The following is a 141,472-nucleotide window of genomic DNA, read 5'->3' as shown; positions in this document are numbered from 1 at the left end:
GCGCCCAGATGCCCAGTCGGGGGTGGGGGGTGGGGGAAGGCTTTTACACGCCGCCCGTGCACACCACTGAAGTTCAGGTGATGGAAACGGGGGTCCTGCCTGCCTTCCTTCCCGTGCTCAGCACGAACCACCACACGTGACGTGGTGCGAGAGAAGCGCGTGGTTGCCTTCCGTGCTCGCAGCTGACTTCCCCACAGCGGCGGGCAGCGCTGCCACAGGGCATGCAGGGAGAAGGACCCACAGCGATGGCAGGGCCAGGTGGCAAGACAGAGCACCGAGTGGCCAGGCACACGTGTCAGCCGCTCACAACAGCACGATGTTTCAAGCACAGCCTTTGAAAACGAGACAAGGACGTGCACTAAACACAGCTGTTTTGTTTTGTTTTGTTTGTTTTTAATTTTTTAAAAGATTTTATTTATTTGAGAGGGAGACACAGCTGTTTAAAGTAAGGACCCGAGCGGGCCTGGGAGACCCCGCGATGGGGCCTTGCGTTGGGGGAAACAGGGAGGTAGGTGCGCTGCCGGTGGGGAGGTAGATAGATGGACGCTGCTGCCCGTCTTCTAGGGCTTGGGTTGGGTCCGGTGTTCCTTCCACCCCGAAGAGGGCGCCCGCGAGAAGGCAACGGACCTCGAGGCCCGCAGGCCAGTGTGGGTGCCGGGGAGCCTGCTTGGGGCCGGCGGGACACAGTCGGGACACAGTCAGGCCCCAGGCTGGGGACAGCGGCTTCTCCCCTGCTGCAGCCTGCAGACCAGCGGAGGGCAGGGCCCCGGCCACCTGGTCAAGTGCTGTGAAGACAGGGACGGTTCTCACAGCCGCCCAGGGAGGGGAGATGCACCCGGGCTCCTCCCAGCAGACAGACCAAGGAGCAGACAAACGGCCTTGACCCTACCCGAGCTCCCCCTTCCAGGCTGATCTCCAGTAGGAGACACACCGGCAATCCGAAAGCCAGACAGAGAGTGGACCCCACAGGGGCCTGCAGCTTCTGTGTGGAATCTGCGCTCTCTGCGCAGCTGCTGTGCGCAGCTCGGGGAAGACACGGGACTCCAAGTGCAGCGGGCTGGCCTTTAGCTTGTCCTTCAACCCTGGACCAACAACTCGCCTGGCCTCATGGGTGGCAGGTGTGACGTGGGTGAAGACGCAGGCAGTGTTTCCTGAGTGGACGAACGGCCCCGGTAAGCAGACACCCTCGGCCGCCCAGCACCCTGTGCCTCCACCCCACTAGGGTCTTTGACGCCGTGGAGCCCACGGGTGCCTTTCCATGGAACACGGGCATCTCCAACCGCTGTACCTTTGTGCTCCCTGCTTCCTCCCCGGGATCGTCTCGCGGACTCCGGGTTTCCGTCACCGCGTTCACGTTCTGCTTCCTGTCCTCCACGTTGAAAACCCGCAGCGCTCACTGCTTTGAACTTGGGTCTCCGTGGGGTGGCGGGAGTGTGTGTCTGTGTGTGTGTGTGTGTGTGTGTGTGTGTGTGTGTGTGTGCGCGCGCGTGCGCGCCTGCCTCTTCCTATTGTCCCCATCGGTTTGAGACGGGACAGCGGTGAGACAGTGAAAAGGCTGTTAGCGAATCCTGTCATCCTCAGTGGACATCGCGCTCCCTAAGCCAGGCAGCTGTACAGACCCGAAGCTTTCTGTGGTGGGGGCTTCTCCCGCGCGGCTCTCTCTGGCAGTGTCCCTGACGTCGCCAGATGCATCGGTACTCCAGCTGGGCGCGGAGAAGACTCTGACAGCCCGAGGGCTGGCTCGTGCAGTGTGTTCATCGCCACCTGCGGCGGCTCTGGGGCCTCCATCCCTCTAGGCAGCCTACTGAGTGGGTGGCAAGAGGGCCCCATGCTGGCTCTCGGTCCCGGGGGGCCCTCCCCTGGTCCACTGAAGACACTAGTGCACTTCCCACCCCAGCATCATGGGTGCATCTTTTGGTCGCGGTTGCCTGGGATGTATAGTTCCATCCTGCGAATTTCAACCTCTCGGGAACTTGACGGCCCCCCACCCCCTCCCCACCCCGGAGCGCCATGCAACGGTGTCTTCTTGCCAGCTTCAACTCGTTGTCTTTTCCTCCCAAATTCATTCTGTTTACATACATGTGATAACTGACGTAGAATGATTATACTTTACGTCCTATTTTCAGTTTACCCCATGTTTTCCATTTCTTTTTTTATGGTTTTAAAATACGCATAGTAAGAACGTTACCTCCTTCACTATTTTTTAGTGCTCAGTTCAGTGCTATTAATTTTGATCAACTCGTTGTGTGTCCATCACTGTCACCCATCCGCACGTCTCTTTTCATCCCATAAAACTGAAAGTTTGGGCCGAGGAAACGATGCCTCCCCTCTCGCTCGCCTCGATCCTTGATCCCCTTGGCAAATCCTCCACGATTCTTACTGTGAATATTGCCTGTGCTCTATTCCCTCAACTTCTTTGGGGTTCTCCCTACTTCTCTATTACACTATGCCCTCCCATTGTCCGCGCATTCCGGTCTCTTTGCGTTTCCCATCTCTTTTCTTCTGTGAGTTTCATTTAAGCAATGTGTTCAGCTGTTTTTTTTAAGATTTTATTTATTTATTTGAGAGAGAGAGAATGAGAGATAGAGAGCGCGAGAGGGAAGAGGGTCAGAGGGAGGAGCAGACTCCCCGCCGAGCAGGGAGCCCGATGCGGGACTCGATCCCGGGACTCCGGGATCATGACCTGAGCCGAAGGCAGTCGCCCAACCAACCGAGCCACCCAGGCGCCCGCAATGTGTTCAGCTTTGTGAAAAAGAGTAAAGGGAAAACTTCATGAGAGTCGACTCTGGGAGCTAGAAGGGGAGGCTGGCAGGGGGCACCTACCCCTCCGTGTCCATCCCAGGAAGCATCATCAGTTATGGGCCCCACAGGGAAAGATGGGGCTCCCATGGGACGCCTGGGTGGCTCAGTCATTGGGCCTCTGCCTTCGGCTCAGGTCATGATCGCAGGGTCCTGATCCCAGGGTCCTGCGATCGGGCCCTGCATCGGGCTCCCTGCTCGGCGGGAAGCCTGCTTCTCCCTCTCCCACTCCCCCTGCCTGTGTTCCCTCTCTCACTGTCTCTCTGTCAAATAAATAAAGAAATAAAGAAAGAAGGAAAGAAAGAAATCTTAAAAAACAAAAAAAAGATGGGGCTCCCACATGAAATCCACCGCCCCTGCAGCTCAGCTGCCAGTACCCAGCGTCAGCCTGAAGCCCTGCTAGCCTCCGGCGGACTTTCCTTCAAAACCACCCTCCCAACTTCCTCCTCCTTCACCCTGAATTAACGTTCCTCCCCTTGTTTGTGGGACTAGCCTGTGGTTCACCTGTCGCTTGTTCATCCTGAGCTGCAATTCTCTGAAACGCCTATTTTCCTGGCAAAATCACTGCTGTGAGGTTAACAGCTGACACCGCAGTTTCTTACTCACTCTTCACCTATGTGTCGTATGTAATATTACACCGATCCCCCAATTTCTATGCTCCACTTCTTTATTTCTCATTCCTAGGTGTTCTCTGTAGATTTTTTTTTTCTTTCGGGGCAATCCCCCTACTATTTTTTGACTGTATCTTGTTCTTTTGTCATGTTTTCTATGCTCTTTTCCTTCCTTAAGCAAATTTACTTGGGGTGGGGCATGCTCGCCCCCATGGCCTCCTGTGGACATGGCAGTCACCTGCCCCTCTAGTTTTGCTCGGATTTCATTAAGCTTTTTAGATTGGCAGCAGACCTATCCACAGAGACCTGGCAGGCCAGAAAGGACTGGCATGACATATTCAGGGCACTAAATGAGAAAAATATGCAGTCAAGAATACTATATCCAGCTACGCTGTCATTGAAAATAGTAGGAGAGATAAAAAGCTTCCAGGACAAACAGAAACTAAAAGAATCTGTGATCACCAAACCAGCCCTACAAGAAATATTGAAAGGGGTCCTCTAAGAAAAGAGAGAGCCTAAAAGTACATAGATCAGAAAGGAACAAAGACAATATACAGTAACAGTCACCTTACAGGCAATACAATGGCACTAAACTCATATCTTTCAGTAGTTGCCCTGAATGTAAATGGGCTCAATGCCCCAATCAAAAGACACAGGGTATCAGACTGGATAAAACAAAACAACAACAACAAAAAACCACACAAGACCCCCATCGATATGCTGTCTGCAAGAGACTCATTCTAGACCCAAAGACACCTCCAGGTTTAAAGTGAGGGGCTGGAAAACCATCTACCATGCTAATGGACACCAAAAGAAAGCTGGGGTGGCAATCCTTATATCAGACAAATTAGATTTTAAACCAAAGTCTATAATAAGAGATGAGGAAGGACACTCTATCATACTTAAAGCGTCTATCCAACAAGAAGATCTAACAATTGTAAATATTTATGTCCCTAACATGGGAGCAGCCAATTATATAAGCCAACGAATAACAAAAATCAAAGAAACACATCGACATAATACAATAATAGTAGGGCGCTTTAACACCCACCACAGTGAAATGGACAGATCATCCAAGTAAAAGATCAACAAGGAAATAAGGGCCTTAAATGACACACTGGACCAGATGGGCTTCACAGATATATTCAGAACATTCCATCCCAAAGCAACAGAATACACATTCTTCTCTACTGCACATGGAACACTCTCCAGAATAGATCACATCCTGAGTCACAAATCAGGTCTCAACCGGTACCAAAAGACTGGGATCATTTCCTGCATATTTTCAGACCATACTGCTTTGAAACTTGAACTCAATCACGAGAGGAAAGTTGGAAAGAACTCAAATACATGGAGGCTAAAGAGCATCCTATTAAGGAATGAATGGGTCAACCAGGAAATTAAAGAAGAATTTTTAAAAATCATGGAAACAAATGAAAATGAAAACACAACTGTTCAAAATCTTTGGGATGCAGCAAAAGCAGTCCTACGAGGGAAGTATAGAGCAGTACAAGCCTTTCTCAAGAAACAAGAAAGGTCTCAAATACACAACCTAACCCTATACCTAAAGAATCTGGAGAAAGAACAGCAATAGAGCCTAAACCAAGGAGCAGAAGAGAAATAACAAAGATCAGAGCAGAAATCAGTGAAGTAGAAACCAAAAGAACAGTAGAACAGACAACGAGACTAGGAGCTGGTTCTTTGAAAGAATTAGTAAGATTGATAAAGCCCTGGCCAGATTTATCACGAAGAAAACAGAAAGGATCCAAATAAATAAACATCATGAATGAAAGAGGAGAGATCACAACCAACACTGAAGAAATACAAACAATTATAAGAACATATTATGAGCAACTGTATGCCAACAAATTAGGCAATCGGGAAGAAATGGATGCATTCCTAGAGACATATGAACTACCAAAACTGGTAGAAACAGAAAACCTAAACAGACCCATAAGCAGCAAGGAAATTGAAGCAGTAATCAAAAATCTCCCAAAAAAACTAGAGTCCAGGGCCAGATGCCCTCCCAGCGGAAACCTACCAAACATTTAAAGAAGAATTAATACCTAGTCTTCCGAAACTGTTCCAAGAAATAGAAATGGAAGGAAAACTTCCAAACTCATTTTATGAGGCCAGCCTTACCTTGATCCCAATACCAAACAAAGACCCCATCAAAAAGGAGAATTACAGACCGATATCCCTGAGTGAACATGGATGCAAAAATTCTCACCAAAATACCAGCCAATGGGATCCAACAGTACATTAAAAGGATTGTTCACCATGACCAAGTGGGATTTATCTCTGGGCTGCAAGGTTGGTTCAACATCCACAAATCAATCAACATGATACACTACCTTAATAAAAGAAAGAACAAGAACCATATGATGCTCTCAATAGATGCAGAAAAAGCATTTGACAAAGTACAGCATCCTTTCTTGATTAAAACTCTTCACAGTGTAGCGATAGAGGGTACATACCTCAAGATCATAAAAGCCATCTATGAAAAACCCCCAGCGAATATCATTCTCAACGGGGAAAAATTGAGAGCTTGTCCCCTAAGGTCAGGAACACGGCAGGGATGTCCACTATCACCACTGCTATTCAACATAGTATTAGAAGTCCCAGCCTCAGCAATCAGACAACAAAAAGGAATAAAAGGCATCGGAATCTGCAAAGAAGAAGTCAAGCTCTCACTCTTTGCAGGTGACATGATACTCTATGTGAAAACGTAGAAGACTCCACCCCAGAAATGCTAGAACTCATACAGGAACTCAGTAAAGTGGCAGGATAGAAAACCAATGCACAGAAGTCAGCTGCATTTTATATACTAACAACGACACAGAAGAAAGAGAAATTAAGGAATCGATCCCATTTACAATTGCACCCAAAACCGTAAGATACCTAGGAATAAATCTAACCAAAGAGGGAAGGAATCTGTACTCAGAAAACTATAGAATACTCATGAAAGAAATTGAGTAAGACACAAAGAAATGGAAAAATGTTCCATGTTCATGGATTGGAAGAACAAATATTGTGAAAATGTCTATGCTACCCAGAGCAAACAAATAGAGCCTAAACCCAGGCTGCAATCCCTATCAAAATACCATCAACTTTTTTCACAGAAATGGAACAAATAATCCTAAAATTTGTATGGAACCAGAAAAGACCCCGAATAGCCAGAGGAATGTTGAAAAAGAAAAGCAAAGCTGGCGGCATCACAATTCCGGACATCAAGCTCTATTACAAAGCTGGCATCATCAAGACAGTATGCTACTGGCACAAAAACAGACACGTAGGTCAATGGAACAGAATAGAGAGCCCAGAAATGGACCCTCAACTAACGGTCAACTATGGTTGACCTATGGTCAACTAATCTTCGACAAAGCGGGAAAGACTATCCAATGGAAAAAAGACAGTCTCTTCAACAAATGCTGTTGCGAAGATCAGACAACCACATGCAAAAGAATGAAACTGGACCATTTCCTTACACCACACACAGAAATAGACTCAAAATGGAGGAGAGACCTAAATGTGAGACAGGAATCCATCAAAATCCTTGAGGAGAACACAGGCAGCAACCTCTGTGACCTCAGCTGCAGCAACTTCTTCCTAGAAACATCGCCAAAGGCAAGGGAAGCAAGGGCAAAAATGAACTATTGGGACTTCATCAAGATAAAAAGCTTTTGCAGAGCAAAAGAAACAGTCCACAAAACCAAAAGACAACCGACAGAATGGGAGAAGATATTTGCAAATGACATATCAGATAAAGGGCTAGTATCCAAAATCTATAAAGACCTTATCAAACTCGACACCCAAAGAACAAATGACCCAATCAAGAAACGGGCAGAAGACATGAACAGACATTTCTGCAAAGAAGACATCCAAATGGCCAACAGACGCATGAAAAAGTGCTCAACATCACTGGGCATCAGGGAAATACAAATCAAAACCACAATGAGATACCACCTCACACCAGTCAGGATGGCAAAAATTAAGAAGTCAGGAAACGACAGATGTTGGTGAGGATGCGGAGAAAGGGGAACCCTCCTTCACTGTTGGTGGGAATGCAAGCTGGTGCAGCCACTCTGGAAAACAGTATAGAGGTTCCTCAAAAAGTTGAAAATAGAGCTACCATATGATCCAGCAATTGCACTGCTGGGTATTTACCCCAAAGATACAAATGTAGGGATCGAAGGGGTACGGGCACCCCAATGTTTATAGCAGCAATGTCCACTACAGCCAAACTATGGAAAGAGCTTAGATGGCCATCGTCAGATGAATGGATAAAGAAGAGGTGGTATACTCACACACACACACACACACACACACACACACACACACACACACACGGGAGTATTATGCAGCCAACATAAAAAGAGAAATCTTCCCATTTGCAACGACGTGGAAGGAACTAGAGGGTATTATGCTAAGCGAAATAAGTCAAACAGAGAAAGACAATTATCATATGATCTCACTGATATGTGGAATTTGAGAAACAAGACAGAGGATCATAGGGGAAGAGAGGAAAAAAATGAAACAAGACAAAACCAGAGACGGGGACAAACCATAAGAGACTCTTAATCTCAGGAAACAAACTGAGGGTTGCTGGAGTGGAGGGGCATGGGAGGGATGGGGTGGCTGGTTGGTGGACACTGGGGAGAGTATGTGCTACGGTGAGTGCTGTGAATTGTGTAAGACTGATGAATCACAGACCTGTACCCCTGAAACAAATAATACATTATATGTTAATAAAAGAAATTTACTTTGTATCCTGTATCTATTGTTTTCAGTGTTTGACACCCCTGGTGGTCTATTTCTACTTATCCATTGTATCTTGTTTCCTTGTGTCTTTTGTAAATTTTAGTATTTTACCAGGTATTTATGAGGTAATAACGAAAAGGTTCTATGAATTCTGAGTTTTGGTGTTTGTTTTAGGTATCAGGGAGGTAACTTTTATTAAATGATTGAAATTCTCTTCTATTCCGGAATCTCTAGAAAATCATGTTAAGTGAATGTCGATGATCATAGGGTTCTTACCCGTATTCTCTTGAGAGCGCGCGACATCCTTCTGTGAGGACGGGACTCTTGCCCATCCAGGCCATGGCCCAGGACTCAGCACTGGGCTCTTGATGAGCCGCCGGCCAGGGCCTGGGCGCCCATGCCGTCGCCGTGCACCTGCCAGGGGCAGCATGGTTCAGCACTGGCTGCACGGCACTCTTCTGGCTTCACCTCATCGTCAGGTCATCGTGCCAATCGCTTTTCCCTAGGAGCTCGTGAAGTCGGCCTGGGGCTAGCGCCAGTCCTAAGCCTCCACTCTGCACCCCACACATTTCCGGGAACGTGGGCGGGACCTCCGGAAGTGCTGCCACGCTGCCTCTGAATTCCTGAGCCCTGACCATGCCACTGCTGGATGGTGCTGGGCCTCCAGACACCTCTTTGGTGGGGGCAGCTTCGTGTGGCCAGAAGTTCTTGGGTGATTAATAGGTGACAGAGCAATGGTCTCCCATTTAACAGCACACACATTCCTTCCAGAACATATAGTAAGCCCACACCCCTAATTATGTAGCTCTTTTGTAAAACTATTCTCCGCGGGACAGGTGAAATATTAAGGCTTCATTTTTCACTTAAAAATGAATACAGGTAGGGGCGCCTCTGTGGCTTAGTCCATTAACCGTCTACATTCGGCTCAGGTCATGACCCTAGGGTTGTGGGATTGAGTCCCTTGTTGGGCACCCTGCTCAGTGTGGGGCCTTTTTCTCTCTCTTCTGCTGCTCCCCTGCTTGTGTAAGTGCTCTTTCTCTCTCTCTCTGACAAATAAGTAAAATCTTTTTTAAAACATGCATATAAATAGAGGTGCCTGGGTGGCGCACTCGGTTGAACATCCAACTCTTAGTTTCGGCTCAGGTGGTGATCTTGGGGTCCTGAGATCGACCCCCCACCCTGTTTGGCTACATGCTCCGCAAGCAGTCGGCTTGGGAGTCTCTCTCCCTTTACACGTCCCAATGTGCCCCCCTTTTTCTTTAAGGTAGATAAATAAATCTTTTTAAAAAAATAAAAATAAATACAAATAAACCTCTACTACTTTCTTCCTGCACCCCATTATTTCCCCTTGTCCAAGTCTTCGCGGGCTGCCTTATATCAGTACTGATCTTCCATAAGCTTCCATAAGCTGGTCTCCTCAGCCACTCACTTTCAGTCCGGGTGTCTCAGAACCTTGCTCTCCACTTTTTTTATATGTCACTTTATGTTATTATTCGCTTTTGAGAAAAACTAGACAGACCCTAATTCCGGTAAGTGTTTGCTGACTTCCCATTAACCAGACCCTGAGCTCACAGCAAGGCAGGGAGGGAGGCGGGGCCGCACCCTGGCTGAGCCAGCCCTGCCCGCGCCCAGGTGCCCCTAGGGCCTATGTTCCCGTGCAGATTCCCTGGAGAGGGAAAGGATTTGCACCCTCCTGGCCGATCGGTGGTGGAGGAGGACTGCTGCCAGTAGCGTCGGCTTCTCCCCGCTCCGGCCAGAGACGGCTGAAGGGGCCGTGGGGCCGCGGAGAAGAGGGGCTCCAGACCCTGCGGGCACACGGGCACAAGCCGGGGCCCGGCCTTTCCATCGCGCCCAGCCCTTCATCCCTCTGAGCCTCGAGTTCTTCCCGGGGGCATTGTGTTCGAGAACTCCCACCTCACAGGCCCCGGGGAGGACCCAGCAAGTTGGCATCTGGAAGGTGCCCAGCTCTCTGCTTCAGCAGGCGCTCGATGAACGCGGATTCCTTCTCCGCCGCTCAAAAGTCGCCTCTCTATTTGAGGCCCTGCTCTGTGGTGACGCGAGGTGGCAGGCAGGCCTGGAATGGAAGCCCCCCCCCCCCCCGGAGAGAGCCTGTGTGTGTCCCTCTGTGCTGCGGGGCACACGTGTTCCCTCCTCTTCACAGCAGCCCTGGCAGGGGAGCACTGAGCTGACCCGTGTGGCCCAGGCCGGGAAACCGAGGCTCGGAGAATCCGTCCAGCTGCACAGCCTCGCGGCTCATCCGTGGCAGAGGTGCCACGAGAACCCCGCTCCTCGGGCCCTCCCCGCGCCTCTTCCCCCCCATCAAAGGACGTGGGGTTGGGAGTGACCGCACACATCTTGGAAACAACCTCGCAGTAAAGCGTCTTGGGGTCAAAATCGTCTCTATGTCCGCGGCGCTCCTGCAGTCTCACTGTCCAGCGCTCTGTGGAAGTCCCTTTTCGTGTGTCCTGCTTGGAATTCCCCGAGGCTCTTGGCTGCGGACGTCCACTGGGCTCTTTCTGAAAATCCTCCAGGTGATCTGGAGGGACCCCGCTTGATGATCCTCGTTCCAGTGCCTCGTCAGGACTTCCCGTGCAGGAATAGCCTTGCCTTTAACATCGCGGACGTCCACAACCGGGACATCTGTTCCTCGGGCAGGGGGTCTGGGCTGAGGCTGCGCTGCACCTGAGCGATTCTCTGGCTCCTTCCAGTCCCCCAAGCATGGTCCCCTGCCCAGGGCCACCTTTTGTGTTCATTACTCAGCCTGGGGGTTCCCCGAAGACGCGAGGGACAAGAATCCTGAGCCAACGTGAGGGCGTTTATCCTGGTTCTCAGGCGGGAACGGGTGGGTGTTCTTCCTCACCCCCCCCCCCCCCCCCCGCCTTGCGGATCTCAGCTTCCTTCTCTTCTCCTGATACAGGCATAGTCTTTCAAAGTCCTACCCTGGGGCGCCTGGGGGGCTGCGCCGGTTAGGGATCTGCCTCGGGCTTGGGTCCTGATCCCAGGGTCCTGGGATGGAGCCCTGCACTGGGCTCCCTGCTCAGCGGGGAGTCTGCCTCTCCCTCTGCCGCTGCCCCTCCCCCAGCTCCTGCTCTCTCTTGCTCTGAAATAAATAAAATCCTAAAAAAAAAAAAAGTCCTGCCTTCAGTGGGGTTCCAATCGCAACTTCTAATCCTGCTTGGGTCCTATGCCTCGCATCCTTTCCCCCATAGAACCGGACCCTCCCTGACCCGCAGGGGCTGCTGGGCTGGCTGCTCCCTTGCCCGTCATTCTACTCGTTTCTGGATTTTGAAGATGTCCAGCTCAGGCATGCATATTCTTTTTTCCATGTTTGTGGTTATTTTTGTTTCAAAAAAGGAAAGACTGAAACAGTATCAGCCTCCTGACTGGTCATAATCTGAGCACCCTGTCGCACGCTGTCATGGTGCTCCTGGGGGAGCACGGGGCTGACAACGTGTGGCACAGCCTCACTGAAATCTCACTCTGTTTGCAAACACTTTTCCTCTTTCTTGCAGAAATATCTGCCTACCTTGCAAGACAGGTCCTAGAGTGACTGGCTGTCGAAACAGGATTTCCCTTTGGGCTGCAAAATGTTCCGGAATTCGACGGTGGTGATGGCTGCACAGCATGGTGAATATAGTAAAAAAGACCAAATTACACACTTTGAAATGACGAATTTTCTGTTGTGTGGATTCTATCTAATTTAAAATCAAGTTTAAGAAGGAGGAGAGGACAGGGCAAAAGAAGGTGTAGCTCTTGTGCTCCCTTCACGTCTCTTTTCTGACCCGGACCCTGTGTGCAATGAGAATGACAGCAGCAGCCCAAGAGTCCCCCTGCCATTTCAAGGCGCTCACCAGCTGGCCCTCAGCCCCTTACCCTTCTCAGAGGTCAGCAGGTGAGGAAACCTCTCGCCGGCGTGAAGACAGGTGCCATTTTGACCGAGGACTCTGGTTCACGCACGACTGGTCTGACCCACACAAAGGCACCGGGCACAGTGTCCAATGTCAGGCGCTCATTGTCTATGTGCTACCTTGTCGCCAAGCACCCTCCTGCGACCATCGTCCCGACCTGAAACCGGAAGCATGGAGCCTCAGGTGGCCTCAGCTGCCTGTGGTCTGGGCATAGCTGGGATTACTCTTTCAGCCGACACATGCACTGTCCCCTGTAACTGTTCTGCTTTTCATTCGAAGACTCGATCTCTGTATGCTAATGTGGCAAGAGGTTTTGGTTTACTTGTGAGATGATGTCTAAAGAGGAACGAACAGATCAAACGCTAAAACCACAAAGAAATCTCCGGGTAAGCAGTACCCAAACAATGATGTTCTTTATTTCTCTCTTGAAATAAGCTTAAAGGGGTAACCGGCCAACTGGGAGGCGTGTGGGTCAGGGTCCCCGCTCACAAGGGAGGAAAGGAGAGTGAACTTGCTCTGAGGAATGGGGGGAGAGATCAGGCCCTCCAAGAGGGCTTCTCATGTCAGTGTATTACTGACTAGGATGGAGGCAACGCTCAGGAAAAATGTTGACTCTCCCAGGCGCACAGTTCCCTCTAACTCCTCCTCAATTGTATAATCAGGTAGGATATCCCTCTCGAAATTAGTAGGTCCTCCGTCATTGCAACTCATAGAATTACAACAATGAACAAAATAAAAACTATTAGTTTTAAGGATTCTCGGGGCTTCAGGAGGTGTTTCGGATGGATATAAAAAAGTGCAGTTGGATGTGCAGTTCTTGTAAACGTATAGTTCCCGAACATTCAAACCTAGAGATACAGAGAAGAAAATCATTGATTTCAGTTTTCTACTTGCAAATATCAAAGCACACTTCACCTAGTACTAACTAGCTCCATGCCCACATTCTACATCCGCAAATGCTACGTTGCCTAGAATTCTTCACTGATAAAAGAATGTCCAAGTAAGGTCACTAGAGGGTCTGGTTCCTCCTTGAACAACTTCTGGAGATGTTTTTCTGTCTACACTGCCACCTCGCCTCTGCCTCGGGCTCTCCCTAAATAGTAGGATGGCACCTTGGCACATAGCTGTACACATGAAATGCCCTGTTCGTTATTTGTCCCAAGAATTCCAGGGCTCTATAAATACAATTGCTTATGTCCCACAGGATCACACAGCCCCTGAAGTGGAGTGCCCCTGGAAGTGTGGCCCTCACCTGAGTTTCTGCAGTTAGATTGGCCCCTTGGCCAGATGTTCCCAGCTCCCGGCCCAACATATAAACGTCGATGCACGCTTAATGCCAACCTGCTCCCCAGCACAGACTGGGCGCTCTGTCCCCCGGAGGTCCCACAACTACTGTGATGACCTTCCCTGGTGGGCACACCCAATAGCCTCGGCCAACAAATGCCACTGGAGCAAGGCTCCATCTGAGGCCTCCTTCGAGAGTCCTTCAGTTCAATTCCTCGGCTCTCATTCATGAGTTCTGTTCCCCTGGTGACCCCAGTGTTTACACCATACTTTCTCCCTGGAACTTGCCACAGTTGATGTATCCACTCATGGCTCTGGGGTTAAAGAGAAGGAATGAACAACTGGCTCCAGTCACTTGCTTTTCTTTATTTGCCGTGTAACGGACTTTAGAAAGTTCAGTACTGTACTGCAGAGTGCATATTCATAAGTCGACTGCCGAGTGGCTTTTCATGAAGTGCTGCTCCTAACCATATCACCAACATCAAGGTCCAGAAACAGAACTGGATGAAAACCCTTGTTTCCTGCTTCTGTCCCTCCATCAGGCACTATAAGCAGCCAAGGCCAAAGATAAGAAGTGTCTTGATTTGAAAGCCTGTATGTTAATTTTGTCTGTTGTTGAACTTTGTGATTATGAAATCCTGCATTGTTTCTTTTGGTGTCTGGCTTATTTCTCTACTTTGTGTTTTCTCTACTTTGTGTTTTTCTCTCTCCACCCTTGCTATGGCCCCCGTTCTACATTGTTTACTCTCATAGTTGTATACTTTTCCACTGATGAATATTCCACGGTTGATGGTTGATGGACATTAGGATTGTTTCTGGCTTTTGTCTATCCCCAAAGAGTGCTGCAAGGAATATTCTTGTCCTCATCTTGAGGTGAGCATGTGTGAGTTCTTTATAGGTGGTAAGGCTGAGTCTTTACGATGCATGTATATGGCTTTAGCAGATGCTGCTGAAGAGTTTTCCAGAACGGTTGTACCTATTTACACTCCAAAGGATCATGTACACTTTGAAATCCTGCCACCACACGAGTGGTCATTTGTGAATGTTTAATCATTTTGGGGGGTTACCGTATCATGGTTTTGAATTGCGTTTCCAACAAAAACAATGATGTTGAGCATCTTTTTGTAGATTTATTACCCATTTGGATATCATTTTCTCGTAAACAGCCTTCAAGCCTTTTTGCTCGAATTTCTACCCAATGATCTGCTTGTTCAATTGTTCATTCATAGGATGAAGTTCATTCTATATACTGAACACAAGCTCCTGCGCAGACAGTGTTTTGACGGGCTTTCTCTTCATCTGTGGCATCGTTTTCACAGTCTTTCCATATCTTCTCGTGGCTAGGAGTTGTGAATTTTTATGTAATTCCATTTGCCACTTTTCCCACATGTAACCGGCACTATACTGTTCGGTTTTCTTAAATTCGTAATTATCCTACAATACAAAGATATTCTTCCCCATTTCTCTTTAAAAAACAAAACTACCCTTTTCTTTTTTTAAATTTGTTTTAGAAAGCATCTTTTGAAAAAGATTTTATTTTTTTATTTGAGAGAGAGAGAGTGATTGCACACACAAGCTGGGGGAGAGGCAGAGGGAGAAGCAGACTCCCCTGCCGAGCAGGGAGCCCGATGAGGGGTTCAATCCCAGAACGCTGGGATCATGACCTGAGCCGAATGCAGAAGTTTAACTGATTGGAACCAACCAGGCACCACTAGAAGGCATCTTTCAACTAACGTTTTTAAAAATTTTACTTAAATTCAATATAGGTAACGTAGTGTATTATTAGTTGTAGAGGTGGAATTTAATTATTCATCAGTAGCATACAGCACCCAGTGCTCATCATAGCAAGTGCCCTCCTTAATGCCCGTCTCCCAGTTACCCCATTCCCCACCCACTTCCCATTAAGCAACCTTCAGTTTCTTTCCTACAGTTAGAGTCTTTATGGTTTGCTTCCCTCTCTGCTTTCATCTTATTTTATGTTCCCTTCTCTTCCCCTACATTCACCTGTTTTGTTTCTTAAATTCCACGTATGAGTGAGATCATATGGTATTGTCTTTCTCTGACTTATTTCACTTGGTTAATACCCTCTAATTACATCCACGTCGTTGCAATTGGCAAGATTTCATTCTTTCGGTGGCTGAGTAATATTCCATTGTACATAGAGACCACATCTTCTTTATCCGTTCATCTTGTCGATCCACATCTGGGCGCTTTCCATATTTTGGGTATTGTGGACACTGCTGCTATAAACATTGGGGTGCATGTGCCCCTTCAAATCACTATATTTGTGTTCTTTGGATAAATACCTAGTAGCCCCTGGCTCTTTTAGTATTTATATGGAGATCCACAAAGCACCTGAAGCTGCTTCTTTTGTGTAAAGTAAATACAGCAAATAAGATCTCATCTACCCACCAGTGGTGAGTACAGACAAGCATCTTTCCCCAATCCCTGCAGGGCCAACCTTGTCAGAAAGCACGTAACTAGACACCTGTGAGATCTCTTTTCTCCTCGATAGGTCTAGTTTTCAACCATGACACCAACATCAGACTGTCAAAATGACTGACGAAATGATATAATCTTGAGAGTTAAGAGTGCAAGTCCTCCAGCTTTTCTCCTCTTCCACACGATTGCCTTGGACATTCCTAGCCCTTCATATTTCCATAAACTTTCGGATATTTGGAATCAACGTGCACACCCACTCGCAAATGTGCGGGCGCACATGCAGACACACACACACTCACACACATTGACCTGCTGAGACTCTGACTGGAATATCATGGAAGTTTTCGATTAATTTGGGGAGAACAGCCACCTTACCCCTACCAGGTTTCACCATCCATAAGCCTGGTGTATCCGTTTATTTAATCTTCCATTTCAATTGCATTTTTGCTGTTTCGATGTGGAAATCTTGGAGAGATCTGCTTGCATTTCTTTCTGGGTATTGCGGTGCTTTTTAAAATGCTACGGGTTTCTTGAAAATTTCATTTTGAATTTGTTGTTGCATAAAAATACAATTGATTTTTTTTAACTGATTTTGGAGTACTGACCTTGTATCCAGACCATTGCCTGATTGTGTGTGTGTGTGTTCTACACACCTCACACCCAATCCCCTCTAGTCTCTCATTACTTACTGTCCTATGGCACATCTGTCAAACACAATGAATGACCGCCGATAAAGTCTTATTAACTCAACTCCACACTTTATTCAGATTTCGTTCATTTTTCCTTAACATTCTTTTCCTGTTCCACGACCCCATGCAGGATACTGCATCACATTGGGTGGGGCATAACTTATCGACAGTAGGATTCTATTCCGATTTGGGTAGTATTTTTAAATCTCTAGTCATAAGAGAGGATCATCTGTGATTTCCATTCTTCCGATGTCTTTGCTGGGCTTTTGGGTTGGGGTGAGGCTGTCATCAGGCAGGGGGAATGTGTTGGGGAGCAATCCTCCTTGTTTTTCTCTGGAAGCGTTTGTGTAAGATTGGGCCGATTTCTCCCTTAAAGCTAGTGGGGAATTTGCCAGAAAAGCACTCTCTACTTGGGTAGGTTTTCCAGAAATGAGTCGGGACACTTCGGCTTTACGATGTCATTGTGGGTCAGATGTAGTTAAAATGCGTTTTTCAAGGTACTGTTCATTTCATCGCGCAGCTCAGATTGATCACAAGAAGGCTATTCATAGTGGCTCTTATTATCTATACAAGGTCTGTACGGTCTCAGGGATGCCTCCCTTTTCATTTCCGATAATGAAATTATGAATTTTATGTTTCTCTCTTTGATTTCTCCTACAGTTTTACCAATACTATGAATCCGTCCAAAGAACCAGCTATTGGCTTTGTGGGGATTTTATCTGGTTTGTGTTGTTTTTGTCTTCCTATTTCAAGGATTTCTGCTATCCTCTTTACATTTCCTTCCTATTGCTTTGGGTGGATTTCCTATTCTCCTCCTACCTTCCTGAGTGGAAGCCTAGGGCCTTTTCCCCCTTTATGTCCTCTAATACATGCCGGGAGTGTTCCTTATTTGGCTCTCGGCACCGCTTTAGCTGCTCTCCACTCGTTTTCCCATGTCATATCTTTCTAATCGTTGAGACCTCAATATTTTCTCATTTCGGTTGTGGCTTCTCTTTTGGTGACTGGTAGTAATTCCTAAGAAGTGGAGGATTTCCCAGTTCTCTTCTGAGTCATGAATTCTAGTTTAATTCCACCGTAACAGAGAAGGAACTCTAAATAATTTCAGTCCTTATTGCAAACGTCATAAGCGACCTTGTAAAGCGTGGGTACTTGCTCATGCGTGGCTCTGCTGCTATATATATAATGATTACTCCTGGTCTGTAAACGGCATCGTTCAGACCTTCTGCAGCAGAGGCCGACAAACAAGAGCCCGCGGGACGACCCCAGTCCACCAGCTGCGTCTAGCAGTCAAGATTTGTTGGGACATAGGGACGATCACTATGTGTCCCCATCCCCTGTGGCGGCTTCCACCTCCTCACGGGCAGTGCTGGGTACTTGCAACTGGGACTAGAAGGCTTACAGAGCTGAACACGTTTCCTCCCTGATCCTTTACAGAAAGACTTCATCCACCGGGGGTGTACCGCTGCGGTAAGTTTTGCCTCCTTGCTCTAGCACCTAGAAGCTATGGGGAGAGACGTGTTAACGACAATCACGCTGTCACTGTGGATCTACCTACAGTTCCTAAATTCTGTGGAGGATTTTTCTGTGTGGATCTTCATCCTGTGATTGGGCGTGTGTGCATTTCCACGGTGGTTTCTTCCAGGTTTTCTTACCCCTTCCTCTCCATACAGTGGTGCTCTTCACACAAGTGACGTTCTTGTGTTAATGTTCCTTTGCCTCAGTGTGGGCGGAAGAACTTTCTTTGGCCAATATTTAAGTTGTATACCACGTTCTATATTTTATTTGCAACCTTTTTACATTCCTTTTATTTTATTTATTATTTTTTATTAAAGATTTTAATTATTTATTTGAGAGAGAGTGACAGAGAGCACAGGTGGGGAGGAGAGGGAGAGGCAGGCTACCCGCCGAGCAGGGAGCCTGACGCAGGGCTTGATCCCAGGACCCTGAGATCATGACCTGAGCCAAAGGCAGACGCTTAACCAACTGGGCCACCCAGGAGCCCCTACATTCTCATTTTCTTATTTTTTTATTTTTTTAAAGTTTTTAAAAATTTATTTGTCAGAGAGACTGTGCACAAGCAGGAGGAGTGGCAGGCAGAGGGAGAAGCAGACTCCCCCCTGAGCAGGGAGTCCGACATGGACTCGATCCCAGGACCCTGAGATCATGACCTGAGCCTAAGGCAGCCGCTTAACTGACTGAGCCACCCAGGCGTCCCTACAGTCTCATTTTTTAAATAAGATTTTATTGATTTATTTGACAGAGAGAGACAGCCAGAGAAGGAACACAAGCAGGGGGAGGGGGAGAGGGAGAGAGAGAAGCAGGCTTCCGGCGGAGCCGGGAGCCCGATCAGGGCTCGATCCCAGGACCGTGGGACCATGACCTGAGCCGAAGGCAGACGTTCAACAACTGAGCCACCCAGGTGCTCCAAGAAAACAGATTTTCATACATTGCCAGTGACAATGAAAAATGGGGCAGCCAAGATGGGGACCACTGTCCAGTTTCTTAAAAACGAACCGCACAGCTACCATACATCCCCAAAATTGCACTTCTGAGGGTTTCCCCCAGAGTAATTAGATAAAACAATGCATAGTTGTTGATGGCAGATTAATTTGTAACACGACACCCCCAGACTCATCCTGGGTGTTCTTCAGTGCGTAAAGGGTAAAGAAACCATGGTACATCCTCCCCGTGGGTATTCCTCGGCAGTAAAAAAGAGCAGATATTGATACATCCACCTGAATGAATATCCGGGTAATTACGCTACACGAGAAAGGCAAACTCCATGGTCCATGGTCCCTGTTAGAGGCCATTCTTGAAATGACCAACTTAGAGAAGTGGACCCCAGATTAGTTTTGTGCACATGGGGAGGTGGGTCCATGGCAGGGCATTTAGGTGGGAAAGATGTCTGTGCGTCCATATGAAGGATGATTATGGTGATACGACTGTTCTTTCTCCTTACTATTTTGAAAGCCAGTGCCCTGGCTGTGGCAGTGAACTATGGTCTTGCAAGATGTTATCACTGGAAGTGACTGAGTAAAGCTGTACAGGATCTTTCTGTATTTCCTGCGACTGCTTTCAATATACAATTGTCAAAAGGAAAACGTTTAACAGAAAAGGAATTTAAAATCTAACATACCATTACTTGCATTAACATTTAAATGGCTACACTTAGAAACCCAAGACTTTCAGAGTACACAGAAATTAATATATTCTGCTTCATAGAGGCATGCTTTAAAATGAGAATGTAGGGCACCTGGGTGGCTCAGTCGTTAAGCGTCTGCCTTCGGCTCAGGTCCTGGGATCGAGTCCCACATCGGGCTCCCTGCTCAGCGGGAGGCCTGCTTCTCCCTCTCCCACTCCCCCTGCTTGTGTTCCCTCCCTTGCTGTCTCTCTCTCTGTCAAATAAATAAAATCTTTTTAAAAAAATGAGAATGTAGGGATGCCTGGACACCTGTCAAATAGATAAGATTTTTAAAAAAAAAAAATCTGGTTTCTTTACCGTCCTGGCCAGCATTTGGGATGGTCCCTCTTTTTTACTTTGGCCACTCTTGATTCATGATATCTAACACTGTTTGTCAATCTTCATTATCCTAGTGGCCAAAGATGTTGAAAATCTGTTCACGGGTTTACCTGCTACATGTGAATCCACATCGGTGAAATCTCTCTTCGTGTCGTTGGCCTCGTTCAAACGAGACCGGCTGCATTTCTGCTGTTGGATTGTGCGTATGCTTGAGACATCAGTCTTCTGTTGGATATGTGGTTTGCGCGCTTTTCCTCCCGGTGTGGAGCCTGCCTTTCCCTCTTCTGAACAGGGCCTTCCACACGGAAACAGTGATCACTGGTGGACGTCCCATGTCACCAATTCCCTTCTTATTGGTCGTGCTTTGTCACCAAGGCTAGGCCCTCGTTGCCTAGCCACAGATGCCAACGACTTTCTCCTCTGTGCTCTCTTTTCCTAAAAGTTGGTAGATTTTACCTTTTACATATAGCCCATGATCCTCTGGAGGTAATTTTTGAATACGATTTGAGGTTTAGGTCAAGATTCACTTTTGCCCGATCAAGTGGAAGAGGCTATCTTTCCCCCACCAACTATGTTTGCACCGTTGCCCCAAATCACTCGGGCATATGTGAGTGCAACCCTTTCTGGGGTCTCTGTTGTGTTCTGGGGACTGTGTCTGTCCACTGCTGAGACATCACTGAGTTTGAGTGTGGGTCGAAACTCAGTCTCTGAGGTTCAGAATTTTTCCGAAGAGGTGTTCCGTTTACTTGCACAACCCCAGAAGTCAGCAAATATCCTGCAGGGGAAAATATGTAAGCATTCCAGCCCTCTGAAGGATCTTGTCAACTCATTGTTTCGGTATCCACCAGGGCCGCTCGGGAAAACTGAGCCCCTGGAGCCCTATGGGGGTCAGTTATTAAATCCAGGTGTTCTAGCTTCCATGACTGGGGGGAGGAGCTGAGAGATGGACGTGTATCAAGGGCAGGCTGGTGATCAGAAGGATAGTCCAGAACCAGGTCTACTACTTGGAGCTGAGGCTGGGGGAAAGAGCCCACTTGGCAGGAAAATATCGACGCCATGCTTCTCTGCCCTCCCGTTCCAGGCCATGCAGAGAGAACTCTTAGTGATGTCTAAAGTGCTTGCCCACACACCTGTCGCCTCTGCAGCCCAACAGCCAAGCAACGACTGTGCTCTTAGGAAGTACTCTTGGGAGAGGGGGCGGAGCAAGATGGCGGAGGAGTGGGAGACCTGGATTTCCTCTGGTCCCAGGGATTTAGCTGGATAGGGATCAAACCATTCTGAACACCTACAAACTCAACAGGAGATCGACGAAAAAAATAGCAACAACCGTCTGAATAGAAAGGCGACCACTTTCTGGAAGGTAGGACGTGCGGAGAAGTGAATCCGAGGCGATATTCGGGAGGATAGACGGCGGGGGAGCGGGCCTCCGTTGGCCACTTCTGGCAAGTGATAGAGCCGCACAGCACAAAATCGGACCTTTTAGAACTCGGCTCTGCTGAGGGACGTCACTCCAGTGGCTAAGCGGGGGGTGGATACTTCGCGGGACAGTGTGGTCTCAGGAACCTCGGGGTCACAGAAAGACCGGGGGTGCCTGAGTGCGGCAGAGCTCCCAGGTATCGGAGCGGGGAAGCCGGCTGCAGAGACGGAGCCGAGGCGCGGGCTCTCAGCTCAGGTTTGCCATAAACTGTGATCCGCGGCCCAGTCGGGCCACTGCTCCTCCAGCAGGGACACAACAAACGGCAGATCCGGGGAGACTCCCCTTCCTCCCGCGGGAGGAGCAGCGCGGGAGCGCACAGCAGAGATCTGCTGGGTTTGGAGACTCCACACGGGGTCGGGTGCCAGAGACAGAAATGCTCGGTCACAGGCCGGAGAGCACGGAGTGCAGATGAGGAATGCTGCAGATGGCACATCAATGGACTCAAGACACAGTTGTGGAAAGACTCAGCGAGCTTGAAGACAGGTCAGTAGAAATCTCCCCAGCCAAAAATCAAAGACAAAAAATGATGAGAGAACAGAACGGAATATCCAAGAACTGTGGGAAGGTGTTTTTTAAGTAACATACAGGTAGTTGAAAGACCAAAAGGAGGAGGAGAGAACAGCACAGAAGAATTACCTGAAATAGTCAGGGCTAAGGGCTTACCAGTGTTACTGACGGACATCACCGGGAAGACTCTGGAAGCTTAGAGAACAAAACACGTACCAGACCAAAACGAACAAAGGCACACACACACACACTCACACAACACGGACACACACGCGCATGCACACGCGCACACACACACACACACACGAATTACGTACACCTGGGCATGTTCAAACCTACAATCTGAAATGCCACGAGTGTTCGGTTCAAAGAGAAAACTTTAAGGAACCCGCACAAAGGAATAATAAGGGGAATTACAGTGCACTTCACATCAGAAACCATATAAGCAAAAGGATCGTAATAAGACATGTCAAGTGTTGGAAGGCAAATCCTGCCAACCTAGAATTCTGTACCTAGAGGAATTATCTTTCCCAAAGTGCAGCAGAACATAGTTGTGAAAAGGCACGTAACATGTAACATACATTTGGTCCACTATTGACTTCAACTTTCTTTTAGTGTTGAGTCTACAATAAAATATATCCAACACGTTTGCAGTATACACTCCCGTCAGTTTCAAATATCCAAAGAAATAAAACGAAGATAAACGTTAAAAAGAACTGCAAGGAAGCTCTCTTGATATAGTTATCTGCACATTCTATACCTCCACACCTTTTTAAATACCACAGAGGCACTGAGCGTGTCAACACTCCCTGCACATCAGCAGAGAGAACAGCTCCTCCGGAGGGTCAGCATGCACCAGCCACCTGCACACGCCTCTCGGCTCCTCTCCCCACCTGCACCTGCATCCCCGCCCAGCAGGGCCCCAAGCTGCTCCACGCAGGCACTGGGGGCAGTAGGCCTTTCCCAGCACGAAGGCTTCCTCCCCCGTGACTTCATCTTGCAGGAAGTCATCCTGCCTGCTCTCCATCAGGCAATGCTCTGCCAAGGCAGCCAGGTCCCGGTGCCGCCTCCACCTGGGGCTCACCCGAGGTCCCTGCGCCCCCAGATGCTTCTCCTTATGTACTCGTTGACCCCCACCTCAAGAGCAACTTGGGGAAAGTGCCAGAACATTGTCCATGCAGATATTCCCTGCTCCTACCAGCGTCCGGAAAAACGTGCGGGGAAGAGGGGGTGACTACAGTGTGGGAGATGCCGGAAGCCTCACGTGCACACAGGCTGCAGTGTGACCCAGGAACCTTCCGCCACACCCAACCCCCACCCGTCCCCTCCCCGCAGAATCAAGTGGCCCCAAAGTGTGGGCAGTGAGGGGCTGGGCCCCCAACACCTGAGTCCAGACCCTGGCACTCTACTCCAGGACGGCCCCCCAGGCACCAGGCAGCGCCTGCTCTTGCAGCGGGGTCTCGCGGCGGGAACGCATGCAGGTTTCATGTCCAAAAGGACTCGAGAAACTCTGAGTACCTTTTCCTCAATACCGGCCGAGCAAGAAGTGAGTCCCAGGGAAAAAGGAGGAAATCCTCCCGTTTTCCAATTCACACCCTTGCAAACCTCGCACCCCCTCCCCCAGCACTCCCAGCAGAAGATGGAAAGTATTTGGGACAGCGTGGTAATGACAAGGAGACAAAACACAGCCCGACATGGAAGGCCCCAAGGGCCGGGCAAGGAAAGGCAGGCTCCACCAGCATTCGTTAGGAAAGGTCGCAGGGCTGGCAGCCCAGGCTCTCGTTTCCATCTCGGAAACTAAGAAAAGGACATCAAATTCAGCCCGCACAAAGGGCCTGAAAGGAGGAAGCGCAGAGCCAGGGGAGAGGCCCTGGTGGGGCCGAGACCCCAGGGCAGAGGGATGCCCCCCCCCCCAGGCCCGCCCTGGGCCACGCCCAGAACCTTCTGGAACCCCCCTCGCCGTCCCTCCCCTCCCCCTTCCCAGAGACACCCAACCTTCTCTCAGTGAACTGCCGTGCTGCTGGGCCTGTGAGGTAAGTCGCCAGAACCTACTGGAACCTTCCGCGCCTCCCGGCTCTGTGAGGGCGGGGCCTTCGATGCCTGCCGAACCTTCTAGAATCCCTAGAACCTCAGAGCGCAGGCGCGCCGGCACGCGCACGCGCGCGCAGAGACCCTCGGGAGTTGGCCACGCCCACGCAGACATCCTTGGGGACGTGCCCCTGCTGTGAGAAGCGCGACTGTGGTGCGGAGGGTCCTCCTGCTCCCCTGCTGCGGCTGTGCCTCCGAACCCCGCTGTGCCCACGGTCTCCGGCCGCGCCAGCCCAGGGTTCCAGAAGGTTCTCTGTGGTCATCATGGGTCGTTGCGGACCGTGGGCTCAGGGAGCCGGCCGGGCGGAGTGGGAAGGGGCTGTCATGGGGGAGCGGCAGCGGAGGCCTGGGGCGGGAGGCAGGCCGGCCCCACCGCCAGGAGGGGCTGCCACCGGCTGGGGCGGGGGGGGGGGGGCTCCTCACAGGGCGGGGACAGCAGGGGTGCAGGCGGCCCCCGCCGACAGGGAAGGCGTTCTCCCCCTGCGGCAAGGGGGCTGCGCAGACAGGCGGCCCCCCTCTCCCAGGGGCTCCCCTCAGACAGCGGCCACTGCCCTCAGCCAGCTGCTCCTCCCTCCGGCTGGTGGCCGTCCTCCCTCAGGCAGGTGCTCCTCCCTCCGGCTGGTGGCCGTCCTCCCTCAGGCAGATGCTCCTCCCTCCGGCTGGTGGCCGTCCTCCCTCAGGCAGCTGCTCCTCCCTCCGGCTGGTGGCCGTCCTCCCTCAGGCAGCTGCTCCCCCCTCCGGCTGGTGGCCGTCCTCCCTCAGGCAGGTGCTCCCCCCTCCGGCTGGTGGCCGTCCTCCCTCAGGCAGGTGCTCCCCCCTCCGGCTGGTGGCCGTCCTCCCTCAGGCAGCTGCTCCTCCCTCCGGCTGGTGGCCGTCCTCCCTCAGGCAGCTGCTCCTCCCTCCGGCTGGTGGCCGTCCTCCCTCAGGCAGCTGCTCCCCCCTCCGGCTGGTGGCCGTCCTCCCTCAGCCAGCTGCTCCTCCCTCCGGCTGGTGGCCGTCCTCCCTCAGCCAGCTGCTCCTCCCTCCGGCTGGTGGCCGTCCTCCCTCAGCCAGCTGCTCCTCCCTCCGGCTGGTGGCCGTCCTCCCTCAGCCAGCTGCTCCTCCCTCCGGCTGGTGGCCGTCCTCCCTCAGCCAGCTGCTCCTCCCTCCGGCTGGTGGCCGTCCTCCCTCAGGCAGCTGCTCCTCCCTCCGGCTGGTGGCCGTCCTCCCTCAGGCAGCTGCTCCCCCCTCCGGCTGGTGGCCGTCCTCCCTCAGCCAGCTGCTCCCCCCTCCGGCTGGTGGCCGTCCTCCCTCAGGCAGCTGCTCCCCCCTCCGGCTGGTGGCCGTCCTCCCTCAGCCAGCTGCTCCTCCCTCCGGCTGGTGGCCGTCCTCCCTCAGGCAGCTGCTCCCCCCTCCGGCTGGTGGCCGTCCTCCCTCAGGCAGCTGCTCCTCCCTCCGGCTGGTGGCCGTCCTCCCTCAGGCAGCTGCTCCTCCCTCCGGCTGGTGGCCGTCCTCCCTCAGGCAGCTGCTCCCCCCGCAAAGGCCAAGTCCATCCCAGCCAAGTGCTCATCTCGCCCCCAGTGAGGCGGCCGTCACCCCCTCAGAAGGTGCTTCCCCCCGACAGGCGGCAACCCCCCTTAGCCAGGCGCTTCCCTCTCTCAGCCGGGTGCTCAGCCCCCGTGACCGGCGGCCCCTTTCTCAGGCAGATGCTTCTTCCTGGACAGGTGACCCCTAATCAGGCAGGCGCTCCCCTACCCAGACAGGCAGATGCTCCCCGACAGGTGGCCTCCCCCCACCCCGTTCAGCCAGGGATTCCCCCTCAAAAGGGCAGCCACCACCTCTCAGGAAGGTGGTCCCCCACACACAGGTGGACGCCCCTCAGCCAGGGACACCCCCTCCGACAGGTGGTCGACCCCCCTCAGGGACCTGGTTCCCCCACCGGCTCCTCAGACAAGTGGCCCCCATCCCCCCACCCCCTTCCCCACTCTCCATTACCTCAGGCAGGTGCTTCCCCTCAGGCACCCCCCTCACCCCCTCAGGCTGTCACCCCTCCCTTCAGACAGGAGTCCCCCACTCTCAGGCAGGTGGCCTCCCTCACCCTCAGGGAGGGCCCAGTCAGGCAGGTGCCAGGCTCCTCCTCAGTCAAGCTCCCCCTCCGGGCAGGCGACACCCCCACCCCCCTGCAGAGATGCATCCCCCTGAGCACTGATGACTGATCCTGACCCTGAAAAGGCAGATGGGGCATCCAGGGAGACGAGCTGCTGGGGCAGGGGAGGCGGTTTCCGAAGGACCCTGGGCACACAGCGTTGGGGGTGCAGGTGGGGCCCCATGGGAACATAGTACAGAGGCAGGCACTGCCCGGTGCCTTGGGGGCCGTCCTGGAGCAGAGCGCCAGGGTCTGGGCTCAGCTGTGGGGTCCCCAGCCCCTCCGTGGCCTGCACTTCGGGGCCACCTGATTCCACAGAGGCGGGGCGGCTAGCAGAACGTTCCTGGCGCGCACGGTGGCCCGCGTGCAAGGGAGGCTTCTGGCATCTTCCCTTCCCCCCACGTTTGTCCAGATGCTGGTGGGAGCAGGGAACACCCGGTGGACAATGTTCTGGCACTTTCCCCAAGTTGCTCTTGTCATCAACGCGTACATAAGGAGAAGCACCTGGGGGCGCATGGACCTCGGGTGGAGGCGGCCCCAGGGCCTGGCTGTCTTGGCGGAACTCTGCCTGTTGGAGCGCAGGCAGGATGACTTCCTGCAAGATGAAGGCAGGAGTGACGAAGGCTTTCTACTGGGAAAGGCCTATCCCCCAGTCCCTGTGTGGAGCAGCTTGGGGCCCTGCAGGGCGGGGATGCAGGTGCAGGCGGGGAGAGGAGCTGAGAGGTGCGTGCGGGACCTGGTGCATGCTGACCCTCCTTGAGGAGCCCTGTTCGCTGCTCATGTGGGTCTGGCAGACACACATCCTGTGAGGGGCGCTCTGTAGATATGGAGCCTGCTGACATGCACCCTGTGTCTCCTCACCTATAGGTTCAAGTTCAAGAAATGATGCTTCTCTGTGCCTTGCTCCTAGCCGTTGGCTGGCTGCAGGTCACTGATGGAGAGGCACCTTGTAAGTATTAGCCCCCTGGCTGTCTGGGAAGCAATAAGAATTTATGTGTTATCTAGGGTCAGAGAAAGAATTTGAGTGGAATTTCTGTCATCTTAGCCAGCGGAGCCGTCCGTCTTCAGTGCAATTGGTGGGCATGGGGTGGATTTGGAAGTGTCCCTGAGCTAGGAGAGGGTCAGGAGGGGTTTTCTAGATGAGGCCCTTCCTCTTCTGGAGTGGGCAGGAGTGGCTGAGTCCAGCGACATCTGGGAGGGCACTGGCCTTTTAGGACGGTCAGGCTTCCTTGGACAGATGAAGCTTATCTGCAGAGCGCAGGGTTCCCTCACTTGGTCTCTGGGAACAGGAGCAACTCCTGGCTTCTGCCTATAGCAGTGTGTCCTTTAAGGCAGGGGGAAGGGGTCACCCGCCAGGGGAGGGTGTAACCAGCTGGTAAGAGGGTGGAAAATGCTGGAGCCTGATGCTGGTTATTCTTTGCTTAGGGGCCTATCATATGAAATGCTACAACTGTTGGATGATCAACAACTTCTTTTGTGCAGAAACTAGAGCATGTCCCATAAATCTCAGGCGCTGCATGACAATCTCTGCTCGTAAGTACCTGTCTTTCCTACGCCTTGTGATTTAGTGAGTTTCAGGGAGCAGGTCCAGTCTGTTCTTTCTCTGCACCCAGCCCCATGGCCCTTGGCCTGCTCTGCCCCCATCCTGGGAGCACATCCCAGGCACTAGGCTCAGCCCCAGGAAAGGGTAGTGTGCACCATCTTGGAGAGCCCCATAATCTGCAAGGTCGGGCCGCAGTGTGCACATCTCCTGAGATGTGTCCAGGGGCCAGGGGGATGATTGCACCTCTAGGGCTCCACCCCCCTGTCAGGCCTTGGTCACAGGGGTTGACACCCCTGGGTAACCTGGGTGATTCCTCGTGGCCCGTTTGATTCTGGCCGTCTTAGCAGAGGGCTTCCAGCTAAGCAGACCCAGGAAGTGGACGTACCAGGGACTTGTCAGGACAGCGCCTACCTCACACAGAAGCCAAGGCCAAGTGTGGGCTTAGGCAGAAAGGTCAGGCAGAGCGTCCTTTCAGGATGCTCTTGCCTCTCACTCAGAGGCTCTCGTGCCCTGAGAAATGTGTCCCACTCCCCTGAAGAACGTGAACAGCCAGAGGCCAGTGACCACTCGCTTACCCTGGGAGCTGCAGCCACAGTAGGGACTGGGAAGGGAGGCAGAGGCCTTGTCTTGGGCCCTGCTCAGGGCCTGTCCTCCAGCCCCTGTTCTTCCCCAGCGTCCCTATGAATCTTCATGTGCCATTCTGTGTTCGAAGCACCCTGCAAAACAGTCCTCTTACTGCCACCTCTTGGTTGTACCAAGTGCCGATGCCCGCACTGGGGACTCGGGCAGGAACTAGGATCTGTCCTTTGTTCCTGCAGGGGGCACCTACGGTGTGCAGGTCTCAGCCTCTCAGTAATGTGGCGATGTGGCTGGAATGGCCCTCATGGTTCTTAATAGGATTGCAAGAGGCCCTCAGCAGTAACCATCAGGGGACTTTGAAATGACAGGGGTTGTCACTTACAAGTCTGGAGTTTACGAGGCGCTCCTGGAGGCACACAGCGATGTCCTGGGTAGTAGAGAGAGAGGGCATGGGCTGGGACTTCTGCTTTTATTGGGGTCAAGGGTGGGGACCCAGGGTTTCTTGGGCCCATCTTTTATGGGTGAATTTAAAACATGACAGTGGGGGGGGGGCGCCAGAGTGGCTCAGTTGTTAAGCATCTGCCTTCGGCTCAGGTCATGGTCCCAGGGCCCTGGGATCGAGCCCTGATCGGGCTCCCTGCTCAGATGGAAAGCTGCTTTTCCCTCTCCCACTCCCCCTGCTTGTGTTCCCTCTCTCGCTGTGTCTCTCTCTCTCTCTCAGATAAATAAAATCTTAAATAAATAAATAAAACATGAGTAGGAATTGAAAGCGCAGGAAGAGAAAACACAGGACACCCAAGTGATCACCTATGGAAACCAACCAAGATCCCTAAAGCAAAGGAGCTGGGGGGGGGAGGTGTGGGCTTCTTGCTCTTTATCTCGTCCAGTGGCTGGTGACTCGTTTATTCCAGACAGCCATCTTTGAAGTGGATGGCTTAGCAGTCATGGCTTGTGTGGCACTTGCATTACAAAAGGAGTAAAGACCCACCATCAGGGCTACACTCCCTCTGGGAGACCTGGATGAGTTGTGCATCCACACGTTGGGATGACTGCTCCTGAAGTGGGCTGTGGACTCTGCTTCCAAGCACCTCACCCTCTATGGCTCTGGGGTAGACTTGGCCCAGAGAGAACTTGCCTGAGGTCTGCAGGGCTGAGGTGAATCAGAGACTTGCTCTGGAAGGTCGCTGTGGTTTTCCACAGTGTGGACAGCAGGGAACTCCGGCGTCTTCTCACTTTATCCTGCTGCACGTCCATCCCTTCATCCTCGTTGCCAGGCCTTTTGACCAAGAGCGCTTCCTTTTTTTAAAAAATTTTTTATAATTATGTTAATCACCTTACATTACATCATTAGTTTTTGATGTAGTGGTCCATGATTCATTGTTTGTGTATAACACCCAGTGCTCCATGCAGAACGTGCCCTCTTTAATACCCATCACCAGGGTAACCCATCCTCCCACCCCCTCCCTTCTAGAACCCTCAGTTTTTCAGAGTCCATCGTCTCTCATGGTTCGTCTCCCCCACCTCCGGTTTCCCCCGCTTCACTCTTCCCCTCCTGTTGTCTTCTTCTTCTTCTTTTTTTTTAAGCATCTATTGTATTACTTCCGAGGTACAGCTCTGTGATTCAACAGTCTTGCACAATTCACAGTGCTCACCATGCCGCATATCCTCCCCAATGTCTATCACCCAGCCACCCCATCCCTCCCACCCCCCCATCACTCCAGCAACCCTCACTTTGTTTCCTGAGATTAAGAATTCCTCATATCAGGGCACCTGGGTGGCTCAGTTGGTTAAGCGACTGCCTTCGGCTCAGGTCATGATCCTGGAGTCCCGGGATCGAGTCTCGCATCAGGCTCCCTGCTCAGCGAGGAACCTGCTTCTCCCTCTGGTCCTTGCCCTTCTCATGTCTCTCTCTCTCTCTCTCTCATTCTCACTCTCTCAAAATAACTAAATAAATCTTAAAAAAAAGAATTCCTCATATCAGTGAGGTCATATGACACATGTCTTTCTCTGATTGACTTATTTCGCTCAGCATAACACCATCTAGTTCCATCCACATGGTTGCAAATGGCAAGATCTCCTTCCTTTTGATGGCTGCATAGTAGTCCATTGTATATATATATAACCTCTTCTTTATCCGTTCATCTGTCAATGGGCATCTTGGCTCTTTCCACAGTTTGGCTATTGTGGACATTGCTGCTATAAACATGGGGTGCACGTACCCCTTCGGATCCCTACATTTGTATCTTTGGGGTAAATACCAAGTAGTGAAATTGCTGGGTTGTAGGGTAGCTCTATTTTCAACTTTTTGAGGAACCTCCATACTGTTTTCCAGAGTGGCTGCACCACCTTGCATTCCCACCAACAGTGTAGGAGGGTTCCCCTTTCTCCACATCCCCGCCAACATCTGTCGTTTCCTGACTTGTTAATTTTAGCCATTCTGACTGGTGTGAGTTGCTATCTCATTGAGGTTTTGGTTTGGATTTCCTTGATGCTGAGCGATGTTGAGCACTTTTTCATGCGTCTGTTGGCCATCTGGATGTCTCTTTTGGAAAAATGTCTGTTCATGTCTTCTCCCAGTTTCTTGATTGGATCATTTGTTCTTTGGGTGTCGAGTTTAAGAAGTTCTTTATAGATTTTGGATACTAGCCCTTTATCTGATATGTCATTTGCAAATATCTTCTCCCATTCTGTCGGTTGTCTTTTGGTTTTGTTGACTATTTCTTTTGCTGTGCAAAAGCTTTTTATCTCAATGAAGTCCCAATAGTTCATTTTTACCCTTGCCTCCTTTGCCTTTGGTGATGTTTCTAGGAAGAAGTTGCTGCAGCTGAGGTCGAAGGGGTTGCTGCCTATGTTCTCTCAGGATTTTGATGGACTCCTGTCTCACGTTTAGTCTCTCCTCCATTTTGAGTCTATTTCTGTGTGTGGTGTAAGGAAATGGTCCAGTTTCATTCTTCTGCATGTGGCTGTCCAGTTTTCCCAACACCATTTGTTGAAGAGACTGTCTTTTTTCCTTTGGACATTCTTTCCTGCTTTGTCAAAGATTAGTTGACCATAGAGTTGAGGGCCCATTTCTGGGCTCTCTATTCTGTTCCATTGATCTACGTGTCTGTTTTGTGCCAGTACCATACTGTCTTGATGATGCCAGCTTTGTAATAGAGCTTGACATCTGGAATTGTGATGCCGCCAGCTTTGCTTTTCTTTTTCAACATTCCTTTGGGTATTCGGGATCTTTTCTGGTTCCATACAAATTTTAGGATTATTTGTTCCATTTCTTTGAAAAATGTTCATGGTATTTCATGGGGATTGCATTGAACGGGTGGATTGCTTTAGGTAGCATTGACATCTTCACAATGTTTGTTCTTCCAATCCATGAGCATGGAACGTTTTTCCATTTCTTTGTGTCTTCCTCAATTTCTTTCATGAGTATTTTATAGTTTTCTGAGTACAGATCCTTTGCCTCTTTGGTTAGATTTATTCCTAGGCATCCTATGGTTTTGGGTGCAATTGTAAATGGGATCGACTCCTTAATTTCTCTTTCTTCTGTCTTGTTGTTGATGTATAGGAATGCCACTGATTTCTATGCATTGAATTTATATCCTGCCACTTGACTGAATTTGTGTATGAGTTCTAGCAGTTTCGGGGTGGAGTCTTTTGGGTTTTCCACAGAAAGTGTCATATCATCTGTAAAGAGTGAGTGTTTGACTTCTTTTTTGCTGATTTGGATGCCTTTGATTTCTTTTTGTTGTCTGATTGCTGTGGCTAGGACTTCTAATACTATGTTGAATAGCAGTGGTGATAGTGGACATCCCTGCCTCATTCCTGACCTTAGAGGGAAAGCTCTCAGTTTTTCCCCATTGAGAATGATTTTCGCTGTGGGTTTTTCATAGATGGCTTTTATGATCTTGAGGTTTGTACCGTCTATCCCTATACTCTGAAGAGTTTTGATCAAGAAAGGATGCTGTACTTTGTCAAATGCTTTTTCTGCATCTATTGAGAGGATCATATGATTCTCGTTCTTTCTTTTGTTAATGTATTGTATCACGTTGATTGATATGCGGATGTTGAACCAAACTTGCAGCCCAGGGATAAATCCCACTTGGTCGTGGTGAATAATCCTTTTAATGTACTGTTGGATCCTATTGGCTAGAATTTTGGTGAGAATTTTGCATCCATGTTCATCAAGGATATTGGTCTATAATTCTCCTTTTTGATGGGGTCTATGTCTGCTTTTGCGATCAAGGTAAGGCTGGCCTCATAAAATGAGTTTGGAAGTTTTCCTTCCATTTCTATTTTTTGGAACAGTTTCAGAAGAATAGGTATTAATTCTTCTTTAAATGTTTGGTAGAATTCCCCTGGGAAGCCATCTGGCCCTGGGCTTTTGTTTGTTGGGGGATTTTTGATGACTGCTTCAATTTCTGTAGTGGTTATAGGTCTGTTCAGGTTTTCTATTTCTTCCTGGTTCAGTTTTGGTAGTTGATACATCTCTAGGAATGCATCCATTTCTTCCAGGTTATCTAATTTGCTGGCATATAGTTGCTCATAATATGTTCTTATAATTGTTTGTATTTCTCTGGTGTTGGTTATGATCTCTCCTCTTTCATTCATGATTTTGTTGATTTAGGTCATTTCTCTTTTCGTTTTGATAACTCTGGCCAGGGGTTTATCAATCTTACTAATTCTTTCAAAGAACCAGCTCCTAGTTTCGTTGATCTGTTCTACTGTTCTTCTGGTTTCTACTTCACTGATCTCTGCTCTGATCTTTTTTATTTTTCTTCTCCTACTGGGTTTAGGCTTTATTTGCTGTTCTTTCTCCAGCTCCTTTAGGTGGAGGGTTAGGTTGTGTATTTGAGACTTTTCTTGTTCCTTGAGAAAGGCTTGTGTTGCTATATGCTTTCCTCTTAGGACTGCCTTTGCTGTATCCCAAAGATTTTGAACAGTTGTGTTTTCATTTTCATTTGTTTCCATGATTTTTAAAAATTCTTCTTTAATTTCCTGGTTGACCCATTCATTCCTTAGTAGGATGCTCTTTAGCCTCCATGTATTTGAGTTCTTTCCGACTTTCCTCTTGTGACTGAGTTCTAGCTTCAAAGCATTGTGGTCTGAAAATATGCAGGGAATGATCCCAATCTTTTGGTGCCAGTTGAGACCTGATTTGTGACCTAGGATGTGATCTATTCTGGAGAATGTTCCATGGGCACTAGAGAAGAATGTGTATTCTGTTCCTTTGGGATGGAATGTTCTGAATGTTCTGAATATGTCTGTGAAGTCCATTTGGTCCAGTGTGTCATTTAAAGTCTTTATTTCCTTGTTGATCTTTGCTTAGCTGATCTATCCATTTCAGTGAGGCGGGTGTTAAAGTCCCCCACTATTATTGTATTGTTGTCGATGTGTTTCTTTGCTTTTGTTGTTAACTGGCTTCTATAATTGGCTGCTCCCATGTTAGGAGCATAGAAATTTACAATTGTTAGATCTTGTTGGATAGACCCTTTAGGATATAGTGTCCTTCTTCATCTCTTAGTACAGTCTTTGTTTTAAAATATAATTTGTCTGATATAAGGATTGCCATCCCAGCTTTCTTTTGGTGTCCATTGGCATGGTAAATGGTTTTCCACCCGCTCACTTTCAATGTGGGGGTGTCTTTGGGTCTAAAAGGAGTCTCTTGCAGACAGCATATCGATGGGTCTTGTTTTTTATTCCAGTCTGATAGCCTGTGTCTTTTGACTGGGGCATTGAGCCCGTTTACATTCATGGCAAAAACTGAAAGATATGAGTTTAGTGCCATTGTATTGCCTGTAAGGTGACTGTTACTGTATATTGTCTGTGTTCCTTTCTGGTCTGTGTTGCTTTTAGGCTCTGTCTTTGCTTAGAGGACCCCTTTCAATATTTCTTGTAGGGCTGGTTTCATGTTTGCAAATTCCTTGGTTTTTGTTTGTCTTGGAAGCTTTTTATCTCTCCTTCTATTTTCAATGACAGCCTAGGTGGATATAGTATTCTTGGCTGCATATTTTTCTGATTTAGTGCTCTGAATATGTCATACCAGTCCTTTCTGGCCTGCCAGGTCTGTGGATAGGTCTGTTGCCAATCTAATGTTTCTACCACTGTAGGTTATATATCTCTTCTCCCGAGCTGCTTTCAGGATTTTCTCTTTGTCTCTGAGACTTGTAAGTTTTACTATTAGATGTCGGGGTGTTGTCCTATTTTTATTGATTTTGAGAGGGGTTCTCTGTGCCTCCTGGATTTTGATGCCTGTTTCCTTCCCCACATTAGGGAAGTTCTCTGCTATAATTTGGTCCAATATACCCTCTGCCCCTCTCTCTCTTTCTTCTTCTTCTGGGATCCTAATTATTCTAATGATGTTTCATCTTATGGTATCGTTTATCTCTCGAATTCTGCCCTCGTGATCCAGTAGTTGTTTCTCTCTCTTTTTCTCAGCTTCTTTATTTTCCATCATTTGGTCTTTTATATCACTGATTCTCTCTTCTGCCTCATTTATCCTAGCAGTTAGCGCCCCCATTTTTGATTGCACCTCATTAATAGCCTTTTTGATTTCAACTTGGTTAGATTTTAGTTCTTTTACCTCTCCAGAAAGCGTTTCTCTAATCACTTCCACGCTTTTTTCAAGCCCAACTAGTATCTTTAAAATCATCACTCTGAACTCTTAGTTGCGACATCGTACTAAGGTCTGTATTGAGTAGATCCCTGGCAGTCAGTACTGCCTCTTGTTCTTTTTGTTGGTGATTTTTCCATCTTGTCATTTTGTCCAGAGGAGAATAGATGAATGAGAGAACAAAATGCTAACAGGGTAACCACGTCCCCAGAAAATATACTCTAAACAAATCAGAAAAGACTTGAAGCTGGGTGAAAAGAAAGGGAAAGGAAAAAAAGAAAAAAAAAAGAAAAAGATAAAAACAAAAACAGAACAAAACAAAACAGAATATGATCAAATATGATCAGGCTGGTGCATAGATCACTGCCACACACTAGATTTTGGGTGTATTTTGGTCTGTTAGAAGAAAGTGCCTCCCAAAATTTTAAAGAAAGAAAAACTTATATATGTATAAAAATAAGGGTTAATACGATGAAGGGAAGGAATGTGACTGTAAAGATGAAAATTATAAGAAACTTTATAGAAGGAATTGATGAGATAAGAAGTTGTGTGAAAAAAGAAGAGGATTTTTAAAAAAAGGGGAAAAAAGGGAGAGAATGTGATCAGGCAGGAGAGTAGAACAAAGTCATACACTATTTAGGGTATATTTTGATCTGTTAGAACAAACGTATCTCAAAATTTTAAAGAGAGAACAACTTATATATATGCCAAAAATAAGGGTAACTACTATAAAGGGATAGAATATGACTCTAAAAATGAAAAATAAAAATGTTTTTTTAAAAAAGGGATTGATAAGATGTTGGTTGAAAAGGGGAAAAAGAAAAATTCACAAAAAAGTTAAAAAAATTAACTTTGAAAAACTAAAGAATCATGGTAAAAAAGCCATGAATTCTATGTGCAGTATTCCCCTAGCGCTGGAGTTCTCCCGTTCTCCTTGATCGGTAAACTTGGTCTTGGCTCGCTGGCTGTTCGTGTTGATCTTCTGGGGGAGGGGCCTGTTGCCGTGGTTCCCAAATGTCTTCACCGGAGTTGGAATTGCCCCGCCCTTGTCTGTCCAGGCTAAGTAATCTGCTCGGGTTTGCTCTCGGGAGCTTTTGTTCCCTGCAAGCTCTCGGTACAGCTTTGGAGGATGAGAGTGAAAATGGTGGCCTCCCAATCTCCGTCGGGAGGAGCGGAGGAGGAGCGGAGAACTCGGGGCCCCGCTCCTCAGTGCGCCCCCAGAGAAAAGCAGTCAGTCACTCCCATCTCCCCGGTCTCCAGCTGCACTCCGTGCTCTCCGGCCTGTGACCGAGCATTTCTGTCTCTGGCACCCGACCCCGTGTGGAGTCTCCAAACCCAGCAGATCTCTGCTGTGCGCTCCCGCGCCGCTCCTCCCGCGGGAGGAAGGGGAGTCTCCCCGGATCTGCCGTTTGTTGTGTCCCTGCTGGAGGAGCAGTGGCCCGACTGGGCCGCGGATCACAGTTTATGGCAAACCTGAGCTGAGAGCCCGCGCCTCGGCTCCGTCTCTGCAGCCGGCTTCCCCGCTCCGATACCTGGGAGCTCTGCCGCACTCAGGCACCCCCGGTCTTTCTGTGACCCCGAGGATCCTGAGACCACACTGTCCCGCGAAGTATCCACCCCCCGCTTAGCCACTGGAGTGACGTCCCTCAGCAGAGCCGAGTTCTAAAAGGTCCGATTTTGTGCTCCGCGGCTCTATCACTTGCCAGAAGCAGCCGACGGAGGCCCGCTCCCCCGCCGTCTATCCTCCCGAATATCGCCTCGGATTCACTTCTCCGCACATCCTACCTTCCAGAAAGTGGTCGCCTTTCTATTCAGACGGTTGTTGCTATTTTTTTCATCGATCTCCTGTTGAGTTTGTAGGTGTTCAGAATGGTTTGATCCCTATCCAGCTAAATCCCTGGGACCAGAGGAAATCCAGGTCTCCCACTCCTCCGCCATCTTGCTCCGCCCCCTCTCCCAAGAGTACTTCCTAAGAGCACAGTCGTTGCTTGGCTGCTGGGCTGCAGAGGCGACAGGTGTGTGGGCGAGCACTTTAGACATCACTAAGAGTTCTCTCTGCATGGCCTGGAACGGGAGGGCAGAGAAGCATGGCGTCGATATTTTCCTGCCAAGTGGGCTCTTTCCCCCAGCCTCAGCTCCAAGTAGTAGACCTGGTTCTGGACTATCCTTCTGATCACCAGCCTGCCCTTGATACACGTCCATCTCTCAGCTCCTCCCCCCAGTCATGGAAGCTAGAACACCTGGATTTAATAACTGACCCCCATAGGGCTCCAGGGGCTCAGTTTTCCCGAGCGGCCCTGGTGGATACCGAAACAATGAGTTGACAAGAGCCTTCAGAGGGCTGGAATGCTTGCATATTTTCCCCTGCAGGATATTTGCTGACTTCTGGGGTTGTGCAAGTAAACGGAACACCTCTTCGGAAAAATTCTGAACCTCAGAGACTGAGTTTCGACCCACACTCAAACTCAGTGATGTCTCAGCAATGGACAGACACAGTCCCCAGAACACAACAGAGACCCCAGAAAGGTTTGCACTCACATATGCCCGAGTGATTTGGGGCAACGGTGCAAACATAGTTGGTGGGGGAAAGATAGCCTCTTCCACTTGATCGGGCAAAAGTGAATCTTGACCTAAACCTCAAATCGTATTCAAAAATTACCTCCAGAGGATCATGGGCTATATGTAAAAGGTAAAATCTACCAACTTTTAGGAAAAGAGAGCACAGAGGAGAAAGTCGTTGGCATCTGTGGCTAGGCAACGAGGGCCTAGCCTTGGCGACAAAGCACGACCAATAAGAAGGGAATTGGTGACATGGGACGTCCACCAGTGATCACTGTTTCCGTGTGGAAGGCCCTGTTCAGAAGAGGGAAAGGCAGGCTCCACACCGGGAGGAAAAGCGCGCAAACCACATATCCAACAGAAGACTGATGTCTCGAGCATACGCACAGTCCAACAGCAGAAATGCAGCCGGTCTCGTTTGAACGAGGCCAACGACACGAAGAGAGATTTCACCGATGTGGATTCACATGTAGCAGGTAAACCCGTGAACAGATTTTCAACATCTTTGGCCACTAGGATAATGAAGATTGACAAACAGTGTTAGATATCATGAATCAAGAGTGGCCAAAGTAAAAAAGAGGGACCATCCCAAATGCTGGCCAGGACGGTAAAGAAACCAGATTTTTTTTAAAAAAAAATCTTATCTATTTGACAGGCGTCCAGGCATCCCTACATTCTCATTTTTTTAAAAAGATTTTATTGATTTATTTGACAGAGAGAGAGACAGCAAGGGAGGGAACACAAGCAGGGGGAGTGGGAGAGGGAGAAGCAGGCCTCCCGCTGAGCAGGGAGCCCGATGTGGGACTCGATCCCAGGACCTGAGCCGAAGGCAGACGCTTAACGACTGAGCCACCCAGGTGCCCTACATTCTCATTTTAAAGCATGCCTCTATGAAGCAGAATATATTAATTTCTGTGTACTCTGAAAGTCTTGGGTTTCTAAGTGTAGCCATTTAAATGTTAATGCAAGTAATGGTATGTTAGATTTTAAATTCCTTTTCTGTTAAACGTTTTCCTTTTGACAATTGTATATTGAAAGCAGTCGCAGGAAATACAGAAAGATCCTGTACAGCTTTACTCAGTCACTTCCAGTGATAACATCTTGCAAGACCATAGTTCACTGCCACAGCCAGGGCACTGGCTTTCAAAATAGTAAGGAGAAAGAACAGTCGTATCACCATAATCATCCTTCATATGGACGCACAGACATCTTTCCCACCTAAATGCCCTGCCATGGACCCACCTCCCCATGTGCACAAAACTAATCTGGGGTCCACTTCTCTAAGTTGGTCATTTCAAGAATGGCCTCTAACAGGGACCATGGACCATGGAGTTTGCCTTTCTCGTGTAGCGTAATTACCCGGATATTCATTCAGGTGGATGTATCAATATCTGCTCTTTTTTACTGCCGAGGAATACCCACGGGGAGGATGTACCATGGTTTCTTTACCCTTTACGCACTGAAGAACACCCAGGATGAGTCTGGGGGTGTCGTGTTACAAATTAATCTGCCATCAACAACTATGCATTGTTTTATCTAATTACTCTGGGGGAAACCCTCAGAAGTGCAATTTTGGGGATGTATGGTAGCTGTGCGGTTCGTTTTTAAGAAACTGGACAGTGGTCCCCATCTTGGCTGCCCCATTTTTCATTGTCACTGGCAATGTATGAAAATCTGTTTTCTTGGAGCACCTGGGTGGCTCAGTTGTTGAACGTCTGCCTTCGGCTCAGGTCATGGTCCCACGGTCCTGGGATCGAGCCCTGATCGGGCTCCCGGCTCCGCCGGAAGCCTGCTTCTCTCTCTCCCTCTCCCCCTCCCCCTGCTTGTGTTCCTTCTCTGGCTGTCTCTCTCTGTCAAATAAATCAATAAAATCTTATTTAAAAAATGAGACTGTAGGGACGCCTGGGTGGCTCAGTCAGTTAAGCGGCTGCCTTAGGCTCAGGTCATGATCTCAGGGTCCTGGGATCGAGTCCATGTCGGACTCCCTGCTCAGGGGGGAGTCTGCTTCTCCCTCTGCCTGCCACTCCTCCTGCTTGTGCACAGTCTCTCTGACAAATAAATTTTTAAAAACTTTAAAAAAATAAAAAAATAAGAAAATGAGAATGTAGGGGCTCCTGGGTGGCCCAGTTGGTTAAGCGTCTGCCTTTGGCTCAGGTCATGATCTCAGGGTCCTGGGATCAAGCCCTGCGTCAGGCTCCCTGCTCGGCAGGTAGCCTGCCTCTCCCTCTCCTCCCCACCTGTGCTCTCTGTCACTCTCTCTCAAATAAATAATTAAAATCTTTAATAAAAAATAATAAATAAAATAAAAGGAATGTAAAAAGGTTGCAAATAAAATATAGAACGTGGTATACAACTTAAATATTGGCCAAAGAAAGTTCTTCCGCCCACACTGAGGCAAAGGAACATTAACACAAGAACGTCACTTGTGTGAAGAGCACCACTGTATGGAGAGGAAGGGGTAAGAAAACCTGGAAGAAACCACCGTGGAAATGCACACACGCCCAATCACAGGATGAAGATCCACACAGAAAAATCCTCCACAGAATTTAGGAACTGTAGGTAGATCCACAGTGACAGCGTGATTGTCGTTAACACGTCTCTCCCCATAGCTTCTAGGTGCTAGAGCAAGGAGGCAAAACTTACCGCAGCGGTACACCCCCGGTGGATGAAGTCTTTCTGTAAAGGATCAGGGAGGAAACGTGTTCAGCTCTGTAAGCCTTCTAGTCCCAGTTGCAAGTACCCAGCACTGCCCGTGAGGAGGTGGAAGCCGCCACAGGGGATGGGGACACATAGTGATCGTCCCTATGTCCCAACAAATCTTGACTGCTAGACGCAGCTGGTGGACTGGGGTCGTCCCGCGGGCTCTTGTTTGTCGGCCTCTGCTGCAGAAGGTCTGAACGATGCCGTTTACAGACCAGGAGTAATCATTATATATATAGCAGCAGAGCCACGCATGAGCAAGTACCCACGCTTTACAAGGTCGCTTATGACGTTTGCAATAAGGACTGAAATTATTTAGAGTTCCTTCTCTGTTACGGTGGAATTAAACTAGAATTCATGACTCAGAAGAGAACTGGGAAATCCTCCACTTCTTAGGAATTACTACCAGTCACCAAAAGAGAAGCCACAACCGAAATGAGAAAATATTGAGGTCTCAACGATTAGAAAGATATGACATGGGAAAACGAGTGGAGAGCAGCTAAAGCGGTGCCGAGAGCCAAATAAGGAACACTCCCGGCATGTATTAGAGGACATAAAGGGGGAAAAGGCCCTAGGCTTCCACTCAGGAAGGTAGGAGGAGAATAGGAAATCCACCCAAAGCAATAGGAAGGAAATGTAAAGAGGATAGCAGAAATCCTTGAAATAGGAAGACAAAAACAACACAAACCAGATAAAATCCCCACAAAGCCAATAGCTGGTTCTTTGGACGGATTCATAGTATTGGTAAAACTGTAGGAGAAATCAAAGAGAGAAACATAAAATTCATAATTTCATTATCGGAAATGAAAAGGGAGGCATCCCTGAGACCGTACAGACCTTGTATAGATAATAAGAGCCACTATGAATAGCCTTCTTGTGATCAATCTGAGCTGCGCGATGAAATGAACAGTACCTTGAAAAACGCATTTTAACTACATCTGACCCACAATGACATCGTAAAGCCGAAGTGTCCCGACTCATTTCTGGAAAACCTACCCAAGTAGAGAGTGCTTTTCTGGCAAATTCCCCACTAGCTTTAAGGGAGAAATCGGCCCAATCTTACACAAACGCTTCCAGAGAAAAACAAGGAGGATTGCTCCCCAACACATTCCCCCTGCCTGATGACAGCCTCACCCCAACCCAAAAGCCCAGCAAAGACATCGGAAGAATGGAAATCACAGATGATCCTCTCTTATGACTAGAGATTTAAAAATACTACCCAAATCGGAATAGAATCCTACTGTCGATAAGTTATGCCCCACCCAATGTGATGCAGTATCCTGCATGGGGTCGTGGAACAGGAAAAGAATGTTAAGGAAAAATGAACGAAATCTGAATAAAGTGTGGAGTTGAGTTAATAAGACTTTATCGGCGGTCATTCATTGTGTTTGACAGATGTGCCATAGGACAGTAAGTAATGAGAGACTAGAGGGGATTGGGTGTGAGGTGTGTAGAACACACACACACACAATCAGGCAATGGTCTGGATACAAGGTCAGTACTCCAAAATCAGTTAAAAAAAATCAATTGTATTTTTATGCAACAACAAATTCAAAATGAAATTTTCAAGAAACCCGTAGCATTTTAAAAAGCACCGCAATACCCAGAAAGAAATGCAAGCAGATCTCTCCAAGATTTCCACATCGAAACAGCAAAAATGCAATTGAAATGGAAGATTAAATAAACGGATACACCAGGCTTATGGATGGTGAAACCTGGTAGGGGTAAGGTGGCTGTTCTCCCCAAATTAATCGAAAACTTCCATGATATTCCAGTCAGAGTCTCAGCAGGTCAATGTGTGTGAGTGTGTGTGTGTCTGCATGTGCGCCCGCACATTTGCGAGTGGGTGTGCACGTTGATTCCAAATATCCGAAAGTTTATGGAAATATGAAGGGCTAGGAATGTCCAAGGCAATCGTGTGGAAGAGGAGAAAAGCTGGAGGACTTGCACTCTTAACTCTCAAGATTATATCATTTCGTCAGTCATTTTGACAGTCTGATGTTGGTGTCATGGTTGAAAACTAGACCTATCGAGGAGAAAAGAGATCTCACAGGTGTCTAGTTACGTGCTTTCTGACAAGGTTGGCCCTGCAGGGATTGGGGAAAGATGCTTGTCTGTACTCACCACTGGTGGGTAGATGAGATCTTATTTGCTGTATTTACTTTACACAAAAGAAGCAGCTTCAGGTGCTTTGTGGATCTCCATATAAATACTAAAAGAGCCAGGGGCTACTAGGTATTTATCCAAAGAACACAAATATAGTGATTTGAAGGGGCACATGCACCCCAATGTTTATAGCAGCAGTGTCCACAATACCCAAAATATGGAAAGCGCCCAGATGTGGATCGACAAGATGAACGGATAAAGAAGATGTGGTCTCTATGTACAATGGAATATTACTCAGCCACCGAAAGAATGAAATCTTGCCAATTGCAACGACGTGGATGTAATTAGAGGGTATTAACCAAGTGAAATAAGTCAGAGAAAGACAATACCATATGATCTCACTCATACGTGGAATTTAAGAAACAAAACAGGTGAATGTAGGGGAAGAGAAGGGAACATAAAATAAGATGAAAGCAGAGAGGGAAGCAAACCATAAAGACTCTAACTGTAGGAAAGAAACTGAAGGTTGCTTAATGGGAAGTGGGTGGGGAATGGGGTAACTGGGAGACGGGCATTAAGGAGGGCACTTGCTATGATGAGCACTGGGTGCTGTATGCTACTGATGAATAATTAAATTCCACCTCTACAACTAATAATACACTACGTTACCTATATTGAATTTAAGTAAAATTTTTAAAAACGTTAGTTGAAAGATGCCTTCTAGTGGTGCCTGGTTGGCTCCAATCAGTTAAACTTCTGCATTCGGCTCAGGTCATGATCCCAGCGTTCTGGGATTGAACCCCTCATCGGGCTCCCTGCTCGGCAGGGGAGTCTGCTTCTCCCTCTGCCTCTCCCCCAGCTTGTGTGTGCAATCACTCTCTCTCTCTCAAATAAAAAAATAAAATCTTTTTCAAAAGATGCTTTCTAAAACAAATTTAAAAAAAGAAAAGGGTAGTTTTGTTTTTTAAAGAGAAATGGGGAAGAATATCTTTGTATTGTAGGATAATTACGAATTTAAGAAAACCGTACAGTATAGTGCCGGTTACGTGTGGGAAAAGTGGCAAATGGAATTACATAAAAATTCACAACTCCTAGCCACGAGAAGATATGGAAAGACTGTGAAAACGATGCCACAGATGAAGAGAAAGCCCGTCAAAACACTGTCTGCGCAGGAGCTTGTGTTCAGTATATAGAATGAACTTCATCCTATGAATGAACAATTGAACAAGCAGATCATTGGGTAGAAGTTCGAGCAAAAAGGCTTGAAGGCTGTTTACGAGAAAATGATATCCAAATGGGTAATAAATCTACAAAAAGATGCTCAACATCATTGTTTTTGTTGGAAACGCAATTCAAAACCATGATACGGTAACCCCCCAAAATGATTAAACATTCACAAATGACCACTCGTGTGGTGGCAGGATTTCAAAGTGTACATGATCCTTTGGAGTGTAAATAGGTACAACCGTTCTGGAAAACTCTTCAGCAGCATCTGCTAAAGCCATATACATGCATCGTAAAGACTCAGCGTTACCACCTATAAAGAACTCACACATGCTCACCTCAAGATGAGGACAAGAATATTCCTTGCAGCACTCTTTGGGGATAGACAAAAGCCAGAAACAATCCTAATGTCCATCAACCATCAACCGTGGAATATTCATCAGTGGAAAAGTATACAACTATGAGAGTAAACAATGTAAAACGAGGGCCATAGCAGGGGTGGAGAGAGAAAAACACAAAGTAGAGAAAACACAAAGTAGAGAAATAAGCCAGACACCAAAAGAAACAATGCAGGATTTCATAATCACAAAGTTCAACAACAGACAAAATTAACATACAGGCTTTCAAATCAAGACACTTCTTATCTTTGGCCTTGGCTGCTTATAGTGCCTGATGGAGGGACAGAAGCAGGAAACAAGGGTTTTCATCCAGTTCTGTTTCTGGACCTTGATGTTGGTGATATGGTTAGGAGCAGCACTTCATGAAAAGCCACTCGGCAGTCGACTTATGAATATGCACTCTGCAGTACAGTACTGAACTTTCTAAAGTCCGTTACACGGCAAATAAAGAAAAGCAAGTGACTGGAGCCAGTTGTTCATTCCTTCTCTTTAACCCCAGAGCCATGAGTGGATACATCAACTGTGGCAAGTTCCAGGGAGAAAGTACGGTGTAAACACTGGGGTCACCAGGGGAACAGAACTCATGAATGAGAGCCGAGGAATTGAACTGAAGGACTCTCGAAGGAGGCCTGAGATGGAGCCTTGCTCCAGTGGCATTTGTTGGCCGAGGCTATTGGGTGTGCCCACCAGGGAAGGTCATCACAGTAGTTGTGGGACCTCCGGGGGACAGAGCGCCCAGTCTGTGCTGGGGAGCAGGTTGGCATTAAGCGTGCATCGACGTTTATATGTTGGGCCGGGAGCTGGGAACATCTGACCAAGGGGCCACTCTAACTGCAGAAACTCAGGTGAGGGCCACACTTCCAGGGGCACTCCACTTCAGGGGCTGTGTGATCCTGTGGGACACAAGCAATTGTATTTATAGAGCCCTGGAATTCTTGGGACAAATAACGAACAGGGCATTTCATGTGTACAGCTATGTGCCAAGGTGCCATCCTACTATTTAGGGAGAGCCCGAGGCAGAGGCGAGGTGGCAGTGTAGACAGAAAAACATCTCCGGAAGTTGTTGAAGGAGGAACCAGACCCTCTAGTGGCCTTACTTGGACATTCTTTATCAGTGAAGAATTCTAGGCAACGTAGCATTTGCGGATGTAGAATGTGGGCATGGAGCTAGTTAGTACTGGGTGAAGTGTGCTTTGATATTTGCAAGCAGAAAACGTGACGTCAATGAATATCATCTCTACTTTTCTAGGTTTGAATGACCGGGAAATACTTGTTTACAAGAACTGTACAAACAACTGCACCTTTGTATATCCATCCGAAGTACCTCCTGAAGCCCCAAGATCCAAATATTTCAAAACCAATAGTTTCTATTTTGTTCGTTGTTGTAACACTATTAATTGCAATGAAGGAGGACCTCTTATCCTGGATAAGGATATTCTACCCGATTATACCATTGAGGAGGCATTAGAGGGAACTGTGCGCCTGGGAGAATCAACATTTTTCCTGAGCGTTGCCTCCATCCTAGTCAGCAATACACTGACATGAGAAGCCCTCTTGGAGGGCCTGATCTCTCCCCCCATTCCTCAGAGCAAGTTCACTCTCCTTTCCTCCCTTGTGACCCGGGGACCCTGACCCACATGCCTCCCAGTTGGCCGGTTACCCCTTTTCAGCTTATTTCAAGAGAGAAATAAAGAACATCATTGTTTGGGTACTGCTTACCCGGAGATTTCTTTGTGGTTTTAGCGTTTGATCTGTTCGTTCCTCTTTAGACATCATCTCACAAGTAGACCAAAACCTCTTGCCACTTTAGCATACAGAGATCGAGTCTTCGAAAGAAAAGCAGAACAGTTACAGGGGACAGTGCATGTGTCGGCTGAAAGAGCAATCCCAGCTGTGCCCAGACCACAGGCAGCTGAGGCCACCTGAGGCTCCATGCTTCCGGTTTCAGGTCGGGACGATGGTCGCAGGAGGGTGCTTGGCGACAAGGTAGCACATAGACAATGAGCGCCTGACATTGGACACTGTGCCCGGTGCCTTTGTGTGGGTCAGACCAGTCGTGCATGAACCAGAGTCCTCCGTCAAAATGGCACCTGTCTTCACGCCGGCGAGAGGTTTCCTCAGCTGCTGACCTCTGAGAAGGGTAAGGGGCTGTGGGCCAGCTGGTGAGTGCCTTGAAATGGCAGGGGGACTCTTGGGCTGCTGCTGTCATTCTCATTGCACACAGGGTCCGGTTCAGAAAAGAGACGTGAAGGGAGCACAAGAGCTACACCTTCTTTTGCCCTGTCCTCTCCTCCTTCTTAAACTTGATTTTAAATTAGATAGAATCCACACAACAGAAAATTCGTCATTTCAAAGTGTGTAATTTGGTCTTTTTTACTATATTCACCATGCTGTGCAGCCATCACCACCGTCGAATTCCGGAACATTTTGCAGCCCAAAGGGAAATCCTGCTTCGACAAACAGCCAGTCACTCTAGGACCTGTCTTGCAAGGTAGGCAGATATTTCTGCAAGAAAGAGGAAAAGTGTTTGCAAACAGAGTGAGATTTCAGTGAGGCTGTGCCACACGTAGTCAGCCCCGTGCTCCCCCAGGAGCATCATGACAGCGTGCGACAGGGTGCTCAGATTATGACCAGTCAGGAGGCTGATACTGTTTCAGTCTTTCCTCTTCTAGAAACAAAAATAACCACAAACATGGAAAAAAGAATATGCATGCCTGAGCTGGACATCTTCAAAATCCAGAAACAAGTAGAATGACGGGCAAGGGAGCAGCCAGCCCAGCAGCCCCTGCGGGTCAGGGAGGGTCCGGTTCTATGGGGGAAAGGGTGTGAGGCATAGGACCCAAGCAGGATTAGAAGTTGCGATTGGAACCCCACTGAAGGGCAGGACTTTTTTTTTTTTTTTAGGATTTTATTTATTTCAGAGCAAGAGAGAGCAGGAGCTGGGGGAGGGGCAGCGGCAGAGGGAGAGGCAGACTCCCCGCTGAGCAGGGAGCCCAGTGCAGGGCTCCATCCCAGGACCCTGGGATCAGGACCCAAGCCCGAGGCAGATCCCTAACCGGCGCAGCCCCCCAGGCGCCCCAGGGCAGGACTTTGAAAGACTATGCCTGTATCAGGAGAAGAGAAGGAAGCTGAGTTCCCCAAGGCGGGGGGTGAGGTGGAACACCCATCCGTTCCCGCCTGAGAACCAGGATAAACGCCCTCACGTTGGCTCAGGATTCTTGTCCCTCGCGTCTTCGGGGAACCCCCAGGCTGAGTAATGAACACAAAAGGTGGCCCTGGGCAGGGGACCATGCTTGGGGGACTGGAAGGAGCCAGAGAATCGCTCAGGTGCAGCGCAGCCTCAGCCCAGGCCCCCTGCCCGAGGAACAGATGTCCCGGTTGTGGACGTCCGCGATGTTAAAGGCAAGGCTATTCCTGCACGGGAAGTCCTGACGAGGCACTGGAACGAGGATCATCAAGCGGGGTCCCTCCAGATCACCTGGAGGATTTTCAGAAAGAGCCCAGTGGACGTCCGCAGCCAAGAGCCTCGGGGAATTCCAAGCAGGACACACGAAAAGGGACTTCCACAGAGCGCTGGACAGTGAGACTGCAGGAGCGCCGCGGACATAGAGACGATTTTGACCCCAAGACGCTTTACTGCGAGGTTGTTTCCAAGATGTGTGCGGTCACTCCCAACCCCACGTCCTTTGATGGGGGGGAAGAGGCGCGGGGAGGGCCCGAGGAGCAGGGTTCGCGTGGCACCTCTGCCACGGATGAGCCGCGAGGCTGTGCAGCTGGACGGATTCTCCGAGCCTCGGTTTCCCGGCCTGGGCCACACGGGTCAGCTCAGTGCTCCCCTGCCAGGGCTGCTGTGAAGTCCTGCCCTGGGGCGCCTGGGGGGCTGCGCCGGTTAGGTATCTGCCTCGGGCTTGGGTCCTGATCCCAGGGTCCTGGGATGGAGCCCTGCACTGGGCTCCCTGCTCAGCGGGGAGTCTGCCTCTCCCTCTGCCGCTGCCCCTCCCCCAGCTCCTGCTCTCTCTTGCTCTGAAATAAATAAAATCCTAAAAAAAAAAAAAAAAGTCCTGCCCTTCAGTGGGGTTCCATTCGCAACTTCTAATCCTAATCTAAGAGGAGGGAACACGTGTACCCGCGGCACAGAGGGACACACACAGGCTCCCTCCAGGGGTGCGGCTTCCATTCCAGGCCTGCCTGCCATCTCGCGTCACCACAGAGCAGGGCCTCAAATAGAGAGGCAACTTTTGAGCGGTGGCAGAAGCAATCCACCTTCATCGAGCACCTGCTGAAGCAGAGAGCTGGGCACCTTCCAGATGCCAACTTGCTGGGTCCTCCCCGGGGCCTGTGAGGTGGGAGTTCTCGAACACAATGCCCCCGGGAAGAACTCGAGGCTCAGAGGGATGAAGGGCTGGGCGCGATGGAAAGGCCGGGCCCCGGCTTGTGCCCGTGTGCCCGCAGGGTCTGGAGCCCCTCTTCTCCGCGGCCCCACGGCCCCTTCAGCCGTCTCTGGCCGGAGCGGGGAGAAGCCGACGCTACTGGCAGCAGTCCTCCTCCACCACCGATCGGCCAGGAGGGTGCAAATCCTTTCCCTCTCCAGGGAATCTGCACGGGAACATAGGCCCTAGGGGCACCTGGGCGCGGGCAGGGCTGGCTCAGCCAGGGTGCGGCCCCGCCTCCCTCCCTGCCTTGCTGTGAGCTCAGGGTCTGGTTAATGGGAAGTCAGCAAACACTTACCGGAATTAGGGTCTGTCTAGTTTTTCTCAAAAGCGAATAATAACATAAAGTGACATATAAAAAAAGTGGAGAGCAAGGTTCTGAGACACCCGGACTGAAAGTGAGTGGCTGAGGAGACCAGCTTATGGAAGCTTATGGAAGATCAGTACTGATATAAGGCAGCCCGCGAAGACTTGGACAAGGGGAAATAATGGGGTGCAGGAAGAAAGTAGTAGAGGTTTATTTGTATTTATTTTTATTTTTTTAAAAAGATTTATTTATCTACCTTAAAGAAAAAGGGGGGCACATTGGGACGTGTAAAGGGAGAGAGACTCCCAAGCCGACTGCTTGCGGAGCATGTAGCCAAACAGGGTGGGGGGTCGATCTCAGGACCCCAAGATCACCACCTGAGCCGAAACTAAGAGTTGGATGTTCAACCGAGTGCGCCACCCAGGCACCTCTATTTATATGCATGTTTTAAAAAAGATTTTACTTATTTGTCAGAGAGAGAGAGAAAGAGCACTTACACAAGCAGGGGAGCAGCAGAAGAGAGAGAAAAAGGCCCCACGCTGAGCAGGGTGCCCAACAAGGGACTCAATCCCACAACCCTAGGGTCATGACCTGAGCCGAATGTAGACGGTTAATGGACTAAGCCACAGAGGCGCCCCTACCTGTATTCATTTTTAAGTGAAAAATGAAGCCTTAATATTTCACCTGTCCCGCGGAGAATAGTTTTACAAAAGAGCTACATAATTAGGGGTGTGGGCTTACTATATGTTCTGGAAGGAATGTGTGTGCTGTTAAATGGGAGACCATTGCTCTGTCACCTATTAATCACCCAAGAACTTCTGGCCACACGAAGCTGCCCCCACCAAAGAGGTGTCTGGAGGCCCAGCACCATCCAGCAGTGGCATGGTCAGGGCTCAGGAATTCAGAGGCAGCGTGGCAGCACTTCCGGAGGTCCCGCCCACGTTCCCGGAAATGTGTGGGGTGCAGAGTGGAGGCTTAGGACTGGCGCTAGCCCCAGGCCGACTTCACGAGCTCCTAGGGAAAAGCGATTGGCACGATGACCTGACGATGAGGTGAAGCCAGAAGAGTGCCGTGCAGCCAGTGCTGAACCATGCTGCCCCTGGCAGGTGCACGGCGACGGCATGGGCGCCCAGGCCCTGGCCGGCGGCTCATCAAGAGCCCAGTGCTGAGTCCTGGGCCATGGCCTGGATGGGCAAGAGTCCCGTCCTCACAGAAGGATGTCGCGCGCTCTCAAGAGAATACGGGTAAGAACCCTATGATCATCGACATTCACTTAACATGATTTTCTAGAGATTCCGGAATAGAAGAGAATTTCAATCATTTAATAAAAGTTACCTCCCTGATACCTAAAACAAACACCAAAACTCAGAATTCATAGAACCTTTTCGTTATTACCTCATAAATACCTGCTAAAATACTAAAATTTACAAAAGACACAAGGAAACAAGATACAATGGATAAGTAGAAATAGACCACCAGGGGTGTCAAACACTGAAAACAATAGATACAGGATACAAAGTAAATTTCTTTTATTAACATATAATGTATTATTTGTTTCAGGGGTACAGGTCTGTGATTCATCAGTCTTACACAATTCACAGCACTCACCGTAGCACATACTCTCCCCAGTGTCCACCAACCAGCCACCCCATCCCTCCCATGCCCCTCCACTCCAGCAACCCTCAGTTTGTTTCCTGAGATTAAGAGTCTCTTATGGTTTGTCCCCGTCTCTGGTTTTGTCTTGTTTCATTTTTTTCCTCTCTTCCCCTATGATCCTCTGTCTTGTTTCTCAAATTCCACATATCAGTGAGATCATATGATAATTGTCTTTCTCTGTTTGACTTATTTCGCTTAGCATAATACCCTCTAGTTCCTTCCACGTCGTTGCAAATGGGAAGATTTCTCTTTTTATGTTGGCTGCATAATACTCCCGTGTGTGTGTGTGTGTGTGTGTGTGTGTGAGTATACCACCTCTTCTTTATCCATTCATCTGACGATGGCCATCTAAGCTCTTTCCATAGTTTGGCTGTAGTGGACATTGCTGCTATAAACATTGGGGTGCCCGTACCCCTTCGATCCCTACATTTGTATCTTTGGGGTAAATACCCAGCAGTGCAATTGCTGGATCATATGGTAGCTCTATTTTCAACTTTTTGAGGAACCTCTATACTGTTTTCCAGAGTGGCTGCACCAGCTTGCATTCCCACCAACAGTGAAGGAGGGTTCCCCTTTCTCCGCATCCTCACCAACATCTGTCGTTTCCTGACTTCTTAATTTTTGCCATCCTGACTGGTGTGAGGTGGTATCTCATTGTGGTTTTGATTTGTATTTCCCTGATGCCCAGTGATGTTGAGCACTTTTTCATGCGTCTGTTGGCCATTTGGATGTCTTCTTTGCAGAAATGTCTGTTCATGTCTTCTGCCCGTTTCTTGATTGGGTCATTTGTTCTTTGGGTGTCGAGTTTGATAAGGTCTTTATAGATTTTGGATACTAGCCCTTTATCTGATATGTCATTTGCAAATATCTTCTCCCATTCTGTCGGTTGTCTTTTGGTTTTGTGGACTGTTTCTTTTGCTCTGCAAAAGCTTTTTATCTTGATGAAGTCCCAATAGTTCATTTTTGCCCTTGCTTCCCTTGCCTTTGGCGATGTTTCTAGGAAGAAGTTGCTGCAGCTGAGGTCACAGAGGTTGCTGCCTGTGTTCTCCTCAAGGATTTTGATGGATTCCTGTCTCACATTTAGGTCTCTCCTCCATTTTGAGTCTATTTCTGTGTGTGGTGTAAGGAAATGGTCCAGTTTCATTCTTTTGCATGTGGTTGTCTGATCTTCGCAACAGCATTTGTTGAAGAGACTGTCTTTTTTCCATTGGATAGTCTTTCCCGCTTTGTCGAAGATTAGTTGACCATAGGTCAACCATAGTTGACCGTTAGTTGAGGGTCCATTTCTGGGCTCTCTATTCTGTTCCATTGACCTACGTGTCTGTTTTTGTGCCAGTAGCATACTGTCTTGATGATGCCAGCTTTGTAATAGAGCTTGATGTCCGGAATTGTGATGCCGCCAGCTTTGCTTTTCTTTTTCAACATTCCTCTGGCTATTCGGGGTCTTTTCTGGTTCCATACAAATTTTAGGATTATTTGTTCCATTTCTGTGAAAAAAGTTGATGGTATTTTGATAGGGATTGCAGCCTGGGTTTAGGCTCTATTTGTTTGCTCTGGGTAGCATAGACATTTTCACAATATTTGTTCTTCCAATCCATGAACATGGAACATTTTTCCATTTCTTTGTGTCTTACTCAATTTCTTTCATGAGTATTCTATAGTTTTCTGAGTACAGATTCCTTCCCTCTTTGGTTAGATTTATTCCTAGGTATCTTACGGTTTTGGGTGCAATTGTAAATGGGATCGATTCCTTAATTTCTCTTTCTTCTGTGTCGTTGTTAGTATATAAAATGCAGCTGACTTCTGTGCATTGGTTTTCTATCCTGCCACTTTACTGAGTTCCTGTATGAGTTCTAGCATTTCTGGGGTGGAGTCTTCTACGTTTTCACATAGAGTATCATGTCACCTGCAAAGAGTGAGAGCTTGACTTCTTCTTTGCAGATTCCGATGCCTTTTATTCCTTTTTGTTGTCTGATTGCTGAGGCTGGGACTTCTAATACTATGTTGAATAGCAGTGGTGATAGTGGACATCCCTGCCGTGTTCCTGACCTTAGGGGACAAGCTCTCAATTTTTCCCCGTTGAGAATGATATTCGCTGGGGGTTTTTCATAGATGGCTTTTATGATCTTGAGGTATGTACCCTCTATCGCTACACTGTGAAGAGTTTTAATCAAGAAAGGATGCTGTACTTTGTCAAATGCTTTTTCTGCATCTATTGAGAGCATCATATGGTTCTTGTTCTTTCTTTTATTAAGGTAGTGTATCATGTTGATTGATTTGTGGATGTTGAACCAACCTTGCAGCCCAGAGATAAATCCCACTTGGTCATGGTGAACAATCCTTTTAATGTACTGTTGGATCCCATTGGCTGGTATTTTGGTGAGAATTTTTGCATCCATGTTCACTCAGGGATATCGGTCTGTAATTCTCCTTTTTGATGGGGTCTTTGTTTGGTATTGGGATCAAGGTAAGGCTGGCCTCATAAAATGAGTTTGGAAGTTTTCCTTCCATTTCTATTTCTTGGAACAGTTTCGGAAGACTAGGTATTAATTCTTCTTTAAATGTTTGGTAGGTTTCCGCTGGGAGGGCATCTGGCCCTGGACTCTAGTTTTTTTGGGAGATTTTTGATTACTGCTTCAATTTCCTTGCTGCTTATGGGTCTGTTTAGGTTTTCTGTTTCTACCAGTTTTGGTAGTTCATATGTCTCTAGGAATGCATCCATTTCTTCCCGATTGCCTAATTTGTTGGCATACAGTTGCTCATAATATGTTCTTATAATTGTTTGTATTTCTTCAGTGTTGGTTGTGATCTCTCCTCTTTCATTCATGATGTTTATTTATTTGGATCCTTTCTGTTTTCTTCGTGATAAATCTGGCCAGGGCTTTATCAATCTTACTAATTCTTTCAAAGAACCAGCTCCTAGTCTCGTTGTCTGTTCTACTGTTCTTTTGGTTTCTACTTCACTGATTTCTGCTCTGATCTTTGTTATTTCTCTTCTGCTCCTTGGTTTAGGCTCTATTGCTGTTCTTTCTCCAGATTCTTTAGGTATAGGGTTAGGTTGTGTATTTGAGACCTTTCTTGTTTCTTGAGAAAGGCTTGTACTGCTCTATACTTCCCTCGTAGGACTGCTTTTGCTGCATCCCAAAGATTTTGAACAGTTGTGTTTTCATTTTCATTTGTTTCCATGATTTTTAAAAATTCTTCTTTAATTTCCTGGTTGACCCATTCATTCCTTAATAGGATGCTCTTTAGCCTCCATGTATTTGAGTTCTTTCCAACTTTCCTCTCGTGATTGAGTTCAAGTTTCAAAGCAGTATGGTCTGAAAATATGCAGGAAATGATCCCAGTCTTTTGGTACCGGTTGAGACCTGATTTGTGACTCAGGATGTGATCTATTCTGGAGAGTGTTCCATGTGCAGTAGAGAAGAATGTGTATTCTGTTGCTTTGGGATGGAATGTTCTGAATATATCTGTGAAGCCCATCTGGTCCAGTGTGTCATTTAAGGCCCTTATTTCCTTGTTGATCTTTTACTTGGATGATCTGTCCATTTCACTGTGGTGGGTGTTAAAGCGCCCTACTATTATTGTATTATGTCGATGTGTTTCTTTGATTTTTGTTATTCGTTGGCTTATATAATTGGCTGCTCCCATGTTAGGGACATAAATATTTACAATTGTTAGATCTTCTTGTTGGATAGACGCTTTAAGTATGATAGAGTGTCCTTCCTCATCTCTTATTATAGACTTTGGTTTAAAATCTAATTTGTCTGATATAAGGATTGCCACCCCAGCTTTCTTTTGGTGTCCATTAGCATGGTAGATGGTTTTCCAGCCCCTCACTTTAAACCTGGAGGTGTCTTTGGGTCTAGAATGAGTCTCTTGCAGACAGCATATCGATGGGGGTCTTGTGTGGTTTTTTGTTGTTGTTGTTTTGTTTTATCCAGTCTGATACCCTGTGTCTTTTGATTGGGGCATTGAGCCCATTTACATTCAGGGCAACTACTGAAAGATATGAGTTTAGTGCCATTGTATTGCCTGTAAGGTGACTGTTACTGTATATTGTCTTTGTTCCTTTCTGATCTATGTACTTTTAGGCTCTCTCTTTTCTTAGAGGACCCCTTTCAATATTTCTTGTAGGGCTGGTTTGGTGATCACAGATTCTTTTAGTTTCTGTTTGTCCTGGAAGCTTTTTATCTCTCCTACTATTTTCAATGACAGCGTAGCTGGATATAGTATTCTTGACTGCATATTTTTCTCATTTAGTGCCCTGAATATGTCATGCCAGTCCTTTCTGGCCTGCCAGGTCTCTGTGGATAGGTCTGCTGCCAATCTAAAAAGCTTAATGAAATCCGAGCAAAACTAGAGGGGCAGGTGACTGCCATGTCCACAGGAGGCCATGGGGGCGAGCATGCCCCACCCCAAGTAAATTTGCTTAAGGAAGGAAAAGAGCATAGAAAACATGACAAAAGAACAAGATACAGTCAAAAAATAGTAGGGGGATTGCCCCGAAAGAAAAAAAAAATCTACAGAGAACACCTAGGAATGAGAAATAAAGAAGTGGAGCATAGAAATTGGGGGATCGGTGTAATATTACATACGACACATAGGTGAAGAGTGAGTAAGAAACTGCGGTGTCAGCTGTTAACCTCACAGCAGTGATTTTGCCAGGAAAATAGGCGTTTCAGAGAATTGCAGCTCAGGACGAACAAGCGACAGGTGAACCACAGGCTAGTCCCACAAACAAGGGGAGGAACGTTAATTCAGGGTGAAGGAGGAGGAAGTTGGGAGGGTGGTTTTGAAGGAAAGTCCGCCGGAGGCTAGCAGGGCTTCAGGCTGACGCTGGGTACTGGCAGCTGAGCTGCAGGGGTGGTGGATTTCATGTGGGAGCCCCATCTTTTTTTTGTTTTTTAAGATTTCTTTCTTTCCTTCTTTCTTTATTTCTTTATTTATTTGACAGAGAGACAGTGAGAGAGGGAACACAGGCAGGGGGAGTGGGAGAGGGAGAAGCAGGCTTCCCGCCGAGCAGGGAGCCCGATGCAGGGCCCGATCGCAGGACCCTGGGATCAGGACCCTGCGATCATGACCTGAGCCGAAGGCAGAGGCCCAATGACTGAGCCACCCAGGCGTCCCATGGGAGCCCCATCTTTCCCTGTGGGGCCCATAACTGATGATGCTTCCTGGGATGGACACGGAGGGGTAGGTGCCCCCTGCCAGCCTCCCCTTCTAGCTCCCAGAGTCGACTCTCATGAAGTTTTCCCTTTACTCTTTTTCACAAAGCTGAACACATTGCGGGCGCCTGGGTGGCTCGGTTGGTTGGGCGACTGCCTTCGGCTCAGGTCATGATCCCGGAGTCCCGGGATCGAGTCCCGCATCGGGCTCCCTGCTCGGCGGGGAGTCTGCTCCTCCCTCTGACCCTCTTCCCTCTCGCGCTCTCTATCTCTCATTCTCTCTCTCTCAAATAAATAAATAAAATCTTAAAAAAAAACAGCTGAACACATTGCTTAAATGAAACTCACAGAAGAAAAGAGATGGGAAACGCAAAGAGACCGGAATGCGCGGACAATGGGAGGGCATAGTGTAATAGAGAAGTAGGGAGAACCCCAAAGAAGTTGAGGGAATAGAGCACAGGCAATATTCACAGTAAGAATCGTGGAGGATTTGCCAAGGGGATCAAGGATCGAGGCGAGCGAGAGGGGAGGCATCGTTTCCTCGGCCCAAACTTTCAGTTTTATGGGATGAAAAGAGACGTGCGGATGGGTGACAGTGATGGACACACAACGAGTTGATCAAAATTAATAGCACTGAACTGAGCACTAAAAAATAGTGAAGGAGGTAACGTTCTTACTATGCGTATTTTAAAACCATAAAAAAAGAAATGGAAAACATGGGGTAAACTGAAAATAGGACGTAAAGTATAATCATTCTACGTCAGTTATCACATGTATGTAAACAGAATGAATTTGGGAGGAAAAGACAACGAGTTGAAGCTGGCAAGAAGACACCGTTGCATGGCGCTCCGGGGTGGGGAGGGGGTGGGGGGCCGTCAAGTTCCCGAGAGGTTGAAATTCGCAGGATGGAACTATACATCCCAGGCAACCGCGACCAAAAGATGCACCCATGATGCTGGGGTGGGAAGTGCACTAGTGTCTTCAGTGGACCAGGGGAGGGCCCCCCGGGACCGAGAGCCAGCATGGGGCCCTCTTGCCACCCACTCAGTAGGCTGCCTAGAGGGATGGAGGCCCCAGAGCCGCCGCAGGTGGCGATGAACACACTGCACGAGCCAGCCCTCGGGCTGTCAGAGTCTTCTCCGCGCCCAGCTGGAGTACCGATGCATCTGGCGACGTCAGGGACACTGCCAGAGAGAGCCGCGCGGGAGAAGCCCCCACCACAGAAAGCTTCGGGTCTGTACAGCTGCCTGGCTTAGGGAGCGCGATGTCCACTGAGGATGACAGGATTCGCTAACAGCCTTTTCACTGTCTCACCGCTGTCCCGTCTCAAACCGATGGGGACAATAGGAAGAGGCAGGCGCGCACGCGCGCGCACACACACACACACACACACACACACACAGACACACACTCCCGCCACCCCACGGAGACCCAAGTTCAAAGCAGTGAGCGCTGCGGGTTTTCAACGTGGAGGACAGGAAGCAGAACGTGAACGCGGTGACGGAAACCCGGAGTCCGCGAGACGATCCCGGGGAGGAAGCAGGGAGCACAAAGGTACAGCGGTTGGAGATGCCCGTGTTCCATGGAAAGGCACCCGTGGGCTCCACGGCGTCAAAGACCCTAGTGGGGTGGAGGCACAGGGTGCTGGGCGGCCGAGGGTGTCTGCTTACCGGGGCCGTTCGTCCACTCAGGAAACACTGCCTGCGTCTTCACCCACGTCACACCTGCCACCCATGAGGCCAGGCGAGTTGTTGGTCCAGGGTTGAAGGACAAGCTAAAGGCCAGCCCGCTGCACTTGGAGTCCCGTGTCTTCCCCGAGCTGCGCACAGCAGCTGCGCAGAGAGCGCAGATTCCACACAGAAGCTGCAGGCCCCTGTGGGGTCCACTCTCTGTCTGGCTTTCGGATTGCCGGTGTGTCTCCTACTGGAGATCAGCCTGGAAGGGGGAGCTCGGGTAGGGTCAAGGCCGTTTGTCTGCTCCTTGGTCTGTCTGCTGGGAGGAGCCCGGGTGCATCTCCCCTCCCTGGGCGGCTGTGAGAACCGTCCCTGTCTTCACAGCACTTGACCAGGTGGCCGGGGCCCTGCCCTCCGCTGGTCTGCAGGCTGCAGCAGGGGAGAAGCCGCTGTCCCCAGCCTGGGGCCTGACTGTGTCCCGACTGTGTCCCGCCGGCCCCAAGCAGGCTCCCCGGCACCCACACTGGCCTGCGGGCCTCGAGGTCCGTTGCCTTCTCGCGGGCGCCCTCTTCGGGGTGGAAGGAACACCGGACCCAACCCAAGCCCTAGAAGACGGGCAGCAGCGTCCATCTATCTACCTCCCCACCGGCAGCGCACCTACCTCCCTGTTTCCCCCAACGCAAGGCCCCATCGCGGGGTCTCCCAGGCCCGCTCGGGTCCTTACTTTAAACAGCTGTGTCTCCCTCTCAAATAAATAAAATCTTTTAAAAAATTAAAAACAAACAAAACAAAACAAAACAGCTGTGTTTAGTGCACGTCCTTGTCTCGTTTTCAAAGGCTGTGCTTGAAACATCGTGCTGTTGTGAGCGGCTGACACGTGTGCCTGGCCACTCGGTGCTCTGTCTTGCCACCTGGCCCTGCCATCGCTGTGGGTCCTTCTCCCTGCATGCCCTGTGGCAGCGCTGCCCGCCGCTGTGGGGAAGTCAGCTGCGAGCACGGAAGGCAACCACGCGCTTCTCTCGCACCACGTCACGTGTGGTGGTTCGTGCTGAGCACGGGAAGGAAGGCAGGCAGGACCCCCGTTTCCATCACCTGAACTTCAGTGGTGTGCACGGGCGGCGTGTAAAAGCCTTCCCCCACCCCCCACCCCCGACTGGGCATCTGGGCGCGCTTGTTCCCGGTTTCTCGCCGGCTTTCCCTAGGGCACAAGTGCACACATGATACCAGGTTGGGAGCATAATACCATGGAAATAAGGGGGTGGAAACTGCTGGATGCTAGGGCACGTTCTGTGCGGTGCTTCCTGCTTCCGGAAGAGGGGGTCCCCTGTGTCGCCCCCCCTTCCCCCGCCCCCGCGCCCTGCCGGTTGCCAGCCGTCCCTGTGGTCGGGGCTCGAGGCGCGGCTGCAGTTGGCCTGCCGGCCTCCAGAGGGCGACCCGGAGTCCCGTCGTCTGGGCGGCTAGGGCCCTGGAGCTCCGCGGGGGGCGCCGCCCGGCAGCTGCTGCGGCCGCGCTGGGCTTGGGGCTGCCTCCCGCAGCCGAGGGGAGGGAGTCAGAGAAGCCCGTTGGGGGAGCAGCCTCAGTCCCTGGAGTTGGGGGCAGGAAGGACCGGGGATGAAGTGTGGACGAGCCGGGGCCCAAGCCCCAGGACAGGAAGGAGGACGGACCCCGATGGACTTGCTCCCAGCAGCCCGCACACCTCAGCTCTTTTTTTGCAGAGACGGGCCCGGGGCTCAGGCTGCCCCTCAGCTGACGGCCCCTCTTCCGGACACTGGGCCTTGGGGCCGGCCTGGGCCCGCTTGGCCCCTTGCCCCCCCAGCTCGGCCTCAGAGGAGACACCCGCCCGCCCCCCCAGGGACTGCCTTCCCCAGAGGAGCCCTCCAGGGAGGGCCTGCCAGGCCTGTGGGGCCGCGGGGAGCGGAAGCACTGACAGCCCTCCTGTGTGCGCACCAAGGAGGAAGCTTCGCAAGAAAGTTTTTCTGGGACCTGCTCCTGGGTCCCGGGGCCAGGGGGCCGGGGCGCCGGGAGGCCCCGGGAGTTCGTTCGGGGCACGTACAGGAGCGTCTGCTGCCCGCACTTCCCTGTTGGAGCCGGCCCCACGGTTCCTCTGGGCAGGAGAGGCTGACGGCCGGCCATCCGGATCCCCAGCTTCCTCGTGGCAGGCTGTGTGGGGCCACGGAAAGCTGGCCCGCGGCGACAGCGCTGACGGGCCCGAGAGTAGAGCAGCAGAGACCACGAGGGGCTGGGGCTGGAGGGCCCACGGGCAGGGACGGGCAGCAGGAGTGTCCAGCGTGGCCTGGGCCGGTGCGGCTCCGGCCAGGCCCTCTGTCCGAGGACAGCTTGTACACCGGCGGCGGGGGCTGAGGCACCGCGCACATCTCCGCTTGCTGAAGGGGCCTTGGCAGTTCTGACTCCTCCCCCGCCCCCCCCCCCAGCCCACGGAAGGGGCAGGAGCAGGGAACGGATTCAGTTGGAGGGGGGACCCTGGGAGGTGGCAGAAGCCCGGGGTCTCTGTCCCCTCCTCTGAACATGGGAACAATGACAGCGACAGCCACCTCGTGGGAATGCCACCAGGCGTCGGGGAGATAGATGCCCCAGGACCCCAAACCGTGGATCCACCCCCCAGAGGGTGGGGAGCCCGTGCCCACACCAACCCCTCTTCCCCCCCCACCCCCCACCCCCGCTACAGACTCGATAACGCGCCCCCGGCCTGAGCTCCGCGTCTGCGCCCCCCAAGAGCACGCTTCCGAAGGATGACAAAAGGAGGGTCTGGGCACTGAGCACAGGCCCGGGCAGGCCGGCCAAGCGTGGGCCAAGGCGAACCGTGCCTCTCACTTCCCTGCCCCAGGAGTGGTTTGCAGGCCACCCCATCAGTGACCCTCGTGTCCTGGGCACTCCCTGCTGCTGAGCTGAACCAGCCAGGCCAGACGGACAGGGCCTTGGCCACATCAGTGCCATCCCCAGGTGGGTCCTTGGATTCCTCTAACTGCCCCCCTGGGACTGAGAGCCCTCACTGGCAGGGACCCTTGCCAGCTCAGGGCGCACGTCTCGGTCCCCTGCACCCAGCCTAAGGCCTGGGGAAGAGCAGTCAAAAAAGGCCCGTGGGTTAATGCGATTAATGCCCTCCCCCTCCTCCCTGCTCTGGTCCTTGTAGAAAGGAGAGGAAAATAGCGCAGGCCCCTCTCATCTCTTGATAAGATAAGGGACCCATCCATCTTGCTCCCTTCCCCACTGGGGAGGAAGGAAGGGCCCCTACCCCTGCCAACCCCACTGAGCCCCCAGTCCAGACCCTGCACCTGCTCTCGACACCCACCCGCCAGCAGGCCTTGCGTAAGTGCGAGACAAGGCACCCATCCATCTCTTTCCTCCTCCTCCAGCCGGAGGCCTCCAGCCCTGACCCCTGCCCTGGGTTTCCTGGCCTGGTCCAGGGACAGCTTCTCCCATGACGTGATCAAGTCAGCCGGTCCAGGCCTCCAGGCGAGATAAAAGGATTGCGCTGACCGGGGGCGGGAGGGAGCATCAGAATGGCATTCAGGGCAAAGGCACGAGGGTGGCTGGCAGGGCGCTGGCTGTCCCTGAGCTGGGCACGCGCGCTGGGCACCAGAGCCGCTCCGGCCCCCAAGGCGGTGCTGCCCTTCGAAGCCATACCCCAGTGTCCCGGCAACAAGTGGATGAGGGTGCTGCAGATCTGGAAGGAGCAGGGCTCTGAGAACTTTCACCTGGAGATGCACCGGACCTTCCAGGAGCTGGGGCCCATTTTCAGGTAAAGCCCTTCCTGCCCGCCTCGGGGAGAGCACCCTCCCCGGCTCTCCCTACTGGCTGCTGAGGCCCGGCTGGGCGCCGCGCAGGCGCACTGCCACATCCCACCCGGCGGCCGGCGGCCTGTGCTCCTTCTGCTCCGTCTGCGTCCTTCGGAAGGCAGGCTGGGAGCTGAGCAGTGCCTGGGAGCTGCTCTGTGCCTTTGACCACGGACACCGCGGCTCTTGGGGAGGACGGAGCACTCCCCGGCTGGCCGCTGAGAGGGCAGAGCGCAGACAGGAGAGCAGGAGAGGCTTGCTGGGTTAGACAGCGGGAGGGAGCGCCTGCTCCGAGCCCCGGTCCACGGTCCGGGAGAACGGAGGGGCCAACAGGAGACAGGCCGGCTTGGTTCTGCGGCCTGAGGCCCAGGGTGGGACTCGGCCCCCCAGCAGGGCTCTGAGCTTTGTCCCACAGGTATGACGTGGGAGGGACGCACATGGTGTACGTGATGCTGCCCGAGGACGTGGAGAGGCTGCAGCGAGTGGAGAGCCCTCAGCCCTGGCGGCCGCCCCTGGACCCCTGGCTGGCCTACCGACAGCATCGTGGGCACAAATGTGGCGTGTTCTTGCTGTGAGAGCCAGTCGGGGGGGTGGGGGGGTGGGGCGGGGCGTGGGCGCAGCCCGGTGCAGGGATGGCGAGGCCGGGAAGCCCGCAGGCGCCCCCCGCCCAGGGCCTGGGCAGGGGATGTCTTGTGTGTCCCGGGGCTGGGGAGGGGCGGTGGGGCCCTGGCCCTAGAGAGGAGGAAGGACGACCACTGCCATTAGGGGGCACCCACCCTGCGCCCACCTCCGCAGCTTGTCCCAGCAGGGTGGGCTTCTCCCTTCCTATGGGTCGGGAAGCCCAGGCCTGGGGGAGGGGAGTTACTGGCCAGGGGTCCCTGTCAGCGTGTGCGGGGTCTGACGGCCCCCCGGGACTGCAGCCCTCCGCAGGAGGACCCCTGTGGGATTTAGAGTTGAGCACAGGTAGCTTGGGACGGAGAGGCTGGGGGATGGGGAGAGGGCGGCCAGTAGAAGGCACCTTTGTTCAGAAGCTAAACTCTAAGTGGGTGCCTGCATGAGCATGAGTCTGTGCATGTGCCCCTGTGTGTGTGTGTGTGTGTGTGTGTGTGTGTGTGTGTGTCTGGGGGGAGTGTCTGACTGGGTGGACCTCTCTGGGCCCTCGGAATATGCCTGTGGTGTGTGTGTGGGCGCTCATGTCATAAGATGCCTGTGGTGTGTGTGGGTGCTCACCTGTCATAAGCGTGTGAATGCCGGTGTGTTTGCCCACGTTGGCTTGCTTCCGTTTGTGTTCATGCCACTGCATGCGTGTTGGCACGTGTGCATGTTTTTGCTCATTGTGTGTGCACGCATGTGGTTTTGTACGTACCTGCATACGTATGAGTGTGCCTGCATGTGTGTGCATGGTTCTGAGCGTTCCAACTGTGCTTGTGGGAACTGTGGGTGTGTTCACGTGTGTTGTCTGTGTCAGCGAGCACATATACAGGTGTCCCGGTGTGTCATGTGCCTCTTTCTGGGCATATGTGTGTGCACTGGTGTGCAAATGTGCACGTGTGTGCATGCGATCATTCGCACTACCTGCAGGCAGCCAGCCAAAGAAAAGAACGTGTTTCTGCTCGAATGTGGCTGAGAATGCAGATCCCTACCCACCATTCGCTGGAGACATCTGCGGAGCCCCCCGTTGCTTTGGGCTCTGGTTTGCTTGGAGAAATCTGGTCTAATTTAATCATCATCACCCTGTTGGGGAGAATGCTTTTCTCCTCCTCCTCCCCCACCTGCCCCCATCCTCCTCCTCCTCCTCCTCCCCTTCTTCTTCTTCTTCTTCCTCTTCTTCTTTCTTCTTCTTCTTCCTTCTCCTCCTCCTCCTCTTCTTCTTCTTCCTCTTCTTCTTCTTCCTCTTCTTCATCTTTCTTCTTCTTCTTCTTGCTCCTCCTCCTCCTCTTCTTCTTCCTCTTCCTCCTCTTCTTCCTCTTCGTCTTCTTCATCTTCTTCTTCCTCTTCTTCCTCTTCCTCCTCTTCTTCCTCTTCCTCTTCTTCTTCTTCCTCTTCTTCTTTCTTCTTTTTCTTCCTCTTCTTCTTCTTCTTTCTTCTTCTTCCTCTTCCTCCTCTTCTTCCTCTTCCTCTTCTTCTTCCTCTTCCTCCTCTTCTTCTTCTTCCTCTTCTTCATTTTTCTTCTTCTTCTTCTTCCTCTTCTTCTTTCTTCTTCCTCTTCTGATTCTTTCTTCTTCTTTTTCTTCTTCTTCTTCCTCTTCTTCTTCCTCCTCTTCTTCCTCTTCTTCTTCCTCTTCCTCCTCTTCTTCTTCCTCTTCCTCCTCTTCTTCCTCTTCTTCCTCTTCCTCTTCTTCTTCTTCCTCTTCTTCTCTTCTTTCTTTTTCTTCCTCTTCCTCTTCTTCTTTCTTCTTTCTTCTTCTTCTTCTTCCTCCTCCTCCTCTTCTTCTTCCTCTTCTTCCTCTTCCTCTTCTTCCTCTTCCTCTTCTTCATCTTTCTTCTTCTTCTTCTTCTTCTTCTTCTTCTTCCTCTTCTTCTTTCTTCTTCTTCCTCTTCTTCTTCTTCTTCTTCCTCTCTCTCCTCCTCTTTTTCCTCTTCTTCTTTTCCTTCCTCTTCTTTTTTCCTTCTCCTCTTCCTCTCCCTCTTCTTCTTCCTCCTCCTCCTCTTCCTCTTCTTCCTCCTCTTCTTTTCCTTCCTCTTCTTCCTTTTCTCCTTCTCTTCCCCTTCTCCTCCTCCTCCTCCTGCTTCTCCTCCTCCTGCTCCTCTTCCTTCTTTCTAATTGAGATATAATTAACATACACTGTTATATTAGTATCAGGTGTACAATGGAATGATTCAACACTGCTATACATTACTCAGTGCTCATCATGACGAGTGTACTCTTGATCCCCATCCCCCATTCCCCCCCCACCCCCACCCCCTCCCCTCTGGCAACCACCAGTTTGTTCTCTGTATTTAAGACTCTGATTTTTGTTTGTCTCTTTCTTTCTGTGTTTGTTCCTTTGCTTTGTCTCTTAAAATCTACATATGAGTGAAATCTTATGCTAATCTTCTCTGACTTTTTTCGCTTAGCATGTTACCTTCTAGATCCATCCGTGTTGTTGCAAATGGCAAGCTCCCATTCTTTCTAGTGACTGGGTAATATTCCATCTTATTTATAAATATCTATCTGTATATCCTGACAATCGTAAATAGTGCTGCAGTAAACATCGGGGTGCAGGTATCTTTTCGGATTGGTGTTTTCATTTTCTTTGGGTAAATAGCCAGTAGTGGAGCTAGTTTTAACTTTTTGAGGAACCTCCATACTCTTCTCCAGAGTGGCTGCAGCAGTCTGCATTCCCAGCAACAGTGCACGAGGGCTCCCCTTTCTCCACATCCTCGCCAACACCTGTCATTTCTTGTGGTTTTGATTTTAGCCATTCTGACAGGTGTGAGGTGATGTCTCATTGTAGTTTGATATGTATTTCCCTGATGATGGGTGATGTTGAACCTCTTTTCGTGTGTCTGTTGACCATCACTATGTCTTCCTTGGAAAAATGTCTGTTCAGGTCTTCTGCCGTTTTTAATCGGACCGTTTATTTGTTTGGTGTGCGATCGCATGAATTCTTTATCTGTTTTGGATATTTAGGCTATCATATGTATCATTGGCAAATATCGTCTGCCACTCAGTAGCTTCCCCTTTTCCTTCTGTTGATGGTTTCCTTCGCCGTGCAAAACCTTTTCATTTTGGTGAGGTCCCGATAGCTTAATTTTGCTTTTCTTTCCCTTGCCTCAGGAGACACGTCTAGGAAAATATTTCTACAGCCCATGGCAGAGACATTACTGCCTGTGTTCTCTTCTTGGAGTTTTATGGTTTTGGGTCTCACACTTTGGTCTTTCATCCATTTCGAGTTTATTTTTGTGTATGGTGTAAGGAAGCGGTCTAGTTTCATTCTCCCGCGTGGGGCTGCCCAGGTTTCCCAGCACCATTTGTTGAAGAGACTGTCTAGATTAATTGAACATACAGTCGTGGGTTTGCTTCTGGGCTTTCTCTCCTGTTTCACTGATCTATGTGCCTGCTTCTGTGCCAGCACCATACAGAATGATCACTACCGCTTTGTCGTATAGCTTGAAATCTGGGATTGTGGTACCTCCAGCCTTGTTCTTCTTTCTCCAGGTTGCTTTGGCTGTTCAAGGTCTTTGGTGGTTCCATACAAATTTTGGCATCATTTGTTCTAGTTCCGTGAAGAATGTTTTGGTCTTTTGATAAGGATTGCACTGAATCTGTAGATTGCTTTGGGTCATGTGTACATTTTAACAAGATTTGTTCTTCCAAACCCTCAGCGTGGCATAGCTTTCCATTTCTTTGTGTCGTCTTCAGTTTCTTTCATCTGTGTCTTATAGTTTTCAGAGTACGGGGCTTTCACCTCCTTGGTTAAGTTTATTCCTAGGCATTTTGTTATTTTTGGTGCAATTGTAAATGGGAGTGCTTCCTTCATGTCCTTTTCTGCTACTTCGTTATTAGCCTACAGAAATGCAACAGGTTTCTGTATACTGATTTTGTATCCTGTGACCTTACTGAATTCAGTTATCAGTTCTAGTTTTTGTTTTGTATGGTTTTGTTTTTTGGTGGAGCCTTTAGGGTTTTCTATATATAATATCATGCCATCTATAGGTGGGGAGAACATTTTATTACTTCTGCCTTACCCATTTAAGTCATAGCCACAGCAATCAGACAAGAAAAAGAAATAAAAGACACGCAAATTGGAAAGGAAGAAGTAAAAGTCTGGGCTCTGTTTGGAGTATATTACGTGAGAGGCGGTTTGGCTCCTGCCCTGGAGGAGCAAGAGACAGGCGAGGACAGGACTAGGTGTGACTGGCACAGGGGCAGCATTCTCAGCAACAGGGAGGGTGGGAGGTGAGGGGTGCCAGGGGCCTCTCACACTGGGACGTGGTGTGAGCAGGGTGGCAAAGGTCGACAGGAGGGCCAGCCTTCCTCCTTCCTCCCGGGAAAGGGAGGGCCCGGATGGGTGCTGATGTGCCAGCAAGGGACCCCGTGGGTGTGCACAAACAAACGCCATGAACCCACGTGGTACGGCCAGGCAGAAGTTCTGGGCTCAACCCACTTTAGATTGGAGCATGCTGGGCACAGCACACAGGGCCTCCCTGAGAGAAAGGGCTGCAGCCGAGGCCGACAGGTGGGCAGCCTGCTCCCTAGGACCAGAGGCAGCTCCCTGCCTCACTCCTTCCCCTTGGAGACAAGGAAGATGGGGTCCAGGGCTGGTCCCCAGCTGCTGACCCTGGCTTCCCTGAAGCTCCTCTCTCTACTCTACAGAAACGGGCCTGAATGGCACTCGAACCGAATGAAGCTCAACCCAGACGTGCTGTCGCCACAGGCCGTGCAGAAGTACATCCCTATGGTGGACGGGGTGGCGAGGGATTTCTCAAAGGCCCTGAAGTCAAGAGTGCTGCAGAATGCCCGGGGGAGTCTGACCCTGGACATCCAGACAAGCATCTTCTACTACACCATAGAAGGTAGGGAGGTGCCAGGCTCGCTGTGGCAGGGGCAGGCCAGGGACCTGGACTGGGACGGGGCAGGTGTGCAGGAGGAGGCCTCCATGAGGCCACTGGCTGCGCGAGGCTCAGCAACCGTACCCTCTCCACAGCAAGCAATTTAGCCCTTTTTGGAGAGCGGCTGGGTCTCCTCGGCCATAGCCCCAGTCCTGCCAGCCTGAACTTTATCCAGGCTCTGGAGGCCATGTTGAAGTCCACCGCACAGCTCATGTTCATGCCCAGGGGCCTATCACGCTGGACAAGCACCAAGGTGTGGAAGGAGCACTTTGAGTCCTGGGACTACATCTTCCAGTATGGTGAGGGCCAGAGACGGCGCCAGCTTGTGGAAGAGAGTTGGGTAGCAAGGACACCAGGGTCCCCAGTGTCCACTCCCCAAATTCTGGGGGGAGGGCCGAGGCCACCTCGGGGGGCTCGTGGCGTCTCTGTGGCCCAAGAGACTTGGCAAGGAGGCCGGGCTGGGCTGGGCTGGTCCTGAGCATGTGGCACAGGAGCAGGGAGTCCTGGGGGTGTGGTGGGCTGCCCGGGCAGGGGATTGAGGAGAAGCCTGCCCAGCACCAGGCCCGGGTCCCTCTGTGCCCCACAGCCAACAATGCCATCCAGAAGATCTACCAGGAGCTGGCCCTCGGCCGCCCGCAGCACTATAGTGGCATCGTGGGGGAGCTGCTGATGCACGCGGACATGACCCTGGAGTCAGTCAGGGCCAACTCCATCGAACTCACCGCCGGGAGCGTGGACACGGTCAGGCTAGCGACCCGCCCTGCCCTAGGACATGGAGCCTCAAACTACAGGCAGCATCCCCACATGCCAAGTGGTTCCTACAGGCCCCTGTTTGGAGCCGATGGAAGGCTCTGATCTGAGGGGGGTGTGGGGGGGGCAGGGAAGGGGTTGCAGTTGCTTGGGAGAGAAGCCATGCTACAGGCCCATTGCAGAATGGCTGAGGCCCAGGGACATGCAGCAGCACAGACGCCCTTCAAACGTCTGGGTCCTGAGAAGGGGGGAGGGCTGAGATGCAGCTGGAGGGATGCCTGCACAAGGAGCCCCTCCTAGGGACAGAGTACATTTGGCTCTCATTACAGACGCTTTGGAGGTGACGGGCTGATGACGGAAAGGGCAGCACGGGGCTCCAGCTTGTAGAAGAGAGAGCAGATAGCGACCCAGCTCGCAGGGGTGCGGTGTAGGGAGGTGCAGGCAGGTCCCAGGGCGTGGAGTGCGGCCGAAGCCTCCTGCCCCTAGACCCAACCTTCATCTGCCTGCATCCCCGAGGTCCCACTCTGGGCCAGGCACCCAGGCTTCTGAGCAGAGGCACAGACCCCAGGGTGGAGAGACTCCCCGAGCAGAGGCTGAGGTGCAGCCAGAGTTAGGGTCCACCCTGGACCCTTCATGTTAGGACCCCAGGGTCTGTGCTGACCTGCCTCTGGGTGCCCAGGGGAGATCACCCAATGGGTGCCAACAGGTCCAGGGATGTAGAACAACACCCTACCTGCACCGCCCTCACAGCTGAGTAGGTGGACCCCCAGGAGGGTGAGAAGCTGGCCCTGAGGTGGCTGGAGGATGAGGCCTGGATCTTCACCAAACTCGGGGACACCTTCCCTGAGGGATTCAAGGGAGGTAGATGAGGCGGGTTTTAGATCTTGAGGTCTCAGATCCCCCAAGGGAAGACCATCTTCCTGGGGGAGATGCCCTGGGGGACAGAGGTGCATGGCCTGTGCCAAGGTCTGAACCCCGTACCCGTGGCTCCTGCAGACAGCCTACCCCTTGTTGATGACTCTCTTCGAGCTGGCTCGGAACCCTGATGTGCAGCAGGCCCTACGCCAGGAGAGCCTGATGGCCGAGGCCAGAATTGCTGAGAATCCCCAAAGGGCAACCGCAGAGCTGCCCCTGCTGCGGGCGGCCCTCAAGGAGACCTTGAGGTGGGTGTGGCAGACCCTGGCTGCCCCGGGTGCCCTGGCCCCACTGTCTGGAGAGGAGTGCTCAGTGGGGCCTGCAGACAGATCCTGGGGCTGAGGAGCAGTTTGCCCAAGATGCATGCCCCGTACCTCCTCTCCTTCTCCCTGAAGGGATAGGGACACTTCTTCCTCTGGGATCCCGCTCCAGTGCCCTGGGTGCCATCCTCGGCCGTGCCCTCCTTGGCCGGGGCTGCTCAGGCTGGGAGAGTTTTGTCTGAGCTCAGGAGGTGCAAAGAACCAGCTCCTCATGATCTGGGCTTCCCGGTGCCAGAAGCGACTTGTGAGGGAGGCGGGGCGCTCCCCTTGGCCAGTGGCTCCTGGGCTAGGAAGGCCGCAGAAGGGAAGCGAGGGTCCCTGTGACAGGTGAGGACCCTGTTGGATGTCCCTATGCACAGGCTGTACCCTGTGGGTATCTCAGTGGACCGACAGGTGGGCTCGGACATGGTGCTGCAGAACTACCACATCCCGGCAGGGGTGAGTGGGGCCCCACAGTCCCTCCGGCAGATGCCAAGCCCCAAAGACCGTTGCCCACAGGGGGCCACTGACACTGCCCCTCCCCACCTGTCCGCAGACCTTGGTCAAGGTGCAGCTCTACTCCCTGGGTCGAAATCCCTCTGTGTTCCCGAGGCCCGAGCGCTACCATCCCCAGCGCTGGCTGGACAACAGGAGCTCTGGCACCAGGTCCCCCAACCTGGCCTTCGGCTTTGGCCTGCGCCAGTGCTTGGGGCGGCGCCTGGCAGAGACAGAGATGCTGCTCCTGCTGCACCATGTGAGCAGGCCTGGGCCGCCCCGGGGCGCGGGGGGCGGGGGGAAGAATGAGATGCCACTGGGCAGGGCCTGGCCTGTGGGCAGGGTGGGGGCTGGGCGTGCTGGGCGGCCTGGCTGAGAACCACTGGCTTCTCCTTCGCTGCACCCAGCCCAAGGAGTAGGGTCCAGGAGGGCGGGGGAGGTGAGGCCCGGACCATGGGACTGAGGAGTTGTGCTCCTGGAACCCGCGCCTCTGTCCTAGGTGCTGAACAACTTCCTGGTGGAGACCCTAACACACGAGGATGTAAAGATGATCTACCAGTTCATACTGATACCCTCCACCCTCCCCCTCCTCACTTTCCGGGCCATCAGCTAGTCACGTCACCACGCTGTCAGGCCAGCCACTCCGCCAGCCCCCCTCTGCCTGACCCCAGGTCACCCCTGTTTTCTCCCAAGGGCCCTGCTTCTTGAGCCATGGCACTGGGCAGCCAGCACCTTGCACAAAGGGTCAGGGGGATGACCCTTGATTGCAGGTCCTGGCTGTGTGCCCAGTCCCCCCAGCACCTTCTCCAGCAAGGAGCACCATCGGAGGGCCTTTGAGCCTCTGTCGCCCCAACACTAGCTCCAGGGTCTTCGGAACCGCCGAACCCCCCGCCTCCCTGTCCAATCTCTTTTCCCCTCTGTACTCAACTCTGCCCCCATGAAGAGCTGCCAGCTTGGGGTCCCTGTCCTGCTCGTTGCCATTTCAAACGCCGTACTCATTTTCGGCAATGCTCTTGCCCAGCCTAGAGCTTCAAGCTCGGCTGTTGGTCGCCCCCCCAGCTGTTCTGCTCAGTCCACTTGGGCTCCTCCTGGCACTGCCAGTCCTCTGCGTTGTGGCTGAAGCACCCAGCCAAGGGCCCGGAGAAGTGGGTCAAGAGCAGTGTGTATTAGAAGAATAGCCACTGCGGCGCTGACGTGGACACCTGGGCCAATGGTACTCCTCTGAAAGCAGGGAGGATGGTGAACTCCTCTGGCTGGCCACAGGGTGACCACAGAGAAGTCTCTAGAAGGCGGCTTGGGGCCATCTCAGCCAGGCACAGCCACGTGTTCCCCTTAATGAAGCCCTCTGTGTGCAGTGCCTGGCGGCCCTCTGGCAGTGGCCCTCAGGAGAGGAGCCAGCCCTGACGTCGTGGGAGGAAGAGGCTCTGAACAGCTGAGAGCCGGCTGGGGTCTCCTGGCTGGCAGAAGCGAGCAGCCTGTCCCGTGCTGCCTGGGGCCAGGTGCCCCCGCCCCCGAGTAGAAAGGGGCCGGGAGGCAAGGCTGGGTGGTGGGGTCGCTCTGCTCGCCCTCCCTCCTAACCCCACCCCCACCTCCACTAGGGAGAACCAGACCCTGAGCTCACAGCAAGGCAGGGAGGGAGGCGGGGCCGCACCCTGGCTGAGCCAGCCCTGCCCTCGCCCAGGTGCCCCTAGGGCCTATGTTCCCGTGCAGATTCCCTGGAGAGGGAAAGGATTTGCACCCTCCTGGCCGATCGGTGGTGGAGGAGGACTGCTGCCAGTAGCGTCGGCTTCTCCCCGCTCCGGCCAGAGACGGCTGAAGGGGCCGTGGGGCCGCGGAGAAGAGGGGCTCCAGACCCTGCGGGCACACGGGCACAAGCCGGGGCCCGGCCTTTCCATCGCGCCCAGCCCTTCATCCCTCTGAGCCTCGAGTTCTTCCCGGGGGCATTGTGTTCGAGAACTCCCACCTCACAGGCCCCGGGGAGGACCCAGCAAGTTGGCATCTGGAAGGTGCCCAGCTCTCTGCTTCAGCAGGCGCTCGATGAACGCAGATTCCTTCTCCGCCGCTCAAAAGTCGCCTCTCTATTTGAGGCCCTGCTCTGTGGTGACGCGAGGTGGCAGGCAGGCCTGGAATGGAAGCCCCCCCCCCCCCCCGGAGAGAGCCTGTGTGTGTCCCTCTGTGCTGCGGGGCACACGTGTTCCCTCCTCTTCACAGCAGCCCTGGCAGGGGAGCACTGAGCTGACCCGTGTGGCCCAGGCCGGGAAACCGAGGCTCGGAGAATCCGTCCAGCTGCACAGCCTCGCGGCTCATCCGTGGCAGAGGTGCCACGAGAACCCCGCTCCTCGGGCCCTCCCCGCGCCTCTTCCCCCCCATCAAAGGACGTGGGGTTGGGAGTGACCGCACACATCTTGGAAACAACCTCGCAGTAAAGCGTCTTGGGGTCAAAATCGTCTCTATGTCCGCGGCGCTCCTGCAGTCTCACTGTCCAGCGCTCTGTGGAAGTCCCTTTTCGTGTGTCCTGCTTGGAATTCCCCGAGGCTCTTGGCTGCGGACGTCCACTGGGCTCTTTCTGAAAATCCTCCAGGTGATCTGGAGGGACCCCGCTTGATGATCCTCGTTCCAGTGCCTCGTCAGGACTTCCCGTGCAGGAATAGCCTTGCCTTTAACATCGCGGACGTCCACAACCGGGACATCTGTTCCTCGGGCAGGGGGCCTGGGCTGAGGCTGCGCTGCACCTGAGCGATTCTCTGGCTCCTTCCAGTCCCCCAAGCATGGTCCCCTGCCCAGGGCCACCTTTTGTGTTCATTACTCAGCCTGGGGGTTCCCCGAAGACGCGAGGGACAAGAATCCTGAGCCAACGTGAGGGCGTTTATCCTGGTTCTCAGGCGGGAACGGGTGGGTGTTCCACCTCACCCCCCGCCTTGGGGAACTCAGCTTCCTTCTCTTCTCCTGATACAGGCATAGTCTTTCAAAGTCCTGCCCTGGGGCGCCTGGGGGGCTGCGCCGGTTAGGGATCTGCCTCGGGCTTGGGTCCTGATCCCAGGGTCCTGGGATGGAGCCCTGCACTGGGCTCCCTGCTCAGCGGGGAGTCTGCCTCTCCCTCTGCCGCTGCCCCTCCCCCAGCTCCTGCTCTCTCTTGCTCTGAAATAAATAAAATCCTAAAAAAAAAAAAGTCCTGCCTTCAGTGGGGTTCCAATCGCAACTTCTAATCCTGCTTGGGTCCTATGCCTCACACCCTTTCCCCCATAGAACCGGACCCTCCCTGACCCGCAGGGGCTGCTGGGCTGGCTGCTCCCTTGCCCGTCATTCTACTCGTTTCTGGATTTTGAAGATGTCCAGCTCAGGCATGCATATTCTTTTTTCCATGTTTGTGGTTATTTTTGTTTCAAAAAAGGAAAGACTGAAACAGTATCAGCCTCCTGACTGGTCATAATCTGAGCACCCTGTCGCACGCTGTCATGGTGCTCCTGGGGGAGCACGGGGCTGACAACGTGTGGCACAGCCTCACTGAAATCTCACTCTGTTTGCAAACACTTTTCCTCTTTCTTGCAGAAATATCTGCCTACCTTGCAAGACAGGTCCTAGAGTGACTGGCTGTTTGTCGAAGCAGGATTTCCCTTTGGGCTGCAAAATGTTCCGGAATTCGACGGTGGTGATGGCTGCACAGCATGGTGAATATAGTAAAAAAGACCAAATTACACACTTTGAAATGACGAATTTTCTGTTGTGTGGATTCTATCTAATTTAAAATCAAGTTTAAGAAGGAGGAGAGGACAGGGCAAAAGAAGGTGTAGCTCTTGTGCTCCCTTCACGTCTCTTTTCTGACCCGGACCCTGTGTGCAATGAGAATGACAGCAGCAGCCCAAGAGTCCCCCTGCCATTTCAAGGCGCTCACCAGCTGGCCCTCAGCCCCTTACCCTTCTCAGAGGTCAGCAGCTGAGGAAACCTCTCGCCGGCGTGAAGACAGGTGCCATTTTGACGGAGGACTCTGGTTCACGCACGACTGGTCTGACCCACACAAAGGCACCGGGCACAGTGTCCAATGTCAGGCGCTCATTGTCTATGTGCTACCTTGTCGCCAAGCACCCTCCTGCGACCATCGTCCCGACCTGAAACCGGAAGCATGGAGCCTCAGGTGGCCTCAGCTGCCTGTGGTCTGGGCACAGCTGGGATTGCTCTTTCAGCCGACACATGCACTGTCCCCTGTAACTGTTCTGCTTTTCATTCGAAGACTCGATCTCTGTATGCTAAAGTGGCAAGAGGTTTTGGTTTACTTGTGAGATGATGTCTAAAGAGGAACGAACAGATCAAACGCTAAAACCACAAAGAAATCTCCGGGTAAGCAGTACCCAAACAATGATGTTCTTTATTTCTCTCTTGAAATAAGCTTAAAGGGGTAACCGGCCAACTGGGAGGCGTGTGGGTCAGGGTCCCCGCTCACAAGGGAGGAAAGGAGAGTGAACTTGCTCTGAGGAATGGGGGGAGAGATCAGGCCCTCCAAGAGGGCTTCTCATGTCAGTGTATTGCTGACTAGGATGGAGGCAACGCTCAGGAAAAATGTTGACTCTCCCAGGCGCACAGTTCCCTCTAACTCCTCCTCAATTGTATAATCAGGTAGGATATCCCTCTCAAAATTAGTAGGTCCTCCGTCATTGCAACTCATAGAATTACAACAATGAACAAAATAAAAACTATTAGTTTTAAGGATTCTCGGGGCTTCAGGAGGTGTTTCGGATGGATATAAAAAAGTGCAGTTGGATGTGCAGTTCTTGTAAACGTATAGTTCCCGAACATTCAAACCTAGAGATACAGAGAAGAAAATCATTGATTTCAGTTTTCTACTTGCAAATATCAAAGCACACTTCACCCAGTACTAACTAGCTCCATGCCCACATTCTACATCCGCAAATGCTACGTTGCCTAGAATTCTTCACTGATAAAAGAATGTCCAAGTAAGGTCACTAGAGGGTCTGGTTCCTCCTTGAACAACTTCTGGAGATGTTTTTCTGTCTACACTGCCACCTCGCCTCTGCCTCGGGCTCTCCCTAAATAGTAGGATGGCACCTTGGCACATAGCTGTACACATGAAATGCCCTGTTCGTTATTTGTCCCAAGAATTCCAGGGCTCTATAAATACAATTGCTTGTGTCCCACAGGATCACACAGCCCCTGAAGTGGAGTGCCCCTGGAAGTGTGGCCCTCACCTGAGTTTCTGCAGTTAGATTGGCCCCTTGGCCAGATGTTCCCAGCTCCCGGCCCAACATATAAACGTCGATGCACGCTTAATGCCAACCTGCTCCCCAGCACAGACTGGGCGCTCTGTCCCCCGGAGGTCCCACAACTACTGTGATGACCTTCCCTGGTGGGCACACCCAATAGCCTCGGCCAACAAATGCCACTGGAGCAAGGCTCCATCTGAGGCCTCCTTCGAGAGTCCTTCAGTTCAATTCCTCGGCTCTCATTCATGAGTTCTGTTCCCCTGGTGACCCCAGTGTTTACACCATACTTTCTCCCTGGAACTTGCCACAGTTGATGTATCCACTCATGGCTCTGGGGTTAAAGAGAAGGAATGAACAACTGGCTCCAGTCACTTGCTTTTCTTTATTTGCCGTGTAACGGACTTTAGAAAGTTCAGTACTGTACTGCAGAGTGCATATTCATAAGTCGACTGCCGAGTGGCTTTTCATGAAGTGCTGCTCCTAACCATATCACCAACATCAAGGTCCAGAAACAGAACTGGATGAAAACCCTTGTTTCCTGCTTCTGTCCCTCCATCAGGCACTATAAGCAGCCAAAGCCAAAGATAAGAAGTGTCTTGATTTGAAAGCCTGTATGTTAATTTTGTCTGTTGTTGAACTTTGTGATTATGAAATCCTGCATTGTTTCTTTTGGTGTCTGGCTTCTTTTCTCTACTTTGTGTTTTCTCTACTTTGTGTTTTTCTCTCTCCACCCCTGCTATGGCCCCCGTTCTACATTGTTTACTCTCATAGTTGTATACTTTTCCACTGATGAATATTCCACGGTTGATGGTTGATGGACATTAGGATTGTTTCTGGCTTTTGTCTATCCCCAAAGAGTGCTGCAAGGAATATTCTTGTCCTCATCTTGAGGTGAGCATGTGTGAGTTCTTTATAGGTGGTAAGGCTGAGTCTTTACGATGCATGTATATGGCTTTAGCAGATGCTGCTGAAGAGTTTTCCAGAACGGTTGTACCTATTTACACTCCAAAGGATCATGTACACTTTGAAATCCTGCCACCACACGAGTGGTCATTTGTGAATGTTTAATCATTTTGGGGGGTTACCGTATCATGGTTTTGAATTGCGTTTCCAACAAAAACAATGATGTTGAGCATCTTTTTGTAGATTTATTACCCATTTGGATATCATTTTCTCGTAAACAGCCTTCAAGCCTTTTTGCTCGAATTTCTACCCAATGATCTGCTTGTTCAATTGTTCATTCATAGGATGAAGTTCATTCTATATACTGAACACAAGCTCCTGCGCAGACAGTGTTTTGACGGGCTTTCTCTTCATCTGTGGCATCGTTTTCACAGTCTTTCCATATCTTCTCGTGGCTAGGAGTTGTGAATTTTTATGTAATTCCATTTGCCACTTTTCCCACATGTAACCGGCACTATACTGTTCGGTTTTCTTAAATTCGTAATTATCCTACAATACAAAGATATTCTTCCCCATTTCTCTTTAAAAAACAAAACTACCCTTTTCTTTTTTTAAATTTGTTTTAGAAAGCATCTTTTGAAAAAGATTTTATTTTTTTATTTGAGAGAGAGAGAGTGATTGCACACACAAGCTGGGGGAGAGGCAGAGGGAGAAGCAGACTCCCCTGCCGAGCAGGGAGCCCGATGAGGGGTTCAATCCCAGAACGCTGGGATCATGACCTGAGCCGAATGCAGAAGTTTAACTGATTGGAACCAACCAGGCACCACTAGAAGGCATCTTTCAACTAACGTTTTTAAAAATTTTACTTAAATTCAATATAGGTAACGTAGTGTATTATTAGTTGTAGAGGTGGAATTTAATTATTCATCAGTAGCATACAGCACCCAGTGCTCATCATAGCAAGTGCCCTCCTTAATGCCCGTCTCCCAGTTACCCCATTCCCCACCCACTTCCCATTAAGCAACCTTCAGTTTCTTTCCTACAGTTAGAGTCTTTATGGTTTGCTTCCCTCTCTGCTTTCATCTTATTTTATGTTCCCTTCTCTTCCCCTACATTCACCTGTTTTGTTTCTTAAATTCCACGTATGAGTGAGATCATATGGTATTGTCTTTCTCTGACTTATTTCACTTGGTTAATACCCTCTAATTACATCCACGTCGTTGCAATTGGCAAGATTTCATTCTTTCGGTGGCTGAGTAATATTCCATTGTACATAGAGACCACATCTTCTTTATCCGTTCATCTTGTCGATCCACATCTGGGCGCTTTCCATATTTTGGGTATTGTGGACACTGCTGCTATAAACATTGGGGTGCATGTGCCCCTTCAAATCACTATATTTGTGTTCTTTGGATAAATACCTAGTAGCCCCTGGCTCTTTTAGTATTTATATGGAGATCCACAAAGCACCTGAAGCTGCTTCTTTTGTGTAAAGTAAATACAGCAAATAAGATCTCATCTACCCACCAGTGGTGAGTACAGACAAGCATCTTTCCCCAATCCCTGCAGGGCCAACCTTGTCAGAAAGCACGTAACTAGACACCTGTGAGATCTCTTTTCTCCTCGATAGGTCTAGTTTTCAACCATGACACCAACATCAGACTGTCAAAATGACTGACGAAATGATATAATCTTGAGAGTTAAGAGTGCAAGTCCTCCAGCTTTTCTCCTCTTCCACACGATTGCCTTGGACATTCCTAGCCCTTCATATTTCCATAAACTTTCGGATATTTGGAATCAACGTGCACACCCACTCGCAAATGTGCGGGCGCACATGCAGACACACACACACTCACACACATTGACCTGCTGAGACTCTGACTGGAATATCATGGAAGTTTTCGATTAATTTGGGGAGAACAGCCACCTTACCCCTACCAGGTTTCACCATCCATAAGCCTGGTGTATCCGTTTATTTAATCTTCCATTTCAATTGCATTTTTGCTGTTTCGATGTGGAAATCTTGGCGAGATCTGCTTGCATTTCTTTCTGGGCATTGCGGTGCTTTTTAAAATGCTACGGGTTTCTTGAAAATTTCATTTTGAATTTGTTGTTGCATAAAAATACAATTGATTTTTTTTGAACTGATTTTGGAGTACTGACCTTGTATCCAGGCCATTGCCTGATTGTGTGTGTGTGTGTTCTACACACCTCACACCCAATCCCCTCTAGTCTCTCATTACTTACTGTCCTATGGCACATCTGTCAAACACAATGAATGACCGCCGATAAAGTCTTATTAACTCAACTCCACACTTTATTCAGATTTCGTTCATTTTTCCTTAACATTCTTTTCCTGTTCCACGACCCCATGCAGGATACTGCATCACATTGGGTGGGGCATAACTTATCGACAGTAGGATTCTATTCCGATTTGGGTAGTATTTTTAAATCTCTAGTCATAAGAGAGGATCATCTGTGATTTCCATTCTTCCGATGTCTTTGCTGGGCTTTTGGGTTGGGGTGAGGCTGTCATCAGGCAGGGGGAATGTGTTGGGGAGCAATCCTCCTTGTTTTTCTCTGGAAGCGTTTGTGTAAGATTGGGCCGATTTCTCCCTTAAAGCTAGTGGGGAATTTGCCAGAAAAGCACTCTCTACTTGGGTAGGTTTTCCAGAAATGAGTCGGGACACTTCGGCTTTATGATGTCATTGTGGGTCAGATGTAGTTAAAATGCGTTTTTCAAGGTACTGTTCATTTCATCGCGCAGCTCAGATTGATCACAAGAAGGCTATTCATAGTGGCTCTTATTATCTATACAAGGTCTGTACAGTCTCAGGGATGCCTCCCTTTTCATTTCTGATAATGAAATTATGAATTTTATGTTTCTCTCTTTGATTTCTCCTACTGTTTTACCAATACTATGAATCCGTCCAAAGAACCAGCTATTGGCTTTGTGGGGATTTTATCTGGTTTGTGTTGTTTTTGTCTTCCTATTTCAAGGATTTCTGCTATCCTCTTTACATTTCCTTCCTATTGCTTTGGGTGGATTTCCTATTCTCCTCCTACCTTCCTGAGTGGAAGCCTAGGGACTTTTCCCCCTTTATGTCCTCTACTAGATGCCGGGAGTGTTCCCTATTTGGCTCTCGGCACCGCTTTACCTGCTCTCCACTCATTTTCCCATGTCATAGCTTTCTAATCGTTGAGACCTCAATATTTTCTCATTTTGGTTGTGGCTTCTCTTTTGGTGACTGGTAGTAATTCCTAAGAAGTGGAGGATTTCCCAGTTCTCTTCTGAGTCATGATTTCTAGTTTAATTCCACCGTAACAGAGAAGGAACTCTAAATAATTTCAGTCCTTATTGCAAACGTCATAAGCGACCTTGTAAAGCGTGGGTACTTGCTCATGCGTGGCTCTGCTGCTATATATATAATGATTACTCCTGGTCTGTAAACGGCATCGTTCAGACCTTCAGGAGCAGAGGCCGGCAAACAAGAGCCCGCGGGACGACCCCAGTCCACCAGCTGCGTCTAGCAGTCAAGATTTGTTGGGACATAGGGACGATCACTATGTGTCCCCATCCTCTGTGGTGGCTTCCACCTCCTCACGGGCAGTGCTGGGTGCTTGCAATTAAGACTAGAAGGCTTACAGAGCTGCACACATTTCCTCCCTGATCCTTTACAGAAAGACTTCATCCACCGGGGGTGTACCGCTGCGGTAAGTTTTGCCTCCTTGCTCTGGCATCTAGAAGCTATGGGGAGAGACGTGTTAACGACAATCACGCTGTCATTGTGGATCTATCTACAGTTCCTAAATTCTGTGGAGGATTTTTCTGTGTGGATCTTCATCCTGTGATTGGGCGTGTGTGCATTTCCACGGTGGTTTCTTCCAGGTTTTCTTACCCCTTCCTCTCCATACAGTGGTGCTCTTCACACAAGTGACGTTCTTGTCTTAATGTTCCTTTGCCTCAGTGTGGGCGGAAGAGCTTTCTTTGGCCAATATTTAAGTTGTATACCACGTTCTATATTTTATTTTCAACCTTTTTACATTCCTTTTATTTATTATTTTATAAAGATTTTATTTATTTGAGAGAGAGTGACAGAGAGCACAGGTGGGGAGGAGAGGGAGAGGCAGGCTACCCGCCGAGCAGGGAGCCTGACGCGGGGCTCGATCCCAGGACCCTGAGATCATGACCTGAGCCAAAGGCAGACGCTTAACCAACTGGGCCACCCAGGAGCCCCTACATTCTCATTTTATTTTTTTATTTTTTTAAAGTTTTTAAAAATTTATTTGTCAGAGAGACTGTGCACAAGCAGGAGGAGTGGCAGGTAGAGGGAGAAGCAGACTCCCCCCTGAGCAGGGAGCCCGACATGGACTCGATCCCAGGACCCTGAGATCATGACCTGAGCCTAAGGCAGCCGCTTAACTGACTGAGCCACCCAGGCATCCCTACAGTCTCATTTTTTAAAAAAGATTTTATTGATTTATTTGACAGAGAGAGACAGCCAGAGAAGGAACACAAGCAGGGGGAGGGGGAGAGGGAGAGAGAGAAGCAGGCTTCTGGCGGAGCCGGGAGCCCGATCAGGGCTCGATCCCAGGACGCTGGGACCATGACCTGAGCCGAAGGCAGATGTTCAACAACTGAACCACCCAGGTGCCCCAAGAAAACAGATTTTCATACATTGCCAGTGACAATGAAAAATGGGGGAGCCAAGATGGGGACCACTGTCCAGTTTCCTAAAAACGAACCGCACAGCTACCATACATCCCCAAAATTAGACTTCTGAGGGTTTCCCCCAGAGTAATTAGATAAAACAATGCATAGTTGTTGATGGCAGATTAATTTGTAACACGACACCCCCAGACTCATCCTGGGTGTTCTTCAGTGCGTAAAGGGTAAAGAAACCATGGTACATCCTCCCCGTGGGTATTCCTTGGCAGTAAAAAAGAGCAGATATTGATACATCCACCTGAATGAATGTCCAGGTAATTACGCTGCACGAGAAAGGCAAACTCCATGGTCCATGGTCCCTGTTAGAGGCCATTCTTGAAATGACCATCTTACAGAAGTGAACCCCAGATTAGTTTTGTGCACATGGGGAGGTGGGTCCATGGCAGGGCATTTAGGTGGGAAAGATGTCTGTGCGTCCATATGAGGGATGATTATGGTGATACGACTGTTCTTTCTCCTATTTTGAAAGCCAGTGCCCTGGCTGTGGCAGTGAACTATGGTCTTGCAAGATGTTATCACTGGAAGTGACTGAGTAAAGCTGTACAGGATCTTTCTGTATTTCCTGCGACTGCTTTCAATATACAATTGTCAAAAGGAAAACGTTTAACAGAAAAGGAATTTAAAACCTAACATACCATTACTTGCATTAACATTTAAATGGCTACACTTAGAAACCCAAGACTTTCAGAGTACACAGAAATTAATATATTCTGCTTAATAGAGGCATGCTTTAAAATGAGAATGTAGGGCGCCTGGGTGGCTCAGTCGTTAAGCGTCTGCCTTCGGCTCAGGTCCTGGGATCGAGTCCCACATCGGGCTCCCTGCTCAGCGGGAGGCCTGCTTCTCCCTCTCCCACTCCCCCTGCTTGTGTTCCCTCTCTCGCTGTCTCTCTGTCAAATAAATCAATAAAATCTTTTAAAAAAATGAGAATGTAGGGACACCTGGACGCCTGTCAAGTAGGTAAATAAGATTTTTTTTAAAAAAAATCTGGTTTCTTTACCGTCCCGCCAGCATTTGGGATGGTCCCTCTTTTTTAGTTTGGCCACTCTTGATTCATGATATCTAACACTGTTTGTCAATCTTCATTATCCTAGTGGCCAAAGATGTTGAAAATCTGTTCATGGGTTTACCTGCTACATGTGAATCCACATCGGTGAAATCTCTCTTCGTGTCGTTGGCCTCGTTCAAATGAGACCGGCTGCATTTCTGCTGTTGGATTGTGCGTATGCTCGAGACATCAGTCTTCTGTTGGATATGTGGTTTGCGTGCTTTTCCTCCCGGTGTGGAGCCTGCCTTTCCCTCTTCTGAACAGGGCCTTCCACACGGAAACAGTGATCACTGGTGGACGTCCCATGTCACCAATTCCCTTCGTATTGGTCGTGCTTTGTCGCCAAGGCTAGGCCCTCGTTGCCTAGCCACAGATGCCAACGACTTTCTCCTCTGTGCTCTCTTTTCCTAAAAGTTGGTAGATTTTACCTTTTACATTTAGCCCATGATCCTCTGGAGGTAATTTTTGAATACGATTTGAGGTTTAGGTCAAGATTCACTTTTGCCCGATCAAGTGGAAGAGGCTATCTTTCCCCCACCGACTATGTTTGCACCGTTGCCCCAAATCACTCGGGCATATGTGAGTGCAACCCTTTCTGGGTCTCTGTTGTGTTCCGGGTACTGTGTCTGTCCATTGCTGAGACATCACTGAGTTTGAGTGTGGGTCAAAGCTCAGTCTCTGAGGTTCAGAATTTTTCCGAAGAGGTGTTCCATTTACTTGCACAACCCCAGAAGTCAGCAAATATCCTGCAGGGGAAAATATGCAGGCATTCCAGCCCTCTGAAGGCTCTTGTCAACTCATTGTTTCGGTATCCACCAGGGCCGCTCGGGAAAACTGAGCCCCTGGAGCCCTATGGGGGTCAGTTATTAAATCCAGGTGTTCTAGCTTCCATGACTGGGGGGAGGAGCTGAGAGATGGACGTGTATCAAGGGCAGGCTGGTGATCAGAAGGATAGTCCAGAACCAGGTCTACTACTTGGAGCTGAGGCTGGGGGAAAGAGCCCACTTGGCAGGAAAATATCGACGCCATGCTTCTCTGCCCTCCCGTTCCGGGCCATGCAGAGAGAACTCTTAGAGATGTCTAAAGTGCTCGCCCACACACCTGTCGCCTCTGCAGCCCAGCAGCCAAGCAACGACTGTGCTCTTAGGAAGTACTCTTGGGAGAGGGGGCGGAACAGGATGGCAGAGGAGTGGGAGACCTGGATTTCCTCTGGTCCCAGGGATTTAGCTGGATAGGGATCAAACCATTCTGAATACCTACAAACTCAACAGGAGATCGACGAAAAAAATAGCAACAACCGTCTGAACAGAAAGGCTACCACTTAGTGGAAGGTAGGATGTGCGGAGAAGTGAATCCGAGGCGATATTCGGGAGGATAGACGGCGGGGGAGGGGGCCTCCGTTGGCCGCTTCTGGCAAGTGATAGAGCCGCGGAGCACAAAATCGGAACTTTTAGAACTCGGCTCTGCTGAGGGACGTCACTCCAGTGGCTAAGCGGGGGGTGGAAACCTCGCGGGACAGTGTGGTCTCAGGAACCTCGGGGTCACAGAAAGACCAGGGGTGCCTGAGTGCGGCAGAGCTCCCAGGTATCGGAGCGGGGAAGCCGGCTGCAGAGACGGAGCCGAGGCGCGGGCTCTCAGCTCAGGTTTGCCATAAACTGTGATCCGCGGCCCAGTCGGGCCACTGCTCCTCCAGCAGGGACCCAACAAGCGGCAGATCCGGGGAGTCTCCCTTCCTCCCCTGGGAGGAGCGGCGCGGGAGCGCACGGCAGAGATCTGCTGGGTTTGGAGACTCCACACGGGGTCGGGTGCCAGAGACAGAAATGCTCGGTCACAGGCCGGTGAGCACGGAGTGCAGCTGGAGACCGGGGAGATGGGAGTGACTGACTGCTTTTCTCCGGGGGCGCACTGAGGAGCGGGGCCCCAAGTTCTCCGCTCCTCCGGGCGGAGATTGGGAAGCCACCATTTTCACTCTCATCCTCCAAAGCTGTACCGAGAGCTTGCAGGGAACCAAGCTCCCGAGAGCAAACCCGAGCAGATTACTTAGCCTGGACAGACAAAGGCGGGGCAATTCCGCCTCAGGTGAAGACATTTGGGAACCACGGCAACAGGCCCCTCCCCCAGAAGATCAACACGAACAGCCAGCAAGCCAAGACCAAGTTTACCGATCAAGGAGAACGGGAGAACTCCAGCGCTAGGGGAATACTGCACATAGAATTCATGGCTTTTTTACCATGATTCTTTAGTTTTTCAAAGTTAATTTTTTTAACTTTTTTGTGAATTTTTCTTTTTCCCCTTTTCAACCAACATCTTATCAATCCCTTTTTTAAAAAAACATTTTTATTTTTCATTTTTAGAGTCATATTCTATCCCTTTATAGTAGTTACCCTTATTTTTGGCATATATATAAGTTGTTCTCTCTTTAAAATTTTGAGATACGTTTGTTCTAACAGATCAAAATATACCCTAAATAGTGTATGACTTTGTTCTACTCTCCTGCCTGATCACATTCTCTCCTTTTCCCTTTTTTAAAAAATCCTCTTCTTTTTTCACACAACTTCTTATCTCATCAATTCCTTCTATAAAGTTTCTTATAATTTTCATCTTTACAGTCACATTCCTTCCCTTCATCGTATTAACCCTTATTTTTATACATATATAAGTTTTTCTTTCTTTAAAATTTTGGGAGGCACTTTCTTCTAACAGACCAAAATACACCCAAAATCTAGTGTGTGGCAGTGATCTATGCACCAGCCTGATCATATTTGATCATATTCTGTTTTGTTTTGTTCTGTTTTTGTTTTTATCTTTTTCTTTATTTTTCTTTTATTTTTCTTTTTTTTTCCTTTCCCTTTCTTTCCCCCCAGCTTCAAGTCTTTTCTGATTTGTTTAGAGTATATTTTCTGGGGACGTGGTTACCCTGTTAGCATTTTGTTCTCTCATTCATCTATTCTCCTCTGGACAAAATGAAAAGACGGAAAAATCACCCCAACAAAAAGAACAAGAGGCAGTACTGACTGCCAGGGATCTACTCAATACAAACCTTAGTACGATGTCGCAACTAAGAGTTCAGAGTGATGATTTTAAAGATACTAGCTGGGCTTGAAAAAAGCGTGGAAGTTATTAGAGAAACGCTTTCTGGAGAAGTAAAAGAACTAAAATCTAACCAAGTTGAAATCAAAAAGGCTATTAATGAGGTGCAATCAAAAGTGGGGGCGCTAACTGCTAGGATAAATGAGGCAGAAGAGAGAATCAGTGATATAAAAGACCAAATGATGGAAAATAAAGAAGCTGAGAAAAAGAGAGAGAAACAACTACTGGATCACGAGGGCAGAATTTGAGAGATAAACGATACCATAAGACGAAACAACATTAGAATAGTTGGGATCCCAGAAGAAGAAGAAAGAGAGAGAGGGGCAGAGGGTATATTGGACCAAATTATAGCAGAGAACTTCCCTAATGTGGGGAAGGAAACAGGCATCAAAATCCAGGAGGCACAGAGAACTCCTCTCAAAATCAATAAAAATAGGACGACACCCCGACATCTAATAGTAAAACTTACGAGTCTCAGAGACAAAGAGAAAATCCTGAAAGCAGCTCAGGAGAAGAGATATGTAACCTACACTGGTAGAAACATTAGATTGGCAACAGACCTATCCACAGAGACCTGGCAGGCCAGAGGGGACTGGCATGACATATTCAGAGCACTAAATCAGAAAAATATGCAGCCAAGAATACTATATCCACCTAGGCTGTCATTGAAAATAGAAGGAGAGATAAAAAGCTTCCAAGACAAACAAAAACCAAGGAATTTGCAAACATGAAACCAGCCCTACAAGAAATATTGAAAGGGGTCCTCTAAGCAAAGACAGAGCATAAAAGCAACACAGACCAGAAAGGAACACAGACAATATACAGTAACAGTCACCTTACAGGCAATACAATGGCACTACACTCATATCTTTCAGTTTTTGCCATGAATGTAAACGGGCTCAATGCCCCAGTCAAAAGACACAGGCTATCAGACTGGAATAAAAAACAAGACCCATCGATATGCTGTCTGCAAGAGACTCCTTTTAGACCCAAAGACACCCCCACATTGAAAGTGAGCGGGTGGAAAACCATTTACCATGCTAATGGACACCAAAAGAAAGCTGGGATGGCAATGCTTATATCAGACAAATTAGATTTTAAACCAAAGACTGTACTAAGAGATGAGGAAGGACACTATATCCTACTTAAAGGGTCTATCCAACAAGATCTAACAATTGTAAATTTCTATGCTCCTAACATGGGAGCAGCCAATTATAGAAGCCAGTTAACAACAAAAGCAAAGAAACACATCGACAACAATACAATAATAGTGGGGGACTTTAACACTCCCCTCACTGAAATGGATAGATCAGCTAAGCAAATGATCAAGAAGGAAATAAAGACTTTAAATGACACATTGGACCAAATGGACTCCATAGATAGATTCAGAACATTCAGAACATTCCATCCCAAAGCAACAGACTACACATTCTTCTCTAGTGCCCATGGAACATTCTCCAGAATAGATCACATCCTAGGTCACAAATCAGGTCTCAACTGGCACCAAAAGATTAGGATCATTCCCTGCATATTTTCAGACCACAATGCTTTGAAGCTAGAACTCAGTCACAAGAGGAATGTCGGAAAGAACTCAAATACATGGAGGCTAAAGAGCATCCTACTAAGGAATGAATGGGTCAACCAGGAAATTAAAGAAGAATTTTTAAAAATCACGGAAACAAATGAAAATGAAAACACAACTGTTCAAAATCTTTGGGATACAGCAAAGGCAGTCCTAAGAGGAAAGCATATAGCAATACAAGCCTTTCTCAAGGAACAAGAAAAGTCTCAAATACACAACCTAACCCTCCACCTAAAGGAGCTGGAGAAAGAACAGCAAATAAAGCCTAAACCCAGTAGGAGAAGAAAAATAATAAATATCAGAGCAGAGATCAGTGAAGTAGAAACCAAAAGAACAGTAGAACAGATCAACGAAACTAGGAGCTGGTTCTTTGAAAGAATTAACAAGATTGATAAACCCCTGGCCACAGTTATCAAAAAGAAAAGAGAAATGACCCAAATCAACAAAATCATGAATGAAAGAGGAGAGATCATAACCAACACCAGAGAAATAAAACAATTATAAGAACATATTATGAGCAACTATATGCCAGCAGATTAGATAACCTGGAAGAAATGGATGCATTCCTAGAGATGTATCAACTACCAAAACTGAACCAGGAAGAAATAGAAAACCTGAACAGACCTATAACCACTACGGAAATTGAAGCAGTCATCAAAAATCCCCCAACAAAGAAAAGCCCAGGGCCAGATGGCTTCCCAGGGGAATTCTACCACACATTTAAAGAAGAATTAATACCTATTCTTCTGAAACTGTTCCAAAAAATAGAAATGGAAGGGAAACTTTCAAACTCATTTTATGAGGCCAGCCTTACCTTGATCGCAAAACCAGACAAAGACCCCATCAAAAAGGAGAATTATAGACCAATATCCTTGATGAAAACGGATGCAAAAATTCTCACCAAAATTCTAGCCAATAGGATACAACAGTACATTAAAAGGATTATTCACCACGACCAAGTGGGATTTATCCCTGGGCTGCAAGTTTGGTTCAACTTCCACAAATCAATCAACGTGGTACAATATATTAACAAAAGAAAGAACGAGAATCATATGATCCTCTCAATAGATGCAGAAAAAGCATTTGACAAAGTACAGCATCCTTTCTTGATCAAAACTCTTCAGAGTATAAGGATAGAGGGTACATACCTCAAGATCATAAAAGCCATCTATGAAAAACCCACGGCGAAAATCATTCTCAATGGGGAAAAACTGAGAGCTTTCCTTCTAAGGTCAGGAATGAGGCGGGAATGTCCACTATCACCACTGCTATTCAACATAGTACTAGAAGTCCTAGCCACAGCAATCCGACAACAAAAAGAAATCAAAGGCATCCAAATCAGCAAAGAAGAAATCAAACACTCACTCTTTACAGATGATATGACACTTTCTGTGGAAAACCCAAAAGACTCCACCCCGAAACTGCTTTAGAACTCATACACGAAATTCAGTCAAGTGGCAGGATATAAATTCAATGCATAGAAATCAGTGGCATTCCTATACATCAACCACAAGACAGAAGAAAGAGAAATTAAGGAGTCGATCCCATTTACAATTGCACCCAAAACCATAGGATGCCTAGGAATAAATCTAACCAAAGAGGCAAAGGATCTGTACTCAGAAAACTATAAAATACTCATGAAAGAAATTGAGGAAGACACAAAGAAATGGAAAAACGTTCCATGCTCATGGATTGGAAGAACAAACATTGTGAAGATATCAATGCTACCTAAAGCAATCCACACATTCAATGCAATCCCCATCAAAATACCATGAACGTTTTTCAAAGAAATGGAACAAATAATCCTAAAATTTGTATGGAACCAGAAAAGACCCCGAATAGCCAGAGGAATGTTGAAAAAGAAAAGCAAAGCTGGCGGCATCACAATTCCGGACCTCCAGCTCTATTACAAAGCTGGCATCATCAAGACAGTATGGTACTGGCACAAAAACAGACACGTAGATCAATGGAACAGAATAGAGAGCCCAGAAATGGACCCTCAACTCTAGGGTCAACTAATCTTTGACAAAGCAGGAAAGAATGTCCAAAGGAAAAAAGACAGTCTCTTCAACAAATGGTGTTGGGAAAACTGGACAGCCACATGCAGAAGAATGAAACTGAGCCATTTCCTTACACCACACACGAAAACAGTCTCAAAATGGTTGAAAGACCTAAATGTGAGACAGAAGTCCATCAAAATCCTAAGAGAAAATACAGGTAGCAACCTCTTTGACCTCAGCTGCAGCAACTTCTTCCTAGAAACATCACCAAAGGCAAAGGAAGCAAAGGCAAAAATGAACTATTGGGAGTTCATTAAGATAAAAAGCTTTTGCACAGCAAAAGAAATAGTCAACAAAACCAAAAGACAACCGACAGAATGGGAGAAGATATTTGCAAATGACATATCAGATAAAGGGCTAGTATCCAAAATCTATAAAGAGCTTCTTAAACTGGACACACAAAGAAGAAATGACCCAATCAAGAAACTGGGAGAAGACATGAACAGACATTTTTCCAAAGAAGACATCCAAATGGCCAACAGATGCATGAAAAAGTGCTCAACATCGCTCGGCATCAAGGAAATCCAAATCAAAACCTCAATGAGATATCAACTCACACCAGTCAGAATGGCTAAAATTAACAAGTCAGGAAATGACAGAGGTTGGCGGGGATGCGGAGAAAGGGGAACCCTCCTACACTGTTGGTGGGAATGAAAAGTGGTGCAGCCACTCTGGAAAACAGTATGGAGGTTCCTCAAACAGGGGAAAATAGAGCTACCCTACAACCCAGCAATTTCACTACTTGGTATTTACCCCAAAGATACAAATGTAGGGATCTGAAGGGGTACATGCACCCCGATGTTTATAGCAGCAATGTCCACAATAGCCAAACTGTGGAAAGAGCCAAGGTGTCCAACGACAGATGAATGGATAAAGAAGAGGTGGTATATATATACAATGGACTATTATGCAGCCATCAAAAGGAATGAGATCTTGCCATTTGCAACGATGTGGATAGAACTAGAGGGTGTTATGCTGAGCGAAATAAGTCAATCAGGGAAAGACATGTATCATATGACCTGATATGAGGAATTCTTAATCTCAGGAACAAACTGAGGGTTGCTGGAGTGGTCGGAGTGGGAGCGATGGGGTGGCTGGGTGATAGACATTGGGGAGGGTATGTGGTATGGTGAGCGCTGTGAATTGTGCAAGACTGTTGAATCACAGAGCTGTACCTTTGAAATAATACAATATATGCTAAAAATAAAAAAGGAAGAAAAAGAAGAAGATAACAGGAGGGGAATAGTGAAGCGGGGGAAACCGGAGGTGGGGGAGACGAACCATGACAGACAATGGACTCAGTAAAACTGAGGGTTCTAGAAGGGTGGGGGGGGGAGGATGGGCTACCCTGGTGATGGGTATTAAAGAAGGCACGTTCTGCATGGAGCCCCGGGTGTTATACACAAACAATGAATCATGGGACACTACATCAAAAACTAATGATGTAATGTATGGTGATTAACATAACTATTAAAAAAAAAAAAAGGAAGGGCTCTTGGCCAAAAGGCCCGGCAACGGGGATGAAGGGATGGACGTGCAGCAGGATAAAGTGAGGAGACGCCGGAGTCCCCTGCTGTCCACACTGTGGAAAACCACAGCGACCTTCCAGAGCAAGTCTCTGCTTCACCTCAGCCCTGCAGACCTCAGGCAAGTTCTCTCTGGGCCAAGTCTACCCCAGAGCCATAGGGGGTGAGGTGCTTGGAAGCAGAGTCCACAGCCCACTTCAGGAGCAGTCATCCCAACGTGTGGATGCACAACTCATCCAGGTCTCCCAGAGGGAGTGTAGCCCTGATGGTGGGTCTTTTCTCCTTTTGTAATGCAAGTGCCACACAAGCCATGACTGCTAAGCCATCCACTTCAAAGATGGCTGTCTGGAATAAACGAGTCACCAGCCACTGGACGAGATAAAGAGCAAGAAGCCCACACCTCCCCACCCCCGGCTCCTTTGCTTTAGGGATCTTGGTTGGTTTCCATAGGTGATCACTTGGGTGTCCTGTGTTTTCTCTTCCTGCGCTTTCAATTCCTACTCTCATGTTTTACTTATTTATTTAAGATTTTATTTATTTGAGAGAGAGAGAGACACAGTGAGAGAGAGAATACAAGCAGGGGGAGTGGCAGAGGGAGAAGCAGCCTTCCCGCTGAGCAGGGAGCCCGATCAGGGCTCGAACCCATGACCCTGGGACCATGACCTGAGCCGAAGGCAGATGCTTAACAACTGAGCCACCCAGGCGCCACCCCCCCAACTGTCATGTTTTAAATTCACCCATAAAAGATGGGCCCAAGAAACCCTGGGTCCCCACCCTTGACCCCAATAAAAGCAGAAGTCCCAGCCCATGCCCTCTCTCTCTACTACCCAGTACATCACTGTGTGCCTCCAGGAGCGCCTCGTAAGCTCCAGACTTGTAAGTGACAACCCCTGTCATTTCAAAGTCCCCTGATGGTTACTGCTGAGGGCCTCTTGCAATCCTATTAAGAACCATGAGGACCATTCCAGCCACATCGCCACATTACTGAGAGGCTGAGACCTGCACACCGTAGGTGCCCCCTGCAGGAACAAAGGACAGATCCTAGTTCCTGCCCGAGTCCCCAGTGCGGGCATCGGCACTTGGTACAACCAAGAGGTGGCAGTAAGAGGACTGTTTTGCAGGGTGCTTCGAACACAGAATGGCACGTGAAGATTCATAGGGATGCTGGGGAAGAACAGGGGCTGGAGGACAGGCCCTGAGCAGGGCCCAAGACAAGGCCTCTGCCTCCCTTCCCAGTCCCTACTGTGGCTGCAGCTCCCAGGGTAAGCGAGTGGTCACTGGCCTCTGGCTGTTCACGTTCTTCAGGGGAGTGGGACACATTTCTCAGGGCACGAGAGCCTCTGAATGAGAGGCAAGAGCATCCTGAAAGGACGCTCTGCCTGACCTTTCTGCCTAAGCTCACACTTGACCGTGGCTTCTGTGTGAGGTAGGCGCTGTCCTGACAAGTCCCTGGTACGCCCACTTCTTGGTTCTGCTTAGCTGGAAGCCCTCTGCAAAGACGGCCAGAATCAAACGGGCCACGAGGAATCACCCAGGTTACCCAGGGGTGTCAACCCCTGCGACCAAGGCCTGACAGGGGGGTGGAGCCCTAGAGGTGCAACCATCCCCTTGGCCCCTGGACACATCTCAGGAGGTGTGCACACTGCAGCCCGACCTTGCAGATTATGGGGTTCTCCAAGATGGTGCACACTACCCTTTCCTGGGGCTGAGCCTAGTGCCTGGGATGTGCTCCCAGGATGGGGGCAGAGCAGGCCAAGAGCCATGGGGCTGGGTGCAGAGAAAGAACAGATTGGACCTGCTCCCTGAAACTCACTAAATCACAAGGCGTAGGAAAGACAGGTACTTACGAATAGAGACTATCAGACAGCGCCTTACTTCATAGGCACATGTTCTCAGATTTGGACAGTTGAAGGTGTTGATGATGGAACACTCATGGCATTTCAAATTGTAGGTCCCTGAGAGAAAACTAAGCAGCATCAGGCTACAGCGTTTTCCGCCCTGTTACCAGCCGGTTACACCCTCCCTTGGCAGGTGACCCCTTCCCCCTGCCTTAAAGGACACACTGCTATAGGCAGAAGCCAGGAGTTGCTCCTGTTCCCAGAGACCAAGTGAGGGAACCCTGCGCTCTGCAGATAAGCTTCATCTGTCCAAGGAAGCCTGACCGTCCTAAAAGGCCAGTGCCCTCCCAGATGTCGCTGGACTCAGCCACTCCTGCCCACTCCAGAAGAGGAAGGGCCTCATCTAGAAAACCCCTCCTGACCCTCTCCTAGCTCAGGGACACTTCCAAATCCACCCCGTGCCCACCAATTGCACTGAAGACGGACGGCTCCGCTGGCTAAGATGACAGAAATTCCACTCAAATTCTTTCTCTGACCCTGGATAACACATAAATTCTTATTGCCTCCCAGACAGCCAGGGGGCTAATACTTACAAGCTGATATATTTTGATTGCTGACCAACGGCCAGCCAACGGCTAGGAGCAAGGCACAGAGAAGCATCATTTCTTGAACTTGAACCTATAGGTGAGGAGACACAGGGTGCATGTCAGCAGGCTCCATATCTACAGAGCGCCCCTCACAGGATGTGTGTCTGCCAGACCCACATGAGCAGCGAACAGGGCTCCTCAAGGAGGGTCAGCATGCACCAGGTCCCGCACGCACCTCTCAGCTCCTCTCCCCGCCTGCACCTGCATCCCCGCCCTGCAGGGCCCCAAGCTGCTCCACACAGGGACTGGGGGATAGGCCTTTCCCAGTAGGAAGCCTTCGTCACTCCTGCCTTCATCTTGCAGGAAGTCATCCTGCCTGCGCTCCAACAGGCAGAGTTCCGCCAAGACAGCCAGGCCCTGGGGCCGCCTCCACCCGAGGTCCATGCGCCCCCAGGTGCTTCTCCTTATGTACGCGTTGATGACAAGAGCAACTTGGGGAAAGTGCCAGAACATTGTCCACCGGGTGTTCCCTGCTCCCACCAGCATCTGGACAAACGTGGGGGGAAGGGAAGATGCCAGAAGCCTCCCTTGCACGCGGGCCACCGTGCGCGCCAGGAACGTTCTGCTAGCCGCCCCGCCTCTGTGGAATCAGGTGGCCCCGAAGTGCAGGCCACGGAGGGGCTGGGGACCCCACAGCTGAGCCCAGACCCTGGCGCTCTGCTCCAGGACGGCCCCCAAGGCACCGGGCAGTGCCTGCCTCTGTACTATGTTCCCATGGGGCCCCACCTGCACCCCCAACGCTGTGTGCCCAGGGTCCTTCGGAAACCGCCTCCCCTGCCCCAGCAGCTCGTCTCCCTGGATGCCCCATCTGCCTTTTCAGGGTCAGGATCAGTCATCAGTGCTCAGGGGGATGCATCTCTGCAGGGGGGTGGGGGTGTCGCCTGCCCGGAGGGGGAGCTTGACTGAGGAGGAGCCTGGCATCTGCCTGACTGGGCCCTCCCTGAGGGTGAGGGAGGCCACCTGCCTGAGAGTGGGGGACTCCTGTCTGAAGGGAGGGGTGACAGCCTGAGGGGGTGAGGGGGGTGCCTGAGGGGAAGCACCTGCCTGAGGTAATGGAGAGTGGGGAAGGGGGTGGGGGGATGGGGGCCACTTGTCTGAGGAGCCGGTGGGGGAACCAGGTCCCTGAGGGGGGTCGACCACCTGTCGGAGGGGGTGTCCCTGGCTGAGGGGCGTCCACCTGTGTGTGGGGGACCACCTTCCTGAGAGGTGGTGGCTGCCCTTTTGAGGGGGAATCCCTGGCTGAACGGGGTGGGGGGAGGCCACCTGTCGGGGAGCATCTGCCTGTCTGGGTAGGGGAGCGCCTGCCTGATTAGGGGTCACCTGTCCAGGAAGAAGCATCTGCCTGAGAAAGGGGCCGCCGGTCACGGGGGCTGAGCACCCGGCTGAGAGAGGGAAGCGCCTGGCTAAGGGGGGTTGCCGCCTGTCGGGGGGAAGCACCTTCTGAGGGGGTGACGGCCGCCTCACTGGGGGCGAGATGAGCACTTGGCTGGGATGGACTTGGCCTTTGCGGGGGGAGCAGCTGCCTGAGGGAGGACGGCCACCAGCCGGAGGGAGGAGCAGCTGCCTGAGGGAGGACGGCCACCAGCCGGAGGGAGGAGCAGCTGCCTGAGGGAGGACGGCCACCAGCCGGAGGGAGGAGCAGCTGCCTGAGGGAGGACGGCCACCAGCCGGAGGGGGGAGCACCTGCCTGAGGGAGGACGGCCACCAGCCGGAGGGAGGAGCAGCTGGCTGAGGGAGGACGGCCACCAGCCGGAGGGGGGGAGCAGCTGCCTGAGGGAGGACGGCCACCAGCCGGAGGGAGGAGCAGCTGGCTGAGGGAGGACGGCCACCAGCCGGAGGGGGGAGCACCTGCCTGAGGGAGGACGGCCACCAGCCGGAGGGAGGAGCACCTGCCTGAGGGAGGACGGCCACCAGCCGGAGGGAGGAGCAGCTGGCTGAGGGAGGACGGCCACCAGCCGGAGGGGGGAGCAGCTGCCTGAGGGAGGACGGCCACCAGCCGGAGGGGGGAGCAGCTGCCTGAGGGAGGACGGCCACCAGCCGGAGGGAGGAGCAGCTGCCTGAGGGAGGACGGCCACCAGCCGGAGGGGGGAGCAGCTGCCTGAGGGAGGACGGCCACCAGCCGGAGGGGGGAGCACCTGCCTGAGGGAGGACGGCCACCAGCCGGAGGGGGGAGCACCTGCCTGAGGGAGGACGGCCACCAGCCGGAGGGGGGAGCACCTGCCTGAGGGAGGACGGCCACCAGCCGGAGGGAGGAGCAGCTGGCTGAGGGAGGACGGCCACCAGCCGGAGGGGGGAGCAGCTGCCTGAGGGAGGACGGCCACCAGCCGGAGGGGGGAGCACCTGCCTGAGGGAGGACGGCCACCAGCCGGAGGGAGGAGCAGCTGGCTGAGGGAGGACGGCCACCAGCCGGAGGGGGGAGCACCTGCCTGAGGGAGGACGGCCACCAGCCGGAGGGGGGAGCAGCTGCCTGAGGGAGGACGGCCACCAGCCGGAGGGGGGAGCAGCTGCCTGAGGGAGGACGGCCACCAGCCGGAGGGAGGAGCAGCTGGCTGAGGGCAGTGGCCGCTGTCTGAGGGGAGCCCCTGGGAGAGGGGGGCCGCCTGTCTGCGCAGCCCCCTTGCCGCAGGGGGAGAACGCCTTCCCTGTCGGCGGGGGCCGCCTGCACCCCTGCTGTCCCCGCCCTGTGAGGAGCCCCCCCCCCCCGCCCCAGCCGGTGGCAGCCCCTCCTGGCGGTGGGGCCGGCCTGCCTCCCGCCCCAGGCCTCCGCTGCCGCTCCCCCATGACAGCCCCTTCCCACTCCGCCCGGCCGGCTCCCTGAGCCCACGGTCCGCAACGACCCATGATGACCACAGAGAACCTTCTGGAACCCTGGGCTGGCGCGGCCGGAGACCGTGGGCACAGCGGGGTTCGGAGGCACAGCCGCAGCAGGGGAGCAGGAGGACCCTCCGCACCACAGTCGCGCTTCTCACAGCAGGGGCACGTCCCCAAGGATGTCTGCGTGGGCGTGGCCAACTCCCGAGGGTCTCTGCGCGCGCGTGCGCGTGCCGGCGCGCCTGCGCTCTGAGGTTCTAGGGATTCTAGAAGGTTCGGCAGGCATCGAAGGCCCCGCCCTCACAGAGCCGGGAGGCGCGGAAGGTTCCAGTAGGTTCTGGCGACTTACCTCACAGGCCCAGCAGCACGGCAGTTCACTGAGAGAAGGTTGGGTGTCTCTGGGAAGGGGGAGGGGAGGGACGGCGAGGGGGGTTCCAGAAGGTTCTGGGCGTGGCCCAGGGCGGGCCTGGGGTGGGGGGCATCCCTCTGCCCTGGGGTCTCGGCCCCACCAGGGCCTCTCCCCTGGCTCTGCGCTTCCTCCTTTCAGGCCCTTTGTGCGGGCTGAATTTGATGTCCTTTTCTTAGTTTCCGAGATGGAAACGAGAGCCTGGGCTGCCAGCCCTGCGACCTTTCCTAACGAATGCTGGTGGAGCCTGCCTTTCCTTGCCCGGCCCTTGGGGCCTTCCATGTCGGGCTGTGTTTTGTCTCCTTGTCATTACCACGCTGTCCCAAATACTTTCCATCTTCTGCTGGGAGTGCTGGGGGAGGGGGTGCGAGGTTTGCAAGGGTGTGAATTGGAAAACGGGAGGATTTCCTCCTTTTTCCCTGGGACTCACTTCTTGCTCCGCCGGTATTGAGGAAAAGGTACTCAGAGTTTCTCGAGTCCTTTTGGACATGAAACCTGCATGCGTTCCCGCCGCGAGACCCCGCTGCAAGAGCAGGCGCTGCCTGGTGCCTGGGGGGCCGTCCTGGAGTAGAGTGCCAGGGTCTGGACTCAGGTGTTGGGGGCCCAGCCCCTCACTGCCCACACTTTGGGGCCACTTGATTCTGCGGGGAGGGGACGGGTGGGGGTTGGGTGTGGCGGAAGGTTCCTGGGTCACACTGCAGCCTGTGTGCACGTGAGGCTTCCGGCATCTCCCACACTGTAGTCACCCCCTCTTCCCCGCACGTTTTTCAGGACGCTGGTAGGAGCAGGGAATATCTGCATGGACAATGTTCTGGCACTTTCCCCAAGTTGCTCTTGAGGTGGGGGTCAACGAGTACATAAGGAGAAGCATCTGGGGGCGCAGGGACCTCGGGTGAGCCCCAGGTGGAGGCGGCACCGGGACCTGGCTGCCTTGGCAGAGCATTGCCTGATGGAGAGCAGGCAGGATGACTTCCTGCAAGATGAAGTCACGGGGGAGGAAGCCTTCGTGCTGGGAAAGGCCTACTGCCCCCAGTGCCTGCGTGGAGCAGCTTGGGGCCCTGCTGGGCGGGGATGCAGGTGCAGGTGGGGAGAGGAGCCGAGAGGCGTGTGCAGGTGGCTGGTGCATGCTGACCCTCCGGAGGAGCTGTTCTCTCTGCTGATGTGCAGGGAGTGTTGACACGCTCAGTGCCTCTGTGGTATTTAAAAAGGTGTGGAGGTATAGAACGTGCAGATAACTATATCAAGAGAGTTTCCTTGCAGTTCTTTTTAACGTTTATCTTCGTTTTATTTCTTTGGATATTTGAAACTGACGGGAGTGTATGCTGCAAACGTGTTGGATATATTTTTTTTTTAATTTTTTTATTGTTATGTTAATCACCATATATTACATCATTAGTTTTTGGTGCAGTGTTCCATGATTCATTGTTTGTTCATAACACCCAGTGCTCCATGCAGAACGTGCCCTCCTCAATGCCCATCACCAGGCTAACCCATCCCCCTACCCCCCTCCCCTCTAGAACCCTCAGTTTGTTTTTCAGAGTCCATCATCTCTCATGGTTCGTCTCCCCCTCTGACATACTCCCCTTTTCTTCCTCTCCTGTTATCTTCTTCTTTTTCTTTTTTCTCAAAATATGTTGCATTATTTGTTTCAGAAGTACAGAACTGTGATTCAACAGTCTTGCACAATTCACAGCGCTCACCGTAGCACATACCCTCCCCAATGTCTATCACCCAGCCACCCCATCCCTCCCACCCCCAAACACTCCAGTAACACTCAGTTTCTTTCCTGAGATTAAGAATTCCTCATATCAGTGAGGTCATGTGATACATGTCTTTCTCTGATTGACTTATTTCACTCAGCATAACACCCTCCAGTTCCATCCACGTCGTTGCAAATGGCAAGATCTCATTCCTTTTGATGGCTGCATAATATTCCATTGTGTATATATACCACATCTTCTTTATCCATTCGTCTGTCGATGGGCATCTTGGTTCTTTCCACTGTTTGGCTATGGTGGACATTGCTGCTATAAACATTGGGGTACACGTACCCCTTCGGGTCCCTACATTTGTATCTTTGTGGTAAATACCCAGTAGTGCAATTGCTGGATCGAACGGTAGCTCTAATTTCAACTGTTTGAGGAACCTCCATACTGTTTTCCAGAGGGGTTGCACCAGCTTGCATTCCCACCAACAGTGTAGGAGGGTTCCCCTTTCTCCACATCCCCGCCAACATCTGTCGTTCCCTGACTTGTTAATTTTAGCCATTCTGACGGGTGTGAGGTGGTATCTCATTGAGGTTTTGATTTGGATTTCCCTGATGCCAAGCGATGTTGAGCACTTTTTCATGTGCCTGTTGGCCATTTGGATGTCTTCTTTGGAGAAATGTCTGTTCATGTCTTCTGCCCATTTCTTGATTGGATTATTTGTTCTTTGGGTGTTGAGTTTGATAAGTTCTTTATAGATTTTGGATACTAGCCCTTTATCTGATATGTCATTTGCAAATATTTTCTCCCATTCTGTCGGTTGTCTTTTGGTTTTGTGGACTGTTTCTTTTGCTGTGCAGAAGCTTTTTATCTTGATGAAATCCCAATAGTTCATTTTTGCCCTGGCTTCCCGTGCCTTTGGCGATGTTTCTAGGAAGAAGTTGCTGCGGCTAAGGTCGAAAAGGTTGCTACCTGTGTTCTCCTTTAGGATTTGGATGGACTCCTGTCTCACGTTTAGGTCTTTCAACCATTTGGAGTCTATTTTTGTGTGTGGTGTAAGAAAATGGTCCAGTTTCATTCTTCTGCATGTGGCTGTCCAATTTTCCCAACACCATTTGTTGAAGAGACTGTCTTTTTGCCATTGGACATTCTTTCCTGCTTTGTCAAAAATAAGTTGACCATAGAGTTGAGGGTCCATTTCTGGGCTCTCAATTCTGTTCCATTGATCTATGTGTCTGTTTTTGTGCCAGTACCATACTGTCTTGATGATGACAGCTTTGTAATAGAGCTGGAAGTCCGGAATTGTGATGCCGCCAGCTTTGCTTTTCTTTTTCAGTATTCCTCTGGCTATTCTGGGTCTCTTCTGGTTCCATACAAATTTTAGGATTATTTGTTCCATTTCTTTGAAAAAAGTGGATGGTATTTTGATGGGGATTGCATTGAATGTGTAGATTGCTCTAGGTAGCATTGACATCTTCACAATGTTGATTCTCCCAATCCATGAGCATGGAACGTTTTTCCATTTCTTTGTGTCTTCTTCAATTTCTTTCCTGAGTATTTTATAGTTTTCTGAGTACAGATCCTTTGCCTCTTTGGTTAGATTTATTCCTAGGTATCTAATGGTTTTGGGTGCAATTGTAAATGGGATAGACTCCTTGATTTGTCTCTCTTCTGTCTTGTTGTTGGTGTATAGGAATGCCACTGATTTCTGTGCATTGATTTTATATCCTGCTACTTTACTGAATTCCTGTATGATTTCTAGCAGTTTTGGGGTGGAGTCTTTTGGGTTTTCCACATACAGTATCATATCATCTGCAAAGAGTGAGAGTTTGACTTCCTCTTTGCCGATTTGGATGCCTTTGATTTCTTTTTGTTGTCTGATTGCTGTGGCTAGGACTTCTAATACTATGTTGAATAGCAGTGGTGAGAGTGGACATCCCTGCCGCGTTCCTGACCTTAGGGGAAAAGCTCTCAGCCTTTCCCCATTGAGAATGATATTCGCTGTAGGTTTTTCGTAGATGGCTTTTATGATATTGAGGTATGTACCCTCTATCCCTATACTCTGAAGAGTTTTGATCAAGAAAGGATGTTGTACTTTGTCAAATGCTTTTTCTGCATCTATTGAGAGGATCATATGATTCTTGTTCTTTCTTTTGTTAATGTATTGTATCACGTTGATTGATTTGCGGATGTTGAACCAGCCTTGCAGCCCAGGGATAAATCCCACTTGGTCGTGGTGAATAATCCTTTTAATGTACTGTTGGATCCTATTGGCTAGTATTTTGGTGAGAATTTTTGCATCCATGTTCATCAAGGATATTGGTCTGTAATTCTCTTTTTTGATGGGGTCTTTGTCTGGTTTTGGGATCAAGGTAATGCTGGCCTCATAAAATGAGTTTGGAAGTTTCCCTTCCATTTCTATTTTTTGGAACAGTTTCAGGAGAATAGGTATTAATTCTTCTTGAAATGTCTGATAGAATTCCCCTGGGAAGCCATCTGGCCCTGGGCTTTTGTTTCTTGGGAGATTTTTGATGACTGTTTCAATTTCCTTAGTGGTTATAGGTCTGTTCAGGTTTTCTATTTCTTCCTGGTTCAATTTTGGTAGTTGATACATCTCTAGGAATGCACCCATTTCTTCCAGGTTATCTAATTTGCTGGCATAGAGTTGCTCATAATATGGTCTTATAATTGTTTGTATTTCTTTGGTGTTGGTTGTGATCTCTCCTCTTTCATTCATGATTTTGTTGATTTGGGTCATTTCTCTTTTCTTTTTGATCAGTCTGGCCAGGGGTTTATCAATCTTGTTAATTCTTTCAAAGAACCAGCTCCTAGTTTCGTTGATCTGTTCTACTGTTCTTTTGGTTTCTAGTTCATTGATTTCTGCTCTGATCTTTATGATTTCTCTTCTCCTGCTGGGTTTAGGCTTTCTTTGCTGTTCTTTCTCCAGCTCCTTTAGGTGTAGGGTTAGGTTGTGTATTTGAGACCTTTCTTGTTTCTTGAGAAAGGCTTGTATTGCTATATACTTTCCTCTCAGGACTGCCTTTGCTGTATCCCAAAGATTTTGAACAGTTGTGTTTTCATTTTCATTGGTTTCCAGGAATTTTTTTAATTCTTCTTTAATTTCTTGGTTGACCCATTCATTCTTTAGTAGGATGCTCTTTAGCCTCCATGTATTTGAGTTCTTTCCGACTTTCCTCTTGTGGTTGAGTTCTAGTTTCAAAGCATTGTGGTCTGAAAATATGCAGGGAATGATCCCAATCTTTTGGTACCGATTGAGACCTGATTTGTGACCTAGGATGTGATCAATTCTGGAGAATGTTCCATGGGCACTAGAGAAGAATGTGTATTCCGTTGCTTTGGGATGGAATGTTCTGAATATGTCTGTGAAGTCCATTTGGTCCAGTGTGTCATTTAAAGTCTTTATTTCCTTGTTGATCTTTTGCTTAGATGATCTGTCCATTTCAGTCAGGGGGGTGTTAAAGTCCCCCACTATTATTGTATTGTTGTCAATGTGTTTCTTTGCTTTTGTTATTAATTGCCTTATATAATTGGCTGCTCCCATGTTCGGGGCATAGATATTTACAATTGTTAGATCTTCTTGTTGGATAGACCCTTTAAGTAGGATATAGTGTCCTTCCTCATCTCTTATTACAGTCTTTGTTTTAAAATCTAGTTTGTCTGATATAAGGATTGCCACCCCAGCTTTCTTTTGGTGTCCATTAGCATGGTAAATGGTTTTCCACCCCCTCACTTTCAATCTGGGGGTGTCTTTGGGTGTAAAATGAGTCTCTTGCAGACAGCATATTGATGGGTCTTGTTTTTTAATCCAATCTGATAGCCTGTGTCTTTTGATTGGGGCATTTAGCCCATTTACATTCAGGGTAACTATTGAAAGGTATGAATTTAGTGCCATTGTATTACCTGTAAGGTGACTGTTAACTGTCTGTTGTCTGTGTTCGTTTCTGCTCTTTGCTGCTTTTAGGTTCTCTCTTTGCTTAGAGGACCCCTCTCAATATTTCTTGGAGGGCTGGTTTCGTGTTTGCAAATTCCTTTAGTTTTTGTTTGTTCTGGAAGCTTTTGATCTCTCCTTCTATTTTCAATGATAGCCTAGCTGGATATAGTATTCTTGGCTGCATATTTTTCTCGTTTAGTGCTCTGACGATATCTTGCCAGTCCTTTCTGGCCTGCCAGGTCTCTGTGGATAGGTCTGTTGCCAATCTAATGTTTCTACCATTGTAGGTTACATATCTCTTCTCCCGAGCTGCTTTCAGGATTTTCTCTTTGTCTCTGAGACTCGTAAGTTTTACTATTAGATGTCGGGGTGTTGACCTATTTTTATTGATTTTGAGAGGGGTTCTCTGTGCCTCCTGGATTTTAATGCCTGTTTCCTTCCTCACATTAGGGAAGTTCTCTGCTATAATTTGCTCCAATATACCTTCTGCCCCTCTCTCTCTCTCTTCTTCTTCTGGGATCCCAATTATTCTAATGTTGTTTCGTCTTATCGTATCACTTATCTCTCGAATTCTGCCCTCGTGATCCTGTAGTTGTTTCTCTCTCTTTTTCTCAGCCTCTTTATTTTCCATCATTTGGTCTTCTATATCGCTGATTCTCTCTTCTGCCTCATTTATCCTAGCATTTAGTGCCCCCATTTTTGATTGCACCTCATCAATAGCCTTTTTGATTTCGATTTGGTTAGATTTTAGTTCTTTTATTTCTCCAGAAAGGGTTTCTCTAATAACTTCCACGCTTTTTTCAAGCCCAGCTAGTATCTTTAAAGTCATGATTCTGAACTCTAGGTCCGACATCGTACTAATGTCCGTATTGAGTAGGTCCCTGGCTGACCGTACTACCTCTTGTTCTTTTTGCTGAGGTGATTTCTTTCGTCTTGTCATTTTGTCCAGAGGAGAATAGATGAATGAGAGAACAAAAGGCTAACAGGTTTACAACGTCCCCAGCAAATATACTGTATACAAATCAGAAAAGACCTGAAACCAGGGGAAAAGAAAGGGAAAGAAAGAAAAAAGAAAGAGAAAAAGAAAAAAAAAAGAAAAAAAAGATAAAAACAAAAATAAAACAATTCAAAAAAGGCAGAATATGATCAAATATGATCAGGCTAGTGCATAGATCAGTGCCACACACTAGATTTTGGGCGTATTTTGGTCTGTTAGAAAAAAGTGCCTCCTAAAATTTTAAAGGAAGAAAGACATATATGTACAAAATAAGGGTTGATACAATGAAGGGATGGAAGATGACTGTAAAGATGAAAATTATAAAAGATTTTATAAAAGGACTTGGTAAGATAAGTTGTTTGAAAAAAGAAAGAAGATTTAAGGAAAAAAAAAAAAAAGGAAAAAGGGAGAGAATGTGATCAGGCAGGAGACTAGAACAAAGCCATACACTAGTGGTTTAGTGTATATTTTGATCTGTTAGAAGAAACTGTACCTCAAAATTTTAAAGAGAGAACAACTTATATATATATGCCAAAAACAAGGATAACTACTATGAAGGGATAAAATATGACTCTAAAAATGAAAAAAAAAATAAAAAATGTTTTTTTTTTAAAAAAAGGGATTGATAAGATGTTGGTTGAAAAAGGGAAAAAGAAAAATAAAAAAAAGTCAACAAAAATTAACTTTGATGAAATAATGAATCATGGTAAAAAAAAAAAAAAAAAAAAGAAGCCATGAATCTATGTGCAGTATTCCCCTAGCGCTGGAGTTCTCCTATTCTCCTTGATCGATCAACTTGGTCTTGGCTTGCTGGCTGTTTGTGTTGATCTTCTGGGGGAGGGGCCTGTTGCTGTGGTTTCCAAATGTCTTTGCCGGAGGTGGAATTGCCCCGCCCTTGTCGGTCCGGGCTAAGGAAGCTGCTCCAGTTTGCTCTCAGGAGCTTTTGTTCCCTGCAAGCTCTCGGTACAGCTTTGGAGGACCAGGGCGAAAATGGCGGCCTCCCAGTCTCCGCCCGGAGGAGCCGAGAACTCGGGGCCCCACTCCTCAGTGCGCCCCCAGAGAAAAGCAGTCACTCCCGTGTCCCCGGTCTCTGGCCGCACTCCGTGCTCACCCGGCCTGTGATCGAGCGTTGCTATCTCTGGCACCCGACCCCGCTCGGAGTCTCCAAACCCAGCAGATCCCTGCAGTGCGTTCCCGCACTGCTCCTCCCCGGGAAGGAAGGGGAGTCTCCCCGGATCTGCTGCTTGTTGGGTCCTTGCTGGGGGAGCCGTGCCCCGACTGGGCCGCAGATCACAGTTTATGGCAACCCCGAGCTGAGAGCCCGCAACTCTGCTCCGTATCTGCAGCCGGCTTCCCCGCCCCGACACCTGGGAGCTCTGCCGCACTCAGGCACCCCCGGTCTCTCTGTGACCCCAAGGGTCCTGAGGCCACACTGTCCCGGGAGGATTCCACCCCCCGCTTAGCCACTGCAGCGACGTCCCTCCGCCGAGCCAACTTTTAAAAGGTCCGATTTTGTGCTCCGCGGCTCTAGCACTTGCCAGAAGCGGCCGGCGGAGGCCCCTCCCCCGCCGTCTATTCTCCCGAATATCGCCTCGGATTCACTTCTCCGCACGTCCTACCTTCCAGTAAGTGGTCGCTTCTCTGTTCAGAGAGTTGTTGCTACTCTCCTGTTCGATCTCCTGTTGAGTTCGTAGGTGTTCAGAATGGTTTGATCCCTATTCAGCTGAATTCCTGAGACCAGACAAAATCTAGGTCTCCTACTCCTCCGCCATCTTGCTCCGCTCCTGTTGGATATATTTTATTGTAGACTCAACACTAAAAGAAAGTTGAAGTCAATAGTGGACCAAATGTATGTTACATGTTACGTGCCTTTTCAAAACTATGTTCCGCTGCACTTTGGGAAAGATAATTCCTCTAGGTACAGAATTCTAGGTTGGCAGGATTTGTCTTCCAACACTTGACATGTCTTATTACGATCCTTTTGCTTATATGGTTTCTGATGTGAAGTGCACTGTAATTCCCCTTATTATTCCTTTGTGCGGGTTCCTTAAAGTTTTCTCTTTGAACCGAACACTCGTGGCATTTCAGATTGTAGGTTTGAACATGCCCAGGTGTACGTAATTCGTGTGTGTGTGTGTGTGTGTGTGTGCGCGCGCGTGTGCATGCGCGTGTGTGTCCGTGTGTGTGTGAGTGTGTGTGTGTGTGTGCCTTTGTTCGTTTTGGTCTGGTACTTGTTTTGTTCTCTAAGCTTCCAGAGTCTTCCCGGTGATGTCCATCAGTAACACTGGTAAGCCCTTAGCCCTGACTATTTCAGGTAATTCTTCTGTGCTGTTCTCTCCTCCTCCTTTTGGTCTTTCAACTACCTGTATGTTACTTAAAAAACACCTTCCCACAGTTCTTGGATATTCCGTTCTGTTCTCTCATCATTTTTTGTCTTTGTTTTTTGGCTGGGGAGATTTCTACTGACCTGTCTTCAAGCTCGCTGAGTCTTTCCACACCTGTGTCTTGAGTCCATTGATGTGCCATCTGCAGCATTCCTCATCTCCGCCACACTGGTTTTGGCTTCTAGCATTTCCATTTGACTCTCAGAGTTTTCGTCTCGATGCTCACATTGGGTATCTGTTCTCACATGTCATCTGCTTTTTCTACGGGTGCTCTTCGTGTCTGAATCCTAGTCCTGTCCCATCCCATCCCTCTCTGATGACTGACGTCTCTGTTATATAGGTCTTGTCCTCGTTCTTGCTTTCCCTCCTCAAACTGTTGTCTTGGCTTTTGGCACGCCTTGTGTTTCTGGTTGAAAGCTGGGCGTGTGGAGCTGGTTAATAGGAACTGCTGTAAATAGGCTTTGAGCCTGAGGATTCATGTTACCTGGCTTAGGAGTGGGACTCTGTGTAATGTTTTCTGCAGCTCTAGTTCCCTTAGGTTTCACATTCTTGAGTGTCCTTGTTTTTGTCTCCTGTTGTAGCTCGCATCTTTCCTGTGCATTGCTCCTAGGACAGAGGGTGTGTTTTGTGGCACTTTCAGCTGCTATCCTTCCAAAAGAAAAAGAAAGGGCTTGGTGGCCAAGTGCTGGGGGCTGGATGTGGACTTTTGTGAGAATGGGAGACTCCCAAGGACTGCTGTTCACACCCAGCTTCCAGCACTTTGTCAAAATTGCATGTAACTGCTCCTACCGGTTTACAGCTCCAGCAGCTTCTGCTCCAGGTAAACGTGTTTCAGGATGGCCTGTCAGGGTCCAGCTGGTTTGCCACATTTGGGACTGTCACTTCTGTCGTCCTCAGTTCTCCAAGGGGCTACTAAATGTGGTTGGTTTTCAGTTTGGCAAATGTTTTCTTTTGGGAATGATGGTCCCAAGCTCCTACGCTGTAGGACTAAATGCTTCGGTCTTCCTCCATCTGTTCGGATGAAGCAGATAATGGAACTAAAGAATGGGGTAAGAAGAGAGAGGAAAGGGGAACAGGCTCACTGGCTACACGACATGGCCATTATTAATCATGGTGATCAGCGGGAACCAAAGGACACCGTTGAAAGTGACAACCGGCAGTAAATAGTTAAGTAGGAAAATTGGAGAAAGAAAGCTGTTTCAAGAGATCTAAGTATAAGGTAAAACTGAAACAAAAATACAAAATTGAACTATCCAAAGAAATATAAAAAAGAACAGGGACAACACATCACACAAAGAACCAGCCAATGTAATCAATATGACGTATTAATATACATAATAATCATAACACAGAGAGTGTCTCTGAGGGAGTTTACACCAAACGTACCAATCATTTCAATACATATCAATGACTTAACTTACCTATTAACTGATGTGTGGGCACATAGGGCCAGGCCTAGGCTCCGTTGCTGTAGTGAGTGGGGTGGGGTGTGGGCGGGGTTGGTGTCGGGAAGCGGGGCCTGGAGTGGTTGGGGTCAGGGAAGGGTGAGTGGGGCTGGACCTGGGATCTGGTCGGCATGGATGGTCAGGCATAAACTGGGTTACCAGACGGGATGCAGCAGTAGGTGTGCACCCTGCCCGAGAGACCACATTGCCTCCCCTGGACCCATGGGGGTGGACACATAGGAAGTCAGGCCTAACCCTGGAGCCACAGAGCTGAGCACATGGCCTCACTCCTTGTGTCCAGGGCCAGGCACCGCTGGAAATGACGATCCTCCTTGCTTTGCTCCTGGTCCTGGACCTGCCACGGGTGGAGACAGATGTCACCGTGTCTGGAAAACAAGGTACGTCTGGGCCCCTCAGTCTCCTGACTGGCAGAAGAAGGCAGGCCAGAATGCATTGGTAGACACGGCGGGGCCACCCGAAATGGACATTGCCACGGCCCCAGGTGGCTCTGGGCGGTTGGAAGCACAGGCATCGGGGAGCAAGAGAGGGTCAGCAGAGCAACCTGTGGATTTGGACACCTAATGGGAGAGCCTGTCATCTTGGGGCTCCCCCGCCAAGGGCAGGCAGGAGTGGCTGGAATCCTGGTTTCTTCCCTAGCATCCTGCTGTCTCCTCAGTGTCCCCTCACACTGCCTTCCTGGAACATGTCAGGCTGGGAGCCAAGCCTGGCCTGGGCCTCATGGGAACTTCCAGGGGTGTCTCTGAGAACTGGAACAGCTGTGAGACGGTGACCAGCTTCTCTCCCGGGAGCGGGTGCTGCCCTAATACAGACCCAAGAGTGGGCTGCCGCACAGGGGTCAGGGCGCAGGGCCCTAAGAGTGTCGAGGAGGGTGTAGCTGTTGCTGGAGGAGGTTAGGTGGCCCAGAAAGGTGAGCGGGAAGGGCAGGTGGCAAATCTGCCGAGCCGCCGAATGTGAGATGCCGCGTGTGTGCATGTGGGCATGTGCGCACATGCATGCACGCGTGGAGGGTGCTTCTGTGGAAAGGTATGGGTGCGCAGGCTGGTGGTGCGGGTGCCCGGTGCTCTGGTGCGTGTCTGTGTGTGTACATGTCCGTACCGTGTGTCTGCGTGTCGGTGTGTGAGTGAGCCACAGCCCGGGGGAGGAGGAGGGAAGCCCAGGAGAGAAGGCAAAGGACTGGAGACCCACTGGTTTTGTACTCACTCAGACGAGGAAGAGCATGGTGGGTGTTCATCTGATAGGGCTGGAGACTGTAACTGTCTCCTTTGTTGTTATTCCTCCTTTCAGGTGTAACACTGAGGTGTCATGTATGTGAGATAGAGAATAGTTTCAACTGCACCCATGAAACGAACTGTGGCGAGGATGTTAAGTTTTGTTCTTCTGTTGCCGTGAGTAAGTATCTCAGTTCATATTGGGTTCACAGGCAGGTCAGTAAATACTAACAGGAAGTAGGGTCTGTCCAGTTTTTCTCAACGGGGAATAACTAATACAAAAGTGACCTTTAAAAAAATTGGAGAGCAAGGTCCTGAGACATCAGGACTGAAAGCATGTGGCAGAGGAGACCAGCTTATGGAAGACCAGTGCCAACATATGTCAGACCGCGAAAAGTTGGACTAGAGGAAATAGTGGGGTGCAGGAAGAAAGTCACAGAAGTTTATTTGTATCCATATTTATACAAATTTATTTATCAAACTTGGGAGGGAGACAGAGAGAGAGGAGCCCCTGCAGGGGGAGGGGCAGAGGGAAAAAGAGTCCCAAGCCAACTCCCCACTGAGCATGGAGCCCAACACCAGGCCGATCTTAGGACCCGGACATCACCCTGAGCTGAGACCAAGAGTCAGGCACTCAACTGACTGAACCACCCAGGCGCTCCTATTTGTATTCATTTCTTTTTTTAAAGATTTCATTTATTTATTTGACAGAGAGAGACTCAGCGAGAGAGGGAACACAAGCAGGGGGAGTGGGAGAGGGAGAAGCAGGCTTCCCGCTGAGCAGGGAACCTGATGCGGGGCTTGATCCCAGCACTCTGGGATCATGACCTGAGCCAAAGGCAGATGCTGAACGACTGAGCCACCCAGAAGCCCCTATCTGTATTCATTTTTAAGTGAAAAATGAAGCTTTAATGATTTCACCTGTCCCGCGGGGAATAGTTTTATAAGAGAGCTACATAATTAGGGGTGTGGGCTTACCATATGTTCTGGAAGGAATGTGTGTGCTGTTAAATGGGAGACCATTGCTCTGTCGCCTGTAACTCACCCAAGAACTTCTGGCCACACGAAGCTGCCCCCACCAAAGAGGCGTCTGGAAGCCAGCACCATCCAGCAGTGGCGTGGTCAGGGCTCAGGAATTCAGAGGCAGCGTGGCAGCACTTCCGGAGGTCCCGCCCACGTTCCCGGAAATGTGTGGGGTGCAGAGTGGAGGCTTAGGACTGGCGCTAGCCCCAGGCCGACTTCACGAGCTCCTAGGGAAAAGCGATTGCCACGATGACCTGATGATGAGGTGAAGCCAGAAGAGTGCCGTGCAGCCAGTGCTGAACCATGCTGCCCCTGGCAGGTGCACGGCGACGGCATGGGCGCCCAGGCCCTGGCTGGTGGCTCATCAAGAGCCCAGTGCTGAACCCTGGGCCATGGCCTGGATGGGCAAGAGTCCAGCTCCCATGTGTGTCCCGTGGTTACCAAGACCTCTACACCCTGGTAGTGAGATGCTGAGGCCTAGGAGCCTCTAGGTTCCCCAGTGGAGAGCCCAGTCCTCGGGTCCCAGTAGGCATGCACCGGCCATGGCTGGAGAAGAGGGTGCAGGGGTGGGGGGTGTATCACATGGCCACTCTGTAGGCAAGCCGCCCCACATCCACAATAGCAAAGGCCTGTCCCATTCCTCCTTGGTGATGACTCCTGACTCCCTCCTAGATGGGGCGTGGTGGGGGGAGAGGGAGAAGGGAAGGGGGGGCAGCAGTGGGAAGGGGGGCCTCTTTAACCATGGACCTCTGGGCGGGGGGCACCAGAAGTTCAGGGTTGGACAGGTACAGACAGAAAGTTCTTTGGGGGCGCTGCTTTCAATTCACGTGATTCCTTTCTGTATTTGCTCTTAGGAATATATCCACGTTTCTTCTATGTTTCAAAGCAGTGCTCAAAGTATTGTCCAGTAGGTGAATCGTTGGATCTGATAGTCAAGTCCTTTGTCCTCTTAAAGCCCACGCCTTTTCTGTATGTAAAGTGCTGCAGTGGCATGTTATGTAACAGAGAGGGGCCAGACCTCCCCGAGCCAGGGTACAGACAAGGCGGGAGCGCAAGCGACGCGGGGGGCAGCAGTGCTTGGCTGGTGCTCTTCCTGACACTGTCCTCTGGGCTTTGGGGCCTCAGGCTGCCGTGAGCCATGGAGCATGCCTCGGTCCCTGCCTTCTGGAGCATGGCACAGTTGAAATGGACTCGCTGCAGCTGTTTGGAACCTGTTGCATTAAACTTGTTTTCCACTGACTAACAGTCTGACTTTTGAGAGACCTTAGGGTAGCTGGGTGGGGACCAAGTCCAGTTGGCCGTGGCCCACAGCTTGCCTTCGGAGTAAGTCCAAACCCTCTAACAGTGTTTCTCTTTGAACACAAGCCTTATATTCTGTTCATTGCTGCTGCGCTTTCCTCCTCTTGGCCTTTGAGGGCTTCAGTTTTGGTGGAGGGGAGCCTGAGTGTCACCCATGGAGAGGTGTGCTCGGGTGCTTCTGGCCTTGGGTGGACCCTGGGCTAGGGGGAAGACAGGATGATCTGGGCATGAGACACCCAGGAGTGAAGGACTCCTCAGCATGGGGCGGGGGTATAGCATCCCAGGGAGAGCCGGCTACGGTGGGGGCAGCACCACGGCTCCTCTCACTGGGCTTCTCCACCTGGACTCTGGGAGACGGAACAGGAGGAATTCTGTGGAATGAACTTGGCCTTCGCCCAGCAGCTGGCACAGGTGTGTGGCCTCACAGGTTTGCCCACGTGCATTCGTCCAACATTGGGAACTCGGGTCAGGTAGCCAGCAGCAGGGCCAGGTGGACTCCCCTTGCTGAGTGCCACTGCTACTGGGACGGCAGCCTGGGGGAGCGGGGGAGCAGGGGGGCTCTGGCAAGGCAGCGCTGCTGCAAGGGGGCAGATACCCCCCACACCAGAATATGTGTGCCCATGAGCCTCAGCACCTATGTGTCGGCTTTTAGACCTAGAAAAAAGAGAGGTTGAGGGTCTACTTTGAGTCTAGGGAGCAGTCTTCCAAGGGTCACAAGTCTCCCTGAAGCTCCATGAGCTGCCAGTCCCTCTCCTCTAATGGCTGGACTCGATGGGTCACACAAGGGCCCACGGGAGGAGCTCGGGAGTTGAGGCTTCAAATCTTGCCTGTCGGAGGCTGCCATGGACCCATCTCCTGATTGGTACATGTGCAGCTACTGGTGCATTCCTGAACACACAGGCTCTCTATAGCCTCTGCATCTTCGAACAAGCATGTCCATCTGTCTGAAACATCATTCTGTCCCAAGCACTTAGAAACCTCCTACCACCTCCTCCTTTTTACAGAATAAATATTAGCTAACCAAGCCCAAGCGAATTAAAGTAACAGATAGGTTATGAGCAGATGCAGCTTCCTCCAGCAAGGTGAGAATGGTTCCATCTTGCACAAGGGTGCTTCATGCTCTCATCGGAGGATACGGGTAAGAACCCGATGACCATCAACATTCACTTAACATGATTTTCTAAAAATTCCGGAATAGAAGAGAATTTCAATCATTTAATAAAAGTTACCTCCCTGAAACCTAAAACAAACATTCCTAATGGTGACACATTGATGTGTGCCATTTAAACTGGAAAACCTGATATACATACGCTGTCATAACTACAATCAGACCTTAAAGTAGAAAGCTTAGCCATGTAATAAAATGAGAAAAATCAGGAGTATAGAAATGGTTTACCTGGCAATATGCCTCAGTAGAGAGCTTAAAACCCTCCTATTAAACTTTAACATGTTGAATAAATATTTAAAATACTTTTCAACTGTATGCCATGCCGATTTGAACATTTCAGAAACAAAATTAAGAAAGAAGGAAGAGAAAAAAGAAACTGAATCATGGGAGTATAGAATCAGCATCCTGGAGCTGGCAGCCGTCAGGATACTTGCTTTTCTCTGGTTCCCTAGAACCACATGTGAGGGAGTGGACAAGGTACTGGCTCTCCATAAGAGAGGGCATGAAAGAACCACAAATGAGGAGCTTCAGAAGAGCGATATCCCAAATTAAATATGAAACTAGAAAACACATACACGGCACAAGGAAACTGTGTCAGTACGGACTCTGCATGGAGAGAAACATACAGAGAATGTTCTCTGAAAATTAAAAACTCATATGACTTTGGGGTTCATATTCCCACTATTGGTTTATTCCAATAAGGCCCAATACAAGAAATAAACACGAAGTGGTAACAGATTGTTTTTCCAGGTCTCTATAGGGTAAAACCAAAGGAAAATCCTCTCTGAAGGAATGAATATACTCCGTGAAAATTAATCAAGGGAACCTCACTAAAATGGAGTCAAGGAGGCCAGAAGGGGGCGCTCTCATGCCCGACTAGTCCAGGTGAATTACAAGAATTCTCTGTTACCCAACAGAAACATCCTTAACAGGAGATAATCATGAGTTATGGCCCCCCAGGGAAAGATGGGGCTCCCACAAGAAATCGACCACACCCCTGCAGCTCAGCTGCCAGAACCCAGCATCAGCCTGAAGCCCTGCTAGCCTCCAGCGGACTTTCCTTCAAAACCACCTTCCCGACTTCCTCCTTCTTCACCCTAAAGTAACGGGCTTCTCCTTTATTTGTGGGGGCTAGCCTATGGTTTGGCTGTAGCTTGCTCCTCCTGAGTTACAATTCTCTGAACTCAGAAGTCATAGACTCTCTCAGGTATCACCTCATAAATACCTGCTAAAATAACAAAATTCACAAAAGACACAAGAAACAAGTAGAACTAGTCCACCACACATTGGAAATAATAGAGAATATAATACAGATTTGCTCAAAGATATAGAAGAGCATTAAAAAAGATATAAAAGAGCATAAAAAAAGGAAAGAACAAGATACAGTGAAAAAATATTAAGTAGGCCTCACACACAAGAAAGAAAAGGAAGAAAACCTAAAGAGAACTTCTAGAAATGAGAAAACCACAGAATATAAAAACTTGAGGGATAAAAAACAGGTTACACATACATGGAGAATAAAAAAGTGGAATTTCATCTGAATCTGAACAAATTATTACAATGCAGCCCAGAGGTTAAAAAATGATCGAAGATACAAAGAGCCTAGAAGACGTGGAAAGAGGAGAAAGTCTAATACAGAAGTAGGCAGAACTCCAGAGGGGATCAGAGAGAATAGAACACAGGCAATTTTAAAACAAAGAGCAACAGGTGAGTTTTCAAAACTGATTTACGACAAATACTCAGATCAAGAAATCACAACTGACCTGTACTGAGACACATTCAGAGTAAAACTTCAGGATTTCAAAGCCAATGGGAGTATTAAAAGCTGCCTGGGAGAAAAGATATGTCTAAAACAGAAGAGCAATTATACTTTGTGTGGACCCCACCTTCAGTATGGAAGTCAGAATACGAGGCAAGAATTCTTACCTCCAAAGCGCTGAAAGAAAATAAGAAATTAGCCTGGAATTGAATACTTAAAAAGATATTTTCTGATAAAAAAAAAACAAACCGACCAACCTGAAATGGTTCACCACTGATCAATCATTACTAAAGGAACACCCAGTAAACATTCTTTAAAGGGAGTGACAATCCCAGATAGAAAGATAGAATCATAAAGAGTGATCTTAATATGTGGTGCTATGGACTGAGCTATGGTGCCTCAAAAATTCCCGTGTTGACATCCTAAAGTCAAATGTGACTATTTGGATTAAGGAAGTAATTAAGGTGACATGAGGTCATAAGGTGGGGCCCTGAGCCAAAGGAATCAGTATTTTTAGAAGGTGAGATGCCAGAAAGCTGTCCCCTTGCCACAGCCAGAAGGGGGCCGAGAAGGGGTCCATCTGCAGGCCAGAAAGCAGGTCCTCACCAGAACCCGAGGCAGCGGGCACCCGGACTTCAGCCTCCAGCCTCTAGACCTGGGGGAAAGAAATCTGTTATTCAACCCACTCAGTCCTCATTTTGCTGCAGCAACACGAGAGGACTAAGACATGTGGATAAATTAAAGCAAACCTCAACTAGGTAGCGCAAGGATAATTCCTTATTTGGAAGGTCAAAGAAAATAAGACAGAAAACGATACCAATGGCACACCAGGCAGGAGGGAACTGATTCGGATCGAAGTGTTTTTTGGTTTTTGCATGGTTTACAAAGAGGTTAGAGATCTTGCTGGAATTTAGATGTATGTCGCACAACTTCCACAAAAGATTCTTCCCCTCCCCCAACATTTAAATATATAAAAGACTATTTTTAGGTTCTATAAAAACAAGCTGCTAGATTGGCCTTCAGGCTGCCAACTCCTACAGGAAGGAAACATGATTAGCCTGGGTAGCTTCCACTCCTGGAGCTGTAGTTACCAAATGAAGAAGATGGGATTAATAAAAATTGAAAGCTCCAAGGAGTGAGTGGCCCCAAAGACTCCTACGGAGGGGTGAATCCGGGGCGGGGGTCTCGGGCCTGGAGGAGGGCCGGGCTGGACCCACACCCTGCGCGACGAAGCTTTGCACGCTGAAAAAACCGGCAGCGGGTTGGACGGCGGCGGAGAGGAGAGCGCCCCGGGGCAGCCAGGCTGAAGTGCCGCGGAAGGAGCAGGTCCGTCCCTCCTCGCAGCGCCGCCCGCTCTGTCTGGCGCCCCTAGCGGCGGAGCCTCGCATGGCGGCACCGGCCGGGGGAAGCGGGTCTGAGGGGCCTGGCGGGGGACCGCTGGAGCGGAGCTATTCTTAGTAATTGGCGCACCACGTAAAAAGGAAACATAGACTTTCTAGTATCAAAGGTGATGCCAATACGAAAAGCATTGCTATAATGGAGAGTTTTTCATAACTGCAGAAGGGTAAATCCAACAAGCCGAAGATATAATTCTAAATTTGTATGCCTCTATATACATAGCCTCAAAATCCATCAAGCAAACATTAACAGACATAAAAGATGAAATGGTAGATTTCACTATAAATTTCTCTGTGTGTATGACAAAACAAGCTAGCAAATTAATAAAGAGGTAGAATATTTGAACATCAGGATTAACAAACTTGACCGAATGACATACAGAGCATGGCATCCAACAACTGAAAAATCAGTTTTTTCAAGTGGGCATGGAATAATTATCAAATTTTTATCCATATGCTGTGGGTAAAGCAATTCTCTACAATTTCAATGGATTGAAATCATCTTGAGTGTGTTTTTGACCATAGTGTTATTAAGTAAAAAACTAATAACAAAAATTAAAATATTCCCAATGTTCAGAAATGAAGCAGTAAATTTCTTGATATTCTAAGACTCAAAAAAATGACAATGGAAGTTAGAATATACTTATATTAAATTAAATGTGTACATAATGTGAAAATGAAAAAAGGGAAGCTTCCTTTAGACGCAAGAGAGGCCAGCAGGTGAGCTCTCACCTCCTGCCTCCCCTTGTCAATAGCCCATTCAACGGGCAAGCACCTCACCTTGCCGGGTGGAGACCCTTTACTGCACTGAGGAGGAAGGAAGGTTCCCAAGGCAACAGCCCAGCCAATGAGGGACTGTCACAGCCCAGCCTGTGAGAGACTGTCTCAGCTCAGCCAATGAGAAACCAGTTACTTCCAGCTCCCAGTTTAGTGCAGTGGACTTTCAGTTTACAACAGCCCCTCCCAGCTCCTCCTTTCTTCTACAAAAGAGGCTTCCTATCGTTTTGACATAGGATGCTGGTCCTGCACTGCATTTTTTTTGTTGTTGTTGTTCTCCAATAAGCCCATTTTTGCTGGTAAAGTAACTGGTAGTTTTATTTTTAAAGTGAACAGTAATACATTATTATTTGTCGTGTAGTGTTAATGCCTGCTTATAAGGAGGAATTTGTGATCTAAAATCATGTATTAATGGTAGAAAGTCAGAAGGTTAAAGATGGGAGTATCAATTTCAAGAAATTAGGAAACATATAACAAATGAACCCAAAGGAAATAGAAACGGAAATTAATTAAATAGAAAAAGGAGCCCCCAAATCAACAAAATCAAAAGTTATTTCTTTGAAAAAGCTAATAAAACTAATAAATCCCTAGAAAGAATGATCATGACTAGAGAGAAAAAAGAAATTATCAATATCAGGAATGAAAAAGATGACATGTCTACAGATCTTACAAACATTAAAAAGATATGGGAAAGGATACCATCTAGGGCTTAGGCAAAGTGTTCTTGAGTTGACACTAAAAGCACAATCCATAAAAGGAACAGTCGATAAATTGGACTTCCTCAAAATTAAAATGTTTTACTTTGCTAAAGATCCTGTTAGGAGGATGGGAAGATGAGCTGCAGACCTGGAGGACATTTCTATAAGCTATACAATCCTACAAAGAAGTATCATCTAAAATATATAGGGAGCTCCACAGTTAAAACATGAAAATACAATTAGAAAATGGAGTAGAACACATGAACAGACATTTCACCTACAAGCACACGAAAAGATGGTCAACATCATTATCCTTAATGGAAATGCAAATTCAGCATTAGTCACAATGAGATGTCACTACACACCTGTCAGAAAAGCTACAATAAAAAAATAGTGGCCACACTAAATGCTGGTGAGGATGCAGAGAAATTGGATCGCTCACACACCACTTGTGAGAATGTAGGTTGGTCAGCCACAATGGAAAACAGTGTGGCAGTTTCTTATAAAACTGGACATGCAAGTACAGCATGACCCAGCAATGAGTGCTTCTCCCAGAGATATGAAAATGTGTGTGTGTGTGCAAAACACCTATGGGGCTTCATTCAAAATAGTAAAAAACTGGAAACAACTTAGATACCCTTCAGTGGGCAAGTGGTTAGACCAGCTGTGGTCCATCCACACTGTGGAACACTTCTCAGCAATGAAAGGGATGAACTAGTGACACAGGCAACAACCTGAATGAAACTCAAGGGAATTATCCTGAGTGAAAAAAAAGCCGAGTCCCCCACATACTATAGGGTTCCATTTGTATAAGAGTCTCCCAAATGATACAGGCTTTGTCAAACCAGCCAGAAACCCAGAACTTGTTATGGGGAATCCTTATAGTAGGACCCGCTGAGAGTGAGAAGGCAGCCACTTCTATGAGGCAGACGATGGATGGATGGATGAACGAATGAATGAATGAATGGTATGTGGTGAGCTCTCATGCCTCACTCTTCCAGGTAAGGAAATGAAGGCATGGTTGAAAATATATTTCAAACTTGCCACAAGGGTCAAAACCATGTTATAGTCCTCCCTTCCCTTTGGGACACTTTATAGAAGAAAAGAAATGGTTGGATTAGCACCATTCCATAGACTCTGGTGCCTTCCTGCTGGGCAGCTCCTCACCTCGTTGGAGATAGCAGAAGCACATCCAGGGCTCCAGAAGGAGCAGAGAAAGCACATGAGACTTGGCGGGGCTGGGGGGTGGGGTAGTTCTGCGGCAGGCCAGTGCTGTCTCCTCGCTCACCGTCAGAGCCGCAGACCTGCTCTTGGTCTTCTTTATGGCAAACAGAGGAAGATGGGATTCTGGTCACCCCCACAGGCCACTTAGACAAGTGGAACTTAAGAGATATTTGGTTTTCAAGCAAAGGAACCATTTCCCCTGACAAATCCAGATAACCTAAACAATAGTGTTGGTTTGTGTGGAGTTGGGGAGACAGAAAGCTGGAAGAAAGCTTTTGTGATTCAAAGCCACACCTCTCAGACTTGGCTGGGCACCGCACATCACCTGTGGTTGCTTAAGATGCCACCGGCCACCCGCCACTACTGGCTATCGAGTGTTCGAAAGGTTGCTAGTGCAGCAGAGGAACTGAATTTTAGATGTCATTTAACTTGAGTGAGTTTGACTTTCAATAGTCACACTCCCTCTAGGTGATGTCAGGGCACAGCTCTAATAGACCTTTATTGTCCATGTCTTGCTATTCCTTGTATATTTTTTTTAAAGATGGATTTATTTGAGAGAGAAGGAGGGAGAGAGTGAGTGAGCAGGGGGAAGGGGCAGAGGCAGAGGGAAAGAGAGAATCTCAAACAGATTCCCCGCTGATCACGGAGCCCAGCATGGGGCTCAGTCCCACAACCAGGAGATCATGACCTGGGCTGAAATCAAGAGTCGGTCGCCCAACCAACTGAGCCACCCAAGCGCCCCATTGCTATTCCTTGTATTTTTAAAATTTAATCAAGAAAATACATTCCTCACTTCCTAACAGTGGGACACAGCTGAATTAACTGTACAGCTTGTCCTCTTCTGTGCATGCATGGTCTTAGCAGCCTCCATGTGGTTGGGGGACTCTGGCCACGGACCCCATGGTGCAAAGAGCCCTAGGCACCCTGCTGTAGCCCCAGTACCAACCTGCCCTGCCCGCCCTCTCCACAAACCACACCAGGTTGGAGGCCCACCGTGCAGCTGGGGAAACCACAGGCCTTGCCTCCCCCCAGCCCCCCGGCATCCCCTCCCCACCTCTCTCCCTCCCTTTCCTCCCACCTGGCTTTCTGCTTAATGTTCAGTCTCCACGTGCTTTCTTCCTTTCCCCTCACCCCTCCCCCACTGGCTGCCTCCCCTCTCTCTCCCCCCACCACGGCAGGGACACTGCAGGGACAGCGGCGGTGTGCTCCAGAGCCAGCCGTTCGATTTCCAAGAACTTGGGGAGCTTTCATTAAGGACAGTCGTATGTCAAATTAAATTATATCCCCTTGTAATTTAATACATCATATTACAACGAAGGTGATACTCAGAACTGATTACCTCCGATTATTTTGCCACATGTGACCGTCATCCAGTCTGCTGTGGTGGCTCTGCCCACTCTGGCCACTGTGGCTGACAGTGGGGCCACGACGTGGCAGGGCCACTGTGCGCCGCTGCCCCACTCAGCCCCCAGTGGCCCCGCACTGGCAGCGGGGTCAGCCGGAGGGGATGGTCCACACCGCAGAAATCGGCAGATGGTCAGGGAAAACCATGTCTCAGTGTAGCATTTTTTGGATTATTAACACTTAACAAAGTGGCAGAGAAACGCTGATCATGCAGAAGTGACTGTCTGCTGCTGTGAGCTCTGGAAGTGGCACCAAACTTGCAGAATTTGAAAACAATTATCCCCTGGCCCAGAGAATTCCCTGACAGCGTTGATGAGGGAGCCCCCACGTGTGACGCCTCTCTTGTTCCACGTTCCTCTTACCCTTCAAGACAGAGGAAAATATCCGTCAGCACACTAGTCAGAATGGATGATTCCCTCGCGCTGCAAGAAAGCCCAGCAAAGCATTCTGGGCACATCTGCTGGCCGTGTGGAGGAGACCATAAGGAGCACTGTGTATCTTATTATTCTTTGTGACTGGTGTGCTACGTGTCTTTTACGTGCATATAATTTGCAGTAAACTTAAGCACATGCACTGCATGGTTTTGTGGGCAAGCTGCTTGTTAAACCTTCACCAGTGCACCCCTGAGGGGCTCCCCTCCTGCCCACTGTGCTTCTCCTTGTCTTGTGGATGCCTCTCCCTTCTTCACCCCTTCTCTCTCCCTCTCTCATATCCTCCCGTATGATTCCTTTTTGCTTCAGATGGCCTAGACCCTCCATGCCCTTGGATCAGTCTTTCTAGTTAGTGGTACTGAAGGTCACAGTCTTGGCGACATTTCCCCCTTTCCCAGAGGTCATGATGCCTGTGTCAACACACCTTTCTGGAGAATTTTGGGCTCCGAAAGCTCTGGGATGATGGCCAGACTTTACAGATGACAGAGCATTTCGCACCCAGAGAGTGTTTGATCCTCAGGGCCAACCTGGAGGAAGCCCCTCAAACTCGACCCAGGAGACCAGGGCTCCAAGCCTCGGTGCCACGCTCAGCCCTCCAGCTAAACTGCACTGTCAGGCCTCGGACCAGACCCTGAGATCCCCAGTCCAGGCCTGTCTGCCGGTGGCGGCTTCTGGGGACAGGGCTTTCTTGGTGGGAGGTATCTGGCTCAGCTGCCATTTGGGGATGCTTTTCTGGACTCAGCAGCCCAGGGAAGATCAAACCACAGTTTCCTGGACCCTAGGCCACACGCAGACAGGTGTCTGGTCTACTCTGCAGATGCCTGCAGCCTCCCCAGGAGTGCCCGCTTCTACTGGGGTGCTCACCGTCATTGCCGCAGCGGCCGGTGGACCAACTGTGTGCCGGCCACTGAAGGCGCCAAGTTGGAGCTCCCCTAGAAGCAGACCCAGAGGTGAGGGTTGGAGAGCCAGTGATTCACTCAGGAGGTAAAGGGACATCTCTAGGGGATACGAGGAAGAGAAGGCATCGCTCGGCCAGTTACCGCTGCAGGCCACGCCCTTCTCCCGCGGGAATCACGTGGTGCTTGTATAGAACCCTCACCTCTGACCGTCCCACCACCTCGCGAGGGACTGGGGGCGCCTCAGGGACTGAGGGGGGCATCCGTTTTTCGGGCATTGCTGTCCTACCTCGCTAAGATCCAAGGATCAAGGCCAGGAGCAAGCCCCAGGCCAAGAAGTGTGGTGCCAGCACTGGGAGCCAGGCACGGGCACAGGGTGGTGAGGCAGAGGGTGCAGGTGGGCTCGGGAGCGGTCCGTGGTTTCGGCGCACGGGAACTCAGCAGCGCCTCCTGCGGCCGGCTGCACAGGGGGCTCTGCCGTAGTGATGAGGCAAACAAGGCAGGAAGCTGGCCGGAAGACTCGCTGCAGGGAGGACACAGCCAGGTGGGGGGGGGGGGGCGCAGGTGCACCTGCCCCCTGAGCCCAGAGGATCTCTTAAATAGGTCTTCTCTACTACCTGGGACTGTGGGAAGTACACGCAGAAGCCATTCCCTTAGGGCGCCTGGGTGGCTCAGTGGGTGAAGCGTCTGCCTTCGGCTCAGGTCATGATCCCAGGGTCCTGGGATCGAGCCCCGCATGGGGCTTCCTGCTCAATGGAGCCTGCTTCTCCCTCTACCTCTGCCCTTCCCCCTGCTTGTGCATCCTCTCTCTCTCTCTCTCTCAAACAAAGAAATAAGTCAATAATCTTTAAAAACAAACAAACAAAAAGAGCAAGAAGCCATTCCCCGATGCCACAGGTTGGCACTCACCACCCCCACGCCCCTCCTTCCTGTGAAAACCATTGGCCCTCCCAATCCCAGCCAAGGCCACTGTGAGCCAAGGCTGGGCACTGTGCCCAACATGTGGGAGGCACAATAAATATTTGTGGAATTAATGAATAACTAAATGATTTCAGTGTGGGGGGCCTCCTTATCTCCAGTTGGACAAGTCCTCCCTTACTTGTCTCCTGTTTGCAGACTGATACCTGCCAGGGTCCAGGCGGCCGAGGTGCCAAGCCCCAGCCTGCCCACTGGCCAGGTTTCTACAGTGGAACCAACAAGGTGGTGCCCCCCGCGGGGCATTCCAGCTTCCAGGCAGCCAGCTGGCTTCTCCGGGGCCAAGAAATGATCCTACAGGAGGCAGCACAATGACACACGGCCCGCCAGGTGGCAGGCACCAAGCTGGGCACCACAGGCGCAGGGAGGTGCCCCCTGTCTGTAGAGTGGACCTGGTGGGGGTACAAAGAGGGCAGTGTGAGTGGAGGATGAGGTAGAGAGCTGGGATCCTGAGACCAGGGGTGCGTGCCTGCAGATGAGCCACTGGCTTTTCCCTGGTCAGCTGGGGAGGAGGCACCCGAGCTCACCTGTGCAGGGCTTTGGGAAGCCCCTTCAGAACCACCTTTGCTGGCATCCTCCCAGCTGGAGAAAGATGGCCATGTCAGTCCCGCCCAGACCCTGCCCTACCTGACGAAAGGGTGTGAGCTCCAGGTCTGGACTCAGGGTCCTGAGCCAGCATGATCTCTGCTGTCCCCCCCTTGTCTTCCGGTGAGGAGTGTGGCCCTGAAGTCACCCTGCCCCATGCCCTTCTGGCAGCCTTGCCCTCTGGAGCCCTAGAAGCTTTCTGGGTCCCTTCTCTTGTTGAAAGAGCCCCCCCCGGCCCCCTCTGCAAGCTGTCCCTTTCACCTCTGTCTTCCCGATGCCTTGAAGGGAACCCCATGCCTTGGAGCCCCAAAGTCACCACCTTCCTCTTCACCATCCCACCATCTACTGCCTCCTGGCTGGGGCGGGAGTTAGGGCTCAGGTCCATGCTGCTGGCCTCTGTGCCCAGCTTTTCACTGCCACTCTGCCCGCCACATTTCCACTTTGCCAGCAGGAGGTGCTAGAGGGAGCTGGATGCTGGAGGGCAGGAGCCATGCCTGTGCCATAGCCATCTGTAGAGAGCAAGATGGAGTCACTCATGTCAAGCAGTGGCTTGTGTTGAGGGCATTGCAGCTAAGACCACACATTGCCGAGACCAGCACTGGCAGACAACACCCCAGAACTGATAACCAGCAGAGGACGTCTGCAGCGACCCGAGACCTGTTAAATCCCTTTAAAAAGGGAGGATTTGGGGAGGAGTTAAGATGGTGGAGAAGTAGGGGACCCTAATTTCATCTGGTCCCTGGAATTCAGCTAGATAGTTATCAAATCATTCTGAACACCTGCAAAATCAACCAGATCTCTGAGAAGAGAATTGCTGCAATTCTACAAATAGAAAAGCAACCCTTTTTGCAAGGTAGGAGGTGTGGCGATGTGAATTTGGGGTGCTATATCAGAAGATAACAACCGGGCGTGGGGAAGGAGGCTCCATCAGCCAGCTACTGGAAAGTGATAGAGCAGCGGAGCACAAAATCAGAAATTTTATTTTATTTTTTATTTTTATTTAAATTCAATTAATTAACACATATTATTTGTTTCAGGGGTACAGGTCTGTGATTCATCAGTCTTATATAATACCCAGTGCTCATTATAACACATACTCTCCCCAATGTCCATCACCCAGTTACCCCATCCCTCACCCCTCAAATCCTCAGATTGTTTCCTATGATTAAGAGTATCTCATGGTTTCCCTCCTTCGCTGGTTTCATCGTTTCATTTTTTCTTCTCTTTCCCTATGATCCTCTGCCTTGTTTTATTGTTCCCTCTGCCTTGTTTCTAAAATTCCTCATATCAGTGAGATCATATGATAACTGTCTTTCTCTGATTGACTTATTTCGCTTAGCATAATACCCTCTCGTTCCATCCACATCATTGCAAATGGCAAGATTTCATTTTTTAGGGCTGCGTAATATTCCAAAGTATATATAGACCACATCTTTTTTATCCATTCATCTGTTGATGGCCATCTGGGCTCTTTCCATAGTGTGGCTCTTGTGGACATTGATCCTATAAACATTGGGGTGCAGATACCCCTTCAGATCACTACTTTTTTTTAAAGATTTTATTTATTTATTTGACAGAGAGAGACAAAGCGAGAGAAGGAACACAAGCAGGGGGAGTGGGAGAGGGAGAAGCAGGCTTCCCGCTGAGCAGGGAGCCCGATGCGGGGCTTGATCCCAGGACCCTGGGACCATGACCCCAGCCGAAGGCAGATGCTTAATGACTGAGCCTCCCAGGTGCCCCAGATCATATTTGATCTTTGGGGTAAATACCTAGTAGTACAGTTGCTGGGTCATGGGTAGCTCTATTTTCAACTTTCTGAGGAACATCCATACTGTCTTCCAGAGTGGCTACACCAGCTTACATTCCCACCAACAGTGTAGGAGGGTTCCCCTTTCTCCGCATCCTTGCCAACATCTGTTGTTTCCTGATGTGTTAATTTTAGCCATTCTGACGGTGTGAGGTGGTATCTCATTATGGTTTTGATTTGTATTTTCCTGATGCCAAGTGATGTTGAGCACTTTTTCATGTGTCTGTTGGCCATTTGGATGTCTTCTTTGGAAAAATGTCTGTTCATGTCTTCTGCCCATTTCTTGATTGGATTATTTGTTCTTAGGGTGTTGAGTTTGATAAGTTCTTTATAGATTTTGGATACTAGTCCTTTATCTGATATGTCAATTGTAAATATCTTCTCCAATTCTGTTGGTTGTCTTTTGGTTTTGTTGACTATTTCCTTTGCTGGGCAAAAGCTTTTTATCTTGATGAAGTCCCAATAGTTCATTTTTGCCTTTCAAATTCCCTTGCCTTTAGAGATGTGTCTTGCAAGAAGTTGCTGCTGCTGAGGTCAAAGAGATTTCTGCCTATGTTCTCCTCTGGATTCCAGTCTCACATTTAGGTCTTTCATCCATTTTGAGTTTATTTTGTGTATGGTGTAAGAAAATCGTTCAGTTTCATTCTTCTGCATGTGGCTGTCCAATATTCCCAACACCGTTTGTTGAAGAGACTTTTTTCCATTGGATAGTCTTTCCCGCTTTGTTGAAGATTAGTTGACCATAGAGTTGAGGGCCCATTTCTGGGTTTTCTATTCTGTTCAATAGATCTATGTGTCTGTTTTTGTGCCAGGACCATACTGTCTTAATGATTACAGCTTTGTAATAGAGCTTGATGCCCGGAATTGTGATGCTACCAGCTTTGATTTTCTTTTTCAACATTCCTCTGGCTATTCCGGGTCTTTCATGGTTCCATACAAATTTTAGGATTATTTGTTCCAGCTCTGTGAAAAATGTCAATAGTATTTCAATAGGGATTGCATTGAATGTGTATATTGCTCTAGGTAGCACAGACATTTTAACAATATTTGTTCTTCCAATCCATGAACATAAGATGTTTTACAATTTCTTTGTGTCTTCCTCAAAATTTCTTTCATGAGGGTTCTGTAGTTTTTTGAGTACAGATCCTTTACTTCTTTGGTTAGGTTTATCCCTATGTATCTTATGGGTTTGGGGTGCAATTGTAAATGGGATCAATTCCTTAATTTCTTTTTCTTCTGTCTCATTGTTAGTGTATAGAAATGCCACTGATTTCTGTACATTGATTTTATATCCTGCCACTTTACTGAATTCCTGTATGAGTTCTAGCAGTTTTGGGGTGGAATGTTTTGTGTTTTCACATAGAGTATCATGTCACCTGCAAAGAATGAGAATTTGACTTCTTCTTTGCTGATTTGAATGCCTTTTATTTCTTTTTGTTGTCTGATTGCCGTGGGTAGGACTTCTAATACTATATTGAATAGCAGTGGTGATAGTGGACATCCCTGCCGTGTTCCTGACTTTAGGGGGAAAGCTCTCAGTTTTTCCCCATTGAGAATGATATTCGCTGTGGGTTTTTCATAGATGGCTTTTATGATATTGAGGTATGTACCCTCTATCGCTACACTGTGAAGAGTATTAATCAGGAAAGGATGCTGTACTTTGTCAAATGCTTTTTCCGCATCTATGTGGAGGTGTTGACCTATTTTTATTCATTTTGAGGGGGATTCTCTGTGCTTCCTGGACTTGAATGCCTGTTTTCTTTCCCAGATTAGAGAAATTCTCAGCTATAATTTTCAAATAAACCCTCTGCCACCCCCCTCTTCTTCTGGGACCCCAAATCTAATATTATTTCACTTTATGGTATCGCTGATGTCTTGAATCCTCCGCTCGTGATCCAGTAGTTTATCTCTCTTTTTCTCAGCTTCTTAATTCTCCATCATTTTGTCTTTTATATCACTGACTCTCTCATCTGCCTCATTTATCCCAGCAGTTAGAGCCTCCATTTTTTATTGCATTTCAGTAGTAGCCTTTTTGATTTTGACCTGATTAGATTTTAGTTCTTTTATTTCTCCAGAAAGGGATTCTCTAGTTTCCTCTATGCTTTTTTGAAGCCCAGTTAGTATCTTTATAATCGTTTTTAATTCTAGTTCCAACATCTTACTTATATCCATATTGATTAAATCCTGGGCAGTGAGAAATGTCCCCTGTTCCCTTTTTGGGGTGTTTTTCAGTCTTGTCATTATGTCCAGAAAAGAATAGATGAAAGAGAGAGAAAATACAAAAATAGCAACCATGACACCAGAAAAATATACACTAAACAAATTGGAAGAGAACAGATACAAAAACAAAAAGAATAAAATCAAACAACAAGTAGAACAAAACAATAAACTAGATCTTGGCTGTATCCTGGCCTGTTTGTTAGAGGAAACTAGATCCCAAAATAGGAAAGAAAGGAAAAATATATATATATATATATACACAAAAATAAAATTGAATACAATGAAAGGAAGCCAAAAATGAAAAAAAATATATAAAATATAAATGTGAAAATGAAAATTTAAAAAAACTTTTAAAAAGAATTGCTAAAATTAAAAAAAAGATAGCTGAAAAGGAAAAAAAAAAAACCAAAAGATGAAACAATAATAAGAAAACACCATGAATGCTATATACTTCTTTCCCCAAGAGCTTGAGTTTTGCAGTTCTTTTTTTTTTTTAAGATTTTATTTATTCATTTGACAGAGAGAGAGACAGTGAGAGAGGGAACACAAGCAGGGGTTGTGAGAGAGGGAGAAGCAGGCTTCCTGTGGAGCAGGGAGCCTGATGTGGGGCTCGATCCCAGGACGCTGGGATCATGACCTGAGCTGAAGGCAGATGCTTAACGATTGAGCCACCCAGGCTTCCCTGGAGTTTTGCAGTTCTGTACCATCAGTACACTTGGTATTTGCCAGAAGTTCCTGCTGGTCTGGGGGAGGGGCCTGTTGCACTGAATCTCAGGTGTCTTAGCCCCGGGTGGAATTGCACCCTCCTTGCCAGTGGCCGGGCTCAGTGTACGCAGCTCTGGAGTTGATGTGGGGGATGAAAATGGTGGCGCCTGACTCTCCAGCCCCAGAGCTGGAAGTTCCTGCCCCCTCAATCTTGAGTGTACCCCAGGAATGTGGTCAGTCACTCCTGTCTCCCTGGTTTCTGTCTGCACTCTGTGCTCACCCCGCCTGTGACTGAGCATTTCTATCTCAGGCACATGACCCCTTTTTGAGTCTCCAAACCCTGCAAACTTCTTGGGTGCACACCCACGCCACTCCTCCTGGGGGAGGGAGGGGGTTCTCACCATGGTTCTGCCACTTGCTGGGCCCCTGCTTGGAGAGCGGTTGCCCGACTGTGCTGCGTTTTGTGGTTTACGGCAACACTGAGTTGAAAGCCCACTCCTGGGCTCACTGATTGCAGCCGGCTTCCCTGCTCTGATGCCTAGGAGCTCTGCCACACTCAGGCACTCCTGGTCTTTTTGTGACCCTGGGGATCCTGAAACCACACTGTTCCACCTGGAATTCCGCCCTGCTTTGCCTCCTGAGCACCTTTCAGGCAGACTTCTACAAGTTCTGATTTTGGGAGATTCCATGATGATGGAGGAGTAGGAGACCGTAATTTCGTCTGGTCCCAGGAATTCAGCTAGATAAGGATCAAACCATCCTGAACACCTACGAACTCAACTGGAGATTGAAGAAAAGAACAGCAGCAACTCTCTGAACAGAAAAGCGACCACTTTCTGGAAGGTAGGATGTGCAGAGAAGTGAATCCGAGGCGATATTCAGGAGGATAGACAGCAGGGGAGGGGGCCTCCGTCCGCGGCTTCTGGCAAGTGATAGAGCCACCGAGCACAAAATCGGACCTTTTAGAAGTCGGCTCTGCTGAGGGACGTCACTCCAGTGGCTAAGCAGGAGGTGGAAACCTCTCTGGGACAGTGTGGTCTCAGGACCCTCGGGGTCACAGAAAGACCGGGGGTGCCTGAGTGCGGCAGAGCTCCCAGGTATCGGAGCGGGGAAGCCGGCTGCAGAGACAGAGCCGAGGCGCGGGCTCTCAGCTCGGGGTGGCCATAAACTGTGATCCGCGGCCCAGTCGGGCCACTGCTCCTCCAGCAGGGACCCAGCAAGCGGCAGATCCGGGGAGACTCCCCTTGCTCCCCCAGGAGGAGCGGCGCGGGAGCGCATCGCAGGGATCTGCTGGGTTTGGAGACTCCACACGGGGTCATGTGCCAGAGATAGAAACGCTCAGTCACAGGCCAGGTGAGCACGGAGTGCAGCTGGAGACCGGGGACACGGGAGTGACTGCTTTTCTCTGGGGGTGCACTGAGGAGCGGGGCCCAGAGTTCTCAGCTCCTCCGGGCAGAGAGTGGGAGGCCACCATTTTCACCCTGGTCCTCCAAAGCCATACTGAGAGCTCTCAGGGAACAAAAGCTCCTGAGAGCAAACCCGAGCAGCTTGCTTAGCCCGGACCGACAAGGGCGGGGCAATTCCGCCTCCGGCAAAGACATTTGGGAACCACGGCAACAGGCCCCTCCCCCAGAAGATCAGCAGGAACAGCCAGCAAGCCAAGACCAAGTTGACCGATCAAGGAGAACGGGAGAACTCCAGCGCTAGGGGAATACTGCACATAGAATTCATGGCTTTTTTACCATGATTCATTAGTTTTTCAAAGTTAATTTTTTAACTGTTTTTTTTTTTAATTTTTCTTTTTCCCTTTTTCAACCAACATCTTATCAATCCCTTTTTTAAAAAAAAATTTTTATTTTTCATTTTTAGAGTCATATTCTATCCCTTTATAGTAGTTACCCTTATTTTTGGCATATATATATATAAGTTGTTCTCTCTTTAAAATTTTGAGATACAGTTTCTTCTAACAGATCAAAATATACCCTAAATCACTAGTGTATGGCTTTGTTTTAGTCTCCTGCCTGATCACAGTCTCTCCCATTTTTTTTCTTTTCTTTTTTTTTAATCTTCTTCTTTCTTCTTTCAAACAACTTCTTATCAATTCCGTTTATAAAACCTTTTATAATTTTCATCTTTACAGTCATCTTTCATCCCTTCATTGTATCAATCCTTATTTTGTACATATAGAAGTTTTCTTCCTTTAAAATTTTAGGAGGCACGTTCTTCTAACAGACCAAAATACACCCTAAATCTAGTGTGTGGCACTGATCTATGCACTAGCCTGATCATATTTGATCATATTCTGTTTTTTTTTGTTTTGTTCTGTTTTTGTTTGTTTTTATCTTTTTCTTTTTCTTTTTTTTTCTCTTTCTTTTTTCTTTTTTTCCCTTTCTTTTCCCTTGGTTTCAGGTCTTTTCTGATTTGTATAGAGTAAATTTGCTGGGGACGTTGTTAACCTGTTAGCATTTTGTTCTCTCATTCATCTATTCTCCTCTGGACAAAATGACAAGACGAAAAATATCACCTCAGCAGAAAGAACAAGAGGTAGTACCGTCTGCCAGGGACCTACTCAATATGGACATTAGTACGATGTCAGACCTAGAGTTCAGAATCATGACTTTAAAGATACTAGCTGGGCTTGAAAAAAGCGTGGAAGTTATTAGAGACACCCTTTCTGGAGAAATAAAAGAACTAAAATCTAACCAAGTCGAAATCAAAAAGGCTATTAATGAGGTGCAATCAAAACTGGGGGCTCTAACTGCTAGGATAAATGAGGCAGAAGAGAGAATCAGCGATATAGAAGACCAAATGATGGAAAATAAAGAGACAGGAAAAAGAGAGAGAAACAAATACTGGATCACGAGGGCAGAATTCGAGAGATAAACGATACCATAAGACGAAACAACATTAGAATAATTGGGATCCCAGAAGAAGAAGAAAGAGGGAGAGGGGCAGAAGGTATATTGGAGCAAATTATAGCAGAGAACTTCCCTAATGTGGGGAAGGAAACAGGCATCAAAATCCAGGAGGCAAGGAGAACCCCTCTCAAAATCAATAAAAATAGGTCAACACCCCGACATCTAATAGTAAAACTTACGAGTCTCAGAGACAAAGAGAAAATCCTGAAAGCAGCTCGGGAGAAGAGATATGTAACCTACAATGGTAGAAACATTAGATTGGCAACAGACCTATCCACAGAGACCTGGCAGGCCAGAAAGGACTGGCATGAAATCTTCAGAGCACTAAACGAGAAAAATATGCAGCCAAGAATACTATATCCACCTAGGCTGTCATTGAAAATAGAAGGAGAGGTAAAAAGCTTCCAGGACAAACAAAAACTAAAGGAATTTGCAAACACAAAACCAGCCCTAAAAGAAATATTGAAAGGGGTCCTCTAAGCAAAGAGAGAGGCTAAAAGCAGCATAGATCAGAAAGGAACACAGACAATATACAGTCACCGTCACCTTACAGGCAATACAATGGCACTAAATTCATATCTTTCAATAGTTACCCTGAATGTAAATGGGCTCAATGCCCCAATCAAAAGACACAGGCCATCAGATTGGATTAAAAAACAAGACCCATCGATATGCTGTCTGCAAGAGACTCATTTTAGACCCAAAGACACCCCTAGATTGAAAGTGAGGGGGGTGGAAAACCATTTACCATGCTAGTGGACACCAAAAGAAAGCTGGGGTGGCAATCCTTATATTAAACGAATTAGATTTTAAAACAAAGACTGTAATAAGAGATGAAGAAGGACACTATATCTTACTTAAAGGGTCTATCCAACAAGAAGATCTAACAATTGTAAATATCTATGCCCCTAACATGGGAGCAGGCAATTATATAAGGCAATTAATAACAAAAGCAAAGAAACACATTGACAAAAATACAATAATAGTGGGGGACTTTAACACCCCCCTGACTGAAATGGACAGAGCAGCTAAGCAAAAGATCAACAAGGAAATAAAGACTTTAAATGAAACACTGGACCAAATGGACTTCACAGACATATTCAGAACATTCCATCCCAAAGCAACGGAATACACATTCTTCTCTAGTGCCCATGGAACATTCTCCAGAATTGATCACATCCTAGGTCACAAATCAGGTCTCAACCGATACCAAAAGTTTGGGATTATTCCCTGCATATTTTCAGACCACAATGCTTTGAAACTAGAACTCAATCACAAGAGGAAAGTCGGAAAGAACTCAAATACATGGAGGCTAAAGAGCATCCTACTAAAGAATGAATGGGTCAACTAGGAAATTAAAGAAGAATTAAAAATATTCATGGAAACCAATGAAAATGAAAACACAACTGTTCAAAATCTTTGGGATACAGCAAAGGCAGTCCTAAGAGGAAAGTATATAGCAATACAAGCCTTTCTCAAGAAACAAGAAAGGTCTCAAATACACAACCTAACCCTACACCTAAAGGAGCTAGAAAAAAAAAAAAAAAACAGCAAATAAAGCCTAAACCCAGCGGGAGAAGAGAAATAATAAAGATCAGAGCAGAAATCAATGAACTAGAAACCAAAAGAACAGTAGGACAGATCAATGAAACTAGGAGCTGGTTCTTTGAAAGAATTAACAAGATTGATAAACCTCTGGCCAGAGTTATCAAAAAGAAAAGAGAAATGACCCAAATCAACAAAATCATGAATGAAAGAGGAGAGATCACAACCAACACCAGAGAAATACAAACAATTATAAGAACATGTGATGAGCAACTATATGCCAGCAAATTAGATAACCTGGAAGAAATGGGTACATTCCTAGAGATGTATCAACTACCAAAACTGAACCAGGAAGAAATAGAAAACCTGAACAGACCTATAACCACTGCGGAAATTGAAGCGGTCATCAAAAATCCCCCAACAAACAAAAGCCCAGGGCCAGATGGCTTCCCAGGGGAATTCTACCACACATTTAAAGAAGAATTAATACCTATTCTCCTGAAACTGTTCCAAAAAATAGAAATGGAAGGAAAACTTCCAAACTCATTTTATGAGGCCACCATTCCCTTGATCCCAAAACCAGACAAAGACCCCATCAAAAAGGAGAATTATAGACCAATATCCTTGATGAACATGGATGCAAAAATTCTCACCAAAATACTAGCCAATAGGATCCAACAGTACACTGAAAGGATTATTCACCATGACCAAGTGGGATTTATCCCTGGGCTGCAAGTTTGGTTCAACATCCGCAAATCAATCAACGTGATACAATACATTAACAAAAGAAAGAACAAGAATCCTATGATCCTCTCAATAGATGCAGAAAAAGCATTTGACAAAGTACAGCATCCTTTCTTGATCAAAACTCTTCAGAGTATAGGGATAGAGGGTACATACGTCAATATCATAAAAGCCATCTATGAAAAACCTACAGTGAATATCATTCTCAATGGGGAAAAGCTGAGAGCTTTTCCCCTAAGGTCAGGAACACGGCAGGGATGTCCACTACCACCACTGCTGTTCAACATAGTATTAGAAGTCCTAGCCACAGCAATCAGACAACAAAAAAAAATCAAAGGCATCCAAATCGGCAAAGAAGAAGTCAAACTCTCACTCTTTGCAGATGATATGATACTGTATGTGGAAAACCCAAAAGACTCCACCCCAAAACTGCTAGAACTCATACAGGAATTCAGTCAAGTAGCAGGATATAAAATCAATGCACAGAAATCAGTGGCATTCCTATACACCAACAACAAGACAGAAGAAAGACAAATCAAGGAGTCGATCCCATTTACAATTGCACCCAAAACCATAAGATACCTAGGAATAAATTTAACCAAAGAGGCAAAGGATTTGTACTCAGAAAACTATAAAATACTCATGAAAGAAATTGAAGAAGACACAAAGAAATGGAAAAACGTTCCATGCTCATGGATTGGAAGAACCAACATTGTGAAGATGTCAATGCTACCTAGAGCAATCTACACATTCAATGCAATCCGCATCAAAATACCATCCACTTTTTTCAAAGAAATGGAACAAATAATCCTAAAATTTGTATGGAACCAGAAGAGACCCCGAATAGCCAGAGGAATATTGAAAAAGAAAAGCAAAGCTGGCGCATCACAATTCCAGACTTCCAGCTCTATTACAAAGCTGTCATCATCAAGACAGTATGGTACTGGCACAAAAACAGACATATAGATCAATGGAGCAGAATAAAGAGCCCAGAAATGGACCCTCAACTCTACGGTCAACTGATCTTTGACAAAGCAGGAAAGAATGTCCAATAGAAAAAAGACAGTCTCTTCAACAAATGGTATTGGGAAAATTGGACAGCCACATGCAGAAGAATGAAACTGGACCATTTCCTTACACCACACACAAAAATAGACTACAAATGGTTGAAAGACCTAAACGTGAGACAGGAGTCCATCAAAATCCTAAAGGAGAACACAGGTAGCAACCTCTTCGACCTCAGCTGCAGCAACTTCTTCCTAGAAACATCACCAAAGGCAAAGGAAGCAAGGGCAAAAATGAACTATTGGGATTTCATCAAGGTAAAAAGCTTTTGCACAGCAAATGAAACAGTCCACAAAACCAAAAGACAACCGACAGAATGGGAGAAGATATTTGCAAATGACATATCAGATAAAGGGCTAGTATCCAAAATCTATAAAGAACTTATCAAGCTCAACACCCAAAGAACAAATAATCCAATCAAGAAATGGGCAGAAGACATGAACAGACATTTTTCCAAAGAAGACATTCAAAGGGCCAACAGACACATGAAAAAGTGCTCAACATCGCTCGGCATCAGGGAAATCCAAATCAAAACCTCAATGAGATACCACCTCACACCAGTAAGAATGGCTAGAATTAACAAGTCAGGAAACGACAGATGTTGGCAGGGATGCGGAGAAAGGGGAACCCTCTTACACTGTTGGTGGGAATGCAAGCTTGTGCAACCACTCTGGAAAAAAAGTATGGAGGTTCCTCAAACAGTTGAAAATAGAGCTACCATATGATCCAGCAATTGCACTACTGGGTATTTACCCCAAAGATACAAATGTAGGGATCTGAAGGGGTACGTGCACCCCAATGTTTATAGCAGCAATGTCCACAATAGCCAAACTAGGGAAAGAGCCAAGATGTCCATCGACAGATGAATGGATAAAGAAGATGTTGTATATATACACAATGGACTATTATGCAGCCATCAAAAGGAATGAGATCTTGCCATTTGCAACGACGTGGATGGAACTGGAGGGTGTTATGCTGAGTGAAATAAGTCAAACAGAGAAAGACATGTATCATAGGACCTCACTGATATGAGGAATTCTTAATCTCAGGAAACAAACTGAGGGTTGCTGGAGTGGTGGGGGGTGGGAGGGATGGGGTGGCTGGGTGATAGACATTGGGGAGGGTATGTGCTATGGTGAGCGCTGTGAATTGTGCAAGACTGTTGAATCACAGATCTGTACTTCTGAAACAAATAATGCAATATATGTTAAGAAAAAAAAGAAGAAGAAGAAGATAGCAGGAGGGAAAGAATGAAGGGGAGTAAGTCGGAGGGGGAGACAAACCAGGAGAGACAATGGATTCTGAAAAACAAACTGAGGGTTCTAGAGGGGAGGGCGGTGGGGGGATGCGTTAGCCTGGTGATGGGTACTAAGGAGGGCACATTCTGCGTGGAGCACTGGGTGTTATGCACAAACAATGAATCATGGAACACTACATCAAAAACTAATGATGTAATGTATGGTGATTAACATAACAATAAAAAAGTGGGGAAAAAAAAAACCATCCAGCCAAGACCAAGTTTACTAATCAATGAAACTGCAAAACTCCAGCTCTAGAGGGGAATACAGCACATAGAATTTATGGCTTTTTCCCCATGATTCTTTAGTCTTTCAACTTTAATTTTTTTAATTTTATTTTTTTCTTTTTTTCTAAAGTTTTCTTCTTTCCTTTTTCAACCAACTTCTTATTTTATCAACTCCTTTTTAAAAATCTTTTTTAATTTTCATCTTTACAGTCACATTCTATCCCTTCATTGTATTTAATCTTATTTTTGTATATATACTTTTTTTCTTTCTTTAAATTTTGGATACAATTTCTTCTAACAGACCAAAATATAACCAAAATCTAGTGTATGACTCTGTTCTATTCACCTGTCTGATCATATTCTCTCTTCTTTTTTCTTCTTCCCTTCCTTTTTTTACTTTGTTTTTGTTGTTGTTGTTGTTTTGTTTTGTTAAAGTCTTTTTTATTTTTCATCTTCACAGTTACGTTCTATCCTTTCAATGTATTTAATTTTATTTTTATATATAAGGTTCTCTTTCTTTACAATTTTGAGATGTAGTTTTCTCTACCAGACTGACCAAAATACACTTAAGAGATGGTGTACTGCTCTGTTCTGTTCACCTCTCTGTTTATATCCCTCCCTTTTGGTTGTTGTTGTTGTTTCTCTTTTGTTTTTCTTGTCTTTCAATTTCCATTTTTACGGTTAAATTCTACTCTTTCATTGTATCTAATTTTATTTTTGTACATACATAAGTTTTTCCTTCTTTACAATTTTGGGAACTAGTTTTCTAAAAAAACAAAACAGACCAAAATACACACAGAATCCAGTGTATTGCTCTTTTCTGCTCACCAGTCTGATTATATTCTCTCTCTTTTTTCTTTTTCTTTTCTTTCTCTCTCTTTTTTTTTTCCAGCTTCGAGTCTCTTCTGATTTGTTTAGTGTATATTTCTCTAGAGTCATTGTTGCCATTTTAGTATTTTTCTCTCTGTTTCATCTATTCTTCTCTGGACAGAATGACAAGATGGAAAAACTCACCTCAAAAAGGAGAACAAGAGGCAGTACTGACTGCCAGGGACCTAATCGATATGGACATTAGTAAGATGTCAGAACTAGAGTTCAGAATAATGATGATAAAGATACCAGCTGGGCTTGAAAAAGCTAGAAAAACTAGAGAATCCTCTTCTGGAGAAATAAAAGAACTAAAATCCAAACAAGTTGAAATCAAAAAGGCTATTAATGAGGTGTAATAAAAAATGGAGGCTCTAGCTCTAGGATAAATGAGGCAGAAGAGAGAATTAGTGATATAGAAGACAAAACGAAGAATAAAGAAGCTGAGAAAGAGAGAGATAAACAACTACTGGATCACAAGGGGAGTATTTGAGAGGTAAGTGATGGCTATAAGATGAAACAATATTAGAATAATTCGGATCCCAGAAGAAGAGGAAAGAGAGAGAAGGTATATTGGAGCAAACTATAGCAGAGAACTTCCCTAATCTGGGGAGGAAACAGGTATCAAAATCCACGAGGCACAGAAAACCCCCCCTCAAAATCAATAAAAATAGGTCAACACTTAACATGTAATAATGAAACTTACAAATCTCAGAAACAAAGAGAGAATCCTGAAAAGAGCTCAAGACAAGAGGTCTGTAACCTACAAGGGCAGAAGCATTAGATTGGCAGCAGACCTATCCACGGAGACCTGGCAAGCCAGAGGACTGGCATGATATATTCAGGGTGCTATATGGGAAAAATATGCAGCCAAGGATATTCTATCCAGCTACGATTCATTCAAAATAAAAGGAGAGATAAAAAGCTTCCAGGACAAACAGAAACTAAAAGAATTTTAACCCTAAACCAGCCCTGCAAGTAACATTAAAGGGATCCTTGAATGAAGGAGGGAGCCCAAAAGTAACAAAGACCAGAAAGGAACAGGGCAATATACAGAACAGTAACTTACAGGCAATACAATGGCACCAAGTTCATATTTTTCAATAGTTACTCTGAAGTAAATAGGCTAAATGCCCCAATCAAAAGACAAAGTGTATCAGATTGGAATAAAAAAGCAAGACCCATCAAATATGCTGTCTTCAAGAGACTCATTTTAGACCCAAAGACACCTCCAGTTTTAAAGTGAGGGGGAGGAAAACCATTTATCATGCTAATGGACACCAAAAGAAAGCTGGGGTGGCAATCCTCATATCAGACAAATTAGGTCTTAAAGCAAAGACTGTAATAAGAGATGAAGGAGGACACTATATCATACTTAACGGGTCAATCCAACAGGAAAATCTAACAATTGTAATATATTATGCCCTAACTTGGGAGCAGCCAATTAATAACAAAACTAAAGAAACACATTGATAATAACACAATAATAGTAGGGGGACTTTAACACCCCACTCACAGTAGTGGACAAATCATCTAAGCAGAATGACACACTGGACCAGATGGACTACGCAGATATATTCAGAATATTTCCTCCTAAAGCAACAGAATACACATTCTTCTTGAGTGCACATCAAACATTCTCCAGAAGAGATCAGATACTGGGTCACAAATCAGGTCTCAACTGGTACAAAAGATTGAAATTATACCATGCATATTTTCAGGACCACAATGCTTTAAATTTGACTCAATCACATGAGAAAACTTGTAAGGAACACGAATACATGGAGGTTAAAGAGCATCCTACTAAAGAATGAATAGGTGAATCAGGAAATTAAAGAGAATTAAAATAATTCATGGAAGCAAATGAAAATGAAAACACAACAGTTCAGACTTTGGGATGCAGCAAAGGCGGTCCTAAGAGGGAAGTATATATAATATACAAGCCTTTCTCAGGAAACAAGAAAAGTCTCAAACACAGAACCTAATCTTAAACCTAAAGGAGCTGGAGAAAGAACAGCAAATGAAGCCTAAACCCAGCAGGAGAAGAGAAATAATAAGGATTAGAGCAGAAATCAATGAACTAGAAACCAAAAGAACAGTAGAACCTATCAACGAAACTAGGAGCTTGTCCTTTGAAAGAACTAATAAAATTGATAAACCCCTAGCCAGACTTATCAAGAAGAAAAGAGAAGGACCCACATAAATAAAATCATGAATGAAAGGGGAGAGGAGCACAACCAACACTGAAGAAATACAAACAATTATAAGAACATATTATGAGCAACTATATGCCAGCAAATTAGATAACCTGGAAGAAATGGATGCATTCCTAGAGATGTATAAACTACCAAAACTGAACCAGGAAGAAATAGAAAACCTGAACAGACCTATAACCACTAAGGAAATGGAAGCGGTTAATCAAAAATCTCCCAAAAAACAAGAGTCCAGGGCCAGATGCCCTCCCAGCGGAAATCTACCAAACATTTAAAGAAGAATTAATACCTGTTCTTCTGAAACTGTTCCAAAAAAATAGAAATGGAAGGAAAACTCCAAACTCATTTTATGAGGCCCAGCATTACCTTGATCCCCAAAACCTGACAAAGACCCCACCAAACGGAGGAATTATGGGCCATTATGAACCCTGATGAACATGGATGCCAAAATTCTCCCAAGATACCAGCCACTAGGATCCAACAGTACATTAAAAGGGTTACTCACCATGATCAAGTGGGATTTATTCCTGGCTGCCGGTGTGGTTCAACATCCGCAAATCAGTCAGTGTGATACATCACATTAATAAAAGACAGGAGAAGAACCATATGATCCTCTCAGTAGATGCAGAAAAAGAATTTGACAAAGTACAGCATCCTTTCTTGATTAAAATTCTCCACAGTGTAGGGATAGAGGGTACATACCTCAATATCATAAAACCATCTATGAAAAGCTCACAGCAAATATCATTCTCAAAGGGGAAAAACCGAGGGGCGCCTGGGTGGCTCAGATGGTTGAGTGTCTGCCTTCGGCTCAGGTCATGATCCCAGGGTCCTGGGATCGAGGCCTGCATTGGGCTCCCTGCTGGGCGGGGAGCCTGCTTCTCCCTCTGCCTCTGCCTCTCTCTCTCTCTCTGACTTTCATGAATAATAAATAAAATATTTAAAAAGGGGGGGAAACTGAGAGCTTTTCCCCTAAGGTCAGGAACATGGCAGGGATGTCCACTATCACCACTGCTATTCAACATAGTACTAGAAGTCCCAGCCTCAGCAATCAGACAACAAAAACACATAAACGCATCCAAATCAGCAAAGAAGAAGCCAAACTTTCACCCTGCAAATGACATGATACTCTATGTAGAAAACCCAAAAGACTCCACCCCAAAATGGCTAGAACTCATACAGGAATTCAGAACTTGTCTAACTCAACAGCCAAAAAACAATAATCCAGTGAAGAAATGGGCAGAAGACATGAACAGACATTTCTCCAAAGAAGACAACCAAATGGCCAACAGACACATGAAAAAGTGCTCAACATCACTTGGCATCAGGGAAATACAAATCAAAACCACAATGAGATACCACCTCACACCAGGAATGGCAAAAATTAACAAGTGAGGAAACGACAGATGTTGGCGGGGATGCAGAGAATGGGGAACCCTCCTACACTGTTGGTGGGAATGCAAGCTGGTGCAGCCACTCTGAAAAACAGTATGGGGGCTCCTCAAAAAGTTGGAAATAGGGCTACCCTATGACCCAGCAATTGCACTACTGGGTATTTACCACTACATACAAATGTAGTGATCTGAAGGGGCATGTGCACCCCAATGTTTATAGAAGCAATGTCCACAAGAGCTGAACTATGGAAAGAGCCTAGATGGCCATCGACAGATGAATGGATAAAGAAGATGTGGTGTATACACACACACACACACACACACACACACACACACACACACACACACACAATGGAATATTACTCAGCCATCAAAAAAATGAAATCTTGCCAATTGCAATAATGTGGGTGGAACTAGAGGGTATTATGGTAAGCAAAATAAGTCAATCAGAGAAAGACAAATACCATATGATCTGATTTGTAGGTAGAATTTAAGAAACAAAACAGAGAATCATAGGGCAAGGGAGGGAAAAATAAAATAAGATGACATCAGAGAGGGAAGCAAACCATAAGAGACTCTTAGCTCTAGGAAATAAACTGAGGGTTGCTGGAGGGGAGGGGGGTGGGGGGATGGGGTAACTGGTGACCAGCCTGAAGGGGGGCACTCAATGGAATGAGCATTGGGTGTTGTATAAGATTGATGAATCACTGACCTCTACCTCTGAAACTAATAGCATACTATATGTCAATTAATTTAATTTAAATACAAAATAAAAACAAAAAATAAATAAATTAAAAGGGAGGATTTTTGCAGCAAACTGTCAGTCTCTTCGGACCTGACGCCTCTAGACAGACAGACCCCCTCAGTCTGACCACTTCAGAAAGGCAGTTGCTGCCCAAGGCTCTGCCCGGTTGATCTCCCAACAGGACTGATATGCTTCCCTGCTTGAGCATAAGGAGCAGTAAGTGCCGCGAGCTGACCCGGACCTGAGACCTCATCTCAGCCGCCGCCCACAGACCGACTTCGTGTTTGGTTCGCGAACTCCCTCCCCCCTTGTAATCTTGTTTGTTGTGTGGCTTGTCTTGTGTTCTGCTCTGTGTGCTGTGTTAGTCATGTGGTGAGATGTCACTGAATTTGGAATCCTGAGCCTGTTTTATGATGATGTAGCCTTGTTTGATGACCGAATAGAGCTGGCATTGTGGAAAGACACAACTCGAGTGTGTGCCTTCACGGCATGCTCACGACCCCATCCCCTGGCCGTGCAGTGAGCAGGGTAATGGCCTGCCTCTGCCCAGGGAGTGCCGGGATTTCCATGTGTGTTGCCGGCACAGAAGCCTAGAGCACCCTGCTCAGAGAGGGAGCTGCTCCCACACAGGCATCCCTAGGACGGCCTCCTCATCCACCTTGGCCCCTGCTCTGGCTAGTGAGCTCCTCCTTCCTGGCCCACTGCCAGTGCCTTTCCTCTGGGAAGCCGGCTGTGGGGTCCCACCCATGGCTCAGCCCCACCCTGCTGGGGAGGGCAGGCCGGGCTGTCTCAGGTGCGTCCTGCGGGATGGGATGCCGCAGCAGGGACACCCTTGTTTATCCAGTTTGCCATGTTGCTGATCCTGGAAAATACCAGCTGCCCATACTTAGCAACATGGGCGTCCCTACATCCTGGCTGTTTGCTGTCCAGACGGACCAGAACTGGATCAGCCAACACCCCCTCCCCTCAGGCACCCAGAGGGAATCCCCCACCCCTGCCATCCCTCCCCTCAAAGGGACCAGCTGGGACATGCCCAGACAAGAGCTCATTGTGTTTCTGTGTGCACTGTCAGAGAACCCCAAACCCTGAGGCTGGGATCCCTCAGGATGGATACAGAGAAGCTGGTATTCTCCCTGCTATAGGAAAATGGAAGGCAGCAGTGCCAGGGGCAGAGAGGGAAGAAGCGAGGCTGACCAACGGCAGGGGCCAGAACAGCTCAGAACATCAACTTTTTTGTTCAAAACACTCAGAGTCGCACTACCCTGATCCCTCCAAAGGCTCCTCTCTGCCCCCTGAGCAAACTGGCCTTTCTTTGCTTCTCCCCACGCTCTGGTTGTAGGTCCTAAGACTAGAACAGCTTCTAATCTCTATGGCCAGGGTTAGGGCTCAGCCTATGAGCAGGGTCAAGGCTCAGAGTGTGAGCATGATCAGGGCTCAAAGGGTGAGCAGGATCGGGGCTCAGTGTGTGATTGGGGTCCGGGAGCAAGGATGCCTCGCCCCCTTCACAGGGAACAAGAACTCCTGTCCCCTTCGAGACCCTCCTAGCTTGTTTGGATTAAGAATCAAATCAACATGAGAGAGATTGACAGTAGAAAATTAAAAATTAATAGGCGTACTACAAGGAATCAACATAGACATGCAAATTCCAAAGACAGGAAAAATGAGGCATATATATGTCATTCTGAACTAAGGAGAAGGGGGTCTGGGATTTCAGAAGAAAAGGATACGTTTCACAGGGCAATAAGAAGAGCAGATGTTTAGGACGCCTGGGTGGCTCAGTTGGTTAAGCGACTGCCTTCGGCTCAGGTCATGATCCTGGAGTCCCGGGATCGAGTCCCGCATCGGGCTCCCTGCTCAGCGGGGGGTCTGCTTCTCCCTCTGACCCTCCCCCCTCTCGTGCTCTCTCTCTATCATTCTCTCTCTCTCTCTCAATAAATAAATAAAAATCTTAAAAAAAAAGAAGAGCAGATGTTTGGTAATCAGATGTTTACCCTGTTATACAGATGGGTCACTCAGATAAAACTTATCTCCGCTAACCCTTATTCTGGGAAAGACCCCCAATTTAGATTCTTCTTTGTAGTTCAAGGAGGGACAAAAGTTCACCTTGAGCCTGCAGGGTCTCAAGTGCCTTCAGCTCAAAATAATCCACATACCAATGTGGTACTTTCTGCTGGGGGAGGGGGTGGGGGGCTGTCTTGAAGCCCTTCACCAGCGTCAGGGCTCAGGGTGTGAACATGATGAGGGCTTAGTGTGTGACCAAGACCAAGGGCACTCCTTGGTTAATGTAGGCACAGGAGACCCCTTTTCCAGCCCCTGCTCAACAGGGAGGGTCCTCAGTTCAAATTCTGGGTCTTCCTCCCTCCCTCCCCAGCACAGGAAGGGAGATGGGTAAGAAGCAGGGTAGAAAGGAAGGGCCAAGGGAGGGGCAGGAGAAAGGGAAGGGGAGGTAGGTACAGGACTCTGCCTTTGGCCCGCGTGGAGGTCTTAGGGTTCCTAACAGAGATCAAGGTCATTTCCGGGAAGGTGGGATGAAGCTCTGCTGGGCTGGCAGGGTCCATGCTGGGTGTCTGGTCCAGAGCCTCACTGCTGGCCCAGTTCCCTCACCTGCCCTGCACACCTGTGGGACAGGAAGTCTCGCATCTCCCTCTCGGTCACTCTGAGGAACGAAGTTCCATTCCAGGAGAGGGAAGCCATGCATTAATTGTGGGCTGGGGTGGGAGTCTGGGCCTTAATTGGAGAATACCCAGCTTGTAAAGTTTTAGATGCCCAATTAGTTCAATGAGGGGGGGGCCCACCTCCTCCGCCGGCACCTGGGCCACCCATCCCACCCCAGCCCAGGACAGGCCCTGTCCTCCCTGCTTTTCCCAGGGGAAGAGTCACTCCTTCCTTGAGGGATGGCTCTCCACATAGAGAGGCCCTTCCCAGGGCCCCTACCCCATGACACTGCAGAATCTTTGTCTCAAAGGCCCTTTAAGATGCACTAAGTTCAGCATTTCTCGGATGACCTTACTACAGGAGAATATACTCACAGAAATCTAGGAATATGGACCCCGATTTGAGAAATGCTGTGACCACTGGGTAAGATCCAGCCAACTTTGCTTGCACTGAGAGTTTTGGGGACCCATCACCCTGGTTTGGCTGGCTCCTTTGCATTGGCTCTTTCTCCACTTTCAAGAGTCCCCTTCTCCTCACCCTCACTTCAAAATGCAGCCCACCTGGTACCTTCTCCAGGTAGCAGCCCCTGGCATTGGAAAACCAGGCTGTGCATGGGGTCCCCGTCATGTTACCTGATTTCTATCAGTGCAGACCCACCACACCCCCACACTCAGCCTCTCATTTCTGCACCCCTGCACCAAGGGCCTGAGCCTGACAGCCAGTAGGAGCCAGAGCTGCTGGAACCAATTACTGTTTATTATCTGGGGTAGGGTGATCCCAGGGTCCCAGGCCCACCCCCACCCACAGCTGCTCTGTTGTACACTCAGACAGACATGGAGGCCCGGGCGGGGTTACCTGGATGCTGGGGGTGAGAGCAAGGTGACAGGCGGGTCCGAGTTCACTGAGAGGAAGGGT

The 141,472-nt window shown here is 48.8% G+C and overlaps 3 protein-coding genes and 3 long non-coding RNA genes across 8 annotated transcripts; 4 read left to right on the top strand and 2 right to left on the bottom strand.

The window, feature by feature from the left end:
* The first annotated feature begins 9,730 nt into the window (after positions 1–9,730).
* Positions 9,731–11,542, top strand: LOC118356907. The gene is made up of 2 exons (XR_004820023.1): positions 9,731–11,013; positions 11,381–11,542. It is a non-coding gene; the product is annotated as an uncharacterized LOC118356907 (long non-coding RNA).
* An 843-nt stretch (positions 11,543–12,385) lies between these two features.
* On the bottom strand, positions 12,386–13,004 carry GML (glycosylphosphatidylinositol anchored molecule like). The gene has a single exon (XM_035727189.1). The coding sequence runs from the start codon at positions 12,950–12,952 to the stop codon at positions 12,638–12,640; it is 315 nt and encodes a 104-aa protein (XP_035583082.1). The 5' UTR covers positions 12,953–13,004; the 3' UTR covers positions 12,386–12,637.
* Positions 13,005–24,082: 11,078 nt separating this feature from the next.
* On the top strand, positions 24,083–45,637 carry LOC118356906. The gene is made up of 4 exons (XR_004820022.1): positions 24,083–24,334; positions 27,079–27,160; positions 27,637–27,744; positions 45,177–45,637. It is a non-coding gene; the product is annotated as an uncharacterized LOC118356906 (long non-coding RNA).
* A 15,018-nt stretch (positions 45,638–60,655) lies between these two features.
* On the top strand, positions 60,656–74,831 carry LOC113911085 (cytochrome P450 11B1, mitochondrial-like). 3 transcript variants are annotated; one of them, XR_004820019.1, is made up of 11 exons: positions 60,656–60,921; positions 61,371–61,526; positions 66,255–66,454; positions 66,586–66,789; positions 67,077–67,231; positions 68,237–68,403; positions 68,835–68,913; positions 69,011–69,208; positions 69,449–71,841; positions 72,499–73,284; positions 74,103–74,831. XR_004820019.1 is itself a non-coding variant. In XM_027573266.2 (9 exons), exons 1-9 carry the CDS (start codon positions 60,683–60,685, stop codon positions 69,560–69,562), a joined length of 1,512 nt encoding a protein of 503 aa, XP_027429067.2. In that variant the 5' UTR covers positions 60,656–60,682; the 3' UTR covers positions 69,563–72,121. The 3 variants fall into 3 exon arrangements, 1 of the variants encoding a protein (XP_027429067.2); XR_004820020.1 differs by lacking the exons at positions 72,499–73,284; positions 74,103–74,831 and adding an exon at positions 72,196–72,262; XM_027573266.2 differs by lacking the exons at positions 72,499–73,284; positions 74,103–74,831 and having other exon boundaries at positions 69,449–72,121.
* On the bottom strand, positions 73,231–94,591 carry LOC118356905. Its single transcript, XR_004820021.1, has 4 exons — positions 94,446–94,591; positions 91,535–91,619; positions 90,951–91,058; positions 73,231–73,746 (listed from the first exon to the last, which is right to left on the bottom strand). It is a non-coding gene; the product is annotated as an uncharacterized LOC118356905 (long non-coding RNA).
* A 67-nt stretch (positions 94,592–94,658) lies between these two features.
* Positions 94,659–108,780, top strand: LY6K (lymphocyte antigen 6 family member K). The gene is made up of 4 exons (XM_035727188.1): positions 94,659–94,786; positions 105,591–105,687; positions 106,595–106,699; positions 108,396–108,780. The coding sequence occupies exons 2-4, from the start codon at positions 105,609–105,611 to the stop codon at positions 108,674–108,676; spliced, it is 465 nt and encodes a 154-aa protein (XP_035583081.1). The 5' UTR covers positions 94,659–94,786; positions 105,591–105,608; the 3' UTR covers positions 108,677–108,780.
* Positions 108,781–141,472: the final 32,692 nt, after the last annotated feature.

The sequence above is a fragment of the Zalophus californianus genome, chromosome 4 (assembly GCF_009762305.2).
Source record: "Zalophus californianus isolate mZalCal1 chromosome 4, mZalCal1.pri.v2, whole genome shotgun sequence".
Lineage (NCBI taxonomy): Eukaryota > Metazoa > Chordata > Mammalia > Carnivora > Otariidae > Zalophus > Zalophus californianus.
This window is presented reverse-complemented; position numbering and strand designations above follow the sequence as displayed.

What these genes read in the sequence shown, in the direction of transcription:
- GML (XM_035727189.1), bottom strand. Translation starts at nt 12,952, where the DNA reads ATGATTTTCTTCTCTGTATCTCTAGGTTTGAATGTTCGGGAACTATAC.
- LOC113911085 (XM_027573266.2), top strand. Translation starts at nt 60,683, where the DNA reads ATGGCATTCAGGGCAAAGGCACGAGGGTGGCTGGCAGGGCGCTGGCTG. An exon ending in AAATGTGGCGTGTTCTTGCT is followed by an intron (nt 61,527 to 66,254) that starts GTGAGAGCCAGT and finishes TCTACTCTACAG; the next exon opens with AAACGGGCCTGAATGGCACT. An exon ending in TGCTGCTCCTGCTGCACCAT is followed by an intron (nt 69,209 to 69,448) that starts GTGAGCAGGCCT and finishes CCTCTGTCCTAG; the next exon opens with GTGCTGAACAACTTCCTGGT.
- LY6K (XM_035727188.1), top strand. Translation starts at nt 105,609, where the DNA reads ATGACGATCCTCCTTGCTTTGCTCCTGGTCCTGGACCTGCCACGGGTG. An exon ending in CACCGTGTCTGGAAAACAAG is followed by an intron (nt 105,688 to 106,594) that starts GTACGTCTGGGC and finishes TCCTCCTTTCAG; the next exon opens with GTGTAACACTGAGGTGTCAT. An exon ending in TTGTTCTTCTGTTGCCGTGA is followed by an intron (nt 106,700 to 108,395) that starts GTAAGTATCTCA and finishes ATTTGCTCTTAG; the next exon opens with GAATATATCCACGTTTCTTC.